Source organism: Mercenaria mercenaria, chromosome 2, assembly GCF_021730395.1.
Source record: "Mercenaria mercenaria strain notata chromosome 2, MADL_Memer_1, whole genome shotgun sequence".
NCBI lineage: Eukaryota > Metazoa > Mollusca > Bivalvia > Venerida > Veneridae > Mercenaria > Mercenaria mercenaria.
In genome coordinates this window covers 49,231,152-49,362,985 of record NC_069362.1, presented here as the reverse complement: position 1 = coordinate 49,362,985, position 131,834 = coordinate 49,231,152, and the positions used below count along the sequence as shown (strand labels likewise).

Sequence of the window (131,834 nt, the reverse complement as noted above, 5' to 3'; positions counted from 1 at the left end):
AAAGGGTAGTCGGCAAGATAAAATCGTTACACAGCTTGTTGGTGACAGGATACGGGATATACGCTGCAGTGTAACTAATAATACAAAATGGCTGCCACACTGCTGGCTTAATTGAATCAAGCCAGATTATTTATAAGCTCCGGTGATAGTATCGTTCCCGAGAGTAAATTTAGTGTTTTCTTGCCGATTTCATTCTACTTAAGTTGAGGCTCATGAAGTTTGACAAAAGTTAGCCGTAAAAGCGGAATAACTCTGTATGGAATACACGGACGTTGAAATCTTGTTTTGGAAGTTAAGTAGTAAATCATCGTGAAATAAAGGAATTGACATATTTGTTACTCAGCAGTTTGTTGTAGGATCATTTAATCTACGTGCAAGATAAATGATTTAACAGGAAACGGGATGAAAGCCGAAGTATCAAGACATTTATGACATCGTGATATCCGGTAACTTTCGAAGGGATGGAACAAGAAGTTTTTTAGTGTTTCTAATCTAAACCAGTTCATAACCTGTGTAAATGAGCTTTTGTGTTTTGTGATTTAACCAAAACACAGGTCGTTGTGCACTTTATGGCTGGTGTAAATCAACTAGTGATGACCAAACAAATGATTTGTAGGATTCCAGTCTGCACTGTAAGTAGCTTTGTTAATTTACAAAATGTGTTGATTATAGCATGTAAGTAAAGGGTAGTCGGCAAGATAAAATCGTTACACTGCTTGTTGGTGACAGGATACGGGATATACGAAAATAATTAGTAAAAATAATCCAAAAACTGAATATAAAGTACAATTAAAATTTGCTTACTGTTGGTGTAATTATGATGAACAGTTCATGATGCACGAAACAAAAAAAGTCATACCTATGTATTTAAATAGCTGGTGTTGTAATCACCGGACCTGACAGTGGACGGTCTAGTCTGTGTTTGTGTTCAGACCATTTGTATCGTCCATAGGAGATAACTCTATACCGATATAGGAAAGATTCAGCTAGATCAAGAACATTATTACAGGACTATTTGATTAGTGTACCATCGTTGAATGCAAAAAAAACAACAACAACAAAAAAACAAACAACGCAGCATCATGTGAATTTGAGCGCCGCTGTGCGAAAATCAACGTTAGAGGGCTTTGCGATCAGTATGGATCAAGGTCAGCCTTCACATCCGTGCAGTCTGATCTGGTTCTATATAGTCCGCTTATCAGTTGCATACAAGTGCTGCTTTTGATTAACCCTAACCCTGCTGAATTTCTAAAATGAACTTGTCCATCTTCCAAATTTGGACAGAACCAATAACTGTTAAAAGGGGTGCATATCAAAAAGATACTGGCTGAATAGCGAACTGGTCGCAAAGGTAGAATCAATCGTGTCCAGTATGGTAAGGATTAGCATACAGTATGTATGTATGTGGGGATGAACGAACAGTATGGATGTGCAATGTTCCTTACTGGTCGCAAAGTCATAACTTTGGTTTCAGCACAACGGCGCTCGGTTTTATTCATAAACCAAAACAAGGTCAACACTGTCATGACGACAAAAGACACATACATGTAATTATACTATAAAAGTAAATGTTTGGTGCCGTGTATTATCTTTATTCAACATTTGAGTACATACTGCGAAAGTTTGTCATAAGTTCGTCTGGAAGCATGTGAAGGTATTAAAAGTATGTTTTCTTTCCAAAACTGACTTTCATTCAATACTGAATTTGCCAACGATAAAAAACTGAATTCCATTTTAAAGCACTTTCAACTCTACGAAAATACTTACAAAATTTAAAGAAAAAACTGAATTCCATTTTTAAGTACTTTCAACTCTACGAAAATAGTTACAAAAATTCAAAGTTTGACAGAAATCTGATATATTTAAGCTGTTTGACTTTTCTTAGAACCTGAGCCAAACAAAAATAACTTAAAAGGTAGATTAGTCCTAGAAATGAATTAACGACACCTTTTTCATCCTATTTCTAGTCGTTTTCTTTCTTTTGGTCTTAATTTTTTAATACTAATTCATGACGTTTAATGAAATCAAACCGCACATGATACAATATCCATACGTTACGTTAGTGTAGGCTTCTCAAGTTAATATTAAGCACTTACTAGTAGTTTAAGTCAGTTAAGAATGATCTTTTAATTAAGAGGTGTGACAAATAGAAAATACACAATGCTCCGCTGACTCTCGACCTATAAATTTTCTTTGTATATACTCAAATGTTGAATAGTGGTAAAACAGACACTTAAAACATTTAATTATATCACACAAACATCGTGAAAATATATTAAGTAGACGTAAATACCATGCACGTGCCCAGAAATAGAGGTATTAAGTGGAGTGCCTGAACATTTTAATCAAACTTTGGTATACAATGCCATCATATTCAATTTCGTTGTAGAAATTTAACGAAGTTAAGTTTGCCTGCCGCACATGAAAGAATATATTCTTAACAACATATGAAAAAGGTAATTTACCTGTAAATGAGAATTTTTATAGGTTAATAAGCCCTCTATTCAATGACTATTTGAAAAATAATCAAACCGTAAAACAAAATAAGATACAATCTCTTCGAGCTTACAGTCATTTATGATATTAACCAATCTTCTCAAGGAAATTGTAGACAACAAAGTGTTTATATTAATATTCAAAACGGATTGATTCGTAACAAAGGCTTACAATTTAAGTATTTGATAAATGAAATTGTTCCCTACAACCTTCTTAAAATTCACAAATTGTTCATAAGTTATTACAATAAGAAACACGTACTCTTGTGTACCCGCATTATTTTCGGTAAAAAGTATAACGTTTACGGTAGATACAATTTATTCCACAGTGCCCCTGAATAGAACCTTCAAAAGCATCATTGTAAAACCAGTTTATTTTTTACAATATTTTTCTTTAAAATGGTGACTGATAGCTTTTTATCAAGGTATCTACCGCGCACGTTTGATCTTCATCACAAACAATCCACTCAAACAAAAATAAACGGCAGTAACGGCAAACAGTATGATATATCCGAGTCCAATCTGACAGTCCACCTGCTGAAAGTAGTCCAAAATTATTCCGCCGACTGGCGTAGCTAATGCGTTAGGCAAGATAAGTGCTTGGTGCCAGACGGCAATATCTTTGGCTTTATCTTTCTCTTGTGGCAAAACGTCCATGACCAGAGCAAAGTCCACTGATTGAAACGAGCCAAACCCAACACCTAAAATAATTCAAAACAAATAAAGAAATAAAAGTTATTCAAGAGATGCCACTAACAACCAATTTATACTTCTGTTAATATATCATTTTAATTAATTATCTGAAAAGTAATTTTGAGAATTGTGTGTACTTTTCTCCAGTACTACAAATTATACACACAGATTAGGCCAAAAGAAATTATTATCAAATCTGTTTGAGTTATAGTCCTTTCCACTGATCTAAATGCAAACACGTAATTGATGAAATAAAGCCGTATTGACTTGTACATGTAATCAAACCACGCACTAACCCCCAGGATTGACGTCATAATATTTTGACGTCATTTAATTAAAGGGGACGCCGTACACAACTTAGGACACAATCTCTGGAAAAAGTACAACCGCAGAAAATGTTTGGATTTTTCTCAGTCAACATTTGAATTGTTGAATTCAGTGAAATAAAATAATTGTTGTCAATATGAGACTTTCTCGACCTCTCTGAAAGGCAACAGTAGTAAATTTCAGGCAATGCATCAATGGAATCAGAAATATTTTTTTACCGAACAAGACCTTGTCATAGAATCTACGTAGTCGCGAAATAAAACGTGACAATCAGCAATCAGGTGATCATAATATAATGATAGTATTATCTGATATAAAATGTAACCAGAAGTAAGTATAAGAAAATCCCAAAACGAATGTGGCTAATTTTATTCTACGGTATTTAGTTTGAAAATTATTTTTTGAATTAATATGTAAACAATTGGCGGCATATAACATTGCTGTAATGTAGGCATAGGAAATAGAGATCAATATAATTGCACCTTTACTAATCCTGCCAGGTGTTCTGTATTACAAAAGTGCTTCTATTGTGACATTTTGATACAAGCAAAACTGTATTATCTGCACTTTTAATTACTTACTGGTATTTCATTTTATTATTGGCTTGTTAAAAGTTAACTTTTTTACCATAAGTAAGTTGACAAAATTATAGGAACCATGTTTTGAGGGGTAAATCAAACACATATGAATAAATCCTAAATGTTTTTGTTGTGCAAAAAAGTATGATATTGTGTCTAAAACAGTTTTCATTTTCCACTCAATTGTATAATTGCAAGGGAAGTAAACTAATAGATATCTCTGCTTATATTACTAGCCCAAGGCAAGAGTTGTCATTCTTTGTGGATCACAACTTTAAATTAAAAATTAAAACTTCTGTTATTGATATTAACAAAACTATCATAAACTTCACATTTGTGAAATCATTTTTAGTTATTTGAAGGACTTGGAAATAAATTTCTAGACTTAATTTAATGTATAATTATCTCTATCCTACATGGTGTGGGAGGCGAGTTTTCAAACTATTCAAATTTCAATAAGATTACTTCCCTTTACTTCTATGGATATTACTTATTCGATAGACTAGAACAGCGATAGGATTATTTTGATTTTAAATATCGTATATTTTTTCCTTATTATTATATCCACTTTCTTCGAATATACTTATAACGTGGTAAACTTTCGCCTAAACAATGCGTATGTCTTTTATTTTTATCTCTATCAAAAGACTTTTGACATAAGAACTTACATTATTGCTTGACTTACATACTAATATTCTGTAACAAGTTAGGTTGATATAATAGACAAATATTAAAGAATGTTTACCGAAACAAAATGCTGTAACAATAGCAATGTAGAAAGCACTTTTCCCTGACACCATAATCATAGTGGCGATACTCACACTCATGATTGCCGCTGAAAGAAACAATAGAAAACGAATATACTGAGCAAAATAGTTAACTCGCCATTTGTTATTCTGCCATTATCTTACAATGTATTAAAAATTACAGAAAGTATTTATTTTTTGTTTTTAATTTAATGTACGCTCAGAACCATATGGTGTTGATGTCATTTCAAAATTTACAGAAAATCAAATGAAATAATGTCTATTCAGATCATAACCTTCAACCAATTTTTGAAAAGTCACAAAAATACATTAAAATGTGAAGAATTAAAAAACTATCATAAAACATACTGTGGGTGGGGGAAGGAAATGTTAAGAACATAGTAAAAATAACGTTTCATAGTTACGGGATATTAAAGCATTTTTCTAGTATTTTCTTCAGTTCTAAAATGGACTTACCTGCAGTTATAACGATGGGTTTCCTTCTACCAAATTTATCTGATATGATACCAAATAGGATGGAGCTGCATGCCGCCGCAAACAACATTGGTAATAACATGATGGCTACGCTAGTAGCTGCTGTCCAACAATTTGGCAATTCTATCATATCGTGTAACCAATACTCCAGAAACCTATGTGAAAATATACATATCAATACTGGTAATAACATGATGGCTACGCTAGTAGCTGCTGTCCAACAATGTGGCAATTCTATCATATCGTGTAACCAATATTCCAGAAACCTGTGTGAAAATATACATAACATTGGTAAATTACTAATAACATGATGGCTACGCTTGAAGCTGCTGTCCAACAATGTGGCAATTCTATCATATCGTGTAACCAATATTCCAGAAACCTATGTGAAAATATACATAACATTAACATATGTGGTAATTAACATTGAATGGCCAAAACCGACTTGTACACATGACTTAAGTCCCTAACAACATGTGGCAATGTGGCAATTCTATCATATCGTGTAACCAATATTCCAGAAACCTATGTGAAAGTACACATAACAACACCGGTAATAACATGATGGCTACGCTTGTAGCTCCCGTCCAACAATGTGGCAATTCTCCAATATTCCAGAAACCTGTTTGAAAATATACATAACACAATCCGTAATAACATGATGGCTACGCTTGAAGCTCCCGTCCAACAATGTGGCTATTCTAGCATATCATGTAACCAATATTCCAGAAACCTATGGGAAAATATACATTACAACATCGGTAATAACAAGATGACTACACTTGTAGATCTCGTCAAACAATGAGATGTTCAATGAAGTGTTCACGATGGCCTAGCCAACATTTCAGATACCTATATGAATGTAGCACTATACAAAAGAACAATGGTTAAAACATGATGACTGCAACTTGTAGCTCCTGTCCAACAATGGGAAAATTCTATCGTTTACCAATATTCCAGAGACTACGTGTGCAAATATATAGAGCAGTACCGGTTAAAACGAGATGGCCTCAGGTCAGGGTAAACAACAATAACATTTGAGATGAACAGTTTGCTATTTGGATAGAGGAGAGTTCCAGCTTATAGACAGATGAAGTTGAAGTACATCCAAAACATATTGGTAGTCAAATGCTGTTGACAATAGCAGATAAAAACTGAAAATCGAGAAACTGAGACAAAGATAGAAAGTTCCAACAACTATTAAAGCAGTTGGAGAGTTTTAGTTTACAGTCTTACGAGGTTTAGTGCTACCAAGGCATCGGTGTTGCACCATTATGAAGTTGACTACTACATGTGACTGCATTTTCGTATCAGTGCGCCAGGCCAAATGTAACTGAGATGCGTCTTAAGAAGAAGTACATGTAGACTGAAAATCAGTAAGGTAGGACTCAAAAATTGTTTATTCAAAGACATTGTCAGACGAGAACTACAGTAAGAAGACCTTTCAAGAATGTAGCTCCAGCATTTAGGAAGCTAAGCTGAACATCATTAGTTGTATGCTATTGGTCTTAAACTTTAAGTGATTTGCCCGATCCCTGAAATTATCAATCTCACAATCTATTTGAAAGACACCTTTATATGAATCATTAAGGCGATGTAGTCAGAGGAAAAATTCATATATATGAGATAATTATAGGTCTCAATAGTTCTATGGTTCTATGGACATTCAGAATAGTGTCTCGGCTAGTCTAAGACAAGCCACCTTTGTAGTTTGACCCTTAATTGCTCAAAATATAAAGGTCGTGGGTACTTCCATGCGTCATAATATTTATAGCAATATCTTGACCTATATACTTATTGCTGAGGATTGATTTAAAAAAACTAACGCACGTGTGAACATCACATAGCGACGTACACTTTTACCTTTTATGTAACATTGACACATTTTAAATTAAAGATAATGATTTCTTCACCATAACTTTCATATCCAACACAAAATGCAGATTTATTCAAATATAGTTTATTTGAGAATACAAAAATAACACAAAATTTCCTTACATGAAAAAACTTTTTTTCTGCTTACCCTGTTACTGTTGAGACGCCTTGTTGCATTAGAAATCGTGTGATGAAAACCCAACGGAAATCATGTTCTGAAAATATGAAGCTATTTAAAAGATTCATACCCAAATTTCATATTTGAAAACGATGAATTATTACTATACAGCATCTATGTTAACACGAAACAAACATATAGTATTGACTTAGTTACATGTATTAATGTATAACAGTCACAGTACGAATCTGTTTTACAACTAGAAACGAGCAGCTTTTTTTACAAGTGACTGTTACTAAATGCCAATTAATTATGAAGACAGCTTACTAAATGCCATTTAATTATGAAGACAGCTTTAAATACATACACGGCTGAGCATTACATTTAGCCAAATTAGATACATTTTATGAGGTTGCTCTACACCTTTAGTTTATGATATTTTACTGTGCATCTATACTTTAACATGTATTAGTATGCAAATCGGTTAGACATCAAACAGATGTAAGCAGCATTATAGGCTCTTTATAACAAATGCTTAATGTGTTTTCTGTATTCGCAAGGGAATTCAAACTCCATTGCATAACAGATACAGAAGTTAAATCATAATAGAAAGATCAATATCAACAACATTTTGGCAAAGTAACTAAAAGCAGTTATATCTGATGGTTAAGATATTACAGCTAGAAGTACAGCAAGTGTTACAGTATTTTATTGGAACATTTAAATGTATGTAGTCATTGGCTGTTTGTCAAATTGGCTGAAAACAATGCGTTTGGTTTTAAAAAAGGCCTTAAATCTATAGTCGCTTTCCTTATAAAATGATTTTCAGACACAAAAATATGGTCGAAGGTAAATTTTGGTTCAAGATGTACAAGTTAACATAAGAACATATTATTACATGTACTACCTTTTAATGGATCCCAGAATCCACAGAATAAAGTTAAACAACCTGAAAAGAGAGTTTAGAATTGTTAGTAGTATTCATAGCTCTTAAAATCACATTGCTTACACATATAAACCATTTGATGAACATCTTGATACAAATAAGAAATGTCAAAAACATATTTTTTAATAAATTTGAAAATATGCAAACGGATAACATTTTACTAAGATCATATAAACCTTGCGATAATTTCAAGTAAAAAGCTGTCATTTGTTTAGGAAACTGCAATGTGTGGTGACTGATTACGTAATAAATAAACCATTTACAGGGATGATAATGACATTAGATTGAATAGCGGTACAGGTACTTTCCATGAAACAAATACATTCATGATTATATAATTTGTACTTGGAATATTTATCCAATCTATTTAAAAAAGTGTAATTTTATCACAATATCAGTCATTACCTGAACAAATGTATAATCGCAAAAATCTGTGACAATCCTCCACTAAAAAATGACCTTCACAATTTAGTATGTTGCGAAATCAAAGAAAAACAATATCAAAGAGATATTCAATAACAATTTTCAAATAATACGCAAGGTCAGGTTAGCAAGATAACGAAATTTTCACAAGCGTATGATTAAAATGATAAATAACGAACTATCAATAATGCATGTGATTACAGCGTACCTAGCGGTTCTACAACATGTTTTCCTTCATCTTCTGTTGTCGCAAAAATTGTGATCACAAGCGTTATCAGAACAATGGCAATCGATATGGAATAGGCACCTATAACACCAATATGCTGCAAACATAGACAATATCAGTAAATTGCAATACATTTTACTCTTGCAAAACAGAGACATTATGTCTGTGACATGAAGGATCAAACACATATTTCACTTTAGATGTCGAGAATAATGTGAATGATAACGTGGGTAACATTTTCACATTTTATCCCTATGAACGCGTTAAAAACCTGTAAATGACGTGAGCGGTGCGAATGCACGTGACTGGTTGGCACATTACGATAACAATACTCTACAAATATCTTCTGCTTATTTTGTTTAATCGCCATTTTCCAACAGTGTTTCAGCTGCGTTATGGTGGCCGACAACCAGTGTGTCAGTACTTACTTGTTATGTAGCGGACACATTCCCCACATAATTCAGAGGCCGAAGATAAATTGTCGTCTGTCAACTTGTCATTTAGAAGAAATGCCTCGTTAGAAGCATCGTGATTCCAGGTGTTTTACTCTATCTAATGAGTTGTCAGGACGGGCTTTCTACTTACTCAGATAAACTGAGAACTCTTATATTAATAAAGAACTGTAGAGAAAAAAAACATCGATCGTTAGCTGAACTTTGTGTGTCAACAGCCTCCTCATGAATAATTTAAATTGCTGATTATTCTGATTGTAAAGACCCAAGAAGAATATTATTTACTGAATAGAACGTTTTGGATATGCTATTATCTACAATGGTACAATGTTTGTTTGTTTGTTTTGGGTTTAACGCCGTTTTTCAACAGTATTTCAGTCATGTAACGGCGGGCAGTTAACCTAATCGTGTTCCTAGGTTCTGTACCAGTACAATACAAAGTCCCCTACTGGAAGGCACCTAATTGTTTCTACTGCAGTATAACATAATGAACTGATATATGTCAATGATGTATAAATAATATTGTACTGTATACAATATGTTATAACAAAACACTTGGATTAAAATTTGCATACATAAAAACCTACAGTTGTTTTCATATTGAATTTTTCTGACAAATTATAAAAAAGTTATCATATAAGTTATCTATAGTAACAACAAAGGGAAATTGAAAAAAATCTATTAGAAGTCCACACAAAATTCTTTACCAGGTAGAGATAGGTCAAAATATATCTAAATATTCAATGTAACATGAATGTTGTACCAAAGAAAAGTGTTCTCGATTTTTCCTTACGGCCAGTAATAAAAAAGTAACAATAGAATCTATTTATAGTAAAACGAAGGGAGGTAATTCTTAAAATAAGCGTGCCTCATGGCGATGAATATTTGTGCCAAGTTACATGAAAATCCGTCTATGCATTAAAAAGAAATGCTCTGGACAAATTCATTCTTAAATTTAACCTTTGACCTCTAAGTATGACCTTGACCTTAGACCTAAGGACCTGGTTCTTGCGCAAGACAATCCGTCTCATGATAGTGAATATTTGTGCCAAGTTTCATCAAAGTCCCTCCATGCATGAAGAAGAAATGCTCCGGACAAAGTCATTTTTGTATCTGACCTTTGGCCTCTAAGCGTGACCTTTACCTTAGACCTAGGGCCCGGGTTTTGCGCATGACATGTTGTCTCATCCAAGGAAATATTTGTGCCAACTGATATTTAAATCCTGTCTTGCATGACAAAGTTATAGACCGGACAGGAAAAAATCCTATTCACCTTTTATCTCTAAGTATGACCTTGACCTTTAAGCTAGGGATCTTGGTGTTGCGCATGACATGTCGTCTCATCATGGGGAACATTTATGCCAAGTAATATTGTAATCCCTTGATGGATGACAGAGTTCTGGACCGGACAGGAAAAAACCCTGTTGACGTTTGACCGCCAATTGTGACCTTGACCTTTGAACAAAGGGTCTTGGTTTTGCGCAGAACAAGTTGTCTCATCATGGGGGATATTTGTGCCAAGTGATATTAAAATCCCTTCATGGATGGCATAGTTATGGACCGGACAGAAAAAAAGCCCTGCTGACGTTTGACCCCCGATTGTGACCTTGACCTTTCAGCCAGGGGTCCGGGTTTTGCGCACGACACGTCGTCTGATCATGGAGAACATTTGTTGCCAAGTGATATTAAAATCCCTTAATGAATGACTAGAGTTTTATGAAACCGAGACGAGAACAGACCCTGTTCATTGCCATGTTAATATTTGGGTGGGTAAGTGTTGACCTTACCTTTGAGGTAGGGGGTCTGGAAAGTTATGTTGCATTGACTCACATCGTCTTATTATGAGGTACATTTGTACCAAGTGATATTAAAATCCCTTCATGTATGGGAGAGTTATAGACCGGACAGGAAAAAAAACCTGTTGACCTTTGACCTCCAATTGTGACCTTGTCCTTTGAGGTAGGGTCCGCATCTTGCGCATGACATGTCGTCTTATCATGGGGAACATTTGTGCCAAGTAATATTAAAATCCCTTCATGGATGACAGAGTTATGGACCGGACATGAAATTGCGGACGGACGAAAGGACGGACGGAATGACGGAAAAGCGCATTCCTATAGTCCCCGAAACTGGTTTTCAACCAGTAGGGGACTAATAATCGATTTAAACAGCTGCGTACTATAACCATCCCAAAATATTGCAAAAATATTACATGCTATAATCAATTCTATTCCAGTGGTCGCAAGCAGTTAGTTGAAAGATGTTAGCTGAAAGGTGTGTTTGGTGTTTAACGTATGTACTTGTCCTTTCTTTAAAAGGTAAATGCTGTCATTTCAGGCTAAATCATAACATTTCACAAGCAATGGAATGCTTAAAATTGGCATTGCTAGTGACATCTTATGGCTTTAATTTTGCTTAAACAAACTGCCAACGCCCGCTGTGTCACAACTAAACCCATGAGAATGCTAACTACACTATGAAGAAAATGCATTTTTTTCAACTTAAAGGTAGACGACCAAAACTGACGTAATTTATCATAAAAACAGATGCGCTGTCATAAAATGAAACTGAAATAATATTTATCTGGAAATCGTGATGTATTAATGGCACTAGTTTAGTAAATTTGTACAACTCTTATCGACATTTAACGAGAAAACGTTTCTTATTTGACCTAACAACAGTATTTAAATCAAATACCACTCATGAACATTATCACGACTTTCTTATATTTCCTTGAAATATGGCATAAATATAATAGACTAATATATATCGCTTTAACGAGGCGCATATAATAAGAGTGCGCAGCGTAGAATTTAATGCCTCAACTTGTCTGGTTCTCTGGGATTGTGGAGTAAACTTACTTTGTACACGTATTTTAAATGAAAGGTTAAACAGCTGGGCTGAAAAATATTTCATATAATTATATTGAAGCTCAGGCGGGTTTTGAAAAGGAATGAGTACTGTGGATAATATATTTATTCTTAATTCACTAATAAGTCATTGCTTTGACAAGGGAGAAACACTTTTTTGCGTATTTGTGGACTTCAAAAAGGCCTTCGATTTTGTTGTTAGGGATACTCTTTGGTTCAAACTTACCAAATATGGTGTACGTGGTAATATACTTAACGTTATTAAATCTATGTACATGTATAACAATGTCAAGTCAAAAATTAAAAGCATGGAGTCGTTAAGCGAATGTTTCTCCTGTTCGTTAGGAGTTAGACAAGGGGAGAGTTTATCTCACTTTCTATCTAGCATATATTTAAATGATACTGAAGAGAACTTTTAACTGAAAGGCACTGAAGTGATAGACATTGGCTTGCTCAGAATGTAGGAGACACAAAGGTCTTTCTTAATATTTTTAAACAGCGCCTGAGGGAAATTTACAGACAAGATTTGAACACATCTATAAATGAATCAATTCGATCACTATTTTACAAGAATATGTTTGAGTTCAGTTTCAGTAAATTACAGTTATAAATATAAGTTCAGAATAGCATTAACACGACTGAAGTCGTCATCGCATAGATTGGCTGTTGAGACTGGTAGATGGAGTCATCCAAATAATATACCTTATGAAAATAGAATATGTACTAACTGTCACATATTAGAGGATGAGTATCATTTTGTCATTGAATGTCAGGAGTTTGTAGATTTAAGAAAACTGTATATCGGGAAATATTTCTGGCTTCATCCAAGTTATTTTAAATTTTTGCAATTATTTATTAATGAAGATAGCAAAGATACTCGAAATCTCGCAGCGTATGTCTAAAGCTTTCGAAAAAAGGAAGTATCTCGATTGATAAACTCTAACTGCAATGATAATTTGTACGTTTAAATAGCAAATACACATGTTTAGGTTATCCAAATTGTCTCTCCTAAAGCTGTGTAATAACTGATACCTATGAATTACTGAAACAATTGTTTAACTTGTATTTACATATTTGCTATCTTGCCATACATGTTTTATTTATTACATTGCATGTATATTAAAGATATGCTGACGAATCTTGTCTGATTTATTGCATATTAAAGATTCTTCTTCTTCATCATCATCAAAATTCTGCTCAAGCCGGTGCTAGGGGACAGAAGAGGTGTTGTATATATCATTGTTGGCCCAATTAGAATTTACTAGGATGCATTTTATGTTTCCAAATTATTTTCTTATTAACTTTATGTCAATTGTGTTAATATTGACGACTTAGCTTTGTTTCGCGTAATAGTAAATTCTAACTTAAAGGTAAAATAATTACATATCAATGGATGAATATACACTAACTCTCCATATACATGTACATATCTGAATATCAAATACTATACACTTTTACCCAAGTCAGCAACGAAACGGCTGTAGTGTGCAAGTTATTCTGCAATATTTCGGGTTGTAATAATACTGTAAAATTTTAAATATGTGTTGTAAAGTCAAACATTTAAATATATGAGTAAGACTGTGGCAGATGAAAAATAGATGCATGTTATTCACGGTATTTTCACCAATCCAATTTTACTTAATGTAAATTTACCGTAAATGAAGTTCCCACGGCAGCACCGCTTACATTTCCAATTAGAATCATGGCTGCCATGACACCGGAATTTAAACCTGAAAAAAAAAAAGATACATTTTATTTTATCAACACTAGTAAACAGAGCGGATAAGAAACTAAACTCTTATTAGGCTTACAAAAAGTATACAATAATACACATTTGTAGTTTAGATTTAGATGAGTTTCAATAATTTTGTACATATGCTTCTGTTTCAATGTCTTTGTAAAGCATCTGCTGTATTTACTAATAGAAATAAGTAAGAAACGCATATGCTTTGAGGACAGTAAACTTTTATTAAACTCTTAGCTTGCATGGCATTCTAAAGGAATCTTTTTTCTCAACTATCTCCTATTGCAACATTGGCGTTTATGTACAAAACGATATTCATCAGGTTATTTTTCCATACAACCAAAAAAAAATAAACAAACTTTTCGTTGCAAAGTTTGCATTTGGTATGATATAACTGACTCCTGCAGATTTCATATAAGATCAACATGCTTCCGTGCCGGTTTGATTTCAATCGCAATTGAAATTAGAAACTGGAAAATAGCTCACCTTTTGCGTGGCAGTACGTTAAAATTTATTCCTGAATTATAAAGGAACTTCCATAGACAACAGTTTTTTTTCCAGTTTGAATTAGAGGGTGATTTAGATTTAAGTATACTCGTAAAGTAGGCCAACACCATTACATGATCATAGTTGTAAATAGTTACCTCTTTGGGAAGGATGCGACTTGTCCGCAATAAGAGCATTGTATGGTACTGTGACACCAGCAAAAGCTGACGTCACTATTAAGTAGAATATTATGTATAGACCTGAAAATATAAAAGAATGTATCTGTATTAGTACCATTCTATTTGGAAGATTTATACATTAACACAATTTATGGCAGTAATTGATCAATTTTAATACCATGTTTCTAATGGCGATTACAAGATATTCTTGATTTGTATATGTAAAATAACCACATAAGACAGTGTAATATTCACAACTAAAGAAACTGTTCGGAAAAATATATAAATTCAATATGAATTATAATTCACAAAAACAAAATACTTGGTTTAAGAAGGGATTCTGATAACTTTGAAATGTAATGTTAATGGACGCATACTCTCAAAAGTTTGTTTTACTAACTTTGAAAATGATCAAAAGAACACCAAGTTATCATCGAATACCCTGTGTACACCGTTTTCTAAGGCTTAATATAAGCAAACTAGATTATTTACAACTAAGCCCTCTTTAATTTCAGATACCAGATCTAAGCCATTTTCCTCTGTAACATTACTTGACTAAAATCAATGTTACAAGCAGAAGTAGCTGTACAATTATAATGTGCAATATAAACTTTCACGATCAGATGAATAGCTGAAACAGCACATTATTTGAAAATAAATTGATTCATAGCAAAAACCGATATTCGTGACAAAGTGTGGACTATATCTGACTATTGCGTGTGAAACGCTGATGCAGGTTAAAATTACTAGGTAACATAATTTGACTGTACGAAATCATATCTGTTAGAAGATCCTTGGGAAGCAAAAAATCGCTAGGAAACAAAATAATAATGGATTCTGTTTGACTAAGTTCATCCGAAGTAACGAAAAGTGCAATACACCGTAGCACCCGGTCACAAAATGACATTTTATGGACTCGATAATCATAAAGTACCAGATATGAGCACATTCCTATATTTCATCAATTATGTAACAATGATATCATTAGGAGCCTAACACTTTTCTGTTAATTTCAAAGCCTGGCCACCAGGGTTTTCTGTTGTATAAAGCACGCGACGAAATAATACGTGCTTTACAAAAGATACAACTAGAACTGTCACAGGAGTGACTCATACCCCCACCATACGGTCTTGTCACAGAAGAATGGAAACCATAAGGAATCTTAAAAATACTTTGGAGTACTTCATCCTGGGCTTCCACACATAAGCAATACTAGTATAATACTAGTATAGTAATACAAGTAAATATATTAAATCTCTAATATTAGAGATACACTAAAAGTGAATACAAAAAAGGGTCTTACCGACCCATGTTACCACAGAACAATGTTTTTACTTTCTACATAGGACTTATAATAAAAACGTTAGAAAAATACCTAAAATACTGAAAATCGTAAAATAGGATTTCTAAAAATGGACTAATTCCTGGAATTTAAGGGGAAGAAACTCAGTACAAAAGTTAAAAAAAGGTTACTTCCCTTTGGCTCTAAGCCAATCAGAATGAGATATAGTGAAAATACATCAAAATTAACCTTAAATTCTAGGTAAAAGGGGAAACAATTCAAGAAAAATTAGTGTCAGAGTTATGCACCTTGTATCACATGATGTGGGTGATAAGGACTCGCTACATGTAAGACCGTCCGTGCCCAAAATTTTCGCATCTAAGTGTACCTTGCTACCTAAAGATAGCATCTGCGCACGTATTAAGCAATATGTTCGCAGGTAATAGCTGGTAAGTGCTTACACAATAGTAAGCCAAAACACCGGTACTTTCCAATATGGCGAGTGATACATTTTTACATGTGCGAGGATATATGAGCCGCGTCATGAGAAAACCAATTTAACTTAGTGGCTTTGCGAACAGCATGGATCCAGACCAGCCTACGCATACTCGCAGTCTGGTCAGGATCCATGTTGTTCGCTTACGGTTTCTCTTATTGCTATAGGGTTTGAAACCGAACAGCATAGCCTCTGGCACAGACTGTATGGATGCGCAAGCTGGTCTGGATCCATACTGGTCACAAAGCCACTATGTTGGTATTCTCATGGCGCGGCTCATATATATTTTATATTGATAGCAGAGCTACCCGCGCCGCGAAGCGGCGCCGACAGCGTCGCATTACGGTTAGACGTGTGAAAAAGAAAATGAATAAAACTGTGTACAGACATTACTATCGAGTTGAAAATTCGTGGTAAGTTTTTGGAATCGGTGTTGTTCGGGTTTCTTCCAGTACGCAATGCTCATAGTAATTAATCAGTAAGACGTCAATAGACGCTTGCTGTTTACAGTTGACAAAAGCGTTTCGCTTACTGCTTTGAACGTTGAATAAAAATGTAAATGAGCGCCTGATAATAAGAATTTAGTGCTAAATACATTTTCTACGAAGAAAGAAAGGTAAAATAAAATATTTTCAATGTGAAACGATTTTCGTCACGCTGCCGCAACCGAAGTTTATTATATATACTTATATTTGTGGTGATGACGTCATACTTCCACACTGGTGCAGTGGTTAGCGAGGTCGCGTTGAAATCCAAAGGTCGGGAGTTCGATCCTCACCAGAAGTGTCTTTTTTTTTTTTAATTTCTTTTTTATTTTATTTATTTTGGGTTTTGAAAGTATTGTAAAAACAATAAAGTCATTCATGTGATATTTAACAAGTGTTTTGTTAGTGATGTCAGGTTCCAATGTAGTACTGTCTGTAGCCTACAGTAGTCAGTAGATAAAACTTTTTTTTTAAAAAAGGTTTTTGGATCAAAATTTACAGGCATTGAACTGTGAAAAGCACAAAATGCTCTTCTCCCTGTTAACATATATTTCATCCACAAGCTTAAAAATCACTGACCAGAGTTTATTACTAGGAAAAAAAAACTATTGGCTATGAATTAATAATAAACATCAAAAAGGCTTCTACTACCATTCCTATTCTATACCAGTAGTGCTAAAAGATTAACCATAAAAATGTCATAGACTGTTAACTTAGCAGTTCAGTAAATTAAATAAAACAGGAGTTTTTGAGAATTTCGGCAAAAAAAGTGATTTTCTCTGGGTAAAATTCTCAGCATTAACTTTTAAAGATGGCTAGTCTTTTGGTTTTTAAACAAGCTTTGTACATGTAAATGATTTTCATTTTCCCATTCCAGACATCTGTCATAGTAGTATTTTGGCCTTAAAGTTGGACACATCCTTCCTTCTTAAAAGAACCGTAACTTTCTTTAGATCGTTTATAGCATGTTTGTAGAGTTTTCGCATATCAAGATTTAATCTTAATGCATTCTAAGACATTCATTCAGAAATCATGAATTATCATTAATTCTTAAAATTTTGATAGATCTTAAAGAACATAAACTTCCTAAAACGGATCCATAATTCCAGGTCATTCCAGCAGCACTCCTTTAATTTTCAAGGGGCACTGGTGATTTTTCAAGGGAGCTCTGCCTTCTAGGTAGCACCTAAGTTCATATTATGTATTTCAATACGAATATGTGCGCATTTAAGGTCTAATACATCCGCCCGAAATAATTATTATGTGCTCACGTATTTGTGTGAAATACAATAATCTTTATTTCTCCTCGGGTAACATTCTGCCCTCGGGTTGACAATATCAGTGTCAAACATGTACGCTGCCATATGATATTTATATTATGTGACCTCTGTGCCACCGTAACAAACACTATATTCCCCGATATTTAAGATTAGTACTGTTATTTTAGGAAACGAAAAACGGCATAACACCTCTAAATTTTATCACCTCCATTTTCGGATTGATGAATATTTATTTCAAAAAAGTATTCACTAACAGAGCAGACAACCTAAACCGCACCCACTTCTTATATGTGAGGTCGTGCGTTCAATCTCCGACCGCTTATTTATGAAACTTCATACTAAGAAAATATTTTAAACGGTCTAGTAAAACATGGCATTTATTCTACAATTAATGAAGAAACACTTATCGAATGGTACGTTAAGTACATACAGATTGTAGGCTTTCTGCATCATTAGTACAAAACACATTTTATAACATGTAACGGACATATAGTAAATGAAAGAAAATAGCCTAGATAAATGGTTCGGAATATTTAAACTCGATATTAAAGTAAAAAATATGGTAAGAAAGTCTAGTGTTTTTAATCATCAAAGTAGTATGATTGTTCGTAATAGACAGAATAATGCTTTTAGGATTTTGACCTCAAATACCACTGAGCTGCCGAGCGTACCGATCACGTCAAAGCAGAAAATAATTCTTACATAAACAAATTATTAATTTTTAGTAGTTGCGTTGCTCAGAGGTGTCTTTCATGCCTTTTTAACATTTGAGGAACCAAACATTTTTTTTCTTTGAAAATGCCGCTTAAACACTATCAACTTGAAAATAACGCCGAAATGCAGTTGATTCTTTGGTAAAACATTCAATGTGTTACTTTCAATTTCACTTTACAGCAAACTCGTAGCTATTAAAAGTTCTTATACCCCCACCCTCCCCGTATGTATCTTGTTATGTACGGTTGCTTAAGAAGAGATAAGTGCGTTATCCTGTTTACTTCAAGTAAGCTGAAACATTCTCTTAAAATGTTTATTTTAGTAACTGCATTCTGACTTGATTTAAGTTTTTTAATCCTAGTATTAAAACAGTTATGATCTCTTAAGTTTTTAACAGTTAAAGTTACAGTATTAATTTTTCAAATTCTTATCAAAACTGGGTGGGACATTTATCAGGTCTTATCATTATATCGTCCTTTCTGTTGATTTAATTTCTATAATGGTTCTTGACTGGTCAAACTACGGAGGAGAATTTTTCCAGAAGGTGCGGTATGTTTAGGTTGTTGGAGGATGGTCATTATGTTTTGAATTCGAGTTTATTTTGTTAATAATGTCATTATATTGAAAATTATTGATTTCTTCGCATCGTATTTTTAATAATTATATGAAGAATACTAGTACATTTGATGGAGATATATTAGGCATTTCAAATAAGAAAGGAAGTACTTAATAATGATTTAAGTCTTTGACACTAGCATTATGACAGAGGCAGATCGGGTTAGATTTGGATATGTTTTTCTTTGTGAACTTCAATTTAAAAGGAGAGTTTCCTCTAATCTCCTGCATTTTTTTTAATTTTTGGATTGAAAAAGTCCCGCGGTGCATATTTGTCAGGTCAAATATATTGTAAATGCTACAGTAAGTTTTATGACTCGTCTTATTATGTGACATCGTTGAGATCGCAATGCTACGGTCATAATCAGCAAAGCGGCCTGTGTTTAATCGTGTCGGTGGCATTGTAATTATACAATGTATAATATTTTCGCTGAGTAGAAACCCAGATGTTACTTTATGATGGAATATTAGTATTAAAATAAAAAACTGATGTTTTGTTATGTCAAAATGTCACAATATTTATTTTTTATTTATTTTCTAACCTCCCACGGGATTGTGCTCCCATTTAAAACAATGGGAGGTTTTCACCCGTGGGGTTTACGATTATTTTTTATTTCGCACAGTAATACATCTTTAAGTTAAATTTGAAATGATACTGATAAAATTATAATTAATTAGCAAAAAGTGAAACATTAAATGCAATTTCAAAAATTCATCGAGTCGCCAGTGGGGGGTTTCCTCCCATAACGAAAATGGGAGTTTTTTTCAAAAGTCGTTTTTCAACGCGAAATCATGTCACAACAGTTTTTTATTGTATAAATTATTAATCTGAGTTAAAATATTTTGATTTGAAAATTTTAGAAAAAACCCACGGTTTTTTTCTCCCGTAATTGGTAAAGTGGGAGAAATCCACCCGTGGGACCTCCCATGGGTTAGCAAAAACCCCATGGGAGGAAAAAATACTCCCATGGCAGGACCAACTTTGAAAACCTCCCATGAATTCATTCTTTAACATATAAAGAAGAAAACGACCAATTATTGCTCTATGGGATTAGAACTATCGTTTAATGTCAAAAAATCAGAGAAAAGTCAAAGGCAAAAGGTAGCTGAGTTTGCGAAAATTCCGGATTTGCAAACTAAATCCGGAGACTGTTTATTTTAAGTCTGGATCGAATCCATTCAGTAGTAACTGAGATATAACGAAAATACATCAAAATTTACCTTAAATTCTAAGTAAAAAGGGGCATAATTCATGAAAAATTGGTGTCAGAGTTATGCACCTTGTGTCACATGATGTGGGTGATGAGGTGGAACATCTATTTTAAGTTTGAATCAAATCCATTTTGTAATAATTGAGATATAGTGAAAATACATCAAAATCAACCTTAAATTTAAAGTAAAAGGGGACATAATTCATAAAAAATTTATGTCAGAGTTAAGCACCTTATGTCACATCATCTGGGTGATGAGGTGGAACAACTATTTTAAGTTTGAATCAAATCCATTTAGTAATAACTGAGATAAAGTAAAAATACAACAAAATTAACCCTAAATTCTAAGTAAAAGGGGACATAATTCATGAAAACTTGGTGTCAGAGTTATGCACCTTGTGTCACATGATGTGGGCACATGATGTGGGTGATGAGGTGGAACATCTATTTTAAGTTTGAATCAAATCCATTTAGTAATAACTGAAATATAGTGAAAATACAACAAAATTAACCTTAAATTCTAAGTAAAAGGGGACATAATTCATGAAAACTTGGTGTCAAGAGTTATGCACCTTGTGTCACATGATGTGGGTGATAAGGTGGAACATGTATTTTAAGTTTGAATCAAATCCATTTGGTAATAACTGAGATAATAGATTTCGGGACGCGACGGGACGGGACGCGACGCGACGGGACGCGACAAAACTGCCTCCTATATACCCCCCTCAAACATGTTTGGTGGGGGTATAAAAAATATCCATTGTGATGGTATAAAAGACCATCCTTCAACTCGAAGTTTTGTCTTAAACAGATACATGATTGTATAGATAAAGTCTATAAAACGGAAAATGCTGAATCAACAATCATAGTTTAATGTGTGTATAAAGACCACCTTTTTGGGCCGGAAACAAGAAATAAGTAATATCTATAGGTAAATGCATGTGGGGAGAGAAACTTGTGACCATAATTTAAGAAAATACAACAATATTTTACTGTGACGACACCCATACAGTTTTTATTTTAAGAATCAACATATTCCATAATAATTGTACATTTACTTGTTGTTAATATTTAACGAAGCTAAAGCTACTTAAACATGTACTTCGTATGATTTTGTTCTCAAAATGCCGCCAATTTCAAACATATTTGTCGTTTTAGTTACGACAACATTATTTCCATGTGAATATGCGACATGGTAAATAATCATAATAATGTAGCTAAATGCGTTTATTTCTTCTCAATTAAAGTGTTTTATAAAGTAATTTTTGCTCTGACAATTTCATAACTATATCTAAACAAAATGCAAAAAAAAAAGGATCGTTTAAATAACAACAAATGTATATTTGCTTCTCAACAGGCAAAAACAAATAATGATTATTACATTTTGCAATCGTGAATTGTTATAACCAATTGATTGCTAAACAATTGGGAAAGCTTTGAAAAGGCATTACAGTTAATTGCCTGGCAGTACAGAATGGGAAACTCGATATTGACAGTCGTGAAACGATAATATAACGAAAACCCCATAAAATATAATGACGGAAATAAGATGATATCATAAAACAAGTGTGTTACTGTCTGATTAATATTTCCTTAGACGGTTTAGGAATAAATATATAATGTACATATGAGCCGCACCATGAGAAAACCAACATAGTACGTTTGCGACCAGCATGGATCCAGACCAGCCTGCGCATCCGCGCAGTCTGGTCAGGATCCACGCTGTTCGCTAATTGTTTCTCTAATTGCAATAGGCTTTGAAAGCGAACAGCATGGAATGGATCCTGACCAGACTGCGCGGATGCGCAGGCTGGTCTGGATCCATGCTGGTCGCAAATGCACTATGTTGGTTTTCTCATGGCGCGGCTCATATATTTATTGAACAATAAGCAGGCTATTATAGTATAGGATATAAAATGATGCTATGACTAATAATCAATTTCTTAAAGATTCCTTAGGGTCAGAATAATGTGAGTGTGCAGTAATGGGCATTGATCTATATTGTTAACGAGGGTTTTATCATATAATACATAATTTCCGACGTACCTTCAATAACATTACGCATTAAATCCATACTTTATTAGAAAATAAAAGGCGTTTTGTAGATTCAACGCATTTAATGTCTTGCATAATCTTTACTAAATCTAAGGACACGTGTTGGTTAATGTATTAGAAATGCTGAATTAAGAAGAAACAAAACCTACAGAAGGTGATTCAGTTCTTTCTTGCTCGGGCTACAATAATTTTTGAATTACTTGTTCATATGTATAAACAAACAATGTCTACATAACTATAAATTAAGATTTCAAGCTTGACGAAAGCATGAACATTTTTGTATATTGATAATTGTTTAAATATCAGATGACTTCCACAGTCTGTTGTATCTATAGACAGGAACACATGCATAGATATGCTTGTTTAGCAATACAAACTTACCTTTACCTCCGCTATTACATACCTATGCTTCCGATAACCATATATAACCGCTATTACATACCAATACCTCCGTTATTACATACCTGTAGTTCCCCTATTACACATCTATACTTTCGCTACATACATCTGCTATTACATACCTATGCCTCCGTTATTACATACCTGTAGTTCCCCTATTACACATCTATACTTTCGCTACATACATCTGCTATTACATACCTATACCTCCGTTATTACATACCTGTAGTTCCCATATTACACATCTATACTTTCGCTATATACCTCTGCTATTACATACCTTTACCTCCGTTATTACATACCTATACTTCCCCTATTACACACCTATACTTTCGCTATATACATCTGCTATTACGTACCTATACTTCCGCTATTAGATACCTGGACCCCTTCACCATCACCAAATGAATTTTGTTGCATGACAACAGAGTTTGGTTGTTGGGCTCCTTCCTTGTTTTCGTCTATGGGGTTGTCTTTTGAAGCATTCCAGTAAGGAGCACACCTAAGGGCAACAAGGTCCTTGTTACACTGAAGCTGCGAATGTAATATTTATCCGTATGTTTTACTCCTTCAAGGTATAATACTTTTTTAATTTATACATATTATTCAATGATTTTGCCATACAATATTTAAACTTCATGAGAGGATCGACTTTTGATGTTGTTTTAACTCGTGGGCTTTTCGCAATGCCTTTGTAATAATATGTGTGGTCTGAGCTAAATAACAGTACTAAATTTAATATCAATGAATATCAAGCAGCTCTGCCACGCCAACGGCATAAACGGTAAAACCACATTGACACAAAATACTTAAGCCTTTGTCATCATGTAGCTTTAATGATAACAGCTCAGCGTGTTTTATAAGGTGTACTGTTACCTTTCCAGTTTCATTTCCACTCGTGACTCGATTTAACTGCCTGCAAACAAATAAAACAGATAATTGCGATTCAGTTGAAATTTGCTAACGTGTTACATCGTCAATGTGTAGGAGCTAATACAAATTTAATGACAACAGTTTTACGTCATTTCAGATTTAAGTAGAAAATTAGATTATTCTGCTTTCCACTGAAGATACTGGAAAGTATCTAGGCCTTCACATTTGATAAATGCCTGTTGATTTGTACATATAATACCGCTTGAATTAAAAAAGTATTTCTTTTACAGTTCTTCTTATTCACCCCGTATGTGTCAGAAAATAGGTAAAGCAAATGCGAAGAAGTGTAATAGAAGAAACAAGAAGCTGCGTTCAATAAACGCTTGATGCCCCCGGTGGCATCCTTGTCGATACAAAGCAACCTACGTCTAAAACGAGGTCAAGTTCAAGGTCAAACTGAGGTCATGCGACGTCTGAAGATGAGGAATGGTCACAAGTTACATCTGCATTAGTATCAAGTCATTCTAGTAAGGGGTATTGATGCTAGACGAAACGGTCCCATTTGGTTAACCTCGTACGGACGGACGAACGAACGGACGAACGGACAGGACAATCACTATATGCCCCTCATATCAGTAGATGCCGGGGGCATAAAAAAGATGTTACTGCAGGGGCGAGGTTTTGCGTGTATATAATATATATTTTCTAATCTGTTTTCTTTTAGAACATCTTGTAGCTGTCAATATCTTCATTCTTGGAAAAAATAGTAACATCATTAGCTGAAGTAAGCCACATGCGATTATAACAAGTGAACGTTATCTGCTGATTATAGTACTGTCGTATGAAAGACTTTAACACTTACGCCATTGAAATTTCAGGTGCGGTAACAGCCATGCCGATTAAACCGATGCTGTAGAATGGAAATGAAAAGCTTTTGGTTATAGAAATTACGAGAAATCTGTGCACAACATTTTGATATAAAAACACGAAACAAAACTGCCAACTGACATGATTATAGGTTATATGACGACTTTCAAACTGTTTACGATTGGCGAAGACCCCAAGTGTTCCTCCGTACATTCTTGCAGGTACAGGCTGGCACACGGATAGAACCATTAACCTTTAGTAAGTCGCTGGATAGCTTCCTCACATGAAAAAATCAAGGTCTCAGTGGTGAGAGACAAGTGACTATGTCGGCGACCCAAACCACTCGGCCAAGGAGGCCGCCTTACACGATGTAAACGACAAAGTTGGTCACACGACAGTAGCCGACTGCATTAAACATTTTTACATGAAAACTTTTTAGGTGTTGTTATCTAATACGATATTTTGAATTTAATTCAACATTTTATTTTCCGCCATAACACTGACAATACGTAAGACACATCTCACCATAACGTTATGGTTGCCAGAAACATCAGGGGACGACGTTTTCCAAACTTGAATGTTGATCTGTCGCTCTGCATTCCAATTATAGGTGAGACAAAAAACGTCACGGCTTGCAAACAAACAACATAAAATCGGTAAACGAGAAAAGTTGATTACCCATGTGGGAAATAAAAATGCAATAACAGCAGAAAAAAATCTATTCGAAATAGCATTTAGAACCTGTTTTCGAGCTTTCTCTGTACACGCCATTTTATCTTGAATATTGGTTTAGTTTCAACATCGGTACAAGTTTTTTTTTATAATTTAAAAAAAGGACAAAATAATGAAAAAAAAAAAACTCAAATAGAGATCTAGACTCTCAGAACTGAAAAGTATGCGTGTACAGTATAACTTAAATTGTATGTAACCTACATGTATATACCCTACATGTGTGAACTTATTCTATTTTAGAGTAAATATGGCACATACACTGTACACGCAAATAAGCTCGTCATTATATAAACTGAATGTAATATGCATAGACAGTTTTAGTTACATACGAAAGACAAATCATACTCATTGTGACGTCACCGTTGACGCCATTCTCCGGAGGAGAAACGCTCGATTGTAAATTGTTTACGATAGGAATGTCCAGCATACTAAAATGTTTCGAGATAATTTTTACCTGCACCACAAGCCACCATTCCACCGAGCCAACGCCCTTTGGCTGCAGGTCCAACCAAAGACTGTATCTGTGCGGGAACAACTGAAAAAGGATGGACTTTAAAATAACGTACTTTTTACGAGAAAATAAATGAAAGAATGCTAAAGTATGACGAAGTTTGACTGTAATAATAATGTCAAAGCATTTCTTATTATTTGGCAGAAACCATTTTTAGTCTCAATATATCACTTTTGACCTTGACCTTTGATCTAAGGACCCCTAAAACAACTGATGGCTTCTAGGATCTACTGATCACAGGCAAATCTTAGGAAATTTGAAGGCAATAGACAAATGGTTCTTAAGTTCATGAACAGAAGCCATTTTCAGTCTCAATGTCACAGTTGCCTTGATCTTTGCTCTTCTGACCCCCAAATCAAGAGGGTTCATCTACTGACAATATGCTATTAAACTATGAATATTGAGAGTTGTATGCCAAGGCGTTCTTTATTTAGCGTAAACCGTTTTCAGTACCAAGATAACCGTGTCCTCGACCTTTGACTTACTGACATCGAAACAATTAAGGTTCATCTGCTGATAATAAGCAGTCATATTTTTTACAGTTTGACCGTTGTGAGACACAGCATTATTTAGTTATTTTATCGGAAACCAAATGGTCACCGGAGCGACCGGCAAATTGACAATGAGCAAGACATAAAATTCCCCTTTTCTTCTTGGGGTTTGGGCATAAAATGTGTTACCGAGTCGCTTTAATCAAAGGGGCACCCTTTCAGATGGTTCTCTAAGTTTTTGAAATTTTATATAGTGCTTTCTATGGTAATAATTGTAACTAAAAGTAGTAGAAAGAGTTTGTATCTTTGGAGCATTCATCTAATAAACACGTGGAACGTTTTCTAAAGTGTTTGTCATGAAATAGAACTATCATGTAAAATAAAGGAATTTGCTGTACTTTATAGCATTCTTTACATTTTATTTGTTATATAGTTGCAGGTTCATCAGGAACCATGCCCCTTTAAAAAAACAATAGTGATCAAAGTCATATGTATACATATAGACGAAAATAATAATATATGGTGACTTCATTTCCATTTTATTTGTTATGTAGTTTTAACTTCACCTGGGAGCATGCCCTTTTAAAAAGAGCAGTGATAAAAATTAAGTACAAAGTCCTATATATTTAGACGAAGATCATAATATATGGTGACTTCAATAATTACTTTCCAATTATTTCTTGGTTATCATAATGCTTATTTACTATCTGATAGACACACTGAGCCGTTGCCATGGTTTCAGTAAAATCCTTAAAGCCTTAATGGAGTATATTTTCGATATTCAAAAGCTGACATCATTTGTTATTTTCAAAGGAAAGATAGGAGAGTGTCATACATGTAATATCTAGATTAGAGAGTAGAAAGCGCTCTTTGACAATCTGACTGATTTAGTTTTCTTTGAAAATGTTTAAGAGAATGACAGAAAAAATTGCAAATTACCTTCTACAGACATCAGCAGAAACATGAGACTGAGCCCATACCATGCACAATTCAGCAGAAGTATACTCTGTTTGCTCAAAAGATCTGCAGTCTCTACGACCAAGGTTATGTCGTCTGCGTCACTATGAAAAAGATAGAAAAATATTGTCATATTTTCCTACCAAATGCATGTATCAAAGCTCGTAGGCAAAGCACAGAGAGTTCCAATTAGGAAACTGAAGGTTTGAAACCCAGTCAAGTTCTATGCTGTATCTGATGACTGACTGAAGGCAATAAGTATAAGGACTGTTTTTGCCTCCGTTGTTACTCATGCGGGCAAGTTGTCAGTAACTGTTACTTGGCAATGTAAAGGACCGTTTAATAATGGAAACTTGTCGCTTTATTTACGATGCAGCTGAAAAGATGCTGATGAAAACATTATAACAATAAAACAAAACGGTTTTCTGAGCCGACTGTATTGCTCTAAAGAACGTCTTGAATTTGAAAAAAATAGCGGCACAAATATTAGCTTTGATTTGGTAAATTTTCACAGAAATCAGGTATGTTTAAAGCTAGTAGCTTAGAGCAATTCTAGAAGAATGTTTTACACGCGACCAAAAGAAATTGATTTCTTAAATTAAATGTTTTTCGTTTAAAAAGTGTATTAACTAAAAACTACTTTCCGTTGAAAAGAACATTACTAGACTACAGACGTTCTCGTTCCTTGTTTATCTTATTAATAATTGATATAGATATGTTCACACGCAAAACAAGAACAAATTATTTATCATGTCAGGTTCAATAAATTTAATTACAATTTCAAAATATTTCTTTACAACTTAAAAGTGTTTTCTTCGTATATTTTCTTTGATGGATTGGCGAGTGGATGGGCTTTAAGTCTCACCAATACAACAGACATAGGTCGTGTGGAGAATCTTCAGTTTATCACCATGAAAAAAGTTGTCCCTCTAGACATTACATGGTGACTCCTGTGAATAACTATCAAACTTTACAAAGTGGTCTAGACAGCTACTCGATGCAGATCAAAGAATTCAATATCCCAAGAAGGAATGGTTTCTAACCCACAGCGGCGAGTGAAAAGTTGATTCAAATTCAATGACCACACTTGGCCACGGAGGTTCAAGAAAGATAAATAGTCAAAATTGTAGGTCTAGATTGTATAAAATGAATATTTAATGATATTCTAAGACTCCTGATTCTTGCCTACCTAGCGGGGAAAGTATACATTTATCCGAGCACGCGCCGTGGATAGATATTCCTGTCTTTCCCTAGGGAAAAACCTTGTCTAAAATAGCGTGCTCTAAGGTGACGTCACATAGTACTGGTACCATTGTGACGTCATACACTTTATAAATAATGTCAGGAAATCCCCAAACCTATTTGTCTCCACGATCTATTCTGAACATGATAGGCAAGAAAAATGATCTAACATGTCTGCCTGTGTAAGACAGCTGTTTTCCCTACCCTCGGGACAGCATGGATAAAAAACCTCGCTAACGCTCGGTTTTCCATTCCACACTGTCCCTCGGGTAGGGAAAACCCCGTCTTACACAGGCAGGCATGTAAGATCCTTATAGTCTGCGAGTCGTGTCCAATTACACAAGTTCGATTAAACTCCTGCCGTAGTTATATCATATATATTATTCATTTACACATGATAAAACTCGCAGCTACCCACTTGTTAATTAATTATTCATTATAGTCTACTCATTCAGTCAGAGAAGAGTCGAAGGTAATTCGCATATAAAAGTAGGACATATATCTTTTATACAGAATTGTTTTCAACATTTGTATATTATCAAACACACATTAAAAATGGACCTTTGTTGATTTTCAGTAAAACAGACAATACTTTATTCATCGCCATAAAAAAATCTAGGAGATGGCTTGGAGTTCTCTGCGAATAACGCTTCCCAGGAGCCCAGTGCATACCCTTTTTTCCGCATAAAGCCTCCAGGTAGACATGTTCATATTTTTGAGCTAGTTAACAAATTTTCTGCATGAAACTCCATAAGTAAAATCATCGTATGTAAAGCTATAACGGACGCTGGGAGGGAGTCTTGTGAGGCGCAACAACGAACATATAAAGCTCCCCGAGGAGTGGAACTCAGAGGGAGCCTTACGCAGTGCTTCAACGTACACGTAAAGCTCCCCGAGGAACGTTACTCGAAGGCATCCTTATATAGTGCTTCAACGGACGCATAAAGCGTCCCGAGGAGCGTTACTCTGCGGGATCTTTACACAGTGCTTCAACGGACGCAAAAAGCTCCCCGAGGAGCGTTACTGGGAGGGATCCTTATATAGTGCTTCAACGTACGCATTAAGCGCCCCGAGGAGCGTTACTCGGAGGGATCCTTACACAGTGCTTCAACGGACGCATAAAGCTCCCCGAGGAACGTTACTCGTGGGGATCTTTACATAGTGCTTCAACGGACGCAAAAAGCTCCCCGAGGAGCGTTACTCGGAGGGAGCCTTACATAGTGCTTCAACGGACGCATAAAGCTCCCCGAGGAGCGTTACTCGAAGGGAGCCTTATATAGTGCTTCAACGGACGCATAAAGCTCCCCGAGGAGCGTTACTCGGAGGGATCCTTACACAGTGCTTCTCCGGACGCATAAAGCTCCCCGAGGAGGCAGGTCGTTATTCGGAGGAAGCATAATATGCGGTCCCACAAGCATGTATTATCTAGGAAAATAATGCGATTTTATGGTTTGTGAGAGCTTGTTTCCTCACTTTTGAAAACCAAACCTGTGTTTTTCTTGTATTTTGAAAAAACTAAAATACAACTGTCGCTTGAATATAACCTATAAATATTTAATACCACAAAAACACGAGAAATACGTGAACAAAGGAGATGTGAGATTTTGCTGTAGATAAATCTCCGGTCTCCAAGGAAACAAGAGAATAAGAACTAACGTGAAAAGTCCACACGATTTAACTCCCACGGTTTCTCAGATAATTAGTCTAGGAATTTGATATAAAGTTGTTTTTGATATTTTACTAATCCCTCTTCTTCGGGTTAAAACATTCTTGATTTTATTCTAAAAGCATTAAAGGGAATTTATAGGAGCATGTACTTTTAGAATGTAGCTTCTTCCTCTGAAAACTTAATTAACTTGCAAATCAACTGCGGCAAAAGAGTTTGTTATTTGCAAGAATGGTACAATTACGAGTGTTTTAAGAATGTACTCTTACGCGGATGTTCACTTAGAAGAAATTGTAATGGATAAGAAAATTAATAACATAGAAGTGCCATTTTATAGTATCTTAATTCTTTTTTCAGTTTGCAGGCCGGTATTGATTTCATTTTTACTTCCTGTTTATATCTAGGGTGAAGGTCATTTAACAGCTGATTAGGACAGTACATTTTGATTGCTGGTTGAAACTTCACAGATTTCTGAATGGAATAAATAATATTGTGTGCAGGTGCTCTGACCTGTATTGTTAGACAATATTATCGGTTGCAAGGCTCCAGTGGAAATAGCCCCCCCCCCCCTCCCCTTCCGCTACCACACTCCACTTTTCGGCCCCTCCTTTTTAGTCTTATTTTTTTTGTCAAAGTTTCCTAGATTATGGTTAGAATAATTATGTGTTGTGTAAAATATATTGTACATAAAACTTGAAAATCTTACTTTAAAAACTACATTTGCTTTATAAATACCCAATCGTATGTAAAAGTGCCTAGTGCATGCACGCTTCATAGCTTAAAGTGTTTATTGACTAATCCGGTTGTGTATCTTTTTAAAATATACTTCTTGTTTAATGCCTCGACATGTAAAACATTAGAGTTTGAGATTACAGACTCGTGCTCGCGCGTGTTATGTGTCGTCATACATAGTGACATGTGCATTCTAAATCAGTTGAATGTCGCTATAGGTATAAATGTTATACAAGATTTTATCATTTTTACAATTTTGTTGTATAAATTTCATGTATATTATAATATAACATTAATAAGTGAACTTCTTATAATCAGGTTAATGCCATATAAACTGTGATCGTGCACGTCATAAAAATCATACTATACATCCTGATGTGAACCTTTGAACATCCTGTATATTGTGAACTTGAAGATCTTGTTACTTTTCTAGTAATGAAATGTTATGGATATTGTAAAGTGAACGTCTAAATATTAGTTTGTTTATTCTATCAATATTTTTATTTTCCAATTAGCGACTTGGCCGACCAGTATATTCCGTACTGTACGATGTGTTTGTTTGTAAGCTGATGTATAGTCGCCACCGGTAGCTCATATTTAGAAGGCTGTAAGTAAATGTTATTGAATGGATACTGAAGACGCTCCAATTCAAGAAGCTAGCCTTGTTCTTTTGCGTGTCATCTGTAGAGCAGCAGTGCACGGGAGTCCTATCCCCTTGATAGTAATTTCTAGTTGGAGGAGCGGGGGCTTGAACCCAAGACCTCTGTTGTTTTAGGTCAGATAGCATTAGCAACAGTACACTGCTCTGCGACCGCTCTCAACTATTCCATGTTAACTAAACTATAAAAGCCGTTGACCGATAAATTAATCCGCATAAACATCAACATCAATAAGCGCTTGACTAGACATTTTTGTTTACGCTTAAAAGATGAAATCATGCACTGGCATCTAGTTGCTTTCATCTTTATTGAGAAAACAATAAGCACAGAATAAAAAGATTATTTAACATTGTTTATTAAAGTACGGCGATATACATGGACTCATACCCATCTGAATGAACAACAAAATTAATATACTTTGTTCCGTAAATGTCAACGTCTTATGATAAGGTTGTGTACTTTTGCATTCTGAACGTGCATCTAATATAATTAGGTTATAATTGAAACAGGTTGCACTAAACTTAACTCAAAAATGATTGTTGAGACGTATATCGTACTATTTGACAGATGAAATGAAAAAACTATTCTATAATGCATATATAATGTCAATATTTGATTATTGTTGAACTGTATGGTGTCAAGGAAATAAGAGTTCTTTAAAGAAAATAGTGAAAATTCAAGGTAGAGCTGCAAGAATAATTTTGAATAAAACGTTCTAAACAAGAACAAATGATATGTTAAAACAATTTGGGTGGATGTCATTTAATGAAAGACGTAACTTTCACGCGGGCTGTCTTATTTACAAAGCTTGCAACAATTTAGCACCTTCATATATCTCTGAAATTTTAACCTTTTCCAACAATGAAACATACAATCTAAGATCTGCTGCTCATAATGACATAGTTATACCTAAATTGTACAAATGATGCTCAAAAAAAGCCTTTTGTTACAATGGTGAAAAGTGGAATCTTCATACCAAATGAATTCGCTCAATGTTCTCTAACATCTTTTAAAATAATATAAAGTATATCTTGCAGCTGACTGCCTAAATAATCTCTTTGTTCATATTAGCTGAATTATAACTATGCCATTATAATATAATTGATTATTATAATTGATTATAATAAATTGTATAAATGGATACTTAAAGGACAATATCTATTTTTAGGGGTATTTGTCTAAAGAATGTGAATAGGTGATATTAATTAGGTTATGTGATAGGTAAATTGTATTTGGATGTTGTTGTTTTTCAGAAGGCCGCATTTAAAATTAAGATGTATCATTTGTACTTTGTATTGATCTATATCTTCATGTGCTACCTTCCACAAATAAAGATGTTATTATTATTATATTATTATTATTATTATTATTATTATTATTATTATTATTATTCAAATGGCATGTATATTGTACACGTTAACGTCATCTAATTACGTAAATGTGTATTATGTTGACATTTGTGTTGTATCAAAAGTCTCTTGCAATCAACGTTCTTGAGTTTCATCAATCGTATAAGATCAGATCCATCATCTACTATTGGATAATTGTTAATTTAGAATAGAATGCTAATTTAAAACCAATGTAGGCAGTGGAAATAAAAATGCAAACTACCTGTTTTAGATACATGTGTAGTTTACTACAATGAACAAAATAACGAAGACATCATCATTTTTTAAGAAATCTGGTGAAGGTGTCTAGATATGTATTATCTCCTGCAAACCATGCACTTTTACCTCAAGAAAAAAATGCATGATAAGTATTTAAAAACAAAATTATATAAAGATCAAACCAAGAAAAGCCAGGTTGGGAAGATGTGTCACTTTTTGTACATTAATATGTCAACAAACTGAAGAACTGAGAAAAAGTTGAAACCCACAGAATTTCGTAGGGTAGCAAGCAAATTCAGTGAATTCATATCCCTCGCCAAACAGGTTCTTTTAAAAATGAGGAGATTTTATTTTGAAAGATGTAACAATTAAAGGGCAATAACTCTGCAGTTACTAAAGAGATCCTGATGAAACTGCGCGTGCATCTCCGCCGTATAGAGATCTATATTTGTAAAGTTTCATAAAGATCCATCAATGGGTTACTTTCAACATTGCTTGTGGGAATATATAAATTTGAAAAGAATTAAAAAAGGGCAATAATATTCAGTTACTAAGGAGAACATGGCGAAAGATGTGCAAGAACCGCCACGCTATAGAGGTCTATATTTATGTTAAATTTCATGAAAATCTATCGGTAGAATACTTTCTTATGTTAGAATTTATGGAGTGTAGAACAGTTTAAGGGCAATGACTCTGAAGTTACTGAAATGATCATTACGAATCACCGCCCTTTAATGATCTAAATTTGTACAAAGTTTCATGAAGATCCATCTATAGCTTACTTAGATACAGTCAAAATTCCGTATCTTTTACTAAGTTTAAGGGGGAAAACTCTGCTTTCATTGTGTCAAGCGGGCGAGGGGAGGACGGAGGGGGCAAAACTCTATGTAAGCAAAGGTCATGTATTAATTGATACTTATGTGAGGTTTGCTGATTCTAGCTAAATACTTTTTGAATTATAAGCATTTTATTTTCGGACGGACGGGCGAACAGCCGGACGAACAACGTCAAATCTATATCCATCCACATTCGGTGGGTGATAAAAAGTCTTGGGATATCATATAGCAGGTACTTTACTCTTCCATTTCATGGACAGGATTAGGATTGACAAAAGGTGTTCATTGAACTCTTTAACTCTATGAACATATTGTTTCCTCTGTGTAAAGTAGGTTAAGTGTAAGTCACTACTTAACGATCTTAATATCCAAAATCTCATTTTCTGAGCATTTTCCGGAAATGAATACGTAAGATAACAGTTTTTGAGATAGCAGTTGTAGCAGTAACGACTTCAGAATTGTCACCGATGACCGATAAACTCGTGAAATAATCGAGTATACAATTTCGGATATTCATCTTAAAAGTGATTTCCCCTGTCAAGAAAAGTTTCCACACACGTGTAGGAGAAAGCAATGTGAGCAAGAAGGAATTTTGCTTTTATATTACCTGTTCGATTCTTCAGTATAAAGCTTTGCATTTTTCTCTTTATCAACAAATGTTGCCGTCATATCACCCGATTTCTTCTCGGTGGGAGGATCTTCGGTGGAATCTGTTCCGGTGGTCATGTCTGTCTGGGAACAGAAAGAATAAAAATATTATTTATCGCATTCAAATTACAACATGTAATTTCAAATAACTTGAATCTGAAGTTATTTAAATTATGTTGTATTGCAAAATGTTATTTCGTTTACATCACGACAGAAAGTTTTAAATGAACATTATCTAATGGTTTAATCACATTTAATGAGCCGTATTCGAAAAGAATAAGGAAGATCGATTCAGTACATAAGTTGACGTGTAATAACGTTCGCAATTTCCGTACATAAGCTGGAGTGTAATAACGTTCGGCAATTTCCGTGCGATTACGTAATCTCGTACCTACTGTGCCGGACAGATTTGAAATAGAGACACAGTTAAGTTTATTTTATCTAAAGCTACTAAACGGATAGGATATATAACTATCAAAATCATGTCTTGGAAGCTATTATGAATTAATTTCGCTTACAGATATACAATTTCTCAAAATTGACCTATTTTGGATATATTTTTGTCAAAGATCTAAAGTTATATGCTATAGTTTAAACCCTTACACTGCTAAATTTCTATAATGGACTTGGCTATCATTCAATTTGGGCAGTACCGTTTATTTTTGAAGGGATGTTTACTGAAAATTGACTGAATAGCAAACAGTGCAGACCATGATCAGACTGCACGGGTGTGCAGGATAATCTTGGTCTGCACTGGTCGCAAAAGCAGAATCACTTGCCACCAGAGGCTAAGAGTTAAAATGCCCATCTATCATTAAAATATTTCATCCTTAGCAATTTACTTTAAATGAAGAAAACCCTCAGCATATGTATTTAACTTAAATATGTAAATTATTTGTGTATGTAGAGTTAGATGTTTAGGTGGCGAGGATAAAGAAATATATACATATTTATTAAGGTGAACTATTTTCTTTTTAATGTATTGTTAATTTACATAAGCATATTAAGGACAGGCCATTTTCATAACTTAGAAGTTTCGGTCACACGAAGAAATGTTTTCGGACGAGCCTTGGTAATGGTTTTGTGAGCAAAGTTTCACGGGTTCAGGACGATTTCTATGGTTATTAAAATTTTACCTTCATCGAAAACGAAAGTAGGTTGGTATTTCACAGAATTGATACATCTGCTACGTTTTGGTAAGACAGTGTTATTTGGTCTAAAAAGTGACTATCACTGAACAGATTATGTTAGATAGCCATTTTGTCTCTTAGATGCTACGGCTTTCAGGGTAAATTATAACTATTTCTAATCCAGGTTCTCTATGGTAAAATGCCACTTTTTGAACAAATTTGAGTAAATTAAATTGATAAAGTATTTATTAAAGATATTTACTCTGAAGAAAGCGTTATAATCGCAGACGACAAATGACACCGGGTACAATGTTTAGGGTAAGAGGCGTTATTTGTTCATAAGCAGAGTCGCGAAAATATGTGATAAATCGTGAAATTCATACTTTCATACGAATTATATATTTTCTAGTACTTTCCAGTAATAAACAGTATCTTAACCTGGTATACTAAATCATGTATGAATAATACATGTCATTGCAAGCCATTTTTTTTGTCATTTAGCTATCACCCATTAGAGTCTGAACATTTCTATAATGATTAGAACGATTTTGTTTCCGTCCATTATTCGACCCAAATCTGCTTCTAAAGCAATAATCACTGAGCGTTACCATGGGGACTGACGTTAAGCAATTCTTCATTGTTAATCTATTATTATACCTACAAATACAAACAAATTACTTATGCCATGTACGTATAACACCTGTGACCCACACAAACGTTCGTCAATATATGGATTAAACATAAGGCTTTAATGCAATGTCTAAGATGATGTCAACTGAGAATGGTATGCATTCTTTGCAAGTGACAAACAACAGCTGTTAAAGACACACTCTGATTTTTTGCGTTTTATAATTACACCACAAAGGAAACAAAAAGAAAACAAAGACAAACAGGGAATGCCACGTACCAAAAACGCAGCCTCCCCAAAACGAAACCTACAGTACGCAGACGTGCATACCACAAACACACACACACACACACACACACACACAAAGCCAACACATGAGGACAAAACGAACAAAGGAACACAGTGGGGTACCGCCTTGGAACGGTCAGTGGCAAAAACACCACTGGGGAGCTTAAACCGGTTTATGGTGCGCACCCAACCTCACTCTTACCCCAACCATGTTCCAAAGACACGGAACAGTGTAAATAAAAGTAAACCCCTCCAGGTGAATCTCTAACACACGTAATGGAAACAGCCATACCTCTCGCTGATCAGTCATGACGACTATGGAAAAAAATACTCTTCAAATATTAACCCTTATCATGCTGAACACGGTTGATTTTGCCTTTGCGACCAGTATAAATCAAGATCAGCCTGTACATCCGTGCAGTCTGATCAATATCTGCACTGTTTGCCATTCAGTCAATATCTTTTTGGTAAGCACCCCTTTTAACAGTTAATAGTACTTTCCAAATTGAAAGATGGACAAGTTCATTATAAAAATTTAGCAGGGTATGGGTTATACAACTGATGTTACAGATAGATCATTTCTCACGAGTACTCAGGCACGCAACTAAATTACTTAAATTACATAATGATACACGTAAATTGTCACTTAAACCTCATTGTAGATGGTAATATTGAATGACGTTATTTTCGTTTTGACAAAACCGCAACTTTATATGTACATGCTGTATTTACTTTCTGGTGATATTGATATAACCGAATTTACTTTATAACTGAAGTTTTTCAGTATTCCAAATGATAAAGCAGTGATTGATAATTTGACAGACAGAAGTGCCTACGTTACACGATTCTGACAAACAAAATGTTTTGATTAGTGTCCAATCATTAACTCATCATGAATACCATTCACTGAAATTACACTGCTTTGAATTCTCAATATAAGATACGCCTACCTGTTTCCTTGGGTGATGATAAATAAAATACTAAAACATATCATAACATATCTATAACCCGGACATGTTAAATGATGCTTACCTTTTTTTTCTTGTTAAGTGAAAGTCAATAAAACTGACTTAGGTGTCCTGCTTCATAAATATCTCGTTCAATACAAACATCCGTTCCGACATTACTGTAACATTGGTATGGAATATAAATCCTTAAATGATTTTTTTTTCACGAACCTAAACACTACAATCAAGTTTTCTACAGTCCTAAATGTTCATTGCATCTTCCCGCAGTTAACATCATTAACGTTACACTTGAGACATCAATGCTGTTTTGATCGATACAAAATTGAACTGGGAAGTAATACTGACTAGGTTTAAAATACTCTGTACGAAAGACACGACGCACGCGTCATAGCGGAGACAGCTGTTGGAGCTATCGATCTGCAGATATACTGCTATCATTTTTATGAAATATGCCAATCGATTGGTATATAGTCGGCTTAAATATTTCATCAGCAAATTGCATTCGATCAATTTTCTTTGTAATATAGTATTCACTGTCATGGAGAAACTGACTAGCAGACAAATACTGCGTCTTTGTTTTATATAAAATAGGCCGTGCGACTGCATGATCAATTTTCAAAACAACTCTATTACCGATATTCAGATAAAAGCTATCAATTTGCAGTTATAGTGAAATGCCATTTGTTCAGGAAAAACAATGCTGGCAGTTAATGATGCATCTTACATATTTTCCCCGTAGCATTATATATAGATATACATGTATATGAATTATAGTTTTCAGAAAATATAATGATATACATTATTTGACTGGTTTTAAATACACTTCATTATTTAAAGTCCTGTTGACTACCAGAAAATTAAAATATCTAAACAAGAGATTATCCGAATATAATTATTTCTGAGGAAATCATTTAAACACCCACCACAACCTACATTTTCCTCCCATATGAACTTAATGTTTGTTTGTTTTGGGTTTAACGCCTATTTTCAACAGTATTTCAGTCATGTAACGGCGGGCAGTTAACCTAACCAGTATTCCTGGATTCTGTACCAGTACAAACCTGTTCTCCGCAAGTAACTACCAACTTCCCCACATGAATCAGAGGTGGAGAACTAATGATTTCAGACAGAATGTCGTTTATCAAATAGTCACGGAGACGTACGCCCCGCCCGAGGATCGAACTCGCGACCCCGAGATCCGTAGACCAACGCTCTTACCTACTGAGCTAAGCGGGCGGGCTATGAACTTAATGAAAATCATTCTAAAAATACTGGTATACTACAGCTGTTCACAGGCACCTGAAATTCTATCAATAATTAAGCCAACACAAGTCTATATAAAATACCTACTAATAAACTTTGATAATGTGGCAGTTGACCTGAATACAATCGACACTGTTTATTGTCCAATACAGGTAAGTCCAATAATTGCTTTGCAATAGATCTATGACGGATTATCGTTGAACACCCCTGGACTTATTGGACTCAACTGCCACATTATCAAAGTTTATTAGTATATAGAGGGGTTTTTTTTATATATAGACTTGTGTTGGCTTAATTATTGATAGAATTTCAGGTTCCTGTAAACTGTTGTATAAGATGACAGGTGGACAATTTAAGTCTTCACTGATTTAATGTGTTTTCAAAACTTCATCGGCAATTTTATTCAGTCAATCCTTTTTCTGCATAGTTTTAAACTAGAATGTGTCTGTAGGACACTGGGTGTGCCCCCCACTGGTACATTTGTCACATATAAGGGGCAATAATTCAAATGTTTGCAGTCTTAATGGGGTAAAGCCTCAACAAACATTTTATGCAAAGGATTTATTACTTTTGAGCTATGAGCATTACAAACAAAAATCCACTATTTTGGCTATTTCAAGGGCCATAACTCTGTAATAAGAGCTAAGATTCTCAAGAAGAATGCCAAGTGTGCAAGGTCACATCACGATAAAGACTCCAGCAAGGTTTCCTGAATTTACATCTAATACTTTTTGAGCTAGGCACATAATTAGGTGAAAAAGTGCATTTTTTTTTACTATTTCAGGGGCCATAACTATAAAAAAAGGGGGTGGAGCCAGCCAAAAAATTAGAGGTGTGGAAGTTTATATCATGATAAAGACTTATGCAAGTTTTCAACCATTTAAATTAAATTCTTTTTGAGCTAGGTGTGTCACAAGGTGAAAATGTACATTTTTGACTATTTCAGGGGCCATAACTCTAAAAATAGGGGGTGGACCCAAATAAAAAATAGGAGGTGCGCAATTTCATATCATGATTAAGACTCATGCAAGGTTTCATGAATCTATATCAAATACTTTTTGAGCTAGGCATGTCACAAGGTGAAAATGTGCATTTTTGACTATTTCAGGGGTCATAAATCTGAACGTAGGGGGCGGAGCCAGATGAAAAATATGAGATGCGCAAGTTCATATCATGATTAAGACTCATGCAAGGTTTCATGAAACTATATCAAATATTTTTTGAGCTAGGCATGTCACAAGGTGAAAATGTGCATTTTTGACTATTTCAGGGGCCATAACTCTGAAAATAGGGGGTGGAGCCAGATGAAAAATAGGAGGTGCGCAAGTTCATATCATGATTAAGACTCATGCAAGGTTTCATGAATCTATATCATATACTTTTTGAGCTAGGCGTGTCACAAGGTAAAAATTCGAATTTTTGACTATTTCAGGGGCCATAACTCTGAAAAGAGGGGGTGGAGCCAGATGAAAAATAGGAGGTGCGCAAGTTCATATCATGATTAAGACTCATGCAAGGTTTCATGAATCTATATCAATTTTTTTTTAGCTAGGCATGTCACAAGGTGAAAATGTGCATTTTTGACTATTTCAGGGGCCATACCTCTTAAAATAGGGGGCGGAGCCAGATGAAAAATAGGAGGTGCGCAAGTTCATATCATGATTAAGGCTCATGCAAGGTTTCATGAATCAATATCAAATACTTTTTGAGCTAGGCGTGTCACAAGGTAAAAATGTGAATTTTTGACTATTTCAGGGGCCATAACTCTGAAAATAGGGGGAGGAGCCAGACGGAAAATAGGAGGTGCGCAAGTTCATATCATGATAAAGACTCATGCAAGGTTTCATCAATTTATATCATATACTTTTCGAGCTAGGCGCGTCACGAACTTCTGACGGAAGGACGGACGCACGGACAGACGGACGGACGCACGGATGCACGGACAAGACCAAATCTATATGCCCCGACCACTCGGGGGGGGGGGGGGGGGGGCACAAAAAACTTTAGAACTAAAGTAATATACACATCGACTTGACCTTATAAATGCCACTGTCAATGTGTAACGAGATACTATAGTACTTAGTATTTCTTACTTTTTTCATGCAAATCATGTATGTATTAATATCATCATGGAAATTCAAAAGTTATACAGTTATACAGTTATTTCGTGACGCGTCTTTAATTCTATTCTTGCAACAGAGAGCATATCGCACTATTTATTTAACAATGGATCGATGGCATTGTTGACGTCTTAGACTTAGGTCACATTCATTAATATCAGGATTCGCCATTATCGGATAAATGTGAAAATCGCGGGAAAACAAAAGAAATACTACCTATAGTTCGGTTTTAAGGTCAGCGACGTTTTTTGTACATTTAATGATGGAACGATCCGTTATTTATTTAGTGTTCTTCAGTACCATTGTGGTTCTTACCACAATAAGGCAAGGTCAATCATGCTGATTCCTCTTATCGGCAGACGTGCCTAACCTCTTCCACGCGTTAAATACTACATATTAACTGTATTCGCTAAGACAGGTCAGTGTAACAGACTACAGACGAGTCTCAAACGTCCAAACATAAATACCTTATAGACCACTAAAGGCCTATGATAAATTACTCGACCTGTCTTACTTCTATTGTTTACAATGAAAAGAAGCATGAGAAGTCCGTGCATACCATTTACAGTGCGCGCTCGATTGACTAGGTAATAAGATCACTTGTTTAATGATAAACTTGTATTTTAGAAAATAACCCAGTTAACTGTTCGTGATCTGTTTCATGACGTTTCGGGACGTGTCTGAAATAAGATTCTATGTTAATACATGTATACGGCAATTTATATTAAGTAGCAAATTAAAGAACTAAATAAACTTACAGTTTCTTCTAATACGCCCAAAAAGACTATAATCTTCTCATTGTTTGCCACTTTGTGCACGTGGTTTTCATGCAATACAAATGTAATGTCCTAAATGTTGGCAAATATATTTACAGGTGCGTAGCAAGTCGGGCATTTTGTTATAATAGTATCCGATAAATTGTGGTACACATGGTCTTGTTCCTTCTTTTAATTGTTTGTTTTTTATCATACATACATGTTTCACACGTTTTACAAATCTGACACAAATCTGGACTATGTTTTCGCAATAAACCTCATTAGTTTTACTTACAGCTGATGAACTGAGTGGGTGCAAGAGCGGTAACCTCGGGGCCTTTATTGATTCACGATTTAAACAGTAGTCGCCCTTGCATTAGTAATATTCAGAAACTAAATTTTTGTCTTTTAAGAAAATACTTCCTTTTAAGTTTTCATGCGGAGTTTCAAAGTTTCAAGTGTTCGAAGTTAACTTAAGAATCAGCTTCCTGGACGTTCATTTCACCGACAGAATAACCGCAACGTCATGCTATGAGCGCGTCTTCAGAACAGCGACACGTTATTACTAAGCGGCGTTATCATTAACTTTGCCGCATTTCCTTTTGTGATTCAACCAAAATGAATGACATAATATTCAATGGATGTAAGTAATTAAACTTAATTGCACATTGTACTGTAGGCGTATCAAAAGAGATTTCACACACACTATTTTGAATATTTTCAGCAAGGTTTAATAACTACTATAATGTTATTAATCAAGCAATTTCATATTGGTCTTGTTATTTGTCCAAGGGTTGTCGTATTGGCCCGAGGCCGGAGGCCGAGGGCCAATACAGCTGCCCGAGGACAAATAACTAGGCCAATATGAAATCGCTTGATTAATGATAATATTATTATTCAACTTTCAACTGTTGACGGTAACACCGTAAGAACTCTGTGAGTTACCTTATGACAGCTATGCACGTTCAGGTGAAAAATCTTGACAAGTTGTTTAGACTTATTTTAGAAATCATGATCATTTTCTCCAGTAAAACAGAATGAGTTGTAGGTACTTGAGAATAATTTTGAGAGATATTTTAATGCGACATAATCAAGAGTAACTAGAACTTACCTTATTTTTTGGAATTCCTATTTATTTTCTTTAGCGAGTATCTTATCATTTGAACTTTGATAAGAACTGCTTTAAAAGTCATTTCCTTTTAGGTTGCAAGCAACGAGACACAAAATTATACACATATGTGTTGATCAAGATAATACAACCAACCAAGCACATATTATATAGTCCCATGCCTCGTTTAATTCTTATCCGAAATTGTTTGCAGTTCACAACTGACACTCTTGTCCGCCAGTTTATTCATCCACTTTCCAGCATTTAAATCGCTATTTATCATTGCACAAATAGTCCACACTATCAAAATGTCTGTTAAAGATGTAAGTCTCATCTTTTTAATTAATCTGAGTTTCCATATTTTCTTATTATTTTCCTTGACATCTGCCAGAACACCTGCATATTACACAATACCGAATAAGTGAAAGTATCGTTGTAATCTCTGAAGACGTACATCTGCTCAGTCATACTTGGTTATTAAATGAACATGTTGGATGATTTTTGCAGAATGTGAAAAAAAATGTAATCTATAACTCTGATGTAAAACAAAATGGCGTCATTTAAAAATCTAACGGAAGTGGCTTCTCCGTATTGGCCCTCTCTTTTGAACCAATCAAAATGCTTGAATTCCGTATTGGCCCTGTTTTTCTCGTATTGGCCCTGTTTTTCTCATATTGGCTCAGTTATGTTTTGTATTAGCTCTGTCTGTTTCATATGATGTTTGCAATTGATCTAATACAGTGTGTAATATTGTAAAGTTGAATAATAATAAAATAGGGTTATTGTAACAGTAGCTTGATCTGGGATGCAGTATTCGGCTCGAGTGGATTATGCCAGATCGGATCTCACGAGGCGCGCAAGCGCCGAGTGTGATCCGACCTTGCAAAATCCACGAGAGCCGAATACAAAGTCCCAGATCTAGCTACTGTTATAATGACCCTTTTATTATATACCTTTAACATTTTAATTCTTGTTTTGTTCTTGAACGAAATCTTCAATGTTTATCGATATTAAATGGAACTTAGTGAAGTTTTTATGTGCGCTATTTATAGTTATGTGTCGGATCATGCATATTAATGAAAATAGTCCGGCAGCATACAATACGGAAGGTACAATACGGAATTTAAAAGGTACAATACGGAATTTTTGTCTCTCTGTTCATATTTAATTGTGAAATACAAGCCGATTTTTTACAGATTTTATATAGGTATATAATAAATGGATAGAATACCTTTGTGTGCAATATGAATCCTACATGTGTCCATTTGATGTCATTTATCAGACGTTTCATAGCAAGGGGCGATCAAAAAATTCCGATATGGAGGTTATAGCTTTTTTTCAGTATTTTACTTAATACATTTTAGATTACCTACATAATATATAGAATTCTACTTTCTATACAAAATAACCGAAAATATTTCTTAAAAAGAATATTTTGTCAGCATGTTACAACCTTTTGCATTCTGCATGTATTGTCAAGATAGTGTTACTAAAATGACGTTGTTTTACACTATCCATCTTATTCTTTTCAAGTTGTTGATACAAGGTACAATCTCTGATTATATTACATTACTTAAATGTTTCAAGTAAATGAAATGTGGTAGAAGGTAAAGCATTATCTTACTATGCGTTTTGTTTCACGGTATGTATAATATTATAGTTTCAGAAGCTTTAAAATTAACAACAGAAATTTTCATTCCTGTAAAACAAATATGACGTCAACGTCACGACCCTGCCAATGCATGCAAAAATGTATTGACTCAGTCCATTGTACCGTTTCGGTAACATAGACCTTTAAATCGCTACGGATGAAGTAGGCGCTCTATGTATGATATGTATGTATATCTATGATTATGCGTCTTGAAATCTGGAATTAAAGTGAGTTTTTTTTTTGTTTACAACACACAAAAACGATTCAAGGGAAAACAATGCTATCTGATTTAGATATTAAAACGTTCGTTAATAATCAAAAACTTATATCTACAGTAAAAAGGATCATCAGATGTTGGAATATTTGAAAAGTCGCTAAAAGAAGCCGTTCCGGACGAAACCTAGAAATTGGTATCAGCCCTGATTATGAATGGCAGCGGACGGGCGGTCAGCATCCAAAACATGTCTGCTCTATAATTCAGTTTTCGTCGGATCTTCACCAAACTTGCTGACAATGTTTGCGGGCATTACATCTCGGCCAATTTCGATAACCAGCCAAATTGTACCAGGCACTCTTTGATTATAGTCCTTGAATTACTCGAAAAACGGGGAATTTAGCCTTGTCCGCTCTTTTAAGTCGAACAGTTTTCATCCGATCTTCACCAAACTTGCTGACAATGTTTGTGGGCATAATATCTCAGCCAAGTATTATTACCACCCAAATCGCCAAATGGCTGTTGTAGGGAGGTTGCACCATATACTTTTTTAATGATGATACGCAGAAAAAAACAACATTCAATGATATGTATGAAGTGAAATAAATGTAGAATAAAAAGGTTATTTAAGGTCTAACATTGTTCTGTATAATATGTATTTGCACTCATACCAAGCTGGGAAAACCTAGAAAAGGCAGGAATACAATATTCAGTGAAACATTTTTAATTTAAACTATTATTATAGTAAGATAAAATAGATATAGAATAAAAAGGTTATTTAACATTGTACTGTACAATACGAGATATATTTGGACTCATACCCAGCTGAGAAAACCAATATGGTTTTCTCAGCTGGGTACTCGTCCAAATATATCTCCGTATTGTACAGAACAATGTTAAATAACCTAATGGTACAATGTAACAAAATATGATGTATTTAATATACATACCTCGTTAAGTGAGACAAAGTGATACGTATGTGTTACCGGACGTGCCGAATATCAAAATCTTGTTTGATGTTGGATAAGGGAATTTAAGGTTTCCCGTCAAGGACTTGTAAACTTCCTGCTTTCGTCTGTTCATAAAGCAAATATAACTGTAGATATTTCCCGATTCTACTTTTCAAAATTGGGTAGGTGGACTTTAAAAGATATTCACTTGCTTGGTAAATAATAAATTGGTTTCTATCGTAAACCTGAGAATAAGAATGAAATGAAAAAGTATGTTTACTTTTTCTTCAACATTATGTTTGATTTCAGTTTAATATGTATATCACAACAGTGAGTTAACATAAACAGTGTTCTTGTGTCCTGTACTGTTATTTAAGTAACCGGCAACTTCCCAACACTAATTAGAGCCGCTTCACACTTTTTCTTTTTTATGTTTCGAATCTAAGAAACAATTATCAAATCTGAGAGGGATATATAGTATTCTGGCATAAAATTGCTGTTTTATTGCTTTCAAGCGGAGTAAACACGATGTTCATTCGGTAACGCAGATTCACGGTTTGTATGGGATACGAACTGGTCCAAAACTCTAAGAAACCGCATCTTGCGGTTTGAATAGGACAAGTATTTGCACGATGGGGAAAATATTTCATGATGGACCTGTCACTTCTTTACTTATGGGTGAAACAGGTCTCATAAGCGTAAATACGACTAGCTTCTACTGATTATAAAACATACCGTACGATTTTGTTGTGAATCAACTGTTGTTGTACTTTTAGTAGTTCAACCGCCACCCTTGTTTAAGAGCAACATTTAAAAAACACGTTTTTTTTTCATCCTCAAGTAATAAGTAAGTAGACTCGCCCAGACGCATAATGATAATCTACATAGAGCGTTTACTTCACCCGATTTACATTCGGAACATTTTCACGCGTTTCGGGCTTTATCGTATGTTTAACATGGGATTTTTGAACCGTCCAAACATGTTGGAAATGTTTGTCTCATTGTTTATTTTTTTTAATAAAAATGTTACTGCTTTCATTGTCTACCACTTTTTTCCACCCTTGCCTGAAAAAAACAGTAATGAGTTTGTACACTGTTCAGACAATTGTGCTCTGTTGAAATTTAACCAAACACAAGTTTACCTGCATAAACAGAAAGCATGATATGTCACCATGCGCGGATCCAGATGGGGGGTGGGGACCGGGGGTCCGGACCCCCTCTGGAAAATCTTTAAAAAAGGAAAGAAGACATGCAAGAAGGAAAGAAAATGTTTTTCGAAAAAGGCAACATTAGGACTGCATGTAAAGTATATGCGGCTGCTGCTACGTACGACCCCGACATAATTCATATTATTTATCTAAAAGAAACTAAGAATTTTACCTTCAAGAAAACTTGATTTTATCATTTTCGCAAATTTAACAGGTTAGTCCATACAACTGTCCCAGAATGCAAAAAATGAAGTGCCAAATTGCAAAATTTCCAGGGCGGGTGGGGGTTGGGGGCAGGGGATCGGACCCCCTCTGAGAAAACTGGCTGTGTCCGTGCATGGTCACTATACCTGTCCAGTACTGGACATTATGGTAAACGCTTCATTCCTGCACAAATGACGATTTCGCAACTTCTGTCCGGTTTGTACAAATTTCTGGCCGCGATAAACCATTTGACTTGTACATGTATATAATAACGAAAGATAGGGGTAACCATGGTCAGCTTTTAACGAGAATTTGCAAGAATTCTCTCCCTTAATTATTGACTGTGTTAAAGCAATTCCCTTCAAACTGGATTGCCTCCCTTACATTAGCTAAAGTCGTGTCATTCATGACCTAATTCAATAATTCTTTGTCATGAATTTTATCTAATATTTTGCTTTAGGTAATACACGGAAACTAAAAGCTCGCATGCTACTCCATAGAAAGCAACAAAACATGTAGCCAGTTTTTGATATAAATCATGTTGTTTTATAGATTCATATAGAAGTATTATTCATGTAAAAATATAAAACATTTCTGTAAAAAAAACATTATGTTAGCTTATGACATTGCAAAATTCGTGTTGTCATGTAACAGAAAATAAAAACATTTATATAAATTTCTTTTCTTTTGAAACTTTGAATTCCGCCAAACATTGAAATCCGAAAATTATTTCATAAATGAGCTTTCCCACAAACACATGTATACATAATAGTTTTCCTCGAGAAAAACAAAAATTGTGTGAAGATACATGTATGTATTCCCATTTTGACTGATTGTTCTTGTCCACATAACGGTACTTTTGTTTAACTTTCATGTCTAGAAGTTTACTCTTTAAAACATGATAAAATAAAGTAATAAACTTAGCAATACTGTATTTGACAGGCAATTTAAAAGAAAAACTCGAGCAATTTACAAACAAACTTAAAAAAGCATACATGTTACTAAAACAGGCACACACATGTTTTATTAACTGGTCTTGATCCGAGGTTTTTCATAGAAATCGAAGAAAGAAAGAATTTATTGAATTATGAATCAAGTTTCTGATTTTTTTCTGATCAGCATTGGTGAGTGTGTATCATAGAGATCCTAACTCATTTTTTAAACAATTAGCTCTGATTCATCCTGTCTACTTATTTATAGTGTCGAAGTTACTTAATTATACATAAACCCACATATGCCATTCAGATATGTGTTTGTACATACTATACAATTCAATCATGAAATAAAATTTATCGTGTAAACTAGACTAGCCTTTAGCTGTGAAGGTGGCTGTTTTTCTTGCTTTCCACGAACAAAACCGTGACAAAAATGTAGGTCGTACTTAAGAGATAATCCTACAGTACAAACTCATGGAAAGCATGCCATTTTTTTTTCAAACTTGGATTTCATTTCTAAAATAGACATGATATTTTAATTTCACCCTTTCTTTGCACATCGTGGACACCATGCTGTGTCTTTTGTTTAAATAAATGTACACAATTCCCTCTTTCCCCCCCCCCCCCCCCCCCCCCCCCCCATCACCAGCTTTCAATGAGCTCCTAACTTGCAAATTACACTATTTCATTAGAAAATTATTCTTTGAAGAAGTTTTTCTCCTGTTATCGAATGTTTCATTATTCCAAAGATATTCAGCTTTCAGTCGGAAATTATGTAATTTATGTTGATTCGTACTGTTCTCATAAACAGTTTGGTGGAAAATCAAAGCTCTGTTCTATTCTATTCTTTTCATTTTTTCTACTTTTTTTTTGGGGCTAATTCAACAATTATGAACGTTATTATTTCAAAAGACTATATTGAATCGTACATCAATTGTTGGTATACGCAGTTCCGTAAATTAAGACGGTTTCAGTTACGTCAGAACTTTAAGAAATCAACAAGTTTTTTTATCTCTTGATACACTTTGAAGTAAAATGGAAGCAAGAAGCCTTTACCACTGGCACCAGATCAGAAAGAAAATGCCTCCGTACGTGTTATACCCTACCCCTAGGTATTCTATAAGAACCATAAGTGCACTAACCCGTTTCAATCGTACATTTCTCAACTTAAACGCGCAGTTCGGTGAATAGGTACCTAGTATATTAAACAAGCGATAATTTATCTTCCATCGTGCACCAGTCACATTGTCTCAATATTCCATATTGCTGAGATTATCAACATATTTTATGCTTTCGTCAACGTTACAGAAAAAACTTGCTTGACCTTCCCTAATGAACATCCGATCTAGAGGTCACGGCAGTGTGCATATGTTTGACGAAACGTAAACAAACAAAAACAGAATTTAAAAAAATCACAATTTTACACTAAAACTCGAAATGATGAATGAAATCATCTTGTATATGATCTTTAATTTGAAATCGTACATTGGTCTGCATCTGTTCTGTTTATTTTATTTATTTTGCACATTAATGCTGCATTTTCACATTTTAGCGAACAAGTGTAGTAAAATGACGATTGACATACATTTTCACATCAGCCAATCAGAATGATTTTGTAATCTACAACGGAACTTCACCAGGGAAGTTCAAGCAAGTTTTTTGTGTAATGTTGAAATTACTGTAAACTACGCGTTGTCTTTCTAAGATAAAATGTATTGAAAAAATGTGACCGGTACACAATGGAAGATAAATTACCACTTGTTTGATGTTCATAGTACACATTTACCGCACTGCGTGCTTTAGGTATGAAATGCTCGATTGAAACGGGTTAGTATATTTTCCCGTTCACGACCATGGTTCTTATAGAATACCTAGGGGTAGGGTATAACACGTACGGAGGCATTTTCTTTCTGATCTGGTGCCAGTGGCCTTTACCCTATTACACTTAAAATTATATTATTGTATTGTTTATAAAGTCAAGAAAGCCTACATATGTGATAATAAATTGTCATGCTTTGGAAAATATGATTTATTGGCCTCTAAAGTAAAAGAAATTGAAAAGTTTACTGTTTTTCACTATATGTTCAATATAAGCTACGGTGATACTTTTAAAACAAAATTGGAAGCAAGAAGATGATCAGTTAGAATAAATATTTTCACATTGAATTAAAGAGAAGAAATTGAAGTTTTCTGTCATATCTGGTAAAATATTCACAAACGAAAAGACATATTTGAAATTAATCAATAAAAATAAATTTCCTATATAATCTATTGCTCAAAATAATATCAATAGGGAAACCACTATTGATTATCGGATAATTTTCAAGGGGGACAACCTACTATGATAAGTCAGTCAAATATAATAAAAGCTGGGGATGTCTAATAGCTGAACGGGGGTCAGGTAAGAAACCTTTGTTAAAACAAAAACTGAACATAAATACTGCAATGTGACCACTCATTATCGCTGGTTCTCATGAATGTTTGCGAAAACAGCCCTTTCTTCTGTCAAACGATCTTTACAATGTGGAGTGTTATCCCTTTCAATTCTTTAAAACCTCTCGGATATTACAAAGGTTGCTTACCTGACCTTCGTTCATTATATTCACCCCTACAAGGATCCTAAATCTTATTCCACATTCACACACGCAATACTACTCAAATAAATTCTTTACTAGCACAATTTGACCGTGGAATACCTTCACTCCAGGTCATCCTTGGTCCCTTTGCTGTATGGCTGAATACTGTACTTTTACTCATACGCTGTAGCATTTTTATTCTTTTACTTGCACGCTGTGAGATCTTTTCCACTCTTACAACAGTATGTTATATATATTGTACCAGATTTATATAGCGTCATTTGCATGATTAACATGCTCAAAGATGCTTACAGTCTATTTTTTATTGGTAAGCTTATTTACAGTCGCCACCAGTTACTCATAAAATTGACTCACCTAGAAGACAGCTAGAACTGTGAGTAGGAGGATAGTGCAAGTTGCAGAAGGTGCTCCAATTCAATAAGCTTAATATACCTGGTACTTTAGCGTACCAGCTGTAAAGCACCAGTACACGGGACTCTTCTTTCGAAATTAGTATATCTTAATTGGAAGAATGGGACTGGAACTTCGTCCGCTCTCTGGCATATAGTGTTGTTGTACAGTGGTGTAGCTACCGACTCGGCACAAGAAGCAGGGCCTGTATATGATTTTTTCATGCATGGTGTTTTTAAAATAAGTAAGACTATATTTCAAAACTAGAATATTGGCAATGTCGAGTTTGTTATTTGATGACACACCGCTTTTATGACATAAACAAAAAGAAAAAAAAAACTTAATACAAGTCAAAATTACCCTGACAATGACCTTTTGGGTTTGCACGCGACATTCGGTCTCATTTATGCCACATAAAAAGATTGTTCCATGTATGTAAAATTATTGTCTTTACAAAGTCAGACGGTGGGAAGGACGCACTCATGCACTTTCGTGTGAGCACAACCACTGACCCGCCTAATAAGGCTAATTGTTGCATGCTTAGTACCAATGGTACAGTCTGTCCGTTCCTAATAGATTCCTACTGTAATTTTTATAACAGTTACAAGAATACATAACGTTCAAGCTTTGATCTATAAAAACAACAACAACAACAACAAAAACATAACCAATTATCCAATTATCAGGCACGGCAATTTCATGAGTCGTATTTGTACCGTAAAGACAAGAGTTAAACAATGGACATCAGATGCCACATCATGTCTCACTTGAATATATAAATACGTTCCATGCTTAGATTAATGACAATAAATTCACTAAGAAGAAACAAAGAATGAAAAGAATGCAGACTCGGTTTGATTGAGTCTGTTCATGAGAGGCAATAAAATATGAAAGACCCCTCACGCCCCCGGCTTAGCGGAATTCTATTACCTAGATTTAACACATGAAAGTGGCCGTTTTCACGATTTCAGTTTTAATCTAAAACAGTTATATTATTTCTAGTTAATTTCCTTGTACATTCTGTTAGTTTCTTAAAGAAAATATTACAATGTACAATGTACATTATCTGTATGAATATAAGGACAATTCCGTTGAATAACCGTGCTGTCTCACAAATTGTCTGGTAATTCTCTTATTTCCCACCTAAAATCAGGCTTTCACTTTTGTACACGTTTGTCCAACGAAAAAAAAATCACTACTATCCTCATATTGACTTGACATGGATGGAGCTATTTTGAATTGATATAGAGAATGTGTTTATCATGCAACAGTTTTTAAATGGAGCCTTATTTTTTTTTTACTACGTACTGGTGCTGAAATCTCAGTTCATCTTTAAAAGCAGTCTGAAAGTGATGTTAACAAACTCAACTTATTTTTGAATAAAATACATTGCCGTAGGGAAAAAACACATAATAAATTATCAAGGTTTTAAAGCCCTCATAACGTATAGACTTTCGTTATCTGTTAAGAGGTTTTAAAACAGGTAGCTAAGAGGAGTTTAATTTATTTGTACCGCTCTCGTACATGGGAAGGGTTTTATTGTTCTAATCTTCAAATACCGGAGGACTTGTCAAATGATCAATTTATGGATTCAGTTTGACCTGAAACATAGGTTATCGCGCGCATATATTTATTCTTTTTTTTCACTTCCCGATTTACATATGGTTATGGAGGTCATAAAAAGCAGTCTTGACTTTATCAGTGTAATTGTGTACATGTACGCGGTAAAAGTAATTTAGCCGGCTGCACACGAAGCTATCTAACTAATTTTTTTTTGTATTAAGGAGGTAGGTTACCTTGTTACAAGGGTAAATTCAAATTAGTTGAACCGCAGCAACGTTTTGTATTTCGTGTAATATGAAGTTTTAACTGCTAAAATCTCAGTTTCGTTTGTCTCTGTCCCTTCAAGTTCAATTTTTTTCCAGGTTTGAAGAGCATGACCCTCCAAAGGTATTTCATATTGAAAGAAGAAGGAAAATACGGATATTTAACACTTTTCAGTGTATTTTAGTTTCATTGATATCCGTAGAAGTCAGCATAATATATAATTTAACTAGTATGCACATTAGCTTTCTAATATAAGCTTAAAATGTATATGTCGCGGGCCTCATGTTTCCATGGTAACGCATTTTCTCTCATTTTTAAACAACTATGTATAAAAACAGGGGTTTTCGACGGCTTCAGTGCCATTTTGTTAATGACTAACATGGAATATTTGGGTAATATTATTAGCAAAATACCAAGCACTATACATGGTACCCTGTTTTTCTTAAAGTTTAAAGTAACCATGGCAACAGAGATGTTTAAAATGGCTTATATCTTGCTTTTTGTTGTAATTTCTTATAAAATAATATTGAATAAGATTATCTTTCTAGTTGATGTAGCTTTAAAACATATTATTTCTAACGTAAGTTATATTTTCGTGTTATCTGCATTTATTCAAACAAATTTCTAAGCTTAGAATACTTACAGCAGTACCCTCGTCTGGCATTTTTCATGGAAAACTCGTTCAGCATGCTACTATTATTCTCCTGGATATTGTTGAAATGAAAATAAAAAGCCGAAGCTGTGTTTCTTAAATAGACTAGTGTCAACGCTTTTGAAATTTACATTTAGATACATAGGTCACGGGCTTCGTTTCCATGGTAACATCAATTCAGTTCAAGAAACCACAATTTTCTACTGAAATTTGAACAATTTTAGATCTTAGTTTTAGTATATAAGTAACAAATTATCAACGGAACCTGAAAAATAGGTATTACAAATCAAACTGCTAGATTTTTTATTTGAAAATGACCGTAACAAGTAACCTCTCACCCAACTATATTCCAAATAACATTGGTTACCATCATCCATTTTCTACATTCCGCATAACATTTCAATATAACTACATAAAAGAAGCAAAATATTGATTATTATTCAGAGCAAAAGACGCATAAAAAATATCTCAGCAAATAATGGTTATTTGAAAATAGTTTGAATAAAGAAAATGCACAGAATTACGTACTTTCAAGATAAAAGCTATTAATTTTGCGCGGTAACTGACACGTAACGTCATGACGTCAATGACGTCATTTTAAAGCAACATTGTTTTGAAGCGTTTCTGCGGCAATTTATTCATTATTTCTGCATTTAAAAACCATAAAGCGTCAGATCGAAGACAGGTCTATGATTTGTTTTCAGAAGAATGAATATACAAACACATTTAGAATGTCGTAAACGTCGTCGTAAATCGTCACGTTAGCTTCCGGTTGGACATGCGCACATACAAATATAAAGGTAACCTACCTCCTTAACTAATAAAAAGTAAAAATTAATCATGCTGATTTAGAAGCAGGAGGTTTCGACATGAATTCACTGTTTAAATATTCATTCATCTTCTATGCATGTCATGTCATTTTCAAAAATTAAGTTACAATGGCGGAAAACAGCAACTGAAAGTTAATGCTGCATCACGTTATCTTTAAGGTGCATTTTAAGGTATTAAACACGCAATAACATTCAAACGCATGGTAACGTTTTCTTCATATTCTACTTTTGCATTCGTCAGCGGTCACGAGCGCTAAATTTCCGTAGCTGTCAGAAATGGCCAAAATCGCATACGAAGAGTACTAAAAACAAGAGCACCGCCTTTTGGGTGCTGACGCTCATCTGATTTTTTTTTTGTATAATAGAAATAATATCCTACCCATGATTTTCTAAGTCTAAAAAGGGCCACCATTCTTGCAAAAAGCAGGACAGAGTTATGTTTCTTGATGTACAGCGTCCGCTAATGATGGTGAAAAACTTTGATAGTTTATGAAAAAAGCTGACTTAAACATAATACTCAACTAAGAAAACTGATTTTCTAAGTCCAAAAGGGGCAATAATTATTGCAAAAAGCAGGATGGAGTTATGTTTCTTGCTGTACAGGGTCAGCTTATGATGGTGAACAAGTGTTGCAAGTTTCAAAGCAATAGCTTTGATTGTTTAAGAGAAAACGTTGACCTAAACATAAAACTTAACCAAGAAATCTGATATTTTCTAAGTCCAAAAGGGGCCATAAATCTTGCAAAAAGCAGGATGGAGTTATGTTTCTTGCTGTACAGGGTCAGCTTATGATGATGAACAAGTGTTGCAAGTTTTAAAGCAATAGCTTCGATAGTTTAGGAGAAAAGCTGATCTAAACATAAAATTTAACCAAGAAAACTGATTTTCTAAGTCAAAAAGGGGCAATAATTCTTGAAAAAAAGCAGGATGGAGCTATGTTTCTTGATGAACAGGGTCAGCGTATAATGGTGAACAAGTGTTCCAAATTTCAAAGCGCTTTGATAGTTTAGGAGAAAAGCTGACCTAAACATAAAACTTAACCAGGCAACGCCGACGCCGACGCCGATCAAGTGTTGACAATAACTCATTTTTTTTTCAAAAAATCAGATGAGCTAATAAACGAAAATTGCCGATTGACATTCGCATGTCCTCTACCTTAACGTTGAGGGGCAAGTGATTCCAAGTGATTCCAAGTCAGCGACCTCAACCACTCAGCCACGGAGGCCCCACACAATAGCATTTCATTATAGTGGCGTTGCAAAAATATCAGTTCACAGAAGCGTTATCATTCATTCGTCGCACGTTAGACGTACTCCAGATAAAACAATGTCGCCTGTATAAACATGAATAACAACATTAACAAAAGAAAAAAAAAATGATGACAACCAATAATATTAACTGTTTCAACATAATCAGAATGCAATTAATAATTGTTATCTACATGCGACCAACACATCGATTATATGCAATTCGCTCATTAGGACGATTCTCTCGACATACAAAAGAAGGATTTCAACATTTAACAATATTGACCGCGAACCACTCTTGCTTAGGATAAAGAATTCTTTTCATGTGTGAAAATTATCTTGCAAATTTACCCAGGTATCGGCCTATGCCTGAAATTCTGCCCATTTGGGCACCCGGGTTTTACTGCAACTAATATCTAGAAACTATAAAACTTAACATTGTGTCGGCATATTCTTAAAACCGAACCCTCCTCACCTTTTCTCACAATCACCTCACCTCACCTCTCTCTCTCTCTCTCTCTCTCTCTCTCTCTCTCTCGCTCTTCCTCCCCACCCCTCACCTCACATACACAATCGCGCACACGTGCACACGCATACGCAAACGCACACAATCAAATAATGATAGTATTTAACAAAGAGAAGAAGACCGAAATGGAATGCACACTTAATCTCGGTAATTATTGAAGTTTGGGTTGCAAATCGTACCTGAAACCCGCGTACAACGTGTAATGAAGGCAATATATCAGGTAAAAGATATATATGCATGAAAAATGTAAATACTAACAATCACTATAAATCAAGTATTGCAGCGAATTTGTCTTTATCATTGCACATAAAATAATGCCATCGATCCATACTTTTATCAGTAATACATTATCCAATCAATAAATAAAAGGCTTAAAAGTAAACATCATTGACACAAGCAATGGCTATAAACTTATGATGAGGGTATAGATAAGGCCTACACTCGTGTATGGTTAAAGCATTGTTCAGCTTATCACTTAAAGTAGGAACACCCAACATTACAAATACTGTGAAAGTTAAAACTATTTTTGTGAAAAACTAACGTAACCGTTTGGATTACTGTGCGCCAGAAATAAATGAGTTACTTTGAGGGATACTGCGGCTGTGTAATATCGACCTAGAAGTTTCAGTTTTCTGTAAGTATATTTTATATTTTGATACCAAAAACCTTAAAATATTGGGAATGAAGACGGTATTTTGAGTTTTTTATTTCCGCCATTTTATTTATATTGAAGTCAAAAGGCGGGATAATTAATGATTGAAATGCGAAATACCTGTTGCCATGTTTGTATCTCAAGTAAGTGCATTAAGACGCACTTAATTTAACAAGTTCGTTTTAAATAATGAAACTTTAACTTAATTTAGACTTCACATTATTCTTATCACGAACTGATTGTTTTATGTGAGTCAGCAATGACACATAACTTACACGAATGTAACCCCACCTGTGGAAGAGTATTGTTGGATCTGTTTTAAATTTTCCTTTCTTTTTTTTTTTGTAAATTATATCTGAAAACATTCTTCTAGCATGTGTTACCTATGATAAGTACTTCAGAGTTAATCTTACACAGCGTAAGTGTTACATATTCTGAAGAAAACAGCAAATACTGTCAGAAAATCTAGTTAAAAGAGGGATTGTGAGACCTGATCATGAAAACCTAAGCAAAAGCTGTTATAATTAAATATATGGTTTTAAACACTTATCTCATATGAGATATGAGAATCTTTTACAAACTTTCTTACATCATTACTCTATCTCTCCTAACGATCCATTTTTATTTGTTATCAAATTTTGATAATTTATACTTTATCCTAATTATACTAACTTGTCTTTTAAATCCACGGATCCTTGGTTTTTAGATTATTTTAGGGTTTAGTATAGACACACTTGTGTGGGAAGTTAATCATGGCCCAAAATTAAATACGGCTTAATTCAATATTTGTGATTATGGTATGGAGATTTTTGTGCAAAAAATATTTTAATTTGTTATATTAATTGACGGCTTTATCAGCAGAATAACATACTTTTATAGGTATCTTAAATCATATTTACTTGGTGGTTTTTATCTATCTTGGATCCATACGAAAGGAAATAGAATATAGTTTACAGTCGTTTTGTTGATGTTAAATATATACTGATTTCTTTTTCAGAAATAGAGAAAACATTGCAAAAATATAATTACTACATAGAGCTCATCAGTGAAATAATACTTTACACTGTATGTATTGCCTTGCTGGCATCATAATAAAATAGATATCTTTTATTCCTCCATTATTGAAGAGCACAACGTATTTACAACATGACAACAACAAACATATAAACAAAGACAAATATAAACAACATAATATTAAGCATTTAAACACATACATGTAATAAATGAGTATGCTTAAATAACATGCTAAATGCCTAGATAGCGTGATATCGCACATCAGGAAAAGAGTGTACGCTCAGCAATAGCAATTCACTGTTAACGCAAATCAAAAGCTAAATTGGAAGAGAAGTCTTCATTATGAAATAGTGTTATTCATTATTAATGCCTAGTACTGTGCGATTTCAATTCATTGATAAATAGGATTTCAACAATTTTATAAGCAAAATGAAATTAATGTATCCTGGGTTGCCCCCAATATATGAAAGAATGTACCCGGCCTTGCGATTAAAATCGAAAGAAAAAAGAACGAAATGCAAAACTCCGGAACAGGATCCAAATATAGGGACAAAACCATTGTTTTATCAATCAAACCAAAATATAGATAGTCTAGGAATCGAAAACGAAAGTGCTAGACCACCGGCAATGTGGAGATTGATTCAATAAAAAAAAAGAAAAAAATCTATACTCAATATTTGTAATTAAACAGATCAGAATTCTTTCATGGTTGTCACGTGATAAACACATACAGTGTTTAAATAAAGAAAAAAAGAAGCATATAACAAATTGTAGTCACAGTTTGCGAATGGAGAAACATATTGTTCTATAATAACTGCACGACATGATATCATAGATTATACGTTGTTGATATTTTACAAGTTATGCAGAACAATACAACCCACTGACAAACTCTTTACAAATATCTTATACATGCATTAAGACTAACCAGTAAAGTCATTTGCAAACATAAATAAATAACAATATTGGTCGAAATGTACAACTGATATGTGAATTGAGTAAAATGTAAAATGAACCGTATGTACCACATATGCAGAGGTGCCAAGCCGCCAAGAGAGGGTCGCATCAGACCATCTTCATGGCAGCACACTCTGTGTTGCGCAGCGAGCAACACATGAGTGTCCCCTACTCCACGGCGTGTCCATCGCAGGTGTAGGTTCCAAATGGTTGACAAATGCAATTAAACAAATGACTTAAATGCAAAATATACATATTTCTTTTTTAAACATTATTGACAAAAAGAACATGTAATTTCATAATTCAAACTTGGACCAGTAGAGCTTTTGAAATTTAAAACATAAAATATATATTATATATAATTATAAGCATGTATTATCTAGATGCGGAAACTATTTTCAATCGTAAATATAACTCAGCCGACCAATGCGTTAATGCTCACAAAGTCGAAACTAAACGACTTTTTTTATTTACCAAGTAAAACGAGTGTATACATATTACGAGCGTAAAAGATATGACCTCACGAGATGTTGGGGACAACACAAATCTCGAGATTCACAAACTCCAAACTTTCCAAAATTCAATTCAGGTAACGTTACATCTTATATTACTGTAATGCCAATGAAACGGACGGCATAACACTCAAGAGTAGGGTCCTTTCGTAACGCCAAACCCTTCTCTATCTTATTACTCTATAGAGAGACTTTGCCACTCTGTAATTGTGTAGAACCAGCCCGTCATTATCCACCGCTAACTCGACACACTGGGCCTCCGGGGATAATGCGAGAAGACTTTTAAAAACGTCAATGCCGCAAACCTCAATAATAGAGTCCCAAACACAAGTGATGTTCTTATCGTTTGCTGCGCAAAAACACATCAAATGTATTATTTGATTGTAACATAATAGTCCGCATCTTTTACACTTTACAACCTAGTACACTTTGCCGATTTATAGTTAACATAGCTTACAAAAGTCTCCCCGTACATTCAATCAATGTTGTTATATTTTCATCCTTCAGGGATTGTTATTCGTTCTAAACTCTCGGCCTCTGTCAAGATGAGAAGTATTTTATGTGTGTGTGTGTGTTTGTGGTGTGCACGTGTGCGTGCTGTAGGTTTCGTTTTGGGGAGGCTGGATTTTGGTACGTGGCATTCCCTGTTTGATATTTGTCTTTGTTTTTTTACATTATCAGCATTACGTGGTCGTCTTTCGCGACACCAGATTTCACGCATCAACATCATTTTCTTATGATAATTTGACAACTCGTCATTCCAGAACGGCTTTAAATGTTTTTTAAAACATTTCTTAGGTATTGCTTGACATGTGTTTTCCAAAAATTTCATTGAGAATAATGTACACGCTCGATCGACACCTTCCCTGTCGAGGTCACAATGTGCTAAATTCATCAAGTCTGCGTCAGACAACAGCAAAGACTGATACTGCTCAATTCTATCGCATGTTGCTTTTTCCAGTTAACATTAAACATATTACAATTGTTCTCTACACAATAATACTGGTCAATGTACAGATACAAGGAAGTAATAATAGGCCTATGCCTAGAAACATTTAATCAATCATCAGCTACTATTTACAGTATGATATAAGATCTAATATTTCAACAGGCATACATATATAGTCTATTAGTGTGTGGTCACGGTCATCATATGAAACATACGAATTATTGGCACCTAAACAATTTGATAGCGTATTTACAGCACATAAATTACAGTCATTCAAAAAGCGCAATATTAATGCTTGACGATTAGACATTTTCAATGTTTTCCATTGCGTGTTATAGTCTCCAGTAAATATGGTTGTACCCCACTGCGAGTACAAACTATACAAATCATATAATTTGTCAATATAAATAGAAAATGCTAGCATTGAATGATTCGTACATGGCAGATATATTTGGAATATAAACATATATTGGTTAGGTGTTATCTGCAGTTGAATACCTATGATTCGGTCATCATCAATACAAAGAGGAGTAACAATATTGTTAAATTGTCTATGCCATAAAATTGCAACACCACCTTTACCATGCCTTAATCTGGTATAATTCCCATTATTATTGCAAACTGCATGATAATTGTAATCTTTTTCAGTACTGCCAATAAAATGCATATTATGAGGCATTAACCAATGCTCTGAAGTAGGTTAAATATTAAACTGATTGATTACCGTTCAATTTCTAAACTTTTGAATTCTAAAATCCGAAACCTGACAGAATTTGAAAAATAATCTGACATTTTTATTGACGTTCTTTAATATACTTGTTCTGTAACATTGTTATATATTTTTAAAACGCTGAATGAGGTATGAGTCCCGTATATTTTTAAACCGTTATTATTTAAAGAGTGCAAATGGTTTCGATAAGAATAAAAAATCCTTTGTTTTTTTTGTGTGTGTATTTTTATGATATCTTCCATATGTCATTAGTTAGACTATTCGATTAACATGGTAGATAGAATTATTGAATACATATTTACTGATTACTTCCCTTTTTGGCTTTGGCAGAAAAAGTTAAAATGCTACATGGAAGGTAGGTTATAAGGTTTTTCTTACCATGTAATCTTGCATATTCTCTGTTTGGAGGTCTGACTTATCTGTTCTGAAATTCAGATTCGTAATACTTATTTACAATGTATATAATATCCAGAACGACCGTGTCAACATTTGATACCGGACAAGATTTCTCTGGTTACATCAGAGTAATGGCGTTTGAAATTGGTCACACTAGTCAAAATTGTCATTTTCATTTTTCACATTATTGAAACATAATATATCACATTCCTTGAAAACAGAATGCTTAAATAACGCAGATGTTTTCTATTTTGCTAGTGGTTAAGTAAAGTCGCTTGTCAATGTGTACGAGCATAATGATATGCGCTTGTTACATATTTCAGACCACGTGAAAATGAAACACAAGACGATACAGCTCATGTTGACATTGCTAATACTCGTGACATTAACAGGTAAGATATTGATAACTGTTTAAAGCATAGTTAATTACATGCATTTTCATTTATAATGTAATATTTGAAAGTTTTCAAATGACATAATATATTTAAAATCGACTTTTTCATATCTGATAGCTATGGGCACTGTTACACCTCAAAATGGTAGCAACGCATTTTGATAGTCACTACTAAAATTCGGCCGAGTTTTGGTAGCGGCAAAAATGCGTTGCAAGGGTACATATGATGTGTTAAGGATCATGGAATGGAACTTATTTTGGTAGTTTTTTTCCTACATTGGGGTTGTGCTCATTTTTACATTACGGACAAAAGAGAGAGATAAAAGAAAATGTTGAATTCTGTAAAACGAAGTATAAATGTGAGTTTTTTTAAAAACATCCCACATAAACATAAGTGGTGAAATCTCATGTTGCAGACTTGTGTCGAGTTGGAAAGTTTTTGTTGTGCCCCCCATGAGTGGTGGGGGGCATATAGATTTGGTCTTGTCCGTGCATCCGTCCGTCCGCCCGTGTGTGCGTCCATCCGAAGTTCGTGACGCGCCTAGCTAAAAACGTATTTGATATAAATTGATGAAACCTTGCATGAGTCTTTATCATGATATGAACTTGCTCACCTCCTATATTTCTTCTGACTCCGCCCCCTATTTTTAGAGTTATGGCCCCTGAAATAGTCAAAAATGCACATTTTCACCTTGTGACACGCCTAGCTCTAAAAGTATTTGATATAGATTCATGAAACCTTGCATGAGTCTTTATCATGATATGAACTTGCGCACCTTTTATTTTTCATTTTGGTCTGCCCCCTATTTTTAGAGTTATGGCCTCTGAAATTTGCAAAAATGCCCATTTTCACCTTGTGACGCGCCTGGCTCAAAAAGTATTTCATACAAATTGATTAAACCTTGTATGAGTCTTTGTCATAATATGAACCTGCGCACCTCCTATTTTTTTGTCTGGCTCCGCCCTCTATTTTCAGAGTTATGGCCCCTAAAATAGTCAGAATGCACATTTTCACCTTTTGACGCACCTAGCTCTAAAAGTATTTAATATAAATGGTTAAAAATTTGCATAAGTCTTTATCATGATATAAACTTGCACACCTTTTATTTTTTGGCTGGCTCCATCCCCTATTTTGAAAGTTATGGCCCCTGAAATAGTAAAAAGAAATGCACATTTTCACCTAATTATGTGCCTAGCTCAAAAAGTATTTAATGTAAATTCATGAAACTTTGCTTGAGTCTTTATCATGATGTGACCTTTCACACTTGGCATTCTTCTTGAGAATCTTTGCGCTTATTACAGAGTTATGACCCTTGAAATAGCCATAGTTGTGGATTTTTTGTTTGTGATGCTCATAGCTCAAAAATATATGGATGGCCTAGAATAATGAATCCTTTTCATAAAATATTTGTTTAGATTAAACCCCATGAACACTGCAAACATTTGAATTATTGCCCTTTTTTGTGACAAATGTACCAATGGGGGGCACACCCTGTGTCCTACAGACACATTCTAGTTTCAGTAGTTTCTGATAAAACTGTTCACACGTAAATCTATAGGCGGACGCCAACTTGGACGCTGGCACCGACGCCACAGAAAGGGTGACAACAGCTCTTCTCTTTGGAAAAAGATGGAAGGGTTGAGCTAAAAACTCTTTGGAGGTCCTAATGTGATGTGATATATGGTTCCCGTTTAAAAAAAAAATAATTGCATGTCCTAAACATACCACCGTATATTTTCATACTATTCGATGAAAATAAAAACTATACTCGCTTAAACAAATTCTATATCCTCTGTATATCTACTTACTGATTTTTTCTTTGCACCAATCATATGCAAATTCTATCCTTGTTTATAATTAAGATTCTAGAGGACTTTTTCCTCAGACTATTTGCCTACTCCTCGCGTGGTTAATGCAAAAGAAGTACTATAACATTCTTTGATTATCAACACCTTATACATTTTTGCATTAACACTGAGTCCTAAAAGTGATGTTTTTACAACGTTATCTGAATAAATCGTTTTTGTTTCGTTCAAATGCGATACGAATTTAAATAGCTCGCTAAAGCACACTGAAATAGGACATAGTCTGATATTTGTGTTTTCGAAAGTATGAAATAAAAATCTCTCCTTTTTTGAAAAAGAAAACAGTCTGCAAAGCTTCAAGCCAAACCAAAGGCACTTGCCTCTGCACCTGCCAATCTCTGTCGATATATTTTAGCATTTTATAACGAATTTTATAGCATGGGTCGCGATCAAAATGCATATTTTTGTATAGATTCACCATATTCCAAAAAATGCAATTATATAAGCTCGGCAATTCTACTAACCCGGGGTTGGCGTCACACTTTGTTAAGAGTTTTACGTGCAAGGTGATATCTCAGTAACCATTGCTTCCCTTTGATTGAAACTTCAGGTAATGCTTGCTTATCAGTGGTCAAGCCTACAAAAATCAACCAAGTTAAATACCTAACAAGAACGGTTGCTACATGTACTTTTTCTATGAAAACAATATTGAAAATCCACAAAATGATTAAAATGATTATAATGATAAATCTCAAAACTTATGATTGTTTAGAAGAATAATGATCGCAGACTGCATAACAAAAACCGTAATAATGTTTAGCTTCTTGAATAAGTACAGCGGTGTGGTGTCCATAGTTTCAATAACTTTTGGTAGAAACTACGTCATTGTCAAATGAATTTACAAATAATGAAGACATTATATAGCAAAGTTTAGATACTATTCACCAAGAAATTTTTCACTTGTACGCGATCTGATTAACAAGCTGCTAAACGACGAAATTATTTCTGAAGAAATTTTGGCATAAGTCAAACGTACAATTTATGATATTTATGATATTGTGTCATACAACGTATATGTTCATTTATCAACAAAAAATGCAATTATATAAACTCGGCAATTCTACTAACCCGGGGTTGGCGTCACACTTTGTTAAGAGTTTTACGTGCAAGGTGATATCTCAGTAACCATTGCTTCCCTTTGATTGAAACTTCAGGTAATGCTTGCTTATCAGTGGTCAAGCCTACAAAAATCAACCAAGTTAAATACCTAACAAGAACGGCTGCTACATGTACTTTTTCTATGAAAACAATATTGAAAATCCACAAAATGATTAAAATGATTATAATGATAAATCTCAAAACTTATGATTGTTTAGAAGAATAATGATCGCAGACTGCATAACAAAAACCGTAATAATGTTTAGCTTCTTGAATAAGTACAGCGGTGTGGTGTCCATAGTTTCAATAACTTTTGGTAGAAACTACGTCATTGTCAAATGAATTTACAAATAATGAAGACATTATATAGCAAAGTTTAGATACTATTCACCAAGAAATTTTTCACTTGTACGCGATCTGATTAACAAGCTGCTAAACGACGAAATTATTTCTGAAGAAATTTTGGCATAAGTCAAACGTACAATTTATGATATTTATGATATTGTGTCATACAACGTATATGTTCATTTATCAACTATATATATATATATATATATATATATATATATATATATATATATATATATATATATATATATATATATATATTTGTGCAAGATGACAAATTTCATTCCTTATTTTCAGGTCATTCCTACCAGCAATCTCCTAGAGTACACGATATTCCTAATTATGTGCAAAAGTCAGAAAGTTTCCAAAACGGTAAAGACCTTATTACCATTATTGTCAAATCAGTATTTACGTTAGTAATATCAAATCTAATATATAAACGGCATTCTTTATATGACTGTAAATTTCAAATGGCGGTGAAAGTGAATAACTATAGAAAGAAAACAGTTCACCTGAATGTGATGCGACTTTAAGTGTTACTGTTGAATTCACCTATTCCATAACAAAGATTTTTCCTTGATGCCTAAATGTTCACGTGTTAATAAAAACCATGAAATTTCGGTGACTTACAGGCCCGTGGGCAGGTTGTAATTATATACAGCCACAATAATAAACTATTTACTCACTTGCTTATATGCTATAAACGTCTACACCAGGAGAAATAATCCCTATGACTCGGATTTGAATTTTGACAGAATTATACCCCCTTTTAACTTAGAATTTTTGGTTAAAGTTCTTGATAAAAGTCAAATATATCTGTCACTACCAAAGCTATTGACCTGAAACTTAAAATACTTATTAACTATCAAAGTATACAACGGGAGAAACAATCCCTATAACTCTGACTTGAATTTTGACAGAATAATGCCCTCTTTTAAATTAGATTTTTTGGTTAAAGTTTTTGATAAAGTCAAATGGCTCTGTTACTATCAAAGCTATTGACTTTAAACTTAAAATAGTTATTTACTATCGAAGTCTACACCAGGAAAAACAATCCTCATAACTGTGATTTGAATTTTGACAGAGTTATGTCCCTTTTTAACTTAGAATTTTTGGTAAAAGTTTTTGATGATAATTTTTTTTTATTTAACGTCGCACTGATACATGATAGGTCATATGGCGACTTTCCAGCTTTAATGGTGGAGGAAGACCCCAGGTGCCCCTCCGTGCATTATTTTATCACGAGCGGGCACCTGGGTAGAACCACCGACCTTCCATAAGCCAGCTGGATGACTTCCTCACATGAAGAATTCAACGCCCCGAGTGAGGCTCGAACCCACATCGATGAGGGGCAAGTGATTTGAAGTCAGCAACCTTAACCACTCGGCCACGGAGGCCCCCCAAAGGTTTTGATTAAGTCAAATATCAGAGGATTGGAGCAAAATTTAAAGAACTTTACTGTTGAAGTCCTAAGGAAAATGACAACAAAGGGAAGAAATTCCCCGAAAAACTCTTAGTCCACTAAAATTATTAACAGGTACAGATGTGTCAAAATACACCTTAACTTTGCAGGTACCATCCATGTTGTACCAAAGAAAAGTTGTCTCGGTTTTTACCTACGGCATATAAAAAAAAGTTACAAAATAACCTATTTCTAGTAACATAAAAGGGAAGTAATTCAATAAAAAATATTGTAAGTGAACAAAAAAAAAAAAAAGAAAAAAAAAAAAAAAAAAAAAAAAAGAGAATCTGCCAAATAAAAAGAGCACCGCAATGCAAAGCAACATAAACACAAAACAAAGTCATGTGACCTTTAACCTCCAAGTGTGACCTTTACCTTGAAGCGAGCTATGTGCTCTGCACGTCGTCTCAATGTGGTGAACATTTGTGCCAAATCCTTCAAGCAGTTTAAGAGTTACACATCGCACTCGAAACAAAGGTATATGACTTTTGACCCCTAAGACGGACACCCAGACAGACAGACGGTCAGACGAACACCAAAATACGTTCCTTTGGGCGTATAATAACAACAAAGGAATGGAGACGCAAGATATTACGTTTTCTACAGTTTTCACAATGTTTTACCTGCTGACCTACATTTTGATCCCAGCTAACCCAATTAAGATTTATTTTCATTTCGGACGACGACGACGATGGAATACGGATACATTGCGAACAGATAAGCTCATCTTTTCAACTTTGTCGCAGATGCGCAATTTATAATATTGAAGAACCTTTCGGGAAAGTGTTATGACGCTAGATCAAATACTTTTTGCAATATGCATAACAAAACACCTCTGGCGAACAGACAGACGGACAGACAAATCCAAATCTTATCCTGTGCGGTAACATAATAAGCCAGACCTTGCCATCATTATTGGAATGTTTTCCTACCACACATAAATTAAAATTTATGTTGAGACGGTCCCCATGAAAAATCGATCGTCTTAGGTGTTCGCAGTCCACGTAGACTTAATTCGTAAATGTCTATTTGACCCTTTGTATAGTGTAGTAATAACACCTTTTTTAAGGTTGTCGGGCACGTGCATAAAGTCAGACATGCTTTGGTATAGCTTTGTGATTACGGATACTATAACATTCCCGCCGTTTTTAATATGCTCATAATTAATTTGATCATGTCCGCTAGCTCTTCCAGTTTTACATGTTTTCAACTGTTTTCGGACCAACTCTTCATCTATATTAATCTTTTCAAAATTCACTGTTTTCAGTGATTCGGTAATATTGAACAATTCTGTGTTGCATTTCGAAATGTATTCATGATCAAAATTTTCACTTTGAGTGGGTTTGTATAAGTGCTCAAAATACCGTCTCCATCCTTCATTAATGTCTTTGGGTTCGCTGTACATTTTGCCATCGAAGTCCATTTCAAAAACAGGATCATTCTTTTTCATTTTGCGTCTTTTGTTGATCAATTTCCAGAATTCGTTGCTATCTATTTCATCGGCCGTGTCTATCTCATTTTCTAGTTTTTCTATATATCCTGTAACATACATTCGATGCATATGTTGAAATTTCCTTTTAGCTGATTTATAATTCATATAACTCGTACAGTTTATGTCTCTTGGCCTATTTTCGTTAATCCAGGTTTGCCTTTTATTTAACATACAATCATGCTGCTCAGTAAGCTCACTATTCCAGTAAGGTTTTATGTAAGGCTTAAACGATTGTTTAGGTATGCACTTTTCTGAAACAGATTGCAATATACTAACAATAGACTGGTGCAGTTTTTTCAATGTCCTATTTAGATTTAATTTCAGTATATAGCAATTGCTGTAATTGAATATTTTCATCTAAGCTACTACGGCATCTTTCTAATATATCGGGTTTGACATGTTTCCAATTAAGGTATTGGACCCGTAATAGAGTACCTCCGTTTTGAAGAGTATTCAATTCCTACCATAAACCTACTTTGACTGCAATTTTCAGGGGGGCGTAGGTTCAAGCCCCACTGGGACCAAATTTTTTTTTCATATTTTCCTTTTTTTCTAGTACATTTTTACTTCTTTCAAGACTTATTATGGATATATTGTACAAAAGTGGAAAATTTTCATTTTATAAGCGATTTCTTGCTGTTCAAAGTGAATTTACCTCTGAATCAGGAGGGGTAGAGTTAGACATCTTTAAAAATACTGAGTTACATACGGTAAAAGTTCTCTATTTTGCCTTCATTCTTTAGACTACATATTGTGAAAGAAATGCAGGTAGGTTTTACTTCTGCCCCAAGGTTATTTTTGAATGAAGTGAGCAAAATTCAAAACAGACCCACAGGATTCGGCCTTAATTTTTCAATGCTGGAGTAAGAATTCTGTCTCATTAAATCTGTTTACTTGAGGCACCCTAGACAAAATGATATTTTGTATTTTATAATTGTTCAACAATAGTTTGATGTTTCTTTTATCAAAATTAATGCTATAATGAATTCTCTGCAAACATTTTAGATAGTGGCCTTCACAGTGAAATTTGTCTCTACTTGAGTTTGAGGAAATACCATAAATTATACAAAATTTACAAAAAACGGCACGGTAAAAATTATTTAAAATTTGCAACACAGTGCGAAACATGGTCAACTTTAAGAATATACCAAGCAAATGCCATTTTTTAAACATTACTATTAGGGTTCCAATACCTTAATAATACGTGTATTCGACTTAACAAGGAAATTAGACATATTCGACTTAACAGGGATATTTAATGTACATACAATCGGACGGTGCGTTGATACATTTAAGCAATCGTCATCTAATATAGCACAGGAATCAACAAAATACACATATTCAGACTGTAACAGTATATGATCAATTACAGTTATAAACTTAAACTTGTAAATTAATGTTGTCATAAATTTATAATTATCTTTTTCTGTCTAAAGATTTTAATTGTTCTTCCGTTGAATATATTTTTTTTTCATACTTTGACGTCAATTGTAGGTAGTGTTTTGTTCAGCGTCACAGCCACACATCCAGACATTAACGAAGAAATTGTAATACACACAGTTGGAGCGATGACGTCAAGTATGGTGTTTATTAACCAGACCCATGGAAGTAACATCAGAGTCGACGTCATTACAAAATCAGAGCTTGACAGAGATGGAGACGATAGAGGACTTGTAAGCCGCTTTATATATAGAGGATATTTGTTTGTGTCCTCGTAAGATCGAAATGGCTTTCATCGAATGAACACTAGATACAATAAAACTGTAAAGTCTGGTGTTCGTACATATAAAACAAAAGAAAAGAACATATTCTATGATTTTGACAGAAATGCTTTAAATAAAGATATATGTTTATTATTCTTAGACTACAAATGCTAGGAAAACTTTTAATCGTCACATATTTTTAAAAGCATTTATTAATGCAAAATGACAGCTTAAAACGGGCATCCAAATTTCATTAAAAAATACAGCAATAACAGACGCTGACTAGTTATCTGTGTAAAAGTGAAAACTAAAACTATGAAATTGCTACAGTTCTTTTTGTAAATAAATTAACTAACTACATATTTAATAATTTCGAAAACTACATGTTTTTAGTTTATGAATAGTTTCGATTGTGATTGTTCTCATTTTATATTGCAGCCTGGTCAGGAAAGCTTTGTTCTTAGATTCAAAGCAACAGATATAAGAACTAATGAGGTAAATTTTACTGATTTCTGTACAATAAGAATTATTTTTAACTAAGTGTAGTTTTATCTGCTGGTTTTATTGCCATGTCAGTATTTGGTAAATGTACTTCATATTTCTTTGCGCTTTACCGGAATAAAAACGCGTTGAATCTTTGTTACAATTGAGAGTACTACCCTATTTAAAAACATGTAAATCTGGTTTGTCTCTTGTCATTACTACATATTTGTAAGCATAAAAACAAAAATATCATTTGTCATTGCTAAGCTTCTATGCTAATGTGCCATACTTAAAAAAAAACTTGAATATATAATGAGTAAAGGTAATGCTGAAATTTGATTAGACATAGTGATAAGAGTACCAAGTTTCATTCTATTTATGAAGCCGTCCTAGACAAATACTTACAGCATTTAAAAGTAGTTTTCCATTACCATTTAGCTATTTTGACCTAATTTTTAAATACTGAAAAAAGTCAGTATAATACTTTTTTTTATACAGTGCTGACCGTTTCAGGGTTCAATAAAAGTCGTACAAGAAGTATGACTGTTATGGTTTCATTTGTCGTAAGGATGGTGCTATGACTTTTATAAAAAAGCAACTTAAAGCTACACGTTTTGTTCAGATAGATGTAGGAAAAGTATGCCGGTCCAGTTTTGTATAACCTAGTCATATGAAAAAGACGGTTTAGTATGATCATCAGACTTTTTGCGTTATCCATTTGCTAAGAAATGTACATAGTACTCAGTAACAGCAAAACAGTTTCCTATTTCAAGTTGATTCTTATGTCATTCTATCAGTTCTGTTCACTTAAATGTATATGTTTCCGTTTGTTCAAAGTGCATCTGCCGTGCAGTGGTTAACCTCCTCGGTAGCCTAGTGGCAGAGCGTCCGCTTCGAGTGCGGGACGTCGTGGGTTCGATCCCCGGCCGCGTCATACCAAAGACGTAAAAAATGGTTCTAGCAGCTTCCTCGCTTGGCGCTCAGCATTAAGGGTAAATGATCTACAAAAATCATTAAAAATGACCTTCAGCCTTTGACCCACTGGCCATTATGCACTATACCTCGAAATAGTTGAGCCGCTATGCCACTTTGATCCTTTTTGCATATACTTAAGTATAAATTACGTACAAATTGTTATTTTCAGTTATTTTTTAACGTGCAACTATATATCATAGACACCAATGACAACTTTCCAGTACTTCATAACTGGCCGTACACTTGGGAAATTAAAGAGGTACGTAATAATTTCGGCAATGATTTATATGAATTGCCGATCCATTGTTTGTGCTACTGACGTAAAAACCATTCCATAGGTGTTTTCAGAAATTAAATTTCGTAATTTTTTCTTCAAGTTTCAGACATTAATTTTTACTCTATCGACAGGAAATTTATATAAGGAGTCATATGAAAAACCTGCTTATATTATCGGTTTCAGTTTTCATTTATCATTTAAACAATAGTGAGACGGTATAATTTGTCATTTTAGTTGCCATACTTTGGAAATAATACGTATAATAATGTTAATGCATCGGATTTAGACAACGGAAACTTTGGAGATGCAGGAATTAGATACAAAATGAAGGTAGGCGTACATTGTAGTTTCAGAGGTGATGTTTTCTTAAATACTGATTCATTAATATGATATACTTTTCCATGTCAATTTATTGTCGAATAAAAGTATTAATTATGAAATCACATAAGTTGCTCTATGATTTATGAAGCAGTTATAAGAAAGAGGAGCGGTGACCCAGAGAGCAGTTCGAACCCCTTTGGGGTCACGACCAAACCTTCTCATATGACACCAGTACTGGTTTGTTTTCCAGGAAGTGAACTCGAGAGTGATTCAAATAAGTTTGAAGCTTTCACCACAGTCGAGCTAAGAAAAATTAGTATAAACTAGATTAAGATAGTTTGAAAGTCGATTACTTTGCAAGGTTTGCTGGATTCGACAATTCCTTTGTTTTAGGTTTCTATACATAGAAACCTTTTATCAGTTACATGACTCTCTAAAGAAGTTGCTGTGTTAGGAAATATTTATTTTCCATTTTAAAGCATATTGGTATACTTTGATTGGCCATGGTCTATTTTGTGTAAGATTCTGTTTTTCAAAAGTATTTTTTCTCGTAGTTTATTATTAACAAATGTATCTCATTTACGTATCTATGTGCTGACAGTGTCGGCATGCGATGATTTAAATATCTATTTCAAAATGAACATGTCCTGATCAGACAGATGTTGTTAAATATTTAGTCCGTGATTCATATTTTGGCCATACAAAGCATGCCCAATATGTTTACATTACATTCCTTGCTACGCTGTCACTTAGGTTTAACAAATTTCTCTATGTAAGCGATGTGTGAAATTGTCTAAAAAAAGAGACAGTTAACAATTGTCATTCTGGGTTAAACCATCTTACTGTTTTAAATGTCTGGATGAAATGCAAAATATCCCGTGCTTTCACATTTGCTATTTTCTATTTCAGCCAACCACACAGGTAATATTACTCTGTATCACTTATTTACTTAACTAGGCTTATCTGAGAATACTAAACCAGGCAGAGTTTAAACTTGGAGGAGAAATGTTTACAAAATAATCATTAAATTGTTTTGATTTCTGGAGTACCATGTAAGACTGATTCAAAGGTTTGTGGATAGGTGTTTCCGAATGTCTATCCTAAGCGTCGGTTTGTAGTATTAATAAATTTGCTTTAAACTATCCAGTGTGAGTGCATCTGTCATACGACTGGTTATTAGTCAGAATTTCGGTTCAACTTCTAAATTCGCGTTGTCACAGAAGGTAGGCCAGTATTATCAACGTGAGAGCCGGAAGCACCTTACGTCAGTTTGTAGAGTTTCTCTCTCTTTGTTTGTTGTTAATGTATTAAAATCCGTGACCATCATGTGACCCCTGCTTAGGAACGTTATTTACTTCTATATTGACTGAGGATAGTGCAAGATGTACAAAGTGAAGAATATATTTAAATTTCGAAGACGTTCCAGGTTATTCTGAAAGCCAAGTATATATTAGCTCTCATAACGTTTTGCTTAATTAAGGCGTCCCATTTCTATAGGGCTCGATCAATGTTACATGTGATTTGTTTCAGTCTAACAAGACAGCAGAAGAATACATTGATACGTTTGAAATGAACGAGATAACGGGCATTGTATCATTAAAAAAAGAATTAGACTACGAAACAAACAGTTATTATCAGTTTAAAGTGACAGCCCAGGTAAGCTATTCGTTGTTAAATTGTACATTTCGGCAGATCCTCACTTAAATAGTTATAAAAACAGTCCCAATTAACAGTTTTTTTTTCTGAAGTAACTGAAAAGTATCAGCCACACTGTGTGTAGTAGAATAGAACGTAAGACTTTATGGATGCATCGTCGACTTTTAAACTTTAAACTTAGATCGCTATCATGGGGAAAAAACGCTTCTCCCTTCTGGACCTATTTTAAGCCAATATATAGACACAGTCAGGTCAAGTGTTGAAATGAAATGCCAGTAGGCACAGATTACATCACAAATTAACGTTTGCACTTGTTTAGGATGATAAAGGAAATGGAAATACTGGAGATCCAGCTGATCTAATAATTAGAGTATTAGACGTTCAGGATACAGCACCATTCTTCACAGGAATACCATACAGGCAAACAATACAGGAAAAGGCAAAATTAGTGAGTACTTAAGTTTCGTCAGTTGATAAGATCATTTCAGTTTTATATTGTTTTACTTGAAACGTAAAATTAAACGCAGAACATGTAGAATTATTTAACATTATAGGAAACAGAATTCAAAGGAAACCTATCTGGCATCCTTTAACCTGAACAAGTTTTACACATCAAAAACCACTTAACTACACGTGGATTATGTAAGACCTTGCATATCATTGTTTACAATTTCCATTCGTCAAAGATAATTTTGCTTTATGGATGCTTTTCAGAATAAGTATGTGGTGACAGTTGCAGCTAGAGATGGAGACACGGGTGTACCGAATCCTGTAAATTATACAATTCTACCTGGTAAGAGACTAGTCAACGGAATTTCATGTAGGCCTAAATACATTTTTATAATAAAGTCTTTGTATCGACACATGCTAAATAGCTAATGGATTCGTTTACGCAGTCTTTCTTCTCTCACACTTTTTCAATTGTTGAGCTATGAAAAATATTGACACGAAAATCAATGATATCACTTATAATCTGTTAAACTGTTTTGAAGGAAACTGCTCAACGCTGTTCAACATAAGCCAGGATGGTGAAATTAGAACTGCAGGCGAAATAGACAGAGATTTTGGAGACATTCATACTGTAGCTGGCGTCTGTATACTCAACATTTTGGTGTGTTTTAATTCTCTGATATAAAGTATCTTTTTACAGATGTAGATAGCTGTTTCTAACACGATCCGCAGCAATTGCTATATAAACATATAGCGAAATCGCCTTTACATGAAACTACGATAAAATATGGTTGGCTGTTACATTTCACCCCCTACGATTGTGACATAAGAAATTCTACTTCTGTTCCATTACATACGAATTATTTCAGGGCCAAACGGTTGAAAACAACATTTCAAAAACATAATTATGATAAAAAGTCATACTGACTTATGTGTAGGACCGTAAAACACGTTTTGATCCCTAGTCCTGAGCGAATTCAATTAGCTCAATTATGATTCAGCTGTGACGTCATAAAAGTATGACATAAAGTATGACGTCATAATGATGTGACGTCATATAAAAGTTATGCTGGTAACTCGTAACATGGGGTCAACTTACCTTATTTGATTATTCTGTTCATAAATAATTTGCGAGCTGTTAGATAACTAGTTTAATGAATACTTCTCAAAATTCTAATAAAAAAGTAACAAATATCTATACGTTCCATGGGCTATGCAAAACTTTCTAACCATCGGGGTAAATTGTAACTGCATATGATCCGAATGACGTATTACACTGTGAAATACGAATTATTTGCTCTCTCCCTTGTTTCTCATAACCAGACAGTAAAATCTAGTTTGCTATAGTTGCGCTCTATGCTTCCAAAGGCTCTTACGAACTCCATTAATTTTCACGACATCAGTTTTTAATTGCCATGTGGCGACTGTAAAAATGCCCACTACTTGAGGTCAATTTTGCTATATTACCAGACTCTTTGAAAGCATTGAGTCCATTCCATGTACCAGTATTATAGAGTTCCGCCAAAGCTGGTGCAGTCGAGCTAAGAGTTTTTTTACAGATTTTATAGACATTAACAAATTTGTCAAGTTGATAAGAATACATGCAATTTTCATATTTAAAAGATACAATAAGTTTCCTGAACCCTATCATCTTTTATACATGCATCGGTGTATACCTTCCTTTTTAACAAGTCTATAATATTACATGCATCATATCTGGAGTGAAAGTTATAATTACGGGACAGGTCCAAGAGGTAGAGCAATATCACGGTCATCAGTATGGTAATACTACTGCTACTACAGAAGTTACCATAACAGTGGAAGATTTAAACGACAACCCGCCTAAATTCGGAAACGAAACGTACATGGCTAAGGTGCAAGAGAATACTCCTGAAGGTGTTCCTATAACGCTTATAGGGTCGTCTGGTATTACGATTGATGATGCAGATGAGGTATTGATTTGTTTTAATTCCTTTGTCTTCATTAAAAGATAATCTATCGAGAAGCTTTTATCCTTTATTAGAGCAGATTTAATTTAAAATAAGTTACTATTAATAGGAGGAAAACCGTTCTTATATATGACATTTATGACAGTTTTCCCAAATATGTTCAAATCAATGGCCATTCACATTCGTCTTCTGTATATTTTGGTTTTCCGATATTGCTATTTCTATCTTCGCAAATCTATTTTATTTGAACCAATCAGACTACTTGTTTCAGCAAGCATTTGGCTGAACCATTAAAATAGCGTCGAATGTCAAAGGGTGAGAAAAATGTGCAGTCAGTCCGGGGCTCGAACCCAGGACCTATCACTTACAGGGCGAGTGCCCTACCGACTGAGCTAACCGGCTGTCTGACACCTTACGTGTCCAAGTCCGTACCATGACATATGATTTTTCTCGAACCACGAAGGCGTAGTCACGATGTGGTCGCCATAAGAATTGTAAATATGAAAAACCAAGGCTAAATATAGATTTTTGAAACGTCTACTTTCGCTTGCAAAAAGTTGTAAGTGGGCTCTGATTGACTACCATATGGGTCATCAGAACGAGGCTATCAATAGCACGTCTTCAGATCCTATGTGCTTGGCGTTAATTAGAGCTATACTTCAGTCAGATTGCGTTTAAATATTGTTCTTGTTGTGGTTTGGATTTAAAATCCATTCAAAATAATTTCAGAAACCACTAATTACGGAAAATTACTAGGATGTTATTATATTTTGCCCACATCCTCCCAAAAATGCGAATTATTTAGTGTCGGGTTCCCAAGGGCATGCGCGCTTTAACGTTAACAGGATATTGCTAACAAAAGTTTATAAAAAACAAGGGTGATAATTTATAAACCACATATGGAAATAGGACGCATCTGTTGAAAATACAAGTAAAATAATATAAATTGCAATATAAATACGACAGCTATCAGTATTTTTTTTTGCTTTTTCTTTTGTGTCACATGTTTACGTGTCAAGTGCTGATAGTATTCATAGGTAACTATTTTCGTTCAGTTACATTGCTCGATTCTAAAATGAAAACCGTCATAACTTTGTTTTCGATGGTATTTTGACTGCGAACTTACCATTTTGTTCCATGTAGCACATATCAATAAGAAATGATGGTGTCAACTCTCTAAACGAAGATGCCTTGACACATGTAATAATTGAAGAATTGAAATAAGATAATAATTATTATAATTATATTTATATAAGTATATAAATAATGATATTTAAAAGATTCTTCCTTCATTACTCAACACAAACATAGCCCGTTCTTAAATTGTATGCATAAAATAGATTATTATAAACTCAAAATCCACCTTTCTTTCAGGGTGTAAATGCAAGGGTCGAACTTTCACTTTTATATCCAAATGGAACAGAATGCCATGATTTCAGTATATCACCAGCAACTATCCAAAAATCAGGTTCTGTCTTGATAAGGGTTGTCAGACCACAGCTGCTTGATTTTGAGACTATACAGAGTATAACCATTCTAGTGTGTACATCTTACAAAACGTTATTTGCTTAGTAGTTGTATAATGACGTTTATAAAGGCATATAAAGTCCTGTGATATCTTTCGAACATTCCAGTTATCATGTTGTCTTCATAAGTAAAGTAAAAGTAATTGTTTCGGAAATCAATTCAAAAAAGAATGTTAGTAATGTTAAGAAGATATGAAATCTAAGTTTGCAATGTATTTGATATAAATGTAGTATAATTATGCTGCGATTGTTGGATCGTACTTTTTACAGAAGTTAGAAAAATGAACAATGACGTTAGTATCTGCACTTTTTGACATAAGTAACCATCATTTTAAATTAGATGTTTATATTAAGACAATCAGTACCATGGAATTTCAGGCATTTCATCATATTTAATACAAGTTCCAACGCCAGTAGTTCAAATACTGACTTAGTGTTTAAAAATGAATCTTGTGGATAAATCGTTTAAAGAGTATTACTACTATACCATAATTCAGTTATTATTAATATCTATTTGCTTGGCTGAGAATCAGTCTTATAGAATTTGTATTAATGGAAAATTCAGAAATGGTCAAATCCGTGAAAAGCAGACAGGGTCAGATAAGTTCGACATCAAAAAGTCAACGTTCATTATAACCACTGCAACCGGAGGTTTACATTCTATGTCTACGAAATAGCAATGCTTTTCTTTGTTTTATCATTGTATCACTGAATTGCTTTTCTTTCAGATCATAGCACACGACAATTCAAACGCAAATCAAACCGCAACGGTTTTATTGTCCGTTACCGACATGAATGACAACAATCCACAATTTCAAAACTCGAGCTACAATTTTTACGTCGCAGAAAACTCTAATTCAAGTACATCTGTTGGAACAATCACAGTATGAAAACTTTCTTTACTTACTTTATATTGACACATTTTGGCTGACGGAGGGGAATAGAAACAGACTGAAATAATAACTCTAAACCATAAAAAGTACCCTTTTTTATTTTTTGTAAGGTTTAATATCATACTGACACAAACGACGATTTTTCAGCGTTTGTTGTCGAAGGAAGACCCATATACATTCTCTAGCATTATTTCGGGCCCGGACTGGCACCTGGTAAGAACCACCGACCTTCCGTAAGCCAGCTAGATTGTTCCCTCTCATCCAAGGCACGGCAAGTGTTTTCGAAGTCGGCGACCTTTACTACTACTATTTATTTATTGTATATATTCATGTACATGTATAGTGTAAAACAGCTATAAAACAGTTTTCATTTTGCCAAAAGAAAAATTTGAAACGGTTCGAACAAAGTCGTGTTAAAACATTTTTTTCGTATGTGAAACAACAGTATGCAAACTTTATAAAATAATAGCAGTTCGTCATATGTATTTATGATATAGTCAAGTATAGACAGGGAAAATACACATTTTGTCAGAATTTTATAATTTCGTGGACTTTGTTTTAGGCAATGGATGAGGACTCTGACAAGTACGGGAACATAACATATTCAATATCGGGAGGGAACAACAGGTAAAAATACGATTATTAAACAGTTTTTCATAGTTAGTATATATATATATAGATTCACTTGTTTCCCGTAGTATCTCCATTTATTTTGCACTAGCAATACAAGAAAGAAGATGTACATGTAGACTTCACTTATTAAATATCATAAATTCTAAAATATACAGAAAACATCAAATGTTTAATGGCGATCATTTCTGAAAAGTTTGGTAATCAAACAAGTTGTATAAAAATTGCCAGACAATATATTACTCACCTAATAATTAGACTACATTTGCCCTCCTTCCAACCAAAAATAATTCAATCGGGAAGCGTGGCTTTTTTTTTGGGTTTATGTCGCACTGACACAGTTATAGATCTTATGATGACTTTCTAACTTTGATGCCCCCCTCCATGCATTATTTTGTCACGAGCGGGCACCTGGGTACAACCACCGACCTTCGGTAAGTCAGCTGGACCGCTCCCTCACATGAAGAATTAAGCGCTTCAAGTGAGACTCTAGGTGAGGGGCAAGTGATTTGAAGTCAGCGGCCATAGCTACTCGGCCACGGAGGCACAGTTACGTTTGCTATAAATTTTGGTTGAACCCTTGCAAATATACGCTCTAAATCATCTATCAACAACGCAAGCAACATTGTTACCTGAGTACTTTTCCTTTTCAAGTTTTATTGTACCCCGCCGAAGGTGGAGGGATATAGATTTAGCGTTGTCCTTCCGAAATAGTTCAACGCTATCATCCAGTATCGTGCAATTGTTCATTCATTCGCGAGGATTCATAACTTTAAAGTTATAAACAAATATTAGTCATTGAATTAAAGTATAGTATATATGGTATACATTAAATTATAAAGTCGCTTGTATGGTCTCAAAAGTTCATCTTTCAATATGAAATTAATACAGATGCCAGGAAATGAGATTTCCTTGGACCTTTTGGTCATATGGTTTGGGTCAGAATTAATTCTCCTGCATTGAATGTACGCACGCATTTAATGTAATATACTATTAAACCTATGTTAAACCTACCTTAACCAGTAGTTAGTATATTGTGCACTCAGTACGTGTGTACATCCAGTAGGGGCGATTTAATGTTGGCAAATTGTTTTGTCAAGGTTATACGGAATAATACAAGCCTCTTCAGCTCAACACTGCACAAATCAACAAACAAAAGGCAAATTCCTGAAGGTCTGTACGAAGATCATTTGGAAGCATAGAACGCAATAAAGCAAAGTGATTGCTGACTCTGCTTGATAGTTTGTTCAAGGGAAATAATCAAATGTGCATCAACCCTAACGCCCCCTGGCACCATCTTAACCCATAAAACATTAAACGGACTTCAATGTCCAAAGGACAAGAAAATGTACCAACACCAACGTTTTATAACTCTTATACATTTAACAACTTCTAATAAACTTCTTTCAGTCAACAATACGTATACAAAAATTTGACGATCTTAGACAACACGTTTCAGATTTGAGGTTGATCGATACACTGGCAAAATAACTACAAAATGCACTAAATGCCCCGAAGAACTTGATCGAGAGAAGGTCGATATTTATTACATGACCTACACCGCGACAGACTTTGGAGGACGAGGAAGAAGCAACTCTACATCTCTAATAATACATATTACTGACGAGAATGATAACATACCTGAATTCTATAGAAACCTGTCTACTGCCTTCATTGATGAAAATGATTCAAAATACAATACGACACCTGTTGTTAAACTTGAGGTAAGCTTGTGAAAATATTTTATAGTCTGTTTGCTTTCAAAATAACGTATTAAGAATGACTAGGAATATAGGTCATGTTATTTTTATGCTCCATATAAACAATTAAAACTCTGTGGAGAAGCTCTTTAAATCTACTATCTCTTTAGCTTACGTAATGTTTTATAAACAAACGCATAGGTAAAATGTATTTTTCTTTGCCATCTTATTGTAATTGGTTTATTTAAACGTAGGCGACTGATCGGGACCAAGAAGGAACAAATAACAGGAAGGTCATATATAGCATTCTGACTATATCTGAAAGTCATATGTTCGACAACATAAGCATACATAACATCACTGGTGAACTTTTTCTGAACAATCCAGTAGATTTTGAAGAACTGAATAACAAATCCGGAATTATACAGATAATTGTTGAAGCACGTGATCTCGGTAAACCTTCTCTGGCTTCGAATGCAACCGTTTTGATACATGTACAAGTAGGTACAATATTAAGCATTTTGAAAGGTATTTCACACAATATTTTCTTAGATTGTTTATGTATAAACTGAATGTATTTTACGAGAAAATCTTCCTTAAACAATTGTTGAAACGCGATTGCATGCGATTGGTTGAATGATTTGATGCCATCTTAACATTAAGTCAGCAAACCCTTCAGATAATTCTTGATAATTATTAAAGGAAAGATAATAAGGTAAGACTCACATGGTATTTTTTCATGTGTATACATGTTTTATTGACAGTCCGCAATTTATTGATGTTTGAAAACAGAAGTTAAATAGAAGTGTATCTTTTTATAATGAGTTAAGTATTTTGCATACATATCTTAGAGTAAGCATATGCCTTTATATCAAACATCACTTTAGATCATTCGCAAAACATACAGTAATGTCTTACACAGATGTATAATGTATTTACCGGCATACTTTAATATTAGCAGTTACCAAAAGATTTAGTTCTGTTTTCGACATACATGTATAATGTGAAATATAAACAATCTGTCATGATACTGAAATAGTATAACAGACGGCACTGAGGTACTTATAATTATCGCTGTTTATTTGATGTTGTATTATATAAGCTATGAAATATCTGCAAACACAGTTTATCTTACAAATACATTATAGGACATCAACGACAACTATCCGAAATTTAATCAATCGCTGTTTCATGAAGAAATAACTGAAAATTCAACGTCAAAAATTGGACAATGTAAGTAGAATTCCTGTTTCCCTACAAAGACACCATTAACTGCGTATCAGAAATCATACATTAACCTACTTTGAGGTTTCAAAAAGTGAAGGATTTAGCACTCTTATTAATTAAACAATTATTGTTACAACAAGCACTTGCTTATGATACCGGAATTAATATACATGAGTTATGGGCCTATTTTAGATAAAATCAAAATCACGGTAATGAAAACTTTTGGATTTATCCATGGGCAGATTGTTTGATATGGCTATCAACAATTATAACAGTTGTAGCCCTTTGAATGATTTTCTTTAAAGACTCAAGTTTCGGTGTAACAGCATATTATCCAAAACCCCCAAAGGTAAACAGTACTCGTACTCGTTCTTCCTTCGCATGTGTACCTATAAAAGCTCCATTTTTGTTCTTTAGAACTCTATTTAGAATCTTTTATAGTCTTGTACAGTACCACTCTTTATATTTGCAGGAATCCTTGTATGCTTGTTAATTATATCTTTGTTGAGGGAAACAACATTCCTATGCACCTCTGTATTTTTAAAAAGAAAAATCTTTAAAGTGTTACGTGTGCAATATTTGCAGTATAACATGATTTTTAGGAATTATCTAAAAATGAAGTACTTAAAATTTTGTAACTCATATACTAATCTTTAATTTATGGTTTTAGCATTTTTGTCATTACTCCACTTATTTGCTTTTTTTTCTGTTTTTTTAAGTGACCACTGTCGGAATAGTTTCTGCTTCTGATGCCGATGGTACAGATCGGAACAGTAAATTGCAATATTTTATCCAAGCTGGTGCAATGGACCACTTTGCAATAAATCCAAGTAGTGGCGAGATTTATGTGCAAATCGGTGCGAAACTTGACAGAGAAACAACAAAATTCGGCTATAATATCACCATTATAGCGATTGATCAAGGTTCGCCACCACGGAATGGTACAACTACACTTCACATTGATATACTTGATGTAAATGACGCGTTACCAGTATTTAACCAGTCAGAATATTCGGCTTCTATTCTTGAAAGTGCACAAACTGGGACGACTGTAACGTCCTGCGTAGCAACAGATGCCGATACCAATAACGATCTAAGATATACCATAGTAGATGTAGAGGCAACTAATGAATATGGTGGTTATGTTAACTCTACAACGGTCAAGGTAAACTATGCTTTATAAGATGTCATATTAACAGATCAAAAGTTCGGTTCCTGACGTAAATGCCTGTGGGATAAAATTGTTATATGTAAAAGCATCAATTTTTGCCACAGATATTATCATTTTGGAAGGTGATTTATCAAAATCACCTTCTCTATGTAACCGCGCAGATTTTAATCAGGAATAGACAGTCTATCAACTATTTATATTCCATCTTAATTGACCTGGCCGGGCGTGGTTTCGCGACGGTCCACTGCATTATTGTGCAGGATATGTAGTATATTCGGCAACCTGATTTCTTATTCACTTGTCGTCTACCTTACACTGTAACCGTCGTAGTTTTACCTATTTTGCCCATTTTTGAGATTACCATTATTTTCATAAGCCGGAGATAAACTCCGCCCCGCCAGGTCAAATAAAACGCACTATAGTATCTATCCGCTGTACAATAAAGTGTACATTACGGAATAATTTGCCACCTCTGACTTCATTATTGTTACAGACCGGAAAATTTGGGGTACTGTATCACCACGTTTGAGGCAGCCGTGGATTTGATCACAAACTTACAAATACTCATGCCCAGTAAAAATAGTTCAACATATTTGACTGTATACCAATGGCTCAGTAATTTACTAGTAAAGCTAATATGCCTTTGCTTAACATCGTTTTTACTTTACATGGGGTTTGAATGCATAACCGTATATATCATCAAAGCGCAGGGTCATGTTAATGATATAGTTATACGAATCGACTTTTATATGTATAAGGTTTCTAACTATCAAAGCGCTGTCAGCGTTTGTGCAATTTTTGGAACACGTGTTAACACAAATCACCTTCCATTAGTACTGTGCTATCGATTCTTTGATATACTAGTATATTTTAAATTGTATGCAAACGGGACTATTTTGAAGAATTAACTTTTTATTTTTCATATTATAATATTATACAGGACTACTTTGGAGTAAATCAAACCAGTGGTTCAGTTTATGTCAAAGGCGACCTTGACAGAGAAACTGCTAAAACTGTTGTTCTTACAATCAAAGCTGAGGACCTGAATGCCTTTAATCCTAGTCCACAAACCGCAACAGGTCTGTTACAGTTACAATTACCTTCACGTGATGTATTATTTTCACCTGAAAAATACGATCTTACTTATTATAATAACACAAATTTGTTTGGTTGGGACAGGAGACCAAAAAGGTTAAGGTCTTTGCATATTTCGTGATTAAAATTTAGTTCTGTTTCCAAAAAGGTAAAAGTGTTTTAGCCTTACATGCTAAAACCTGAATATTGAATTATTGAAGTGTTGCTGCATATTTTATGCAATGTAATATTGTGCATTTTAGTTCGAAAGCAATTATGGATATGAAAGTATGTTTAAAGTTATGAATAGAATTAAAGGCACACCGAATCCACACATTGTACCGTATTTCACACTTGCGTCGCTATATGAAGTTGACATCAGAAGGTGCGAATGTTCCGCTTACAAGGTCGTGATGGTCAGGGCACGGTAACTTTTATTAACAGTCTCTTAATGGCGGTTGCTATTACCATTTTCAGATTTGTTGTACATGTAATACTTTTCTACAAGGATTATAACAAAACAAAATTCGTTATACATTCAGGGTTAAGGTGAGTTTTTGCAGAAACATATGATATTTGACTGAACTTGTTGCATTCTGTTTCAGCCTCACTGACTATAACTCTATTAGATATCAACGACAACTATCCAAAATTTAAAGGACTGCCATATAATGTCAGTGTGAGTGAAAATGCACAAGATCCTACAATTCTTCTCACGATTAGTGCAACTGATCCAGACGAGAACAGGACAATTACATACCAACTCAGCAATACATCAACCGAATCAAATTCATTTGATGTAATCCCGGATACAGGTAAGACATTGATATAATTATACGCTTATTCACATTTCAGAAATAGATCTCTGTGAAATGATGGGGAAACGAATTTAATCAGCTAGTGTTTTAAAAGAAATTATCTAATGTTTACCGTACATTAATAAAGATTTTTGTTTGTTTTTATTTAAATTTTGTATGCAAAGTCGAAAAGACATTTCCGGTTGGTACTTCAAAACTGATAACTAAACAGTTAGAACATTGGTACAGTCTGTAAGAATCTAAGATATACAGACAGTCCACCTGCCATGCTAGTCAGGCAATGTAATAATAACTAGTATCTTCCAGAGAATGAATTTATCTGTAGATTATGTCATACTCGTAGACACTCGTTTGATGTTTTAAAAAATAGCACGTTGATGTTGCAATGCACATCTGAAAAGTAAGCCATTTTTTCGTTACATGGGAAATAATGTTTTAAAAGTTTTCTTTCTAACTTACAAATATACTGATCATCTTTATATTTTGTACACACCCAAACTTAGTATACACTATCCAAAGGCAGGTTTCGAGTACATGACTGAAATATTTGACAAATGAATAAAATGCCTCTAAATTTGAACTAGCTTCAATATTTGAAGGAACCACGTGTCAATATGTATTTAGCATTATGTGGCATCTATCTTTACTGATTAAGTTTCTCATTGCCCAGTTAGTGTTAGAAAAGCCAGTAAGGCAAATCAGATGTATAGTAAAAGAATCAGTAAACATATATTTCAGTATCAAGTCGCAATAGACATCTATATTGGTATCATATTACAGGTGTTCTCCGAAAGAATGGACATCTTGACAGAGAAGACACTTCAGTTGTAACGCTAAACGTAATTGCCACAGATAATGGCGTACCTCCATTGAGCTTATCTGAAGAAGTCATTGTAACTGTACTAGACTTCAATGATAACAAGCCGGAATTTGTGAACTTCATAAATGAAACAAATGTTCCAGAGAATGCCTCTCCAGGCTATTTTGTAGTCAAGGTTTCAGCATCCGATGTCGACGATGGTCTAAATGCATATGTGACCTACGATATAGAGGAAGGAGCTGACGGAAAGTTTTCTATCAATACCACCAGTGTAGGTTCATTGGAATGATAATTATACTTATTACAATTTTACATCGCAAAATATTTAAGTTTTTATTCATAATTTTTGGAAAAAACTGAAGTTAAATTATGTAACTTTGATATATAATTGTTGATAATATCCGTAAGATTTAAATATCATTTAAGTGTTGAAATGAACTAATTTCTGAAAATTACGACTATGGGTCATGGAAACACAGGCATATTTTAGTAACGCTTATACAAGAGGATTTGCGTTATTTTTCTGTGTCAAGATAGAACATTTTTGCCGTCAGTGCAATAAAATCAAAGTTTCACATTCAAAATGGTTGATTTAGAAACATCATCTGGTGTATAAGCGAAACCATAAATTTAACTTACTGCGATAGATTAGACTTCAATTTATTGATTTCATTTATTTCTCAGAAATAAAAAAAATGTAAAAAGGAATATAAATCATACTTTAAGACGCCGTTTCATTTGCAATAAACTACAAGCTAAATCCAACAACATTGTTCACTCCTAGGGACGTATTGAAGTATCAGCTGCGCTGGACAGAGAAACGAAGCCCGTTTATACATTAAGGATCAAAGCACAAGACAACCCACTGAACCCAAAGGAACAGAAGTCCACATCAAGTATTTTAACTATTAAAATAGATGACATAAACGATAACAGTCCAGACTTTGTGTACCAGTTATATAATGTGAGTCTTTTAGAGAAGACAGAGGTTGGAACGTCGGTGATTCAAGTTTTGGCAGTTGATAAAGACCAAGCAGAAACAAACAATAGTTTAATCAGCTATTTCTTTATGAACGACACTTCACCAGCTGGTCTGTTCCTCATAAATCAGGCTTCTGGTGAAATCTTTGTAAACAGTTCATTGATAGGATATGCTGGTTCATATGTTCTTGGTCTGGTTGCTGAAGACCACGGAGAGCCCCCAAAGAAGAATATATCGGCTGTCAATATTACGGTGCTTGACGTCAACCTGCATTCGCCAGAAATAACAAACTTGCCTAGTGAGAACTTAATCAAAGTTTACGAGGTAAAGTTGTCTGCCTTATTTCAAACCAATGTTACATGAATTAACATCTGTTGTTTATAATAGAAATGTTTGCTTAATGTTTTGCATTTATGATTGCTAAAGAAAAGGAACATATCTTTTTACAATTATACATGTTTGATGTTTTGCATCGATAGTTAAAATATCATTTACAACTTTGTTTTAATCTTTGGCATTTATAGTTGCTAAAGAAAAGACATAAATGTTTTTACGAGCGCGAGAGGTAAATACACATATATAAAGATCAAACTAGCCAATTATTTTTAACATGAGGTTAGGAAGATCATTAAAAGTTTCTCTTTCTATATGTATTTTCCCTTTAGCCTTTCAAATTGTATCCTGAGCTCTTTGATAAATGTTCACAACCCATGTTTTATGTTCTGAGGTATGAAAATAAATATTTAGAAACTGACATTTAAGACAATAGACTAAAATTATTTTAGTGTGTTAGCTTGGGATATGAGGTGCATCACTTTAACTACTCGGATGCTGACAGGGGTATAAATGCACAGGCTGACTTTAATATCAGTGAAATAGATGTAGCTGACAGCATTTTCGACACCTTTAAAATGGAAGCTAGTGGGAGTTTAAAAGTCATTAAGAAGCTTAACGCTATGGTTCAAAATACATATAGGGTAAATATTATAAGTTATACTTATAGAAGTTTTAATAACTTTAATACGTATTAGTATTTTTAAAACATTAGATTCATACGTAATTAAAGTTAATGTATTTTTCATATTATAGTGAGGAAGATTCTTTTTGTAAGTAAATCGTTGTGTGACTAATTATAACTCACTAAATACATGTTAACAAGCAGTCAATAACGGGACATTGTTTTGTCATATTTTGTCTGAGCTTACGATTAATAACACATACAAAAACGTCTTCGGATAGTTTCAAATACACGTGACAGACAGAGGTGTACCACCGTTGCCATCCGACAAGACAACCATTACAGTTAAAGTAATCGATGTGGACGATCATCTTCCGTCATTTACTAAGGGCAACGCAACATTTAATGTGAAAGAAAACCAACCAGCTGGTATTTCCGTTGGTAAGGTATCTGCACATGACCAAGATCGTGACTCCGATGCTTGTTACGAAATTAAAGGTAATTCTTTTTTTCTCATAAACTAGTTACTAGTCTGTGTTCAGTATGTTTTGTTCATAGGAGATAACTCCTGAGGCTATTCAAGTTTTGTATAATTATGTCCCTTTTCTTCTCAAAACATAGATAATCAGAGCCAAGACTTTATGAAGTCAAAATATATAAAAGAATTATTTCTTTCTAAAATCAAAAAGATTATCTAGTCGGTAGCCAGACTAACTAGTTACATGTTATTAGTTACTGCATCTATGTGTACTTGCAAGACAAATCGAAGCTAAAGCCAGATATAAACTCCCCAGCTGTAATAATGAGGAACAGATAAAGTCTCCTCGCAGCATCATTATTTAAAAAATAACTCCTTTGCCATAATGCATGATTATCCACATTAAGCGATTGATTTTAGCCTTTGAATTGAATGAAATAACATTTGAATGTAATATCAACATTTTGATTGATCACATTTCAATATAGGATTGTTTTACAAATACATGAAATATATGCTAACAAACATATAAATCCATTTTAAACATTTTTGCAACTGGTACTTCACCTAAGATGCGTTTTGGCAGTCTGAGAGTTATTCAAGGGAAGGTAGATCTTCAAAAGGTTTGTCTGGATATATAAAAAAGTGATTTAAAACGCACTGTTTAATCTTATTTCAGAGGACGATATGACTAAACTATTTACCATTGGTTTAAATAATGGCAGCATTGTTACACTGATGGAATTTGACTACGAAAATAAAACTGCTTTCACATTCACTGTACAAGTTAAGGATTGTTCTATCAACCTTAACGTAAGTGAATGCGAGAACATTACACATGTAAATCAAGACAATTATACAGACACTATTAATGTTACGGTAAATGTGATTGATGTGAACGACAACCCACCGGTGTTCAAATTAGATGAGATCACAGTTGGAATGAGAAGAGTAACAGAAGTAAACACGACATTGGACTTATCTCTTAAGGTATATTAATAGCCATTGGTAGGTAAGGATTTATCCATGTACTTTGGTTACTTGACATATTAAGCTTGAGTCAAAACAAAAATTGGCTGTGTATTTTCCATTGTCAATTTCGGCCATTTTTGATAACAAACAAGTTTTTGAAATCGGTTGTTTCAAAACTTACAGGAAATCTTAGTAGTCATAGAGTAAGATTATGTGCAAAAATGTCGCAAAATTGTTAGCAGAAATATGATTCGACATTACAATTTTGGCCAATTTTGGAATTGGGAAAATACGTTTTAGGCAAAAACTTACCAAGACATTTTTATATTATTTAAAAAAAAAATCTAATATCCATCTCTTACTTTCCGCGGAGACCGTTTGAATGATGTATAATGATCTTTCTTGCTCTCGAAAAAAGAAAACACAATTCACGAAAAATCTTGTTACAGAAATGACATTTGAAGTATTGAGTTTTCTTGTCCTGATTTGGTAGTCAGTATTTATCACTGTGTTATGCAGAAAAAGAACTATTATTGCCGAAGAACAGACACGATTTTAAGACTATTAAGGACTATGCATTTTTGAAATTATGAATTAGGTGGGTGGGGTACATGACATTATTTCTGAGGAATTTCGAAGTTTCTGTAAAACAAACTTTATTCCAATGTGACAATACATTAAAACTATGAAGTGCTGAACTCTTACTTTAATTAAATAAGTAAGGTTAGAAAAGTTATCAGTATATTCGTGTCACACTTTTCGGTGACAGTATTCTATGTCATCAAGTATAACTGCGAAAAACTATAACATAAATGATAAAGCTGAACTATCCATGTTAATGAGCTGAGAGCTATTTTTCTATTTCCGTTTATTACTGTTCTAAAAAACACATTACAATTTACCAGGTGTTGGCAAAATTTGTCATTTTTGTGCACATGCCTTTACACATTAAAGAAGTCCTAACTATAGGTATGGCGTGCGAGAAGGGCCTGAGCGCTTACGTAGTGCTCATTTACAGGGATTGTACTGTTCAGAAAAATATATATAACTTTATCACAAGTCCGCAAAGTGCAACAAAAGAAATAGCAGTATTAATTTTGTAATAATATTATTTAATTACAAGGTAAGTCTGACAAATGACATCGAAAATTCTAACTGACCTTTTAGAAAGCTGCATTTTCAGGTACCTGAAATTTTCCACTTTGGTTAAAAAAGCACTTTTTTACAATAGGTAATGACTGACTACAGAAGGTAATAAAGATACCCTTGATCTAGAGAATGCTTCAACCTACTAAACTTCAAAATTTAAGTTTGAAATTATATTGAACACGTTTGCTTTAATTTAAGGTGAAAAATAAACTAGAGCTCTATGATAAAAATAGAATATCTCATTTCGGACATGTTAGACAGTTAGAAAGCAAACATATCGTACGTATTATTTAGCATGGATGATTTGCACTGTGAATACATACTTTAACATTTAATTCCACGAGTACATACATATATACATATGAGCCACGCCATGAGTAAACCAACAGCTTTGCGACCAGCATGGATCCAGACCAGCCTGCGCTTCCGCGAAGTCTGGTCAGGATTAATGCTGTCCGCTTTTAAAGCCTATAGCAATTAGAGAAACCATTAGCAAACAGCATGGATTCTGTTCTGAATCCATGCTGGTCGCAAAGCCACCATGTTGGTTTTCTCATAGTGCGGATCATATATATTTACCTTTACTTTTTGGTAGCGGGTTTATCCGGCTACCAAAGTTAAGTGTATTTCTGACAATCATGTAGCATCTTTATTTGATTCCAAATCAAATCCAAAGGATGTTCATGTGTTACACAAAGTAGTCCCATTCATGAACAATGCGGATGAATTATCAATGATCAAGCAGTTCATATTCATCTTCTATCCATTCACACTGGCCATTTAGATTATATTAGACCTGTCAATGATTAGGTATTCCAGCCCATGGTTACGTCACTGAGATCCAGCTGTTCATGTAAGGTCAGGCAGAGTTTATCTTAGATATGAGGCACATTAGTTTTTGTTTCTTATACATGTATATTTAGAGATTGGCATTTAAAATGAAAATAAATCTAGATCTAAGCAAAACCCGCTACCACCAGACATCTCAAGGCTTTGATTATACACTAGGAATATGTTTTGTTTTACATGTAAGATCAAAGCATTAACCCCTCGTGAAAATATAGTGCATGTGCTGTTCACAATTGATACATAATTGTAACATTATATTTTGACTTTACACTGAAACAAACAAAAACCCTTTTTGCATATTCATTTATACAAAAATATAAACAAACAAACAAACAAAAAACGGGAACACTGTTCATTTGTTTGTTTGAGAGTAACATCGAAACGACAAAATGAACTTTTTCTAGGTTTTGTTGTAGGGGAAAGACTACAGGTGCCCCTCCATACATTTTTGGGGGCTCAGACTAGTACCTAGATCGAGACAATAACCTCAGCTGGATGGCTTCCTTACGTGAAATGTTTTATACCTTAAGTGAGGTTTTGATCCAACGTAGGTGGTGGGCGAGGAATGCGAAGCCAGCGACTATGACCATCAAGTTAACTCTTTCTTTTGCAAGTATAAGACTTAGAAATCTAATTAAATTTCGTGAACATAAATGATACTTTCAATGATATTCACCACGTCAGAAATTACAAATGTTTTTCCGAATACACCATACTTTTAATTACAAACGTTTACACATCATGTGGGTCTGAAAACACGAAATTTACGTTTTTGGACGTACATGTGAACCGTCATGTTTGAAATGTAAACAAAGGAATAAAAGTAACTGTTTTCATGTTCGTGGTAATATATATATGAATGTATAAACACGAGCCGTTTTCTTCTTACATGACTTACAAGAACATGGTAAGTGATTGTTTATATATTGTATTTATGTTCTAGTAACCTTTGACACTGATTTCAAAGACAAAGCCGGGTTTGTAACATAAACATGTCTGTTGCTGGGCTGGAAAAATATAGGTCCAAAATCTAAACTAAAAGCTATATTGCATAAAGTCTTCGTTATTTCTGTGCATACAATTCGCTTGTTTAAAGGTTAGAATATCCAAAAAAAATAAAAAAAAAATAAACAGGAAATAAAACATATCTTTAAAAAAGTCCCGATCTTTCATCATTTGTTTGGTTGGCGCATGATTACAAATTTAATGTTAGTAGGCCGTGATGTCCATGAAGCCGTGTAGAGTGAAAATTTTGATGACACGTTGGTTTTATTTTGTAATTGTGAGTGATCGTTAAGTGATCAGAAAGATCGGACAGTGGGATGTTATAAAAAAGTGATGGTTTATTTAGATTAGAAAGTGAATCGTACTCTACAATAAGGAAATCTAAGGTAAAATACTCCCTTTATTTCGTTCACTGAAGGAAACATGGTGGACATATTTTTGTAAAAAAAGCGGTGCACGTGTGATTTGTGTAACACAGTTTAATGACGATTTCTTAGAAAACTAACGCTCAGCTCATTTACACTGACATATCCTTGATTGATGAATATGTATATCGTATAGATATGAGAGACTTACGGTACCAATACTGTCACCGAAACTTTCTATGCATTTTCTTCTAGTGCACTGTTGTGACATGCTTTTGAGAGTCATTGATACTTTATAATTTACTCGGAGATACATTTTTATTATTATAATTAGTTTCTTTTTGATTCCCGTACATTTCTCACGCTGCTACGATAATCTCAGTTTTACATCGGAATTTTGCATGATCAAAATAGCATAGTCCTTAAACGCTTGTAAAACATGTGAAAACAGCAAATGGGACATATTTTCTGCCTATCTTGGCAAATAGTTTAAGCCCAAACATATGTCCTTTCCGGAATATGATAACAGACCACGTTGTTATCCCTTAGTTAAGAAATTAACTTCCAATTTATATGCGTAAGTTTGATACTCTGACAAGGGCGTGTTACCCTTACACTCTACAAAGACAATAAGTAAAAAGTCCCCTTTCTTACTTTTAAAGGAAAAATTGTAATTACTTACAAAGTAGATATGAATTGCAAGTTCACAACGTGCATTTGCATGATGAGTAGTCACTACAATCGACTTAATAACGCTTCCATCCCATTATTTAGACAAGTGATTATATCGAAGACAATGACACAGATGCAAACGGTAAACAAGCATGGGTCTTCACCAATGCTGGTGATATACAGACAAGCTCCTCCTTAAGCGGTAAAATTAGTCCGCTAGGCGGTGTAATGCATTGCTCAAGCGACAAAAAGCGGGTAAGTTGTTTTGCCCATCTGATATATTCGATTACTTTATCAATTTATTTAATATTTAACTAAGTAGCATTTATCTTTTATTCTTTGTTGCATGCTATTTCCGAAATCAGTAACAGCATTGTGTGAGAATCATTTCTTTGTATTTTCAGTGTGTTATTTAGTTAACATATAAAACATAATAAAAGTTCATCAAGATTTTGATTTACATGACATATCTAAATATGAAAATTAATTCCTTTAATTAGTGAGTTCCTTACTTGCAAAGTGTTTCTCATAAACGTTTTCTTCGTATAAACATGTTGGGTTAGAAAGCTTGAAGATGTTCTATCTTTTCTAGCACATTGTCTGTGTGTCTGGTAACGGATCCTTGATAAACAACAAGTATTACAGTGAAGACATTTCTGGCTACTTTGTGTTACCGGTAAACGTGAGCGATGCGGCTGGAAGAGATACAGTCAGGATTAAGGTAACAAAGTCACTGATGAGCACAATTCTGAAAATAAAATGAAATGTTGAATTCAACAACAACAATTCAGACAAAATTACATTATGATTAACATAGACATCTTTAGTTTGGGTTGAGATAGTTATATTCGAGCGGTAGTTCATAAAGCCGTTGTTTTCTCTTTACGTTAATGTCTTGTAGCCTTGTGAAATGTAACGTTAGGTAACAAAGTCAGAAAAAAGATATGTGAATTTACTTTTAGATGTCAGTGTACTTATTATTGTTTCTTTTGGGGATTAAAGTCTTAATATATTTGATTATTGGCACTTGTTTGTGTTCACCTAGAGCCTAGTGCTGATTTTCTCTGTTGTTTTTAATTTGATTTTACCATGTTGCTTATTCAAGATGGAATTATTTTAGCGTATTTACTATGTATTATTATAAATATTTTATGTGAAGGAGAGTCAAAATGTTGCTTTACTTGTGACTGGGTACTTTTAAGGTAAATAAATCATGCGCCACAAATTAACTGTATTCTTTTGTAATTCCAAGATAGTAATTATACATGTTTTGCATGAGGAAAATGAGAAATAGCAAGTATCTAGTTACAAATTGACAGTGACATGTATAAGGCCCAGACAATGTTTTTAATGTCTAAAACATTATTAAATTTAAGAAGTATTATTCACAGCATTTAAAGATGTATTAAGGTGAGTTAAGACCACGCTTTGATTTTACAGTGTGAGATAGTAACTGTTCTATGTTAACCTGTACTGAAAAGAGAATAACTGAATAAGTTTGCAGACAAAGTTGTGAAAACATACTGATTCAGGAAGGGCTTAAATTGTCCACCTGTCATCTTGTAGAATAGCTGTATTATACTAGTATTTTCAGAATTATTTGCACGAAGTTCATGTGGGATGAAAAAGTAGGTCACTGGGCCGTGGTGGGTCTTTAAGTACATGATCATGGTTGTTATGGGAAGAGTAAGTATTGGGAATAAGATGTCAAGATACGTAATATTTCAGTAATTTGCATTTGAACGAAATGCAATTTAACATTATATATTTCATAGTTGAATTTGCTTACATTCTAATTAATAAGTCAAAAATTATTGATGTTACATAGTGAGATTTTGGACATTATGACATTTGAATATAATTTCAGATATTCCTAATAGGTGACTCACAGATTCTTATCATGACAGTACTGGGAAATAAGGAAGTGATAGCAGAGACCAAAAATGACATTTTGAAGTATGTTGAATTCATAATCATTGAATTCACTGTATTGCTATCTATTTTCAGCTTAAGATTTTTCAAGATTGATATTGTTGATCTACTTTTCTACTGTACGTAACAGAGATGGATTTCATGTCTGGACACATGCTTGGAGATACTAATGAAGCATGCATCCCTTTAAATATTTTGAATACAACAAAGTTTGCAAATATTCAAGCTTATAACATTGAATGAATATAATGCTATTAAGTGGTAACAAGAAATATCTTTAAAAATGATGGTCGGCGAATTGTAATAAGGAAAGAAGTTTATGAATTTTTCATCTAACATTCATCTTTCATCTAACATTTTTCAAATTGCAAAACTAAACACCGCACTGGTTCTCTTTTAATTTTTCGCAAAGGTTTCGTTGGGTTGCAATTTTGTTTCGTTTATCCTTAGACGAATAATTACAGCAGTAGTTTGATAAAGATTCATGAAGCGGTTCATGAGAAGAGGTCATTAAACGTGTTTATATTTTTAGCTAAATTGGTCCCTATCCCCATTTGTAACAACATAGCTGGAGACCTTACGATATTGTTACACATCGACTTTGATAAAAATCCATTACATTTTAGTGGTTAATGCGAAGAAAGGCATATCTACTTTTAGCTATAGTGGTCCCTAATAGGGCCCAACTTCCTATATAAATAAATTTGGAAGAGGACCTTATAATGATGCTCCAGACCAAGTATGACAAAGATCCACCAAGCTGTTCATGAGACGCTGTATAAAGGCATTTCTGGTTTTAGCTCTAGCAGCTCCTAAAAGGGGTTAAATGTCCCAGCTGAACAAAGTTGGCTGTGGGCCTAATAAAGATGCTACAAATCAAGTTTGATTAGAAAACATGAGAAAAAATCAATTAATGGATTTTTTTATAAATTATTTTTATTTATTTCTAAAATAGGCCAACTGATCCCGCTTTAACAAATGCATTTTCGCTATTCATGAATCTTTGGACAATGACGTCACACCTATAAAAAAGTGAAGGTCAAGCAAAACATACAACTGTAATTATTTCAATATTTCTGTTTCATAAGCAAAGTTTGACCGTAGTCATATCACATAGATAAACTGTATGCAGCGTACCTTCATTTCAGTGTAATGAGATTCAGTCATTATATAGCATATATATATAACAAAACAGATTTCAACTGAGTTCAATATTTGCATACCATACTAAAGAAAAATATTCATATATAATAAATCAGTTAAATAATTTATAACAAATATATCAAAGCAAACAAGTACTCATTTTAATATGCAATCTGAATAAGTCACAAAAGCAAGAAACCTTTTCATATGCAGACGACAATTGTAACAAGGAAAATCTTTTAAAAAGCACTTCTGTACATAAAAGACTCTTATCACACCCTTATTCATGTGATACGCAGACCGTATTCAGCTCTTTCTTTAATTTGATATATGTTGGTATTTGAACAGGTTTTTATCATATTTATTAAACTTACTTATCATTCTGAGATATATCAATATTCTTGCTAAATATACTGAGCCAAAGTTAGCTTTAAAACTGTGAATAGCGTCGTTTAGGATAAACGCTTTGTCTACATTTCACTCAGCTTAGCACAATCAACAGACGGCGTCGCCGAAAAAACCTTATTCAAAGGCAATAAATCACGTCTCATTTTACAACATATTTTACCGCGTATCAAACAGAGGAGGCAGTTCTGCTTTAACAATCAGTCTATTATAGTATGCGAATACTATGATCAAGTCATCGATTCACTTATCTTTACAAAGAATGAAATTTATCAAAATTCATGAGACGAGCCCCTTTTAACACTTGATGATATTTCTGTTTCCAATAACATTGTAAGTGCGAGCGTATGTATGTGTGTGAGCGTGTGTGTTTTTTTTCGACAGGTTTTCAGTCATATAAACGACGGTGTCTATCAGTAGCAGTGAGCACAATGCACAACTTTAAAGTGCTTCCTCACTGGAATATCACACCGTAGACATGGGATATGATACCCCACCATATCACATTATACAATCTGACTAAATACATCAACAATTAACACTATGCACATTGGATCTGAAGACGTGCTATTGAAAGCCTCGTTCTGACGACCTTTCCGCTAGCCAATCAGAGCTTTACTAACAACATTTTGTATGTGAAATTATAAGTTTAAAAAAGTCTATATTTAGCCTGAGTTTTTCATACTTACAATTCTTACGACGACCACATCGCGATTACGCCCTCGTGTTTGGAGAGAAATCATATGTCATGGTACGGACTTGGTCACGTAAGGTGTCAGACAGCCGGTTAGTTCTGTCGATAGAGCACTCGCCCTGTAAGCGAGAGGCCTCGAGTTTGAGCCTCTGACTGACTGCACATTTTTCTCACCCTTAGACATTTGACGTTATTTTGATGGTTCAGCCAAATGCTTGTTGAAACAAGCCGTCTGATCGGTTCAGATTAAATAAAAATAGATTTGCGAAAATAAAAATAGCAATATTGTAAAATATACAGAAGACGAATGTGGATGGATCATTCTAAGATCTTCGTTTAGAATACCAAGTACTTTAGTAAGATTGTCACATTATACAGAAACCGGGCTGGCCAGTCCTAGTTATATCCTGGCTGAGCGCAAAGCGAGAAAGCTCCTAGTACCATCTTAACGTCTTTGGTATGACGCGGCCAACGACCTTCAGCACTCGAAGCAGACGGTCTTTCACTAGGCTTCCGAGGCGGTGTAAAAACAAACAAAAACAGAACAAAATCAAACTAAAAAAGAACAGCATGTTCACACATGTTATATACACTTCAAGTCTATAACTACATTTCTTTTCCAACACTCAGGATATACAGTAAAGTCACTGGTTATGAGTTTGTTTACGACTGGCTTGAGGACCATAAAACACCGGACGGAAAAGTTGAAACCTTCAAGTTTGTTTTACTCATTTTATTCCTTTGTTAATCACGTTTATTCAGTAATTGAATTGTATGTAAAACCTTTTACAAATGAACAAAACACAACATGTAATGTTTGCAAGAATCTCGTTTTTTTTGAAAATACAGGGAAAGTTGTTTTAAATGATCATATGCATACACGTCGTCGATAATTTGACACAAATTGTATGTATTTATTTCGGGACGGAAATGATCGATAAATTGACACAAGTTTCATATGTTTATTTCAGGACAGATCTTTACTTTCATGTGGTTGACACGAAAACTGATCGTGTACTTTCTGTAAGCGAAGCTCTTAGGTAAGAAAATGAATTTCCAGGCAAATCTGTCAAGATTCCTCATATGCCATAAGGTGTATCATAGGGAATTGGCTTGAGAATGTTGTAAATACACATTGGGCTTACTTCGCAAGTTAGCCAAGATAAATAATATGATATTAATTTACTTAGATATTACCTAAAATTGAATTTTATTGAGAATTTGTCAAATAAAACACCATATGATTTTTAATATATAAAAGAATGTATCTGAATTGCTGCATACTATTAGTTACACTGCTTGTTGGCGACAGGATGCGGGATATACGCTGTCGAGGAAATCCATATCGCTCTCGCCTGATATGGATTTTCGAGACAGCGTATATCCCGTATTCTGTCACCAAAAACAGTGTAACGATTTTATCTTGCCGACTACCTTTTACATACTCGCTGTACTGATTGACACATTTTTTATATTGATAAAGCTACTTACAGTGCAGGGCGTACAGTGCAGACTGGAATCCTGAAATCTTCTCTGGTTTTCATGCTTTGATTATAGTTGATTAACACTAGCCATAAAATGCAAAATGAACTGTATTTTGACAGAATTACAACACACAGAAGCTCATTTTTACAGGTTTTGAGCTGGTTTTGAAAAACTTTTACGTTCCATCCTTTCGAAAAATCATCAGATTACACGATGTCAGAAATATCTTAAAACTTTTCCTGTTAATTCCTTTATCTTGCAGGTAGATTAAATGATCCTACAACAAACTGCTGTCTTACAAATGTGTTAATGCCATTGCTTTTCGATGATTTTACTAAAACAACATTTCAACCTGTCAATCGCGGCCGTGTCATACAGAGTTACTGTTCTTCTATATAATTTCCACTAACTTCATGAACCTAAACTAGATAGGAAAAATGAGAGCGGCAAGAAAACACTAAACAATTTTTTATCTCGGAAATGATATCTATAGCTTGGGCTTATAATCCGACTTGTTTTAATTACCCTAGCGATGCGGCAGCCATTTTGTTTTTAATCAGAATTCATATCTGTAATGTACTAGCAGGATATGGTATATACCCTGTCTCCACGTGAAGTCTGTTGACCAATAGAAATGCAAGAATCTTGTAAGATGCGAGATAAATGGTATTACTTGAAATACTGATAATATATGAAATCGTATTAATGATTTATTTTTATTCTTATTTTTTACAGAATTGTCGATAATAATTATGAAGCGTTACTACAAGCCATGCAGGAATTCAGTGTCTTACAAGTAGTTGTAAGTATTTTCAGACGTGTAAACGAAGCAGAAATGCAAGTTTTCTTAATATAAACCGCCATATAATATTTTGTATCATTTTGTTTTTAAAGAATGTCTTTTCTTCTATTTTACATATGCGTTCTATTTTACATATAAGTTTTATTTTCATTTGTTCTGAAATATGGTTTAATAAAGAGTGTGCCTTATTTACAGTCAAACTTTTAAACTTTTAAATCCACCTGTTGTGTTTTCACAAGTCAGTTCCTCATTTTTTCCATAACTTATTTATAATCGTCAATTATGTATACGTTGTCTGTATCACATTATTTACATATACAGACATACACTGCACTGAGGGGACGTCTTTCTTAAAAAGTGGATATTTCAATCGGATACATGGCTTTCTTATGCTTCCCGAAGGGGGATAGGGGCATATCGTAGCCACCTTGTCCGTCCGTCCTTCGAACTTCTTGTCCAGAGCATAACTCGAAACGTATTGAAGATACTCAGTTGTAACTTCACACAATGATAGAGCTCATTGAGAGGAAGTGCAGTGATAGGAAATTTTAAATGAAAGTAGTCTTGGTTTTGAATTGTCTCCTTTTATTTGTAAAAAGCTTGTCCAAAACTATGAAAGGGATTTACTTGATACTTTATATATCGATAGACGTCAGCTAGAGGATGCGCAGAGATTACGAACCATAACTCAAACTGACCCTATTTTGGATTTATCTACCTTTAATTGAGAAAAGCTTTTCCAGAGCTTTTTAAACAATATGATGGATTAACTTAATTCTTTACATATTCATAGAAATCAGTGAGAAGGAGTGCAATGCCAAAGAACAATAACTCTAGCTTTACTTATTTTTGAATTATCTCCCTTTAAGAATGAAAGCTTTTCCGGTGTATTACTTGAAAATAATTGCAATGATTGATTCGGTACTTAAAACATTTATAGAAGTTAGTGAGAGGAAGTGCATTAGCAAAGAACCATAACTCTTGCTGGCCTCATTCGTAATTATCTCCTTTTATATCAGAACGTTTGTCCAGAGCTACTCGCCTAAATTGAATATTTCACATCAGTATCAAAAATTGACTCCTCAGAAACTCAACTTCCGACATTTATCAATAAATCAAATAATGTTTTGACAGATTTCATTATAAACAGTCAAGAGATAATAGTCTATATGACCCAGTTTTTGAATCGCAACCCCCATCCCTCTTTCTGGAGAGCATCCATCGGTGTTACCAATTGCCTTGTTTAGTGTTATATGCATTTTGATTTTTATCATCGCAATAACATTATGACTGTGACAAATAATGGCAGTATTCTTTTAATGTATGTGTATTTATACAGTATTTATACAGTCGACGTGGCAGAATCTCCAGTGTAATTTATCTCCGCAAAGACTTTCTAAATACTTGCGGCAGTCACTGTAGCTCTTGCACTTACAGACAATATTTATTTTTACAGTCAAGCGTGAAGGAAGCTCCGGAGGAAGATAGCTCTATTAAGACTGTATACATTCTGGCTGCAGTGATAGCAGTTCTTGCTCTTACTGTAGCTATTGTCGTTTATGTTTCACTCACAACTAGGAATACCTACAAACGAAAATTGAAGGCAGCTATGGTTAAACCACAAGGTAATGTTATTACCGTAAAACACGAAGTATGCAAAATAACAAGTTAAAGCATAGCAAAAGTTCCTTCTAGGGCACATCTATATAAATATGTAATGATCATCTTGTAAAAGTTTGGTTGCAGTGTCTGTTATGTCAAGTAAGTATTTACGCTAGTTATTATTTAACATAAATTGTTAAACCCAACAACAAATTAAATCTGTTACCACTTTCAGTTGAGTAAATACGGCAATAAGACATTGACCCGGTCAATCCATTACGATTCGATGCGTGAATTTGTTGCGCATAATTAGATGGTCGCAATGGGGTTGTTTTCACATATTAACCATGCATTTGAAGGTAACAATAATATTTAGTTGTTTACATGTAAATTTGCTGATATATGTCTATCTCTTTGTACATATGTTATGTTCTTCAAGAATGGAGGAAATAAAAGAATCAATCAACTATCCTGGGGTTTAGTAATATGTAATCCACGGACGCGTTCAGTCAGAGAGTCGCTTCAATTAGGAAAGAATAGTTTTAACGTCAGAGGTTATTTCTAACGTCACGGAGTTTGACTGGCCAGCTTGTAATGACAACAGCTTTCGATATCAGTAGCTCAGTCAAGTGTGACTTACCGAATTAAAATGTTCCTTCTCAAGAGAAGGAACAATAAAATCATGGCGGAAAGTACAGATATTTGAACAAAATGTGTGCGTTCCATGTCACTTCAAATAAGTTAAAACTGCCATCTTTATATATTATTGTAAATGAAATATTCACAGAATCGGTTGTTAAGGTAGTCAACTTTTTATAGATTGTCATTCCGTGCCATTTTTGTTTTCAGATATTCATGACGTATCTGAAAAGAACAAAACTGTAGTTCCGGGAAGCAACATGTATTCTAGGCAGTAAGTCAGTCTAAATCATACTTTTGTTGTTACACTTGCTAGTTTGCTAGTTTGCTAATTTATCCTCAGAAAATATGTTAGGCTGTGTGAAACACTTAAATGCTGTATACAAACTGTTAAACTAGTTTGTGATTGTTTCGTTTTCGTTATTAGTACTGTCTTTTTATTTTGAAGTTAGTCTTACATTGTTGTTCTCTACAAACTTGTTGAAACTTTCAATGAGGGACGGTTCCAGATATATGTGAATTCAAATGAATATTGAAAGCATTAAGAAACAAAATGCAATCTGCTTTGTGTATCTTTATCATATTCCTGTAAACAATACGATTATCATGACTGTACTCTCAAAAAAGGTAGAAAAGAAATTCCACCTTGATATTCATACAGAGTTGTAACCGTGTTTTAGTTTTACTCACAGTATTATAGTCATTCTCAAACTCTCCTTAAACAGTTTTACATTTAAACTTACATGTCGCTAATTATATGATTGTTTTTAAACTCATATTTTATAGGGCAAACCCATTGTTACACGCCGAAATTCCAGAGAAAATAGAATATGATAATCTGAGCATGGGAAGGTAATAAATTTTGACAATTGATTTCTCATATAAAGAACATCATAGCTGGTAGTGATGATCTGGTTGAGGTTATAGACTTCATTTTGAGAAATAAACAAAATGCAGTTTTCTTTATACAATAATTCTGCAGCTAGAAAGCGTTACTTACCTTATCAAAACAACTGCCATTATTTGTTTGTGTTATAATAAGGTACCACCGTCTGCAGCTAAAATACGTAAATAAATGACGTGATCCATTTAATTACGTTTACTAGTATTCTGCAAGCTCTGCAAAGTTTCAGGTGAATACATTCATATTAATTCAGACTACAACATATTCAGTAGTTTGAGATTGGGTTGCTTTTCAAATGATAGGTTCGATCAGCTCTGACATTTTCTCTTTTAAATACGTTTCAGTCACAACTCTCTGGACTCTAATAGTGTAGGAGACCTAAGGCAGGAAGGTGACTATGACCAAATGGAAGAGAAAGAAGTGAGAATGGATATGTTTACAGAGGATACAGACTACTCTACCATACCTGAAGATCCTCTTGAAGCTGCGCTAAAGCATTATGACATGCAGAACATGCAAAACAAGCAAGATAGTCACAGTACAGATGCCATTGTTTCTCCACATGACATAGATTCTCTGCAGTTTGAGAACAAGGCTTATGTTGGAGAGTTTGAGAGCACAGAAATATGAACAATCAAAAAAATTAATGACTTCGTTTGTATAGTGTTTATGTTTTAGTCATTGTCTTTCTGATTTTGTTTTTACATTGTTGGCATTTTTGTTGTATCTATTTTCTCCTTGATATTTTGATATTTTACTAGAGTGACAATGTTTATTGTTGTGCCTCAATTTGATACATTCATGCTATCTTTTTTTACCTTCAAATTCCACCTCCAAATCCCGTATCAGGTTAATGTTTAGAATTATGTAACTGTACGAGAAGCATTCCCGAATGGGAAGGTCAGTGTTTTCTTGCATACCAGACGGGTCTTTCTGATGTCTTTATCGTCGCTAGAAAAGTCTTTGTAGTACAACTTGTGCTGTAAATGACGCATAACGAACCGCATTTATGTAGTGAATTTGTGAAGTATATCAAACCGGACAAAATTCAAATACCCTGATAATTCCTCTTTGTTCCTTACATTGTCTTTCTCGAGTCATAAATCGTTGTTATTTGAAAAAAAAAATACGTTACTTTAAAATGAAACGGGAATCTGAAATGTCATGATTTCCCGCACACTGCTTAAATACGCTTCTGTAAGAAAATCATATAATAAACTTAAGAGTGTCAGTAGATTGATTTTATTTTTACTATTATTCAGTGAATAAACTTAGTACTTAGTAGTGTATAAAAAAGTTGGATTGAAATATTCGGCTGGCGGATAACTATCAACGCCCTAACTCGGCAGAGCCTCGTTACCGCATAAACGCTTACTCAGATTTTCCTGTCTGTACCATTATATTTAGTTCATAAAAATATGACAAAAAAGCTGTATGGTATAGGATTTAAAATCGTCTTATTATGTCGCTAGACTTCACTAAGTATATATTACAGAGAGAAAGTAGCTTAAATGTTCAGTGCCTGACAAGCCATTATAAAATGGTGAAAAATTAATTAGATAGTGCTTCAAATTACCAGAAAAAATTTATTCAAATACATTTATTTTCTTTTTCCAAAGTTTTGTATTTATCGATAGTTTCAAAATCTGTGATTGCAAATAACGAGAACTCTTGCATCGGGTAGGTATTTACATGGAACATACCCTGTATTTGTGACGCATCTATTTTTATCAAGAAATAGGTAATCTTATTTTTGATTCTCACTGTCAAAAATGTTTCTGTGAGCTTATTTGCTAAAAAATAAAACGTTGATGATAATGTGATATGTACTTGTTCTTCTACACTGATTATATTAGCTACAAAAACATTTATTTTCATATATTTCTTGTCTTTAGGGAGGTTGCAAAGTCAATACTCGTACGTATAATAAATGCTTGCATATATAAAAATAGTATTGGTTTTAATTTACTGATGAATGTTACAGAGTCACTCACTGAACGTAAGGTTATGGTATTACAGTCAAGTTTCACAGACATTTTGGTCAAACCCTTGTACTTCCTTACGTTCTTGTCATCTGTGAGGCAATATCTTTAGCAATTAGTTAACACAAACTGCGCACAGCACATTTGACGATTATGGAACGTGTTTAGTTTCAGTTTCAACCTGTGCTTCGAATCAGTGCTTCAAAATAGGCAAGTGACAGTGACACTTGAAACAATAACTTATCAGTGTAACGGTGCTATACCGACGGCATGTCAAAGAACCAGACTGTCCATTCGCAAAGAGCCAGGCGTAGTAAACGGGGCAGGCCTGTATCTAAAAGTTTTTTTCTCCCTCCCCCTCCCCCTCTGTCTCTCTCATGGGCTTTATCTCACTATGTTTCTCAGGTCAGATCGCTCTCTGTCTGTACTAGTAGAGGATGGATTTTGCGCCATCAGTGGCTTACTTTGCGCTATGTAAAGCGACTTTGAACGGTCTATAATGAAGAGAGGGTATATAATGCTTGTATAGTATATATATAATGCAGTCAAGTTATTTAATAAGCACCTACCTATCAATCCCTGGTACCAGTGGATAGGTCTGTAATCATTCCATCAAATAACATTTGTTCTGATGACTGACATTTGGATTTTACCGATAAATTTTTCACATTCGTAAATCAATTACTTCTTTCGTTGAAAACTTCTGTACTTACGGTTGCCAGCTGTATATATGCCATAGGCGGAACCGGATAATTACTACATGAGGACTGTTTTCTATGAAAACGATCAGTTTTGGTCCCTGGTAAATGTGCGATGAAGAGTAGGCATCCAGCCTAGTGTCAGTTTCATATTTGCTAGTCTCTTGCATTTGAAAAGCTTACTGATATTGTAATAAAACGTGTTCTACGACCAACCCCTATAGTTAGTTCGTGCTAAAATGTTAACAGTTAGAAGGGGCAGAGGATGGAGGTGATCCTGACCACGAGTGTCTGTGATCAAATTTCGATTGTGAACGACTCCCCAATTCATGTGAGTAACCTGGCAAACCCTCTTGATTTGTGACACCAAAAACGCTTTTAAAAAGGTAAACAATGTAATTATACATGTCGACGAAACAGGTCAAACTTTGTATCGGTGATTTTATTTCAACGAACCGTCAGTTAAGTTTGTCATAAGCTTTCTTAACCCAGTTATCATTGAAAGCAATGACTTATATGACAAAGTGAGCCAAATATAATCGATGTCTTGTAGAGTTATCACAATATAAACACTAACTTCAAACAAAACATCCGAGTTTCGATAACATTGAAGTCGCCACAAAAAATCTTTTTATAGGAAACGTACGAAAACAGCATCATTTGAAGACGTAAGTGTCTGAAAATAACACTTCTTCGGATAAAATATTTGAGCCGCGCCTTGAGAAAACCAACATAGTGGCTTTGCGACAGGCATGGATCCAGACGAGCCTGCGCATCCGCGCAGTCTGGTCAGGATCCAAGCTGTTCGCTAACAGTTTCTCTAATTGCAACAGACTTTGAAAGCGAACAGCATGGATCCTGACCAGACTGCGCGGATGCGCAGGCTCGTCTGGATCCATGCTGGTCGCAAAGCCACTATGTTGGTTTTCTCATGGCGCGGCTCATCTCATTAATAATCGGTATATCACATGTTTGCTCGCACAATAGCATTAAATCTCGGTTTCTATCACGAACTAACTAATTTTAGCTTTTTCTGTGTTAGACAAGTATAACTTTATACTACATAACCCTTAATTCTAATACACACAATTATTAATTTAGCTGTATTATGGAGTGTACGGACGTACTATGTACCATTTCAAGATATTGTTTTGCCACCACGTGGCCAAAAACGACGGTCGATATGTTACGGTAAGCGCTAACTTACAAAGAATACCATGGCGATATACCATATAAATGTATTTATTCTAGGTTTAAAGTAATCTAGATTTTGCTGTATTGAAAAGTTATTGAAGTGTTGGTTGCACGATTATTTCGTGCAAATTTCAGTTGGTATATAGCCGAGTTGACTAGTCAGTTAAGTCATTCGAAGTTGTCTGCATTGCTTAACACAACACACACTACTTACATGTATACAAATTGGACCCCATCCCGCCCACCCATTGGAAGCTTTTTTGAATTTCAATAAGATATTGAAGTCTTGAAAAGATATAAAAGTTATAACAAATAATAATGATAATAATGAAAATAATAAATTGGTCGATATACATGTTGTGCATTTTGTACAAGGTTGGAGTGGAATTTATTTCAATGTTTAAAACGAAATTATACAATAGCCATGCATAAAGGGAGGCAATCAGAATTAGAAAATTCTAGTTTAAATTGAATTTATATATTAGCTAATCATCAAACTCCTGACAAATTTTCAAATATTGGAGAAAACAATTATCAAAAGAAAGAAATTAGGAACTAAAAATAAATTATGTTTATGTTCATAAAAGTGTGACAGCCACGCCATAAACAAATGTAATACGAGTTTTAACATTATTTCGAATATTAACAGTACATAGCACTGCATGGAAGTTTCCCTCATGTATTTTGATGTGTTTGGTTAACTTGCTCGGCTTAATTGTAAGAGCTGATTTAAGTATAATCGGTACAATTTTCAACATGATGTTGATAATAATACAGTTTATATTTTACAGATTATTTCAAGAGTTTAGTTCTTCTGGATACATTGTCGCCTAGATTTAACAGGATGGATATGTGTTTTATATTGATGCATATAGAGAACTGTTCTACAATGGACTGACTGTTTAAAGATCCTTTAAAACAGAAAGTTACCTTTTCTTGTAAGATGGAAAGATAGAGACAGTATTTTACCAAAAGTTCAAATTTAAATCAATTTTGTCATAGTCTCATTAAGATATAAATACATTGTAAGAATTCAAATGAATTTATATGTACTCGTATATTATAAGTTTAATGAAATGATATGTTCGGAAGACATACATTGGATGAATGTACAGGCTAGCAATTGAACTTCTATGGACTACATTATCTTCACTGAGGATAATATTTTTCGGCAATAAATTGTGGGGGTTGTCAGGCCGCCAGAAGATGATAGCTGGTCTTGAGACTTGGTATCTTTCTACTTCCCCCTCCCACGACGGAGTTAGGGCTGAGTAGCCGCCTCGCAGCACACTGACTGGGAAAGTATATTCATATATGTAAGTTTTCCGTGTAAGAATTAAAGGAAATTGATGTTTTATATGATTGAAGTTCAAATGAACAGGATATAATTATAAAGAAGGTTTTTGCAGTTTTTTGTATATATTATGTATATAAATATGTGCAGTTTTCGCTCAGTTAAAAACAAACTAGTGTTAAAGTTCATGCATGATGTGTTGTGTTAAAGCTAGAAATGTGTTAACAATGTGGATAAATGACAATGTAGACAACAAATCCTAAAATGCATTTATGTATTTGTTTTTCTTTCTTCCCTCGATTTACTTTGATTATGGGATAAATAATTTATTTACGTTTGAGCGTAGCGAATTAGGAAATAAGGCACACATAAAAGTCTCACTTTATGTATGATATTGCTGGATGCAATTTCGCCTCACAGTGGGTCGTAAAAAAATCTTCAAATCGTAGAGAAAAATGTCGATATACAGCTATTAGCGTATCACTTTGGTCAAATCTATCGTTTGAGAAAAATTGACACTTTCTGAAGTGAAAACTTGATTATTTGTATGTATCGTTAGACTAAGTGTAACACATTTAAACAAAAGCGCTGATACATGTACAAGTGTACACTTTAGATAAGTTGCTTTACCGCTTTTAGACAGAGTAAACACATTTGTCATAACGATTGCAAAGCAAGATAGAGCTTATCGTTTAAATAAACAACAAGCAAACCATTAACTCTTGACTAATAAAGCACTTAAAAGATTTTACGGATAACCAGTAACTATTACAACACACAAGATTTACATTAGCTGTTAGAATCGGGATCTACCATTTCTGAAGGTAAACCATTTTTTGTTTTTTGTTTTAATTTACACACTATAATTCGTATGACACCAATAATTAAATAAACTTGTTGTAAGTTATTGTCCAAGAAGCGCTTCTTTTTATCCTGTCTTAATTATAATTGTAGGTCTAAGCCGTAACTGACATTAGTAGCTGCCAAAAATGGAAAGGTCATTTATTGTTACAATCTCATTTAAACGTTTAATAGTGTTATTATACCCGATTAGAACACTAAAGTCTTTTAAGATGTCTCAACAAAATAAGTTTTTGGGGTTTATATTTGAATCACGTTTTGCCGTCCATCTGTCTGCCCGTCTGTCTGTCTGATTGCTTGTCTCTCCGTCTATCCGTATCGAAACATTTAAGCCAATAATTTTGAAGCAAAGTAAAATAACTTGATTCATTGATAGAATACAGTAAAAGAAGGTTTACAGCATAAAGTCAGACTCAATGTTGAAACAATTTAAAAACTTTCTCTTTTCTATCCTTTATTTTTTCACATTTTGTAACACCTTAGACAAGAAATTCAAATTCTTTGAAGGAAATTTAACGTTTTTAGTTATCAAATTACTTTTATTTAAGAAATTTTAGAATCACTATGACGGGAAAAACTAGAAGCATACTTTGTTGATCGACTTCACTTACTACATGCATTTCTGTAAATTACATGAAGAACTTCAGCATTTTGCTGCTAGTACAATATAATCTATGAAAGTTTTTCTTTCAGTAAAAAGTGTTACCTGAAACATCATGAATTTCATAAATGATGTTAGAGGCTTCCTGGTCCTTGCAGCGTTCATAGGTACATGTATATTTCTTTAAATCAAATATTTCATATGTTAAACGAATATTTCATTGAAATGATTCGCTTCTAAGAAGCATTTTCTGTGTAATGGGTATAGTATACTGACATCATGAGGGTTAGGTAACAAAATAATTATATGCATAAAAATATTCGTCATTCCAAAGCTTGAATCCGGAAAATACCGGAGTGTGATATATCACAGGCGCTTCAGGTGTTTTTAAGTCACAGTCATTGGTTTTAGCTTACTATTTCTTACAAACAATAGTGGGAAATATTTGGACTTGACGTGTACAAACCTTGTTCAATGCCACAAACATTCCTAGACGAAGAATAATTGTACATTGTAACAATTTGATTGATATCTTGTTTAGGTTGTTCCCAATCAGCTGGTCCACTCGTCAGCGATTCTAGTTGTGGTCCCTACTCGACCATAAACGAGGATTTCCCTCTCTGTAAGTAAAGAGCTCCTTTTATATCTATCCACTGAATCTTGAATACAGAGAATCATTTGAAATTAAGCTCTGCCTAAATTGAAAATCGATCTTCCATCAAACAGAATTAAAATCTTTTTCAACAATGTGCTATTTTCTTACATATTTATGAAAGATAGATATTTTATTACGACGCTTATTTCTCCCTATACAATCGTTACGGAGTGATTTTTCCCTCCTGCTGGGCCCTGTAACTATTTCCTCCAAGACTTGAAAGATACGCTGAGTACTCGTGACACTAGTAAATCATTGCACCACGGGTTCAAACAACGTATGGTATAAATTATAGTCATATCAAAGACACACGTTTCAGATCATGTCAAGAGGTAGCCTGCATATTCCTAATCAAGTGGGGTTGTTTTGAAAGTTTAAGCTGTCGTACATTAAATGTAAAAACCTATCCTCATCTTCGAAGTAGTCAGATTTTCTTTTAATGATAGGTGTTCGGTCGCTAAAGGTCTTTTCTTTAATATGTACATTGCCATCTCTAGGTTTGAAATAACTCGTATTTACCAGATTATTCTCAACGTTTTCATTTATTAGATGCGGTTGACCTTCCAACACCAATAAGCTAGCCGTAACAGATGCAAATTGAAATTTTAAGCTAAAATTACTTATGGCATAAAATCAACCCACTGGTCATTGCTTTAGTTGCAATGTGTGAAAATTGCGGTTTTGCAAGATGCGTAGACGCTTATTGACGCAATAAAAAGCGACTTCTTCCTAAAAAAAATCGCAGCTAAACACTCACTGCACGTGCGGATCTCTTTAATCATGGGCAAATATCTCCAGCACACGTACCTATACATTTTATTGCACCATTTTATAGACTATATGTTTATTTACGAATATGAGAAGTTTCATTTAAATCTACATTGCAGAAAACGTTGTGTTCCAAAAAATGTTAGAAAAGTTATTATTTTCTGCTACTATTTGACACTCATTATAAAATCTTGTAAGATGTCTAAATTTTTCAAATCAGTCTAGCAGAAATGCATTGCAAGTGCGCGACCATATCTGTGTAACTTGCCTAAATTTCTAAGAATATTCTGAAGTATTGTTTAATCAAATTCTGCTTTGGTCCGAACGTGCATACCTACCTTTTAATAAAATAGGCAAACAAATGTCAGGTAACTGAGTGTATTTGTACGGCTTTAGCGTATTTTTCAACAGTTTTCCAGTCATATAAACGACGGGGTCTAATAGAAGCATCGAGTACAATGTTCATAGTGCTGCCAACAAGAATACCATGCCGAAGACACGTAACATGATTCCCCATCCAGTCATATTATACTCACATCGTGTTGACCTGTCCTGGATATATCCTTTAATTTGTTTTCAAGCGGGAAATGGTTTATACCATGCATTTTAAATTGCCTCTTAATAGAATTGTTAGAATTGTGTATAACAAACATTTGAAGAAATATTGTTTTTAAGATGTTCATAAAATGCCATTAATCAGTTTGACGTGAAATATTACATGACAGTATTGTTTTTGTAAACATATCCCTAATTTGTTTGCCTCAGATGTCTCAAAATATTATATTTACCTCACGAAGAAACTATTTAGGCATGTATTCTGACTTCATGAACTTGTGCCATTCCTACTTTCAGGTTTTCGGATTTTCCTCTAGTTTGTAGTTCAAATATATTTCAGTTGGTGCTGTCTGCAGGTTCCATGTTACGGACATTGATGCCAACGACCGTATAAAAGTAATACCTGATGATGATACGACTGCACAGTACTTCAATATTGTTCTTGAGGGAAGTGGAAATAATGTCTGGGTAAATGTAACACTTAAGAAGCCTTTGGACAGAGAAACGCTGGTTAGTTATGTGCTTGTAATATTAATCTTTAGTCTGCTAAAATTTGGGCAGGACCATTTACTATTCAAAGGGGTATTCACTGAAAATTTACTGACATAATAGCGAACAGTGCAGACCGTAATCAGACTGCACGAATGTGCAGGCTGATTTTGGTCTGCACTGGTCTCAAATACAGAATCATTTACCGCCAGTAAGCTAAAGGCTAAGTTTCATATAGAATTTCACATGTCTCCTTAATATCAAAATGTTTATTCTCACGGTAGCCCAAATAGAAAATGTACAATTATAGTACATTATGAACTTGCTACACTGGTTTGATAAAATATGATTGCATTTGGTATTAGAACATATCAACAGACTTAGAACTATCGGACTGATTAAATATTTATAAATATGACTAAATGTGTGATTTATCATTGCAAGTAGATAATTGATATATATATATATGTAATTCTCAATCTTTCAGGGAGGCATGGTGACGATGCAAATTTCAATAATAGACACCCAACACAACCAGGTAGTGAAATCATAAAATTTACACACAGATAAATAAACTGTGGTTTTTTGTAGTTTATCAAAAGAATATGTTCATCATCGGAACATGTGATATATTGATAATTCTATATGTGCATCTTGCTTTCGACGAATTTATATTGTAACAAATAATTTTTTCCTTTATAAATGTTTAATTCTTCTGATTTTGAAATATGTGTAATAAAATGTTTTAATACATTTCAGCTGCATTATGAACATACTATTTATATTATTGACGTCAACGACGAACCACCGGAGTTTCAAAATTTGTCTTCATACATGTTAGAAATAAATGAGGTATGTTTAGTTTATATTTTTTAATGTTATGTGTTAAAAGAGTCATTAGCAAAATTGACACTTTCTTTCTTTTGTAAGTTATCTAAACAACTCAGCCGAGCTAGCTAAATCAATATCTCAGCTCTCAGGTAAATTATCACAAATTGCTACAATTGCGTAAAAATTTATTGAACACGTTCTTGCAGCTGAAAAGTCAACTCCATGGATTTAAGTTTGTTTGTTTGTTTGTTTTGGGTTTAACGCCGTTTTTCAACTTTATTCAAGATATGTAATGACGGACAGTTAACGTTACCAGTGTCCATAGATTTTGTACCAGTACAAACTTATTCTCTGCAAGAAACTACCAGCTTCCTCAAATGGATCAGAGGTGGAGGATGAATGATTTTAGAAACGTTGTTTACTATCAAATCGTCACTGGAACATACGCCTCGCTCATGAATCGAAAGTGCATATAAACTTGCAAAAAACCCTACAAAATTACATTTTAAACAATATTTATTTCTTTAAGTTACCATGCAATAAAACAGTGGTATATACGAACATACATGCAACAGACAAAGACAGCGGTGCAAATGGTAGAATTAGATATGCAATGACGGTATGCATTTTTTAATGGTTTAGCAAATAAATAAAGTAAACTACGAAGTAGTTCGCGAAACATATTTTTGTAATGTATCATTTGTAGCAATGAATTAATATGATAAACTGGAAAGAGTTAGTATCGTGCATGTAGCGAATATAACCCTTTTACACCCTTATTATTTGGTACCAGCTTGAAATAATTTTACGTCCACGTACCCCTTTGGTACCTCGCATTTGCGGATTTGACAGCTACTTGTTCTATTATTACATTTTCATAAAACGAATATATGCTACAATTTACTGTATGCAACATTAACCTTTAAATCTATTTCACAATCAGTGACCGTTCTTAACGAAAAGACACCGTCTATGCCGTTGCAGTAAGCTGCCACGGACTCTTCAGAATATCTGATTGTGTGTGTGTGTTTTTTTATTAAAAGCACATTGCTGGACTATATAAACCTGAACAGACCATGTGTGATAAAATAGTGGCATCGTATTTATAAATACAGTAACATTTTAGGAATTTGAATTTATTCATCCTATTTTGCAACTTTGATTACCGATGTCATTTTTCGTTATAGCATATATCGAGGAATTTTAAAATGTAAATTGATCTGCTATATCAAATAATTTGTTTAATATTAAAGAGACCTTATCTTTAGAAGTATGCTTGTAAATATTTTATGTATTTTCAGTGAATAAAATAATGCTTTTTTACGACGAATATCTACTAGAAAATTAACGGCAATGTTTTTAAAATATTTCAGCCGAAAGTACAGGTAATATTTCGTTTTTAGCGTTAATATCAGTGTACACTTCACAAGTAAATATGTTTCATATTTTTACCAGATCTGTACTGCAGTTCAGCTGACTAATAACTAAATACAAGTTTAGTTACATATTCTGTGATATTTTATTTTTATACACGAAGGAAAAGCTATACAATGAATTGCTGTAAAATGTTTTGTTCTAATATAAATCATTTTAATACAACAAATGAGCCGCGCCATGGGAAAACCAACACAGTACATTTGCACTCCCCTTTTTTACCAGCCTGCGTATCTGTCCCCTAACGGTTTCTTTAATTGCAAAAGGCTTTGAAAGCGAACAGCGTGGATCTTGAACAGACTGCGCTATGTTGATTTTATCATGACGCGGCTCAGATAATGTCATTATGGCGAATTTCAAGCTCTCGGTGGTAAATTATGGCCCTGGTACCACCCGAAGCTGTAATTTAGGCAAGAACAGTCAAGAGGTAAGGAAACATTAACGGCCAGTTTAGTTGCTTTAGACTTCTTCATAACATATTAGTATGTAGAAATAATTTTAAAAATGAACGCAAGACTGTGATTTATTCTATTTATTAGTCCCCTGCCGGTGGAAAACTGGAGGAGAAAGTACGAATGTCCTCCGTCCGTCTGTCCGTCCGCAAAACTGGATCTTGCAATTACTCAAAAAGGATTCAAGCTAGGTTTATAAAACTTATACGTATGTGAATATAGGGCAATATGTAGATTATGCACGTATATAACATATGCTTGTTGGTCAAAGGTCAACGTCACTGATGAAAGTCAAATTAATATTGTTTCTGCACCATAACGAAAGTAATCTTAGTGCTACACTCGATGAGACAATGAATCAACACATTATCTCTTCTTGTCGGTTAAAGGTCAAGGCCACCGGCTGGGGACTTCTGTATCTGTTAGCTTGTTTTCTTAGTTTTAAGACACATCGACATCATGTAGGTCATAAGACGATTTCCTTGTATTATTGAGAAAGATGCTCATCCTGGTATATTTTGAAGCACGGAAGGCACCTTGTGTACCAATCTGACTAAAGTACATCTCCTATTACGCTACGCTTAGGATCTGAACACGAGCTATTGATAGCCTCGTTCTGACGACCCTTCCGCTAGTCAATCAAAAGCTAACTTACAAATTCTGCAAGTTGAAAAAAGCCTTGGTTTTTGATATCTACAATTCTTATGTCGTAAGATGTCACATAGCCGGTTAGCTCAGGCGGTAGGACATTTGCTCTGTAAGCGAGGGGTCCCGGGTTCGAGCCCTGGACGGACTGCAAATTTTTCTTACTCTTTGACATTCGAACAAATCGTCTGATTGGTTCAAATAAAAATAGATTTGCGAAAATAAAAATAGCAGTATTGGAAATCCAAAATATACAGAAGACGAATGTGAATGGGTCATTCTCAGATCTTCGTTTAGAAGATCAAGTATTTTAGTCAGATTGCTTGTGTACATGCCAGCTCAATCCATTAGCCAGGTCAATGGCTGTCTCAATTCTACAAGCGATTGAGGTTATGAACCAACAGTGGTGACGGGCATGTGATAAAACGTTTGCGGTTTTAATCCTATCACCCGACCACGGAGGCCCACTGTTAGGCTATCAAAGTTAGACAACAAAGTAAGTGTCACTTTACAGTCACTTCCAGTGATTTGATTTTAATCTCGTTAATTTGTTTTCAGTCACTAGAAGCACGGCAGATGTACAGTCAGACATTCTCTATAGACCCAGTGACAGGGCATGTATCTTTAAACTCGTGTTTAGACTATGAAAGAAACAGTTACTATCAGTTCAGAGTAACGGCACAGGTACATTTTCATAATTTTGACTTTTGCTATCATATATAATATATTATTTTAAAGATTTTTTGAAGACACACATATGATTGAAGGAAAGCCTAACCTTAAAGATTAAAGGATACAAGCAAAGGAGAGCTTCAAAATTTTGCAGATGATCAATTAAACTTCTTACTTTTGAGTTTTCTGATATCATATTTTGGTGATTTTAGGGTTTGAAATATTAAATGCATTTATTGAAATATTAAATGCATATATTATTTTGAAAATATGTGTTTTTTTGTCAAGGTCATTGAAACATTTTGTTGGCTATATGCTCATAATCGTATTAATCAATAATAGCATCAGACATATTACTGAATAACTGTTCCTACATTTTAGGATGCCGGATCTAACATACAATTCACCAGTACGACTGAATTAGTAATTTTGGTCAAAGACGTTATAGACGAGTCAGCATTCATAACTGGCTAGAGAAATTGTTTTGGAAAAAGTAGTTTTTACATTGTAGTTCTACTCTTTTAGAATGTAGTATGCAATCGTTAGTAAATACCTCTAGCGTCTGTAGGGAGATAACCTGTGCAAACAACAACAAAATCATGTTACATAAAACGCGGCTTGCAGACATGAATAACTCTAAATCTAACTTTGACCTCAAAGACACTTCTTTGCTAGGAACATATTATCATCAATATCTAAATTTTGCAGTTCGTTCCATAATATACTTGACACAATATGTTGTTCAATTTCTGTTCCCATGGGAACATGGAGTCCGTTCATTGTTTCACTCCACTAGCATTACATTTATAATGGGACATAAGGGATATTGCACATTCTTTTACATCCCACAAACATTCTGTGTTTTTTTTTTTTTTGCTTTTTTCAAACTACTTTTAGATGTAATTATATTCTTGACAAGCTAGCTGTTTGAAAATTCTGCTACATCTGTATCAATAAACATAAAAAACGTATCTATTGTTTTGTATATAATCGTCCTTTCAGTTGTAAAGATTAGGAAGAAAGATACCAGGCAAAATGTGTATCCGCTGGATAAAGTTTTGTTTTTTTCAACTCGGTTAATGTATGTTGAATACCACGTAAACATCTACATTACCACGTCATCATCTACATGATCTGCATTACATCATTATCAAATGGATAAAACACATACACTACAGTATTATTTGTCGGTAACTGCCAATTTCCCAACGATGCATCATCCCCTGCTAAATAGTCACATGAGACTTGGTTATCTATGAACAGACTCAATCAAACCAAGTCTGCTATCATTCTTCTTGGTTGCATTCTTTGCTTCCAAAGGATCTTTTTACATATTTTTTTAACTGTTCCTGGTAATCAAACCAGGATGGGATATTTTTATTTGCCTTTTTGTCTTGTATACTATATTATAGTATTCTTTATAATGTACATACATACCACAGATAACTTCAAAATATGGTGCTGTCATCCTACTGTTACGCCCTATATAAATATATTTCTGTATCTCTTGCAACAAATCTCGAAATTTACACGATATCTTTCCTTCCACTGCTTTAATTTTGGAACTGCCTGTCTCAATATGCCGAAAATCATTCTACGCCGAAGATCCTTAAGGCTACTAATCATTCTAGACGTCAGACTCTGTGTTATTAGTTTTTAAAGTGTGTACAAAACAAAAACACTTTTAGATACAAAAAGGAAAAGAACATTGTTGGAGCGAGTCTATTACTAAAGAGAATGATGATGATATAACCTGATGCTGCTCCCAAAACTGGCTTTGTCTTGTCGGCATTTGGATTTCTTACATGTACAAACATGTTAGACCTTTTTCAAGCAGTAATATTGAACCGTCATCCAATTGTGCTTAGCTGCAACATCAAAGGTGATTTGCTTGACACAAAACTATTTGAAATTATTCCTGAGAACAAATTGTCGAAGATAAATGATAAAACGGAAGTTACTGAGCAGTGAAACATATGTAAGTTTACTCCTGTGCAATTGGGATTTACTTGTTTGCTCGGCAGCCAACCAAGTTGATTTATGAATAATTGAACTCGCAAACGGGTCATCCACCAGTAATTACCGAATGTATTATACTTCAAGAACACTCTATCATTTTAACACAATGTTTTTTAATGTTCTTACTACCAGAAGAGTTACTGCACATTGTAATTTACTGTCGGACAGACTTAATAAGTGATCATATGGCTGCTTGGGAAATAAACATTATTCACTAACTTAACGTTTCAAAGCTATAACTATTATAGTATGAAAAGTGGACCTAAACAAAAGGAATGCCAAATTTATATAAGGCCATAGCGTTGACAAAATGTAAATCAAACTTGTGGTTCTTGACCTACGTACTAACCTAATGATGATAGTTTTAAAGCCATAGCTCGTATAGTTTTTTAAATAAAAGTTGACCTAAACAATTTTAAACAACGATGACGCCGACGATCAAGTGACGACAGTAACTAGTAGATGTTTTCAAAAATCAGACAAGGCGTACTGAAAAAAATGTACATGGAGTCCCTAATGTGCTCGCCACAACAAATATAATAATTTTTTTGCAGATAATATATTTCTTAGCTGGTACTCATAAATGATTTGCTTAATCTATTCCCACAAGATCATCACCATTAATGCCGATAGTTGATAACAGTCATTAAAATATTATATTTCTGTCGATCTCAATCTATTTTTGCTGAACTGATTACTGTCCGAAATGGATATGTGTGGCATTAGTGTTCCATATTTTTGTGGTATAAAACTTTTTTTGTTCTGATATTTTATTCGTTCACTCTATTATCACAAAAGATATTGATTTATATCACCGAGTATACCATGTCATAGACAATCTATACAAGATAATCAAACCCTTGAAAATCTTAATCTTTGAAATTGTTGTTTAAGTACTGACTGTGGGCGAAATACTTGTTATGAGATAAGACTATCATTTAAGATTATAGTAGTTAAGTATGTTTATCTGTTAGACTGAAATCGTGACAATCATACGAATGAGAAATATAAAAGAAATAAACATTTCAATGAAAAAATTGAAATAACTTTCTGCGAGATGGTAAAAGCATATACTGTAAGAAACGGCAGTAGTATGTACTTTCCACACATGTACCTACTCACCGGACACATCAAAGAACCATACTGTCTTTTCACAAAGAGCTAATCTAAGTTAGCCGGACAGGCCTGTATCTAAAAGAATTTTCATTTGCTCTGGGAGCTTTGTCTGGTCGGATCGCTCTGTGTCTATACTAGCAAGCGCTGACTTTGGCGCCCTGTGTGGCTGCCTTTGCGCTCTGTAAAGCGTCCTTGAACGTGTTTATCATGAAAAGGGCGCTATGTTGCACCTTAAAATGGTAGCAACGTATTTTGGTAGTCACTACCAAAATGCGGCCGAGTTTTGGTAGTCACTACCAAAATGCGTTACACTCAACGCAATTTGGTAGTTTACAAAAATGTAGTACCAAAATGCGTTGGATATGTACACATCCAACGCAAAATGGTATTGATAATAATCTCATGATTTACAAGAAGAATATTTTGCAACAAATGGACCTTATTATTTAAAAGAGAGTCATGATGGAACTAAATCGCTCATCCGATATTGGCCTTTTGACCTTGAAACTATAAGGGCCCTAGATTCAATCAAGCAGGACCATTGGAACACAAGTGGGAGAGGCCAATGCAACTCTAACTTTGACATACATCGAGAGATATTGAAGGAACTTGGCAAAACTGTTCACCACAATTATTTGATGTGTCGTTTGCGTGACTCTGGGACAGGTTTCACAAACGCCCAAAAGTAAGTATAGACTGTTCGAGATTAAAATTCAGGAGATTTACGAGAAAAGGTCAAATAAGACGGGTTGTATAATACATTTCAGTAGACATGAAACCTTCATCCACCAAATATCTTGAGCGATCAAAGGGGCGTAACTCCAGAACTACTGGGACGATCCGACTGATTATCAAACTTGCCCGAGATGTTAATATTCTGACCAAGTTTGGTGAACATTGGATATGAACTTCTCAAGTAAGATAGCGAACAACTTTTGGAGCCGCCCGCCCTGCCCCGACCTCCGCAGGTCTTCTCATAATACGTCGTATACAAATGAAAAAAAGGCCAAAATCTGCGATTAATATTTAGAGAAAATTATTCGCATTTGTATATGTAGATAAGTAGTAAGATACATGAAATTGTATACCTTATTGCGGAGGGAGCTTTATTTCTGAGTAAATGGTATATTTCTTATCCATATACACAGAACCCACCATTTCCATGCGTTGTCATACTACTCGCATGTATACACCAAAATACAGATCTAAATCTAACGACGGAGAATTTTCGGAGAATTTATTATTTGGAAAATTATTCTAGTAAGCCCACGCCCATATTTTACCAATATTTTACTTTGTGTTTCAAAGATAACTGTGATGCACTATCGAAGCCCCTCACCTTTAAAGAGAAAAAATCTTTTTTGCCGGAGAATGCACAATTTATGTTATCTGGGATGTTTTAAAAAATATCTAGGTGGAAGACCCACGTTCCATCCTCGCATTTATACTTCGTTTTACAGAATTCAACATTTTCGTGTTTTAAAATATATCTCGGTGGACAATCCCTCCGACAACACTAGCACATTAAAACAACAAAACAATAACGATGTTATTGCATAGGAAGCGTCGTTTGAGGCCCCTTTCACACGATCAGGAATCTACATTTTTATTGTTTTGTTTTTTTACGAATACTATATCTCGGGAGGGGAACTCCGAACCCCCTCCCCCACCATTTTTATAGGATACATTCCCTCCTTTTATCTCTCTATTTTGTATATTGAATATTTTTTTCGAAATTTGATGCAAAAGTTTAAAAAAGAACTGTTATCGAGTTTTCTATTGTTTTTTTTTCTGGCGATAAAGATAAATTTAAAAATAGAAAAGACACGAATTGGACAGAACGATTTCGAACAAAAATCAGGAACTGTTTTTTTTTATTATTGGAAGTTGAGTTATACATGCATTTGAATGTGATCGGGTCTTATAGCTCTTCTATTCAGATGTTGAAAAATGAATTTTGAATTGCTGGTACTCATGGAAAACAACCCCATTTGTTTTGTAGTGAGCTACTGTAAAAATGTAAAGATAAGAATTCTATTTTGTGTGCGTTTATACGGGTAGAGATCACTTTGGGACTTCTTGCAAATCCATGAACAACCAGTGTCTTACATAGATTAGTGTGTCACAAAATGCTAAACTGTTACATTTTCAAAAATAACTTATGATAAAGCTCTCTGTCATTTTTTTCAGCATCATACTTTGTCACAGAGATAGGAGAAAGAGAAAAGAATAATGAATTTCTTTGCCAGAAGAGAAGTTTTGGTCCTTGCATTTATTATAGGTACATGTACCTGTACACAAATTTCAAACCTATTGTTTGATCCATCTTTTCCATTATGGTGATTACAAGAGTCCTTGGTTTCTTTCAGAAGAAATAAAATACCATTTAAATACTAGAACACAGTTCATGAAAAATCCTGTTACGGATTTGGCAGATCAAACTATAGATATATTATAAATAAATATATAATTATTCTGACAAACAGAGATTGATTGCATGACGACGGACTTTGACAAAGCAAGTCTTTCCATTTTTCCATACATGCAATCAGTACCGGTAAAATGGTCATAAATTCACTCTATTTCTTATCATATAACATATTTGGAACATGCGTCTGAACTCGACGTATGCAAAACACTATACAAATCTGTGCAAGTAAACGACATGTATCACTTTCCAGAATGAATAATAGCGTGGTATGTTGATAATTTTTTATTTTGTCTTGGATAGGCTGTTCACATGCAAGTACTCCGTACATAAGTGAATCTAGTGGATCATATACGTCTTTACCTGAAGACTTCAGTAAGTATTCCGTTGCGTTCATCTTGAACCTGTCAAAAATTGTACATAAAATGTGTTTAACAAGCGTTTCATGATGTTCATAGATAAGAACAACTGAACCATAATTTATTAGAAGTATGATTATTAATTTCTTGATATTAATTGATAATAATTGTAGATGCTACATTCAGATGCTACATTTGTGTTGTAAATACAGTATAATATAAGAATAACGATGCACTGTTACTAGTCTATATCTATAAAATAGAAAAAAGTGGAAACTTCACAGGTCGTTCAACACGACAAAAACGAAAATTTCGCATGCTCGGTTTGATTGAGCCTGTTCGTGGACGGTAGTGGAAATGCATGCTACCGTCCACGCCTTATAGCCCTGGGTTGAGCAGAACTCAGCATTTACACATGCTAAATGTACAAAAAGCAATTTGGGACATCCGCAGATGTATTCAAACGGCGGTGAACATGGAACCTTCAATGATACACGTGTTGAGGCGTGTAATTCCATGATGAGCGGCGTTTGGTCCCCAGATAAAATAATGGGTTTGCACCAAACGAGAAAACAATGGGCAGAACTAAACAAACTGGGAATTTAGAAAGAGGATCTGAGGTTATGGAGCCTGCATATCACAGGAACTGCCAAAAGACAAAATTAAAAAGCAGGCACCATATCCAAGGGGTGATTATACAATACCCAAGGCTATGAAAGCGGGAGTATTGGAACCACCCAAGCCGAAATGGTCATGTTGAGAAACTAAACAGTATCAATAACACGACATAAAAGTCGTGTTGAACGATCTGAGAAGATCGAAATATAACAGCCCTGATTGAATGTATGGGGAGACTTTTTACGGCGTTAATAAAAACGCGGTTTTGTGAGCAAGTCCTGATCAACCAATAAGCAGCATTCCTATTGACCCGTGTCTTTTTTCTGCGGCTGGAGAAATCAAACAAGTGGAACTAGAAATTGGTTTTCCATGAAAATAGTTTAACAGTAACAACGTTTTCTTGCGTTTCGTAAATTTCCATGCTGATAATAAATGTACAAAAGATTAGTCTTGTAATTGTAGGTCAGTAGAATGTGAAAGACGAAAGATCATCTAAATAAATGCTAGAATGTGCATTACCAAATGTACGGTTTAAATTGTATTGTTTTCTAAAGCTATTTATACATTAGCCGTCATTGAATACATCGGTTAAATAGTTTAATCGGTCAATCTGATGAAAAATTATTAAACCAAAAAAATTTAAATTAGATGTCAATGTTATGACAGATCTCTAACTTTTTACTCATAATACTTTTTAGGTACACATATCTTGATTACATGTATAGTTAGTGTACCATAGATATCTTAATTGAACATTTTCAGACGGCACTGTCTTTAAATTCCATGTCCAGGACCCTGATAAAGGGGACAGTATAACAGTAAGACCAGCTGATGACACAACTGCCAACTACTTCCGTATTATTCCATCCGGAAGTGGAAATGATGTCTGGGTAAATGTAACTGTTAAGAAACCTTTGGACAGAGAAACACTGGTAAGTCACGTGTATGTATACTATATATTCCCATAAGAGCCTGTGTTGATATTAAAACGTCGTTAAATGTTAAATTCGATATAATAATTGTGGATTACTTGATATAACTATATTGTTTTGCATTTGTAATCAGGCAAATCGTAACATTCTGAACAAATGTGCAGTACATACAGACTAAACTTTATATTTATTTTTGGAGTGGACTTATCGCAATATATAATTTCATATGACTCACACACTTCCAGGGAAGCATGGTGAAGATGCATTTTTCAATAACAGACCTTCAAACCAATCAGGTAGTAAATAATATAAATTATACACACAAAAATCAAATGCATAACTTGTTACAAGACATGCTTAAAATAATATGAATAAAAATGAAACAATAGTTATGTTCCTTATTTTCATAATTTTGGAATGTAAATTATTAGGATAACGCTTGTTTCTTTCGTACAATAGCATCTGCAGAATCGCGAGGGGTTGGTTTGTGCCCGAGCCCGGTGGGTAGCAATGTATCCTAAGTGAATTTGTTAATATTTTCACGTGAAACCAACGTGTGCTGACGCTGTTCTAGTATAAAATTTAATGAATGACTACTTTGACGATCACCAAATGTTAAATGTTCATAAAATGCACGGGACTGTCAGCTTTGATAACGTTGAATTATGCGTTTTATTGACGTAACACGTTTAAAATCGTTTCCAAGGAATGCAAATATTAAAAAGACATGTGAGCTTGTGAATGCGAGAATCTCTCTGTTAACACATGTTTACTTTCCTATAAATTTTAAACGTCAACAGAAAACGTAAAATGACACAAGTTTTATGCTACATAGATTAATATGAAACTGTAGCATCGATGACATTATGGACGAAGCTTTCAAGTAGATTATGCTTTAGAGCGGGCATTTCAAATCATTGTGCATTCATCATCTGTCTAACGCGCGTTGTAGGACTACATTCATAACAGATTTCGTACGTATGCGATCGCATTCGTAACAGGTAAAATGTGTTACGAATGTGTTTATCCAACATGGGGGTTGACATGAGAAGCACAAATGTATCATGTTAAGTTTTATACTGCAAATGTTCAATCAGTTGTTTGTCATCGCAGCATCATTAAATGACTGCCATAAGCACCAATCACAATGACGTCATAAAATTATTTGAGCTGCATCATGAGAAAATGGGCCTTCGGGAATCTTCGAGGCTTTGCGACCAGTGTGGGCTCAGATCAGCCTGCGCAACCGCGCAGTCTGATCAGGGCCCACATTTCGCTGTTATTTCAAAGAAGGCTTATTCTACCTGAATATGAAATTTTCTGACCCTAATTCAGATGCATAAATGCACAAGTCAGCTTAAATATACACTTTCCGGAAAAGCACGAAAATGTCCGAATGCCAATTTTCCCGTGACGTGGCTCAATTTTCGTTATCATTTCTGCATCCGCTGCCGCTACCACTATGATATGATTACAACTTCAGCTACTTCTGCTGTTACATTGACTAGCTGAAATGTAGACCCACATGTTCAGGTCACTGGTTCGAAACCGGTGGCGACAGACATTTGTAGCTATCTTTCGTCATCCAAGTTGTTTCAAGTTGGGTGACAAACAGGAAGTTGCCAGTCCTGGGACAAATGATATACAACTTGTAAGTGCATTTTATTTGTTGTTGAAGCGACACACCCAGCGATTTGCCGATTATAAAAGTTGAACAGGCATTGGATGTGGTGTGCATCTTCCCCTTTAATCATACATATTCATATATTCACGCATTTAGTAAAAAAGAAATCTTACAAACCAAAACCGATATTGGAAATTTATAAGTGACATGTACATGTAGTACCATGCTTCTATGAATAGACCAGTCATGATAACGGTATTCTTGCCAAGTTAAATTGCCAGATAACAAACCAGTACCAAGAAATTAACCTGAACGGAAATATCCCTCTAATTAACAAGAGTGGCGTCATGGCCCGCTATCGCTCACACGAGTAATATTACACTATACATGTTATTAAATCTGCGATTTTTGCCAAATAGGGGCCATAACTCTAAGACAAATAGCGTGATATGGCTACTTTTCGAGGGGAAAAAGCAAGATTTTAATGACATGCAAGTTTGGTCAAAATCAAATAATAAATGTGTCATGTTCACAATGCTAAAATCAGCATATTTTGTCATTTTAGGGGCCATAACTCCAGGACAAATGGTGCTATATAGCTGGTTTTCGCAAGGAACCGAGATGTTATAGATATATAACTTCTATACAAGTTTGGTCAAAATGAAATAATAAATATGGTCTCTATTGCGTTCACAACAATAAAATAAGCAAATTTTGCCATTTCAGCCATAACTCCGAGACAAATGGCGCGATATGGCTGTTTTAAAAGGAAGTGAGATCCTATATAAGTTTAATAAAAATCAAATAATAACTGTAGTCTTCACTATAGTGACAAGGATAAAATCAGCATTTTTTGCCAATTCAGGGGCCGTAACTCCAAGTCAAATGGTGCAATATAGTTGTTTTTGAAAGGAACCGAGATCTTATAGATATATAAGTCGTGTGCTGGTTTAGTCAAAATAAACAAAAAATGTGGTCGCTTTCGCGTTCACAAGGCTAAAATCAGTAATTATTGCCATCTCAGGGGCCATAACTCCAAGGCGAATAAGGTGATGTAACTGGTTTTCGAAAGGAACCGAGATATCATAGATATATAAGTTCTGTGCAAGTTTTGTCAAAATCAAATAATAAATGTTGTCTCTATCGTATTCACAAGAAAAATGTGAACGGATGGACGGCTGAACGACGGACGACGTACAAAGGGTGATCACAATAGCTTACTTTGTCACTTCGTACAAGTGAGCTAATACATGTTACAAATGTGTTTCAGATGTAAAAATGCACTTTTTTTATTTATCCGATCGAAAATTACATGTGACAAATGTGATCAGATGTCACATCAAAAATCGGCATCGATCACATTCGTCTCAAAAATTGTTATATATGTGCTTGATTTCTGTTACATATGCGATCTCATTTGTAACACCTGTTATAATGTGATCGCATTTGTAACACCTGTCACAAATGCGATCTGATACGAACGTGGTCCTACTGAGCGCGTCTAAATGAATAAAATGTATCATGGAGGAGGCAGCTTTGGAAGTTTTGTATTTCTAATTTAGAAATTGCTTGATCAAATATTGTGTTATCTTTCAGGTAAGCTTTGAGCATACGGTTTATATTTCTGATGTTAATGACAATCAGCCAGTGTTTGACAAATTAGTATACATGTTCGGAATAAATGAGGTATTTTCAACTTAATCTATGCTGACGTTAAATGTTTAAAATCGTTTCTATCTTTAAGCAATTGCAAGTCAGAATTTAGTTTTAGAATATAAATGTTTTAGAAATTAACGATGCTTACGTATTACAGAAGAAAAGTGAAAGTACGAATTTGAATGAATGAATTATAAATGGCTTTTAAGTAATTTACTAGCAGACAAGCAAATTTATCGACATATACTATGAACTTAATATGTACACTTGCAATAAATCAACTTAAAGCTTGCTGTGTGAATCACATGAACTCTTGTTTTCTTTAAGTTACCCTGCAACCAAACAACAGTTTACACGAGCATACGTGCAACAGATCAGGACACGAATGCAAATGGTAGATTAAGATATTCCATGGCGGTATGTATTTCAATAAGTCAACAATACATCGAAGGCTGCTAATCAGTCTTAAGTAGCGTGCACAATTTATTAACTGGAAAAGTATCTTTTATTGCACAGTCTGCCGTCGGAGTCAAACACTTTCATCATTCATTATTTAACGATTTGAAGCAAATTTGCGTTTGTGACTATCCAAAAGTGAAGCTGATTGCAATTTTACAGTTTCCTTTTAAATTGTTCCATGTTAGTAATAAATACAAAACTTTTATTTGCAAATTATTTGCAAACCTATCTTAGCAGTTAACACTTGCTTGTCACAACTGTACTCCGCCAATGCAGTGAATGATTTTGTCACATTCATAAATGTATTTCAATACATAATTTCATTTCCAGATTTCCTAATGTTATGCAATATAATCAGAAATATTTTATAATCAACCTGTTTTGTCAAAGAATCGGGATAAAAGATAAAAAAAACCTTAATTGTCGAAAATTAAAATGGATGAAACTATAATACTTATAGTACATGTAATGATTGAATGATATGGCGGTGTTTCAACCAATATTCAGGATATTTTTTTATATGTTTCAGCCATCTGCGCAGGTAAGTTATTTTCATATGTTTGCATTTCTTGGTACTTTAAACCGAACAAATGTATTGTAATCGCGACAATTAAATTAAATGTTTTATTTTCGAAGGATATGTATCCAAGTTTAAAACCCGATAATGTTCTATTTCGGTTTCGTTCACAGACTCGCGACAATTAAATTAAATGTTTTTAACAATTAGTCACGAACATTAATTTATTTATTTTGTTGGGGTTAACGTCGCACCGACACAATTATCGCTCATATGGCGACTTTCCAGCTTTGATGGAGGAGGAAGACCCCAGGTGTCCTCTGTGCATTATTTCACCACAGTCAAGAACCACCAACCTTCTGCAAGCCAGCTGGACGGCTTTCTCACATGAAGAATTCAACGCTCCGAGTAAGGCTCGAAACCACATCGATGAGGGGCAAGTGATTTGAAGTAAGCGACCTTAACCATTCGACCACGGAGGCCCCAATTGAAAATTAAAGTCTCCGAATAAATTGCCCCTCACCGCGGTGGGTTATAGACCTCGCTACGGGTAAAGAATTATTTTATATAAGGAAGCCATCCGGCTGACTTACGGAAGGTCAGTGGTTTTACCCAGATGCCATATTTGCCGGAGGGGCACCTTGGGTCTCCCTCTTCCAACAAAACATGTTAAGGCTTAATATGACCTATAATTGTGTCGATGTGAGGTAAAACCCTACAAAAACTAAACAACATTGTTAGATAAAGAAGATCAAACTTTATCATGCATAACATTTTGAGCATAGACTTTCTTTATGGTTTTTGAAAATGTTTTGTATAAAATGTGTTAATTTATTTTCAGTCACCAGAACTACAGAAGATGTACAATGAGACTTTCTCAATAGACCCAGTGACTGGATATGTAACTTTAAAGAAGTGTTTAGACTATGAAAGCAATAGTTACTATAAATTCACACTCATGGCAAAGGTATAGAACCATGCCAATGTCAGAACTATGAGGTTTTTTTTTGTATTCATGAAAAGCATCTATTTAAGATTTTTCAGAAACATATTTGATTAATGGACATTTTATAAATCAGGAAAATGCGCCGATAATGTATTGTATACATATTAAGAATATAAGAAGTACATGATAGAACCTAAAGCAATTAGGGAAAATAATAACATACTCAGTTTGACTCTGTTAGTGAAATAAGGCAAATTCTATGTATATAGAGCTATTGGATTTACACACAATATAGTCCAGTTTTGGAACTAAAATATTTTAACAACTTTGTAAATACAAGCAATTAAATATTATAGAATAAACGGAACTACGTGGTATGACCAATGTAAATACATGCAGCAGGAATGAGTGACATGCATGCTTCCAGCATATGGTTAGGTGCTAGTGGGGCTTGATGGACATTTAAAATTTCATTTTCTCATGAACAGACTAAATCAAACAGACTCATCTACTATTACGATGGTCTTTTCAAATAATCTATATTGAGCTACCGAATTCTTGTCCACTGTGGTTTATTTTGCGTAGGCTACGACATGGTATTTTCACTGACCTTAATTAATTTTTGTCTTTAATTAATTGATTGAAAGACGGAAAGTATAAATCTGTAATTTATATTTCATAGCAAAATTAAGTAAGACATAATCGTAAAAAATAAACCACAAAAAAGTATTTGTTGCACATTTCAGTAAAAAGGGGATCACTGATTTAACACGGTTTAAACATTTGATTTAAAACTGACAAATACATTGAAAACTATATCAAACGATTTTGCTATATATGTGTCAACTGGCTTCATTGTAGAATATAATAATGTAATAAAATCTTTATTTTCTAGGATTCCGGACCAAACGGAGGATTGAACAGTACTGCTGAATTAATTATCCATGTAAAAGACGTCAAAGACGAGTCGGCTATAATCACTGGCTAGAAACATCATTTTACAAGAATGACAATACATGTAGATCCTAATAGCACCATCTAAGTCCTTTACACTTTTGAATGATATACATAGTCTGCTCATAAGTTTTGGAAAACTGTTTTTAGTACAAAACTGTTTCAGAGAGGAATGAACCCTAGATAAGTTGGTAACTGCTTAAATTTTAAAAATGATTTTACACATGGTTGCTGAACTTCTATTTATTGAAATATTAATATATACATTTCATATCTTATTCTTCTGTCACGTAGATATGCACATTACATTAAGGAAAAATGTAAAATATAAACAGTGCGTATTCTCATAAATCATAAGTGTTTTGTACACATGATACAATATAGCTTAAGTGGAAAAGATGTCAGGAAATCATATTTTCAGGTGAAAAAATTGAACTGTAATTGTGTTTATCTGTAAAATAATCTGCTATTAAAGCTAAGTATGTTGCGGCATCTGTGTTTTAAAAGTGTTTTTAACTTTTAGTTAAGTTCATGAATATTTGACCACCTTAGTTGACATCTTTCTTATATAACATTTTTATTGTCTCCTTTCTGAATGATCAAAACTGTCAATGCAAGTCTTTGGTAACGTAATTATAATCAAACTGTTCTAGATGTATTGTAGCTGTGTCACTTAATTGCAGAAATTCAAAATATTATGGGACTTTGACCATTTTTCTGTTACAATAATTTGTCTATATATATAGATTGAGCTTTTTAGTTTCTTTCTTATGTTTTGTCCGTCCTTTGTGGTATGCTTTGTACGTTAGTATGCTAGTCCAAATAGGTTTCAGACATTCAAGCAGCACTTAAAATGTTGAATGTTCTTTTTGATTTAGATGAATGGTTGAAAGACTTATATAAGGTTTTTCGTCGATTGATATATTGTAAATTGTATAACGGAAAATAAGTACGAACTTAGAAATAACAATTCTTTGCGTAAAGATGAACCTGTTCTGTATCGTTTCTTTACAACTGCCCCACATGATATTTCTAGTAAGTTTCTTATTAATTTATTGCCAGATAAAATCCTGTATACTATTTTCAATAATATTTTGTTTAATTTGTAAACATATTCCATCCATTTTGTAAATCTAAAGGAAGTATATATATAAAATCAGAGATACAAATTTATTTGATCATTAAAGTGTTTATAATTTGCACCCTTACTTCGACAGCTATTGTGCGACATTGTAAATAAAAATGTGACACTGGCTCAATCAGGAATTTAGGGCTTCTTCGAAGATGAATTAGATATTCTTGCTTAGTCTTCTTCATCATGAATTTTATTCCGGAGTGTTTAAATTTTTGAATTTGTTTAAATGTAAACCTAACCGCCTCAATAGGCCAAAGGCAAAGTGTCCGCTTTAGGTGCAGGAGGCCGGAGGTTTAATCCCAGGCCACGTAATACCGAAGACGTGTAAAATGGTACTGGTAGCAACCTTGCTTAGCACTCAGTAAAGTTAATGGTGATAACAGAAGGTAAAATATGCTCAGATAAGTATCTGATACTGGATACCTAGTTTGTCGCACAAGAGTATTATAACTCATTATGTCGGCTGGTTATATATGCGACGTTAATGACATATAAAGTGATATGATCTATAGTTTCATATTACATGCGCAACAGCGTTATTTTGTTTCTCTGCGCATATAATATTATTTCTTCATATCTCCCGTTTAGAGATTAATACTTTAAAGGACTAAGGCGATAATTTTTCAGACGCGACGCTTCTAAATATTTTAGGATTAAATTACGTTTTTTGGTGTTCGTGCATGTGTGAATCCGTAGATTATTCTCTTTTTTTTTAATGATTTTGTTCTACGTGCCAAACATTTCGAAAACAACTTTTTATCAAATATTGAATCAAAACTATCACCATTAGATTGGAAATGACATAACTAAGAAATTAGTGCTCACACTTATATGTTTCGTTTAGAAGTAAGAAAGTTAT

The 131,834-nt window shown here is 34.2% G+C and overlaps 3 protein-coding genes and 2 long non-coding RNA genes across 5 annotated transcripts; 4 read left to right on the top strand and 1 right to left on the bottom strand.

Annotated features, from left to right (window-relative positions):
- Nucleotides 1-1,080: 1,080 nt before the first annotated feature.
- LOC123563862 (uncharacterized) lies at nt 1,081-38,421 on the bottom strand. Its single transcript, XM_053536555.1, has 16 exons — nt 38,090-38,421; nt 34,971-35,095; nt 27,604-27,725; nt 26,117-26,197; nt 25,456-25,561; nt 24,926-24,973; nt 24,067-24,106; nt 23,550-23,724; nt 14,633-14,734; nt 13,898-13,974; nt 8,905-9,019; nt 8,235-8,276; nt 7,358-7,424; nt 5,317-5,489; nt 4,839-4,928; nt 1,081-3,196 (listed from the first exon to the last, which is right to left on the bottom strand). Exons 2-16 carry the CDS (start codon nt 35,087-35,089, stop codon nt 2,925-2,927), a joined length of 1,629 nt encoding a protein of 542 aa, XP_053392530.1. The 5' UTR covers nt 35,090-35,095; nt 38,090-38,421; the 3' UTR covers nt 1,081-2,924.
- An 18,527-nt stretch (nt 38,422-56,948) lies between these two features.
- LOC123562164 (protocadherin Fat 4-like) lies at nt 56,949-105,030 on the top strand. The gene is made up of 37 exons (XM_053525759.1): nt 56,949-57,136; nt 62,036-62,104; nt 65,716-65,790; nt 69,867-70,045; nt 70,514-70,570; nt 71,703-71,792; nt 72,045-72,140; nt 73,041-73,052; nt 73,662-73,787; nt 74,107-74,235; nt 74,502-74,580; nt 74,780-74,898; nt 75,983-76,189; nt 77,561-77,725; nt 78,441-78,596; nt 79,168-79,232; nt 80,695-80,959; nt 81,190-81,435; nt 82,084-82,168; nt 82,882-83,327; nt 84,274-84,412; nt 85,013-85,222; nt 86,006-86,316; nt 86,830-87,351; nt 87,813-88,004; nt 88,267-88,483; nt 89,143-89,453; nt 93,578-93,730; nt 94,068-94,196; nt 95,343-95,431; nt 98,280-98,366; nt 98,621-98,689; nt 99,870-99,936; nt 101,393-101,561; nt 102,388-102,451; nt 102,964-103,029; nt 103,426-105,030. Exons 2-37 carry the CDS (start codon nt 62,047-62,049, stop codon nt 103,709-103,711), a joined length of 5,736 nt encoding a protein of 1,911 aa, XP_053381734.1. The 5' UTR covers nt 56,949-57,136; nt 62,036-62,046; the 3' UTR covers nt 103,712-105,030.
- A 3,857-nt stretch (nt 105,031-108,887) lies between these two features.
- Nucleotides 108,888-117,079, top strand: LOC128555109 (protocadherin Fat 1-like). Its single transcript, XM_053536554.1, has 10 exons — nt 108,888-109,073; nt 109,804-109,878; nt 110,253-110,333; nt 112,030-112,199; nt 112,666-112,716; nt 112,938-113,030; nt 113,539-113,628; nt 114,383-114,394; nt 116,099-116,224; nt 116,594-117,079. Exons 2-10 carry the CDS (start codon nt 109,827-109,829, stop codon nt 116,684-116,686), a joined length of 768 nt encoding a protein of 255 aa, XP_053392529.1. The 5' UTR covers nt 108,888-109,073; nt 109,804-109,826; the 3' UTR covers nt 116,687-117,079.
- Nucleotides 117,080-122,023: 4,944 nt separating this feature from the next.
- On the top strand, nt 122,024-127,978 carry LOC128555108 (uncharacterized). The gene is made up of 6 exons (XR_008369795.1): nt 122,024-122,150; nt 123,515-123,684; nt 123,930-123,980; nt 126,905-126,994; nt 127,292-127,381; nt 127,953-127,978. It is a non-coding gene; the product is annotated as an uncharacterized LOC128555108 (long non-coding RNA).
- A 797-nt stretch (nt 127,979-128,775) lies between these two features.
- LOC128555107 (uncharacterized) lies at nt 128,776-130,330 on the top strand. Its single transcript, XR_008369794.1, has 2 exons — nt 128,776-128,907; nt 129,782-130,330. It is a non-coding gene; the product is annotated as an uncharacterized LOC128555107 (long non-coding RNA).
- Nucleotides 130,331-131,834: the final 1,504 nt, after the last annotated feature.

Bases quoted from the DNA above. Each gene is read 5' to 3' on its own strand.
- LOC123563862 (XM_053536555.1), bottom strand. From the start codon at position 35,089: ATGACCACCGGAACAGATTCCACCGAAGATCCTCCCACCGAGAAGAAA. The intron at 13,975-14,632 runs GTAACTATTTAC...TTTTTTTTTCAG, and splicing joins GTCGCATCCTTCCCAAAGAG to GTTTAAATTCCGGTGTCATG. The intron at 9,020-13,897 runs GTAAATTTACAT...CTATGTTTGCAG, and splicing joins CCGTGGGAACTTCATTTACG to CATATTGGTGTTATAGGTGC.
- LOC123562164 (XM_053525759.1), top strand. From the start codon at position 62,047: ATGAAACACAAGACGATACAGCTCATGTTGACATTGCTAATACTCGTG. The intron at 70,046-70,513 runs GTAAGCCGCTTT...TTTATATTGCAG, and splicing joins ATGGAGACGATAGAGGACTT to CCTGGTCAGGAAAGCTTTGT. The intron at 88,484-89,142 runs GTAATTCTTTTT...ATCTTATTTCAG, and splicing joins TGCTTGTTACGAAATTAAAG to AGGACGATATGACTAAACTA.
- LOC128555109 (XM_053536554.1), top strand. From the start codon at position 109,827: ATGAATTTCATAAATGATGTTAGAGGCTTCCTGGTCCTTGCAGCGTTC. The intron at 113,031-113,538 runs GTATGTTTAGTT...TATTTCTTTAAG, and splicing joins ACATGTTAGAAATAAATGAG to TTACCATGCAATAAAACAGT. The intron at 116,225-116,593 runs GTACATTTTCAT...CCTACATTTTAG, and splicing joins AGTTCAGAGTAACGGCACAG to GATGCCGGATCTAACATACA.